Below are 112515 nucleotides of genomic sequence, written 5' to 3' on the forward strand. Positions count from 1 at the left end.
TGGTCTCAGCACAGGTTAGAATTGGAAACAAACCAAACACAAGGAGGATTTCAGACAGGGTTGCCAGGTCCAGCTAAAATGTATAGCTCAATGATCTCTGAAAACCCGCCCACAAGGGCTGAAAACTTGCCCAAAAAAATGTTTCACAGCAAGAGAGGAGTTGCCACATTTATCCAATGAACCCTTTGTCCATAACTTTATTGAGAAAATTAAGAACGAATATCGACGTCATTCTTAACAACGTAGGCTAAGAAGCAAAATTCTGTTTTCCATCAAGATAATAATTATTGCGAGTTTTAGAATATGTCGCAAGAGAAAATATAAATCACTCCTATTAAACTCTCCAGACCATTTTCTGGACCCACTGTGACTATCAAAACCTATTAAAACCTATTAAAACCTACCCTAACCAGAAACCGTGGATAGATGGCAGCATTCGTGCAAAACTGAAAGCGTGAACCACCGCATTTAACCATGACAAGGTGACTGGGAATATGGCAGAATACAAACAGTGTAGTTGTTCCCTCAACAAGGCAATCAAACAAGTAAAACGTCAGCATAGAGACAAAGTGGAGTCGCAATTCAACGGCTCAGCCACGAGACGTATGTGGCAGGGTCTACAGACAATCACGGACTACAAAAGGAAAACCAGTCACGTCACGGACACCGATATCTTGCTTCTGGACAAGCTGAACACCTTCTTTGCCCGCTTTGAGGATAACACAGTGCCACCAACACGGCCCACTACCAAGAGCTCCTTCTCTGTGGCCGACGTGAGTAAGACATTTAAGCGTGTTAACCCTCGCAAGGCTGCCAGCCCAGACAACATAACTAGCCACACCCTCAGAGCATGCGCAGACCAGCTAGCTGGTGTGTTTACAGACATATTCAATCTCTCCCTATCCCAGTCTGCTGTCCCCACATGCTTCAAGTTGGCCACCATTGTTCCTGTACCCAAGAAAGCAAAGGTAACTGAACGAAATGACTATCGCCCTGTAGCACTCACTTCTGTCATCATGAAGTGCTTTGAGAGACTAGTCAAGGATCATATCACCTCTACCTTACCTGTCACCCACTTCAATTTGCTTCCCGCCCCAATCGATCCACAGACAATGCAATTGCCATCACTCTGCACATTGCCCTATCCCATCTGGACAAGAGGAATACCTATATAAGAATGCTGTTCATTGACTATAGCTCAGCATTCAACACCATAGTACCTTCCAAGCTCATCATTAAGCTCGAGGCCCTGGGTCTGAACCCCGCCCTGTGCAACTGGGTCCTGGACTTCCTGACGGGCCACCCCCAGGTGGTGAAGATAGAAAACAACACCTTCACCTCAATAATTCCCAACACTGGGGCCCCACAAGGGTGCGTTCTCAGCCCCCTCCTGTACTCCCTGTTCAACCATGACTGTGTGGCCATGCATGCCTTCAACTCAATCATCAAGTTTGCAGACAACACAACAGTAGTAGGCATGATTACCAACAATGACGAGACCGCCTACAGGGAGGAAGTGAGGGCTCTGGAAAAATAACCTCTCACTCAATGTCAACAAAACCAAGGAGATGATCGTGGACTTCAGGAAACAGCAGAGGGAACACCTCCCTATCCACATTGATGGGACCGCTGTGGAGAAGGTGGAAAGCTTCAAATTCCTTGGCGTACACATCACTGACAAACTGAAATGGTCCACCCACACAGACAGTGTAGTGACGAAGGCGCAACAGCGCCTCTTCACGCTCAGGAGGTGGAAGAAATTTGGCTTGGCACCTAAAACCCTCACAAACTTTTACAGATGCACAATTGAGTGCATCCTGTCAGGCTGTATCACCGCATAGTACGGCAACTGCACCGCCCACAACCGCAGGGCTCTCCAGAGGGTGGTGCGGTCTGCCCAACACATCACCGGGGTCAAACTACCTGCCCTCCAGGACACCTACACCACCCGATGTCACAGGCCAAAAAGATCATCAAGGACAACCACCACCCAAGCCACTGCCTATTCACCACGTTATCATCCAGAAGGCGAGGTCAGTACAGGTGCATCAAAGCATGGAACAAGAGACTGAAAAACAGCCTCTATCTCAAGGCCATCAGACTTTTAATCAGCCAACACTAGCACATTAGAAGCTGCTGCCTATATACATAGACTGGAAATCACTGGCCACTTAAATAAATGGAACACTAGTCACTTTAATAATGTTTACATATTTTGCATTACTCAACTCATATGTACAGTTAAAGTCAGAAGTTTACATACACTTAGGTTGCAGTCATTAAAACTCATTTTTCAACCACTCCACAAATTTCTTGTTAACAACTATAGTTTTGGCAAGTCCGTTAGGACATCTACTTTGTGCATGACACAAGTAATTTTTACAACAATTGTTTACAGACAGATTATTTCACTTATAATTCACTGTATCCACAATTCCAGTGGGTCAGAAGTGTACATACACTAAGATGACTGTGCCTTTAAACAGCTTTGTTTGACATAATGGGAAAATCAAAATAAATCAGCCAAGATCTCAGAAACATGTGTAGACCTTCACAAGTCTGGTCCATCCTTGGGAGCAATTTCCAAACGCCTGAAGGTATCATTTTCATCTGTACAAACAATAGTACGTAAGTATAAACACCATGGGACCACGCAGCCGTCATACTGCTCAGGAAGGAGACGCGTTCTGTCTCCTAGAGATGAACGTACTATGGTGCGAAAAGTGCAAATCAATCCCAGAACAACAGCAAAGGACCTTGTGAAGATGCTGGAGGAAACAGATACAAGAGTATCTATAGCCACAGTAAAACGAGTCCTATATCGGCATTACCTGAAAGGCCGCTCAGCAAGGAAGAAGCCACTGCTACAAAACCACCATAAAAAAGCCAGACTACGTTTGCAACTGCACATGTGGACAAAGATCGTACTTTTTGGAGAAATATCCTCTGGTCTGATTAAACAAAAATAGAACTGTTTGGCCATAATGACCATCGTTATGTTTAGAGGAAAAAGGGGGAGGCTTGCAAGCCGAAGAACACCATCCCAACCGTGAAGCACGGGGGTGGCAGCATCATGTTGTGGGGGTGCTTTGCTGCAGGAGGGACTGGTGCACTTCACAAAATAGATGGCATCATGAGGAAAGAAAATTAAGTGGATATATTGAAGCAATATCTCAAGACATCAGTCAGGAAGTTAAAGCTTGGTCGCAAATGGGTCTTCCAAATGGACAATGACCCCAAGCATACTTCCAAAGTTGTGACAAAATGGCTTAAAGACAACAAAGTCAAGGTATTGGAGTGGCCATCACAAAGCCCTGACCTCAATCCTATAGAAAATTTGTGGGCAGAACTGAAAAAGTGTGTGCGAGCAAGGAGGCCTACAAACCTGACTCAGTTGCACCAGCTCTGTTAGGAGGAATGGGCCAAAATTCACCTAACTTATTGTGGGAAGCTTGTGGAAGGCTACCCGAAACATTTGACCCAAGTTAAACAATTTAAAGCCAATGCTACCAAATACTAATTGAGTGTATGTAAGCTTCTGACCCACTGGGAATGTGATGAAAGAACTAAAAGCTGAAATAAATAATTCTCTCTACTATTATTCTGACATTTCACATTCTTAAAATAAAGTGGTGATCCTAACTGACCTAAGACAGGGAATTTTTACTAGGATTAAATGTCAGGAATTGTGAAAAACTGAGTTTAAATGTATTTTGTTAAGGTGTATGTAAACTTCTGACTTCAACTGTATATATTCTATTCTATTCTACTGTATCTCTGACATTGCTCGTCCATTTATTTATATATTCTTAATTCCATTCCTTTACTTAGATTCGTGTGTATTTGGGATATGTTGTGAAATTGTTAGAAGATACTTGTTAGATCAGGCCTGGGCAATTCCAGTCCTCGAAGGACCTAATTGGTGTCACACTTTTCCCCATCCCAAGCAAACACATCTGATTTAAACTAATTGCATTTTTGACTGAAGATCATGATTAGTTTATTATTGGAGTCAGGTGTGTTAGCTGGGCAAAAGTCTTACACCAAACAGGCCCCAGAGGACTGGAGTAGCCCAGGCCTGTGTTAGATATTACTGCACTGTCAGAGCTAGAAACACAAGCATTTCGCTACACATCTGCTAAACACGTGTATGTGACCAATACGATTTGATTTGATTTGATATACCACAAATAACAGCCCTTAGCCGTGGCAAATTGGCCATATACCACACACCCCTGAGGTGCCTTATTGCTATTATAAACTGGTTACCAACATAATTAGAACAGTAAAAAGTATTTTTTTGTCATTCCCGTGGGACATGTCTGATATACCATGGCTTTCAACAAATCAGCATTCAGGGCTCAAACCACCCCGTTTGTATCTAAGAATTAAGGCCCAAAGGGTGGGGTATATGGCCAATATACCACGGCTAAGGACTGTTCTTAGGCACAACAATGCGGAGTGTATACCCGTGGTATATGGTCTCATATACCACGGCTTTCAGCCAATCAGCATTATGGGCTTGAACCACCCAGTTTATAATTGTAAATACGTAGTATTTGCGCAAGTGCATAACTATAGATAAATCCAACAGGAGAGTTTGAGTGATGAAAGTTGGACAGACGATCTCGAAATCTCTGTGCAAGAACTTCCAAAAACAAATGAGCTGTTATTATGTGCCAGATGTTAAGATTACAAACCCTTATAAACGGCCTATTTGCGAGATATACTTGTTATTTCAATAGGCATGGGATACTGACTAAAATCTGGGTTTATAATTGCAGTTCAACTTTGTCATGGTCTGCTGAGCTAGATGCAGGTAGGCTATAGGCCCTGATATGCCAACACACCAACGTCTAATTTCAGGGAAAAGTCCACAATGAAACTGACATTAAATGTGGAGAATGATTCATTTGCGATAGAGCTGTGACCATGATCACAATTGATAACTTCCAATTTAATGAACTAAACATAGCCTTTAATACTTTAATAATAACACAAGGCTACAACAACCATTATAGGCTTTTTGTTAAATCCGTTTGCCAGCTCCAGTGGCACAAATCGATTTGCAATGTCTCCAGTGATATTATAATTTCAATATATTTATTCTATCAAATGGTACGCTACACTTGATAGCCTACTGGATGGCCAACAGATGCCAATGTAGCCTATCATTCTCCACATTTAATGTCATTTTCATTGTGGACTTCTTCCCATGACACAAGCACTTGAAGGAGTTCCATAACTTCAATTTCAAATTTCCACTGGCAGCGCTCCAGACCCTAGAACTGAGCGTGAGTAAAACCCCTTAGCTTGATGCTGTTGTCCATAAAAAAAAGTCGACATTAGAATGCAGTTTACTTTAATAAATCACCTCTGAGCGAATTTTACTAAGGAGCTTTAGTGCGCCTAAAGTCGTTTTCCAATGCTTTGTTGCCGTTATTCCAGTTCTAGCGCGTTAATATGTTTTATGGGAAAATGGTGTCTCCATAGTGAACAATCTAAACAGCCTACCTACAACTGGTAAAAAAGTTGTCACGATGTGCGTATGTGCTGCTCTGTCTCCGTGACTCAACTGCCCTTGGTGCAGCACTCTATCAACCAGTGCTCTCAACGCACACACACCCCTCCGGCCCTCCCCCACTCCGGCCCTCCCCCTCTCCCCGACTCACTCATTCAATCACTCAGTAACAACAACAGCCTGCTCACTGCCTGATAGTCAGCAGCACCAGGTCACAGTGAAATATATATTTTTAAGATAAATGCCATTGCGGCCGCGGTGCAATTTAGAAGTAGCTCAAAAAACCCGTCACCCGCGACCAATGCATTTTCACCCGTTACATCGTTTGCGAAGTAGCCCAATTAGTAAAAAAAAACACGAACATGGCAACACTGATTTCAGAGTTAGACCTCTGGATTTAATCACACACTTGCACACACACACACACGCAAGCGCACACAATCACGCACTCACTCATACACACACAGACACACACACACTTTCTCTCTGCTCTTTTCTAAGGATTTCACCCTCCAGATGTTTGCTTTATCCTTTCTCCCCACTGTCACTTCTTTGTTGTTTTTGTCTATCCCTCCATCCTTGCTCTCGCTCTCTCTCCCTACAAACCTATCTGTCAGCCATCCTCTACTTGCATGGCTGCTGGAAGATGGTGGACATGCTGAGGAAATGATTAGTCGACAGGTGGGTGGTCTTTTTCTCCAGTCGTACAGGAGTAATAATGGCCTAGTGCACTGATTTGGTAAATATTGGTGTATATATATATATATATATATACTTTTTACATATTTTGGTGTGTTGCAGCCTTAATTTAAAATTGATTAAATTGAGATTTTGTTTCACTGGCCTACACACAATACCCAATAATGTCAAAGTGGAATTATGTTTTTCTAAATGTTTACAAATTAATAAAAAATTAAAAGCTGAAATGTCTTGAGTCAATAAGTATTCTACCCCTTTGTATTGGCAAGCCTAAATGAGTTCAGGAGTAAAAATGTGCTAAACAAGTCACATAATACACTGCATGAACTCACTCTGTGCTGTAATAGTGTTTAACATTATTCTATCTCATCTCTGCGCACCACACATAAAATGATCTGTAAAGTCCCTCAGTCGAGCAGTGCATTTCAAACACAGATTCAACCACAGAGACCAGGGAGGTTTTCCAATGCCTAGCAAAGAAGGGCACCTATTGGTAGATGGGTAAAACAAATAAAAAGCAGACAGTTAATATCCCTTTGAGCATGATGAAATTATTAATTACACTTTGGACAGTGTATCAATACACCCAGTCACTACAAAGATACAGGCATCCTTCCTAACTCAGTTTCCGAAGAGGAAAGAAAACGCCCAGGGATTTAGTTACAGAGTTTAATGGCTTTGATAGGAGAAAGCTGAGGATGGATCAACAACATTGTAGTTACTCCACATTACTAACCCAATTGACAGAGTGAAAAGACAGAAGTCTGTACAAAATAAAAATATTCCAAAACATGCATCCTGTTTGCAAAAAGGCACTAAAGTAAAACACCCCAAAAATGTGGCAAAGAAATTAACTTTATGTCCTGAATACAAAGTATTATAGTTGGGGCAAATCCAACACAAAATATAAATGAGTACCACTCTTTATATTTTCAAGCATGGTGGTGGCTGCATCATGTTATGGGTATTTTTGCGTTCTGCAAGGACTAGAGAGTTTTTTTTATAAAAAGAAATGAAATACAGCTAACCACAGTCAAAATCCTAGAGGAAAACCTGGTTCAGTCTGCTTTTCAACAGACACTGGGAGACAAATTCACCTTTCGGCAGGACAAAAACCTAAAACACAAGGCCAAATGTACACTGGAGTTGCTTACCAAGATGACTTTGAATGTTCCTCGGTGGCCTAGTTACAGACTTAAATCGTCTTGAAAATCTATGGCAGGACTTAAAAATGCCTGTTTAGCAATGATCAACAACCAACATGACAAAGCTTGAAGAATTTTAAAAAGAACAATGTGCAAAGAAAGCTCTTAGAGACTTACCCAGAAAGACTTACAGCTGTAATCGCTGTCGAAGGGGATTCTAACATGTATTGACTTAAGGGTGTGAATACTTATGTAAATGAGATGTTTCTGTATTTAATTTTCAATAAATTTGCTACAATTTAAAAAAATATGTTTTCACTTTGTTATCATGGGGTATTGTGTGTAGATGGGTGAGAGAGAAAAATATATTGAATCACTTTAGAATTCAGGCTGTAACACAACAAAATGTGGAATAAGTCAAGGGGAATGAATACTTTCTGAAGGCACTGTATCTGTCTTTCCTACAGCTTCATTTCTCTGTTCTCCTTTGCTCATAATCCCTTGCTCCCGTAGCCCTGTCATCCCGCTGCCTCTCTCTCTCGCTTTCCCCATTGGCCCAGTATCTCTCTTTTTCACTTTCAAGTCTCCAGTCCAATTTCTTCCTGCTTTTCCTCCCCCACTCTCATGTTGTACTTGCTATACACCCCCTGTTGTCCCCTATTCCCTCCTCTCTCTCTCTCTTTCTATTTATCTCTCTCTCTGACCAAGAAAGACCATACAAAGGAAGAGGTGAAGAGACACACACAGTCACTGAACTGCTTTGGTGGAAGTGAAAGTGTTGAGAAAGGAGAGGAAAGGGAGGATGGTGAAAGGGAAAGTAAAGGAGCGTAAAGAAGAGTAGAGCAACGGTTGAGGGAGAGCAAAAACCCTTGTCAATCTGTACCTGTTTATAATTTCAAACAATTTAGGTTTTGTATAATCCACACCGGGAGAAACTGTTCTAATCTGAGCTGGCGTCACTGTGTGTGCAGATATGCAGAGAGGAACACCAGTGCATCAGCTGCCGTCCAGGCTCTTGTCGATGGATTCCAGCTGCTGTGGTTTTGGCTGAAAGGCGGAGGGTATCGCTGTGGTCTCGCTCCAGGATGGAATTGGAAACAAACCAAACACATGGAGGATTCCAGAGTTGGAACTCTGGACCTAATCTGGCAGACTCTCTCTTTTTACATGCACGCACGCCCGCACGCCTGCACCGCCCGCCCCGCCCGCCCGCCCGCCCGCCCGCACGCACGCACGCACGCACGCACGCACGCACGCACGCACGCACGCACGCACACACACACACACACACACACACACACACACACACACACACACACACACACACACACACACACACACACACACACACACACACACACACACACACATACGAACACACTCACCCTCACATGCACACACTCATTCTCAGACACATGTATCTGCTCACCGTGTGAGGGGCTGTGTGACAGGGTGGAAAGAAATCGAATGAGTGTAGGACAAATGAGAAGCAGACTGAGAGATAACAAGAGCACCTGCAACTAAACAACAGGAGGGATTAAAACAGGTGTTAGCTGTCCACTGTCTGACTTTTAGCCCCATACCTTTAGACAGAGCAGAGCAAACACACACACACACTTATATACAGTACTTACTTAAAAACAGGGTCATTTGTGACAGAAAGTTAAGAACATCTCAGTTGTGCTCTCTTTTTATGTCTTCCACTACCCTCCTTCCTTCTCAGGGGATGATGTGAGCAGCAGGTTTATAGGATTGCCTCCCCTCCCTCACTCTCCCTCCCTTTCTCCCTTTCTCTCTCACTCTCTCTCTCTCTTTCTCTCTACTCTCACACTGTCTTGCTCTTCCTCTCCCTCTCTCTCTCTCGTTCATTGTGTTCAGCAGAGGGGATTGAATTTGGCTCCTGAACTGTTACGTTTTCACGGAGCTCAGAGCGAGTCGCATTCAACAGCACACACACACTCTCACGCACACACTCACACACACACACTCTCACACACACACTCGCACACACGCGCACACAGGCAGGATTGTCAGCAAGCGCAGCGCGGTGCTCTGTGGGATTGCAACCACAAGTGGACTGGTCTGGTCTGGACCTCCAAGCCACCCTCAAACACTGAGCTAGGAGGAGGAACAGGGAAACACTGCTTTAACGAGAGGAGAGGTCGCCTGTGGTGGACAAAGCTGCTACAAAACTACTTGGAGAATGGAAAAAACATAAGGAAAAATACAAACTCCTTTACCCTATAGAGAAAAATGCTGAGTAAAGTTTGTGGTTAATTGTTCATGGAATATACCCTGCTATATTGAAACTGCTGCTTTCTGTAAAGGCAATCTCAAAAGACAAAGGTAAGACAAACCTACTACGATGGTTCAGAGGATTTTAGTCCAGAGCATCAGATATTTTAGCTATTTTGCACTGTTCTGAGTAACCGGCATGCTTGTACCAAAACAAAAATGTAAAATCTACAAACACGCTCTGTCTGTTCCCATTATTCATAAATCGCGTATGTGAGTGATTGAACTATGGGTGAACAATTCAATTATGTTGAAAAACTATGGAACGTCAGTTAGTATTCATTTGTTTGAGACACAGGAACCACATACTTTAGAATTTTGGACTTTAGATTTTTCTTTGTTGTTTCTCCCCAAACTTGTTGGTCTGTCTCTGACTACAAGCCCTGCTCTGAGACTTTGACCTCTGGTCTGACCCACCATAGAGGACTGTTCTAAAGCCTCAGCTTGACACTGAGGATGGGGTTTACCATGGCAGCATGCCCCCTGTCCTGCCTCCTCCTCTTCCTATCCTTCATCCTGACGGGGCCCAGCCTGGCCCAGGACCTCACCAGCTCCACCACCACTGACTCGGACACTGTCCAAACCCAGACAGCCAATCAGACAGCTCCGATGACCCCCACCACGACGGAGCCCGTCACCACGTTAGTAACCACAGAGTTCAGCGGCGTGTCGACGCCCAGCGGCGACATCGCGGATGATGAGGATGCCATCCCTACCAAAGGCACCCGTTGCCAAGGTTACTACGATGTGATGGGCCAGTGGGACCCACCTTTCAACTGCAATATGGGTGTTTTCCTGTACTGCTGTGGCACCTGCTTCTACCGCTTCTGCTGCCAGTTCAGAGGGCAGCGGCTCGACCAGAGCATCTGCTCAAACTATGACACACCCATCTGGGCCAACACGGGCAAGCCCATCTCCACGGTGACCGATGGCCATGGTAACCAGGAGAGAGACCGCACCCATATGATTGTCTACATCATCTGTGGAGTGGTGGCCATCATGGTGCTGGTGGGCATCTTCACCAAACTGGGCCTGGAGAAGAGCAGGGGATCGGCAGGGGCGCAGAACGACCTCAGCAACTCCAGGTGAGGGAGTGTGTGTGTGTGTGTGTGTGTGTGTGTGTGTGTGTGTGTGTGTGTGTGTGTGTGTGTGTGTGTGTGTGTGTGTGTGTGTGTGTGTGTGTGTGTGTGTGTGTGTGTGTGTGTGTGTGTGTGTGTGTGTGTGTGTGTGTGTGTGTGTGTGTGTACATGTGGCTGCAACCATCAAATGAATCAGGCAAATTCCACTACATCATTGTCTTTTGGCAACTTTTAAAGAAATGTGTGTATTGTGTTGTCAGGGGAAACAAATAAATGTTTTCATGCCCATTGATAAGACATGATATGATTTGTGTATTTCATCAACATTTCAGGAAGCTACCTGATCACTTTAGGCTGTATTGTAATTACATTCATACACTGTCATGTTGAATATTGAAAGTAACTGCAGGGTGATGTTGTGTTTACCAACAATCTTTAGGGAATATGACCTGCTCCAGAAAGTGAGAGGGAGAGAGAGAGAGCGAGGAGAAGAAAGGCACAAAGGAAAAGAGACAAAGAGAGGAAGGAGATCACAATATGGCCAGAGGTACAGTATAGTAATCTATAGATATCAAGCAAAATCTGTTTACAGTACAAACCAAAAATTCCACATATACTTATCAAAACAAAACATTGAGGGGAAGTTTCAAGTATTCCAAGTAATGTATCATATTCCCCAATAGCTACAGTATGTACATCACATGACTTCTCATTCAGGCTTCATCTCACTGTACAGCGTTTTAGCCAGCGTCAGTCAGGTTAAATATCTGGTTCAGTGTTGTAGCAGAACCCCTGTTGTCTTTCCTCCTCTTCATCTCTCTTTCTTTTGTATTACACCTTTCTCTACTCTCTTCCGGCAGCCCTTGGGTTTTTGAGGTAATCAACGGAGGCAGGGCTGCAGGGGAGAAGAGATTTCGCCCCATCAGAATCTTTCTCTCACTCTCTCTCTCTCGCTCTCTCTCTCTTCCTTTCAAACTCCCTTTCTTTGTGTTGTTCTTTCCCCCCTTTCTCTCCCTTTCACGCTTTCTCTCCCTTTCACGCTTTCTCTCCCTTTGTCCTTTTCCCCTCTCTCACTCTCTCCTCCACTTCCCCTCGATCTCTCCCTTCTCTCGACTGCTGACTTGTGTTGCCTCTTTTACAGTATTGTCTATATTAGCCAATAGTTAATAACTCCTTCGTGGTTTCATATAACTCCACCTAGCCAATATTGAGATATGGAAATCTTCTAATGACCTCAACGATCCCCCTGTCATAAAAAAAGTGATTTAAATACATTTAATAAATAAATAAAAAGCCCAAAGGAATGTTTTTATTTCTCTCTGAAATCCATGTATATGCAGTAGTTATCCCGCAGGGAGTGAACAGTTGCTCTCGTACGAGGTCGTCTACATCTTCAGTTTGGATAAATATTCCCAGGATTTAATATTTTTCAGAGGTTAACACCTCTCAAAAATAGAACGCTCCCCGACTATATACACTCCTCGGCTGATTAACACTTCTTAACAGATTAACTGCCCTGGCCAGATTAGACTCGCACAGATTAAATAAACTTCTCTCAGATTACTGGAATACTGTCGCAACTCCTCTGCTGCCCAGTTATTACTCCTGGCTGGTCTAGCTGTGTTCATGCTCTAGAGGCCAACTAATTTCTACACAGACCATTTTGTCCATCTCTCTCTCTCTCTCTCTCTCTTTCCTTTCTTTCTCCCTCTTTCGACAACAGGCACCCTGCAGTGCTGCTCTATATGGCCCTTATTAGACCAGCATGGGGTGTCTGTGCTCTCACATCTGGTAGTCAGCTTCTACCAGGGCAGGTGTTAGTTCATTACTCCTCTCAATCCCCCTCTAAAACCTCACAGCAGTTAGCAGTGTACGGTCCATCACACACTGCTCCAATTCTTGATTCCCAAAGGACAGAATGTGCCACTCTACCCGCCCCCAGGTGATGCATGTCGAATCTAATGGAAGACATCAACTGGAAGGGACTTAAAACAAACAACAATGACATTCATCCTAAAAGGCATCATGCCTCACATACTGTCTAGTGATTTATAGTTCAAGAAGAATGATGATACTGACGTTTAGGTTGTGGTAGTGCATGGTTCAGATGGACACGGGCACCAGGCATGATAGCATGGCTAACAGTATCCACTTTACACCACCAAGGGGTGAGAATTAACATGGGGAAGAGAGAGGCCTGGTGGGGTGGTCCATTGATCTGATCTAAGTGTGTGTGTGTGTGTGCGTGCATGTGCCTGTACGCGCGCGTGTGTGTGTGAGAGGGACACACGGCAAGCCATTGGCCCTTTAGATATCATGTTATATAAACTAGGACTAAGATGGCTTCTAAAAGGGCTTGACCCTAGTTATACTGCTATGTCCTTCAATGAGGCAAATAAACAATAGAAATGTCAGAAAATAAACCTCAACAAATGTAATTGCTTTCCCAATTCCCACTCTACATTCTTCTTTGATGAGCTACACCTTTTATGTCGCCTTTCCTTTGCTGCTGAGTTTCAATGTGACTTTCAGTATTTTGTTGTAAAAAAAAACACACAAAAAAATAAATCGTAAAACACCCCTTCCTGCAGTAAAATGACCAAATTGCCATCTAGTGACCTCATGGGTGGAATGTTGCAAATCTTTTTCATAATTTCATAATTAATAAACATTGTTTGAAAGAAACATTGGATTTTCTGCAGGTTTTATGTCAAACGTTTTTGTAATAATTTCAGTCTTCTGTAATGTACAGTTTAATATCTGACATAGTACATGTGTCTTCTTTGTTTTAAGCCCAGAACCATATGTGTGAGGTGTGTACTTTTGTTTCAAAGTAGATTTGTTTGACTACCAAGAAACACTCTGTGTGACCCTGATTTAGCCCACTGCAGTAAAAGGTTAAAAGATGAGATCACCTGCCACCATGTGAAAAACGTGTTTGCACTGCGAGCAACTGTGATAGAAAAATTATGTATTTACCTGATTTGTTTGATATTAATAGTTAACGATTATATACTTGACTAATAGTAAGACATTTCTGTTCTATTAATGCTGTGTTTCTGTAAAGGTATGGTTTTCACTCTAGCTTCCTGCAGTTAGTCTGGGCGTATGGTCAAGTAAATGGGTTTTCCTAGAGATACCTTAAGCTGACAATGACTTTGTTATAAAAACCTAAAGCTGGCATTCCATAGACAAGATGTGGTGTGTGACCCGAGATAGAGATAGCCTGGAAGAGTTTTGAACAATCCCTCATTGTCTCATCTTCCTGTCATCTGGGAAACTAAGCCGGGATGGGGGTAAAACAACATCCGTGCGGATAACCAGGAGATGAACCAAGGTGGGTTATGATGCCCCCCGATCCGCAATGGGAGGGGTGGAACTAGCCCTGACTAAGCATTTTTAGGTCTCCTATATTTAAAAATATATATATTTATCCTTTATTTAACTAGGCAAGTCAGTTAAGAACACATTCTTATTTACAATGACGGCGTAGGAACAGTGGGTTAACTGCCTTGTTCAGGGGCAGAACGACAGATGTTTACCTTTCGGTTACTGGCCCAACGCTCTAACCACTAGGCTACCTGTTTCTTCATTATCAGTTAGGCTGCTCAGCCCAGCAGTCAAGAGTGTTGTGTTGACTAGTCTCATTATTGCAATAATTAATCAATATTAAATAAAGACGATTGTTTGCAGAAATGATAAAGTCTCTCTCAGTATGAATTTCCACGACACATCCCAAAGGAAGACGCAGACAGACAGACAGTTGGGTACTTATAGAACGCAGCACACCCCTCCTCTCCTTCTTCCTCTATCCTATCCCTCTATCATTCAGCTTTCCTTCAGGGTTGGTTTATGTTTGCTATGAGTGCGCTCTGATTTTATACACCCCTCTCCATCCATTCATCCTAGTCCAGCTGTGATGGATACTTAGTGACATTTACCTTCCCCTGACCTCCTCCTCGGGCTCTCCCTCTCACCCCTGGACAGACACACATGAGGGTCACTGCTCATTGACTCAGCTCCAAGGGGTTGAATTCTCATGTTACCCTTTTTTCTGAATATCACAACATGGAGCAGAATTGGATGTAAGGCAAGCTAGATACCACACTCTCAGTGAAACCAACACCAGGGGACTCTGTTGTGAGGCAAGAAAGAGAGAGAAAGTGTTGAGGTAGTATTAATGAATCATCTGTGCCCAGACCTGCCACTAGTTATAGCATATAGTGACCATGTATCCTGTGTTTGGCTGTCCATAGAGGACAGGTTAGTGTGCTTGTGAGTTTTAAAGACGGTTTCCTGTGTGGTTCTGCCTGGATGCCACTGCATGTTTTATGCCCAATTCCAAATCGATTTTTAACCTCTACCACCTCAGCACCTGTTTGGATCTGAAAAGATTAAATAGATAATATACAGGTTTAAACAGTATTTCCTGGAATCCTGTGTGCCACTGAATGTTTTTAATGATCAATTCCATATGGAACCCTAGCTTCTACCTTCTGAGCACTTGTTTAGATCTGCGTTCCATTAGGCAGTAGCATTGGGCAGCATGCCCAATATCATATTACAAACGCTAAAACCAATCTATTATTTTTAAATGAAGACTATAGAAATGATGGATAGGGGTCGATTTGGAATTGGTTATTGGTGTTCCCAATGTTTCTCTGAATGGGTGTACATGTTCCCATATGGCCGTAGAGTGCCACTGGGTGTATGTGAGTGCTGTAACCATAATCCAAACTGACAGGGGATTCTGAGTGAGATTTAACTGCATTGTTGATAGAGGGATGGAGAGGGGGAAATGAAGAGAGCGCTAGTGGGAAAGAAAAAGGAAAAGGGAGATAAAGGGAGAAAGAGATGAAGGGAGGGTAAGAGATAGAAAGATGGGGAAAGGGAGAGAGGGAGAAATATGGAGAGGGAAAGAGAAAGGGAGAAAGGCTGCGATGTACAGAGCGAGAGGGAGAGAGAGGCAGAGTGAGAGTGACATCACAAAGCATTGGGGCTGACACAGAAAGAGAGGTTAAGCATTGTTTTGGGAAAAGGTCAGCTGAGGTGACACACGTCCATAAACATACAAACACGAAAATACACATACACACTCCATCATAACTCATCAAGGCCTAATTTGTTTGCTGTAGTCTCCTTCCTGTCCATTGTTCTCTCGTTACTCTGTGCTCATCACCATCACGCCAATTTCAACAGTTCAAATGACACTATTCACACCGATTCCAAATCCAGGCCAGGGTATGATCCCGAAGTGCTCCATTGAAGTCTATGATAATAGTGCTGAAACTTAGAATTTCCAGATATCTTCATTGAGAATATGGTTTATGAATTCAAGGAGAAAACATTATGGCAGATAGTACAAGGACATCTCTGCTTTTGAAACTGCATACAGAGTTAATAAAAGGAGAAATTACATTAGTACTTTTTGGGGGGTAATTATTAAAAAAAACATTATTGTGATTTATCAGGGGTACTGCAGCACTCTCAGCACCCCTACTTCCCGTGGCTATGCTTTGTTTATTATTGTATTTTTATTTTTTTTATCTCTGAAGACCATCCAGTTTTGATTTCTATTTGCCATATATTTTCCAACTGTCCAGTTTCACAAAAATTCTGAACCTATGTACATTTTACGGACACAGTATATTTAGTTAATTAGTTATCTTGTTTTTAGTCCCACCCTTCAGCTCCACTCAACCCCTCCCATCTATCTCTGAACACCATCCAGTTACTCTATTTGCCATATATTTTTCTGTGCTGTGATGTTTCACAAAAGATTTTAACCTTTCTATTCTCATAGTTTCTACAGATTGTAAATTAAAGATACATTTTTTTGCTAAGAATATTATTATATTATTGATCAATATTATTGCTTTTCAAATCACCCAGCAGTGCTATTTGCAGAGTTAGCTCCAGGTAAATGTTTCAATTCTTCAGCCATTCTGTCACGTCCTGGCCAGTAAAAGGGGTTATTTGTCATTGTAGTTGGTCAAGGCGTGGCAGGGGGTGTTTGTTTTTGTGGTTGGGTATTGTGGGTTTAGGTTCTAGTTTTCTTATTTCTATGTTTATCTAGCTTTTCTAGTTCTATGTGAGTTTTGTCAATGACCTCCAATTAGAGGCAGCTGGTTGTTGTCTCTAATTGCAGGCCATATTTAGTTGTGTTTGTTTTCACTGGGTTTTGTGGGTGGTTGCTTCTAGTATAGTCTATGCACCTTACTGGACTGTTTTCATCGTTTGTTTTGTATTGATTAAGTGTTTTCTTTAATAAATAAGAGGATGAGCACTTTACCCACTGCGTTTTGGTCCCCCTTCAACGACGAGTGTTACAGAACCACCCACCAAAGAAGGACCAAGCAGCGGAGGAAGGAGCAGCAAGAGAGCTATTTGGAGTCCTGGACATGGGAGGAGATCCTGGATGGTAAAGGACCATGGCACCAGGCTGGGGAGTACCGGCACCCGAAGGAGGAGCTGGAGGAAGCTAAGAGGGAACGACGGAGGTATGAGGCATTATATCCTCCATTTCAGGAGGTGAGGAGACAGCCCCCCAAAAACATTTTGGGGGGGCATACGGGGAGTTGGGCTGAGTCAGGGGGGAGCCCTGACCTAACTTCCCGGGCGTACAGGGGAGAGCCGTGGAGCAAAGAGGAGCCAGTCAAGGAATCAAGCGAGGAGCTTGACGCGAGATTCCGGAGACAGGTACTGGCGGAAAGGGCACGAAGGAGCACCTGTGCTTACTATGGGGAGCAATGGAGCAAGCAAGCACCGTGTTATGCGGAGATACGCACGTATCGCCAGTGCGCAGCTACAGCCCGGTGCGCTTGGTGAAAGCTCCTCACAGGTGTCATGCTAGAGCCAGCATTGAGCCAGGACCCGTGATGCAAGTAGCAAGCATCAGACCACCTGTGAGGGTTCATGGCCCAGTGTATCCTGTTCCTGCTCCTCGTACTCTTCCTCCACTGCGTCAGCCCAGTCCAGTGCGTCCTGTTCCTGCTCTCCGCACTAGCCTTGAGGTGCGTGTTACTAGTCTGGCGCCTCCAAAGCCAGTCCCACGCATCAGGCCTCCAGTGCGCCTGCCCAGTCCAGTACATCCTGTTCCTGCTCCTCGCACTAGCCCTGGGGTGCGTGTTACTAGTCTGGCGCCTCCAAAGCCAGTCCCACGCATCAGGCCTCCAGTGCGCCTGCCCAGCCCAGTATGTCCTGTTCCTGCTCCTCGCACTAGCCCTGTGGTACGGGTTACTAGTCTGGCGCCTCCTAAGCCAGCCCCACGCATCAGGCCTCCAGTGCGCAGTCCCAGTCCAGAGCTTCCGGCGACAGTTTCCCGTCTAGAGCTTCCGGCGACAGTTCCCCGTCCAGAGCTTCCGGCGACAGTTCCCCGTCCAGAGCTTCCGGCGACAGTTCCCCGCCCAGAGCTTCCGGCGACAGTTCCCCGTCCAGAGCTTCCGGCAATAGTTCCCCGTCCAGAGCTTCCGGCGACAGTTCCCCGTCCAGTGCTTCCGGCGACGTCCTACAGTCTGGAACCGACAGAGATGGCCTACAGTCCGGAACCGACAGAGACGGCCTACAGTCCGGAACCGACAGAGACGGCCTACAGTCCGGAACCGACAGAGACGGCCTACAGTCCGGAACCGACAGAGACGGCCTACAGTCCGGAACCGACAGAGACGGCCTACAGTCCGGAACCGGCAGAGACGGCCTACAGTCCGGAACCGGCAGAGACGGCCTACAGTCCGGAGCCTGCAGAGACGCTCCTCAGCCCAGGGCCTCCAGCGACGCCTCTCAGCCCGGGGCCTCCAGCGACGCTCCCCAGTCAGGAGCCTCCAGAGACGCTCCCCAGCATTGAGCCTCCAGCGACGCTCCTCAGCCAGGAGCCTCCAGCGACTCCCCTCAGCCAGGGGCCTCCAGCGACGCCCCTCAGCCCGGGGCCTCCAGCGACGCCTCTCAGCCCGGGGCCTCCAGCGACGCCCCTCAGCCAGGAGCCTCCAGCGACGCCCCACAGCCAGGAGCCTCCAGCGACACCTCTCAGCCAGGGGTCTCCAGCGACGCCTCTCAGCCCGACGCCTCCAGTGATGCCGCGCAGCCAAGAGTCTGCTGAATGGGAGCTATGGCCAGAGCCACCTCCGTGGTGGGAGGATTGGGAAGGGGGATGAAGCACAGGAACCGTCGTTGACGGTGGCCACCCTCCCTTCCCTCGCTTTAGGTTTGGGGTTGTTTTTGTGGGTTTTATTTTGAGGTGCATTCGGGGTCTGCACCTTTGGGGGGCGGGGGTACTGTCACGTCCTGGCCAGTAAAAGGGGTTATTTGTCATTGTAGTTGGTCAGGGTGTGGCAGGGGGTGTTTGTTTTGTGTGGTTGGGTATTGTGGGTTTAGGTTCTAGTTTTCATATTTCTATGTTTATCTAGCTTTTCTAGTTCTATGTGAGTTTTGTCAATGACCTCCATTTAGAGACAGCTGGTTGTTGTTGTCTCTAATTGCAGGCCATATTTAGTTGTGTTTGTTTTCGCTGGGTTTTGTGGGTGGTTGTTTCTAGTATAGTCTATGCACCTTACTGGACTGTTTTCGTCGTTTGTTTTGTATTGATTAAGTGTTTTCTTTAATAAATAAGAGGATGAGCACTTTGCCCGCTGCATTTTGGTCCCCCTTCAACGACGAGTGTTACACATTCCTGAACTTGTGACCAAAAACAAGAAACAAGCAATGTGGACAGTACCAAAACAAATTATCTAATGATTCTGGCTCTACGCAGCAAAATCTTCAGAACTGGGATGGTTGTGTCCCCCATATATATAACATTCTAAGAGTTGAAATTATTTTTTGTGTGTCAGTTCATAAACCACGTGCCATGGAATCGGTACATCGAAAATCTCTTCCCAACTATTTTGTAATATATATGGCGTAGCTGTCAATATTTTGGTCTTCAAATGAAACTGATATACTTTTTTACTTATCACAATTTTCTTTAACCAATTTTGATCTTTAATGCAGGGCCGACAGACAAGTTCCTTACTTTCTCCCCCTTCTACTTGCCTCTTCCATTTTTGCTTTAATGCTGCAATTAGTTGGTTGTAATTTTGGATAGAGCAGACATTTCCATATATTTTTGTAAGATGCATGTGTGGCATAACTCCACCAGTCCTATTTATGATATGCTAGTACATTAGTTTACAGGGCTAGATTCCCTTATCATTAGAGTGGGGACTGTGCTGGGCTGGAAGCCGTGGTGGTGAATGACGAAGAGTAGGACTGAGTGTTGCTAATTAGCCATCTTCCTTCCTGATATGGGAGGAGGGGTAATTGATTGTTACACAGCATTAGGAGGCTCTCCTTGTAATTCGATATGATGCGCTTTCACCACAAAGGATTAGCGATGATGATATCACGAAAGCTCTGACGCAGGAAGTCAGATATAAGAGGCTATAGATACAGAGGCTACGTCTCAAATGGCACCCTATTCCGTATATAGTTCACCACGGGGTATGATCAAAAGTAATGCACTATATAGGGAATAGGGTGCTATGTGGCACGCATACAGAGACTGACCTGTATGTAGGCTGGGCTACGTGTCCTCAGTGATGCTCAATGCTGTGACCTTCCCTGCCCTCCAGGAGAAAGACATAATCCTATTGTTTCTCATTGATAGCAAGACGGTCATGTCTTTAATAACTGAATGACTTGTGATGTTATCATGAAGTTACTGGGATTCAAGTGGAATGGAGGATTATACCTTATGTTTTGTTTCTCACCTCCATGATCTTAAAGATACTGTATTGTTTTGATTTGATAGACAAACGCACTGTAGGCTGAGTCCCAAATGAGTGGGCAGTAATGATTAACATCTCTTGTTCCAATTTATTAACAGGTTTTTTATATCCCGTACTGATGGCCAAATAGGATTTTTGACTAAGTAAAAATAAAGTAAGAGAAGGGTATGAAAATAGTGTTCTCGATTTTTAACAACTATATTATTAAGGGCTCTGACAATTTGTTCATTTGTTCTACCTTACCGTAGTCTTTTAATTATAATTTCATCCTAATTTACATCAAACACACATTAGGCTAGTAGGAAATGGAGGACCGAGCATGCCCCCCATTCTCATCGACGGGGCTGTAGTGGAGCAGGTTGAGAGCTTCAAGTTCCTTGGTGTCCACATCACCAACAAACTACAATGGTCCAAACACACCAAGACAGTCGTGAAGAGGGCACGACAAAGCCTATTCCCCCTCAGGAAACTAAAAAGATTTGGTATGGGTCCTCAGATCCTCAAAAGGTTCTACAGCTGCAACATCGAGACCATCCTGACTGGTTGCATCACTGCCTGGTACGGCAATTGCTCGGCCTCCGACCGCAAGGCACTACAGAGGGTAGTGCGTACGGCCCAGTACATCACTGGGGCTAAGCTGCCTGTCATCCAGCACCTCTACACCAGGCGGTGCCAGAGGAAGGCCCTAAAAATTGTCTAAGACCCCAGCCACCCCAGTCATAGACTGTTCTCTCTACTACCGCATGGCAAGCGGTACCAGAGTGCCAAGTCTAGGACAAAAAGGCTTCTCAACAGTTTTTACCCCTAGCCATAAGACTCCTGAACAGGTAATCAAATGGCTACCCAGACTATTTGCATTGTGTGCTCCTCCCAACCCCTCTTTTACGCTGCTGCTACTCTCTGTTTATCATATATGCATAGTAACTTTAACTATACATTCATGTACATACTACCTCAATTGGCCCGGCCAACCAGTTCCCCCGCACATTGGCTAACCGGGCTATCTGCATTGTGTCCCGCCACCTACCACCCGCCAACCCCTCTTTTATGCTACTGCTACTCTCTGTTTATCATATATGCTTAGTCACTTTAACTATATCTGCATGTACATACAACCTCAATCAGCCCGACTAACTGGTGCCTGTATATAGCCTCGCTACTGTTATAGCCTCGCTACTGTTATAGCCTCGCTACTGTATATAGCCTCGCTACTGTTATTTTTCACTGTCTTTTTTACTGTTGTTTTTCACTGTTGTTTTTATTTCTTTACATACCTATTGTTCACCTAATACCTTTTTTGCACTGTTGGTTAGAGCCTAGCAGTAAGCATTTCACTGTAAGGTCTACACCTGTTGTATTCGGCGCATGTGACAAATAAACGTTGATTTGATTTGATTAGTGTACATTTAGGGTATAACTTCCACATAGATAGAGCCTGAAATGGAAGTTCAATTTAGCCTCTAGAAATGCCCTAAATGCCCAGAGATAAAAGCAGTTTTGTTAAAAGCCTTAATCAGCAAGTTGTTTAGTAGCGAGCCAAAAGAAGAGAGAACCAAGCCCTAGGCAGTGTCAGCTAGTGAGTAAGAGACAACATGAGGTAGTGAGGGAACGACAGTAACGTAGGTTTAGAAAGAGAAATAAAGTAAAAGAGAGTGACATTAGAGAGGGTGGAGAGAAAGAGAGAATGGAATATTTAGAGATTTAGGTGGCTTGAAAGAGAGAATTTTTATTTATTTAAAGAAATACCTTTATTGGCCCAGTAGTTACACAATTTGAGCACAATCTTTTCTTAATTTTACCGGAACCAAAAAGTTAAAACCAAGCCCCTGTCTTCATCCACTGTACACGGAACCCCCTTGAAGCCCTACACCTCTGCGAAGTCCCCCAGGCGATTCACCAGTCTACTAGCCTAGAATACACTAAATTCTTCTGCTGCTCTGTCTTTCACTACATACTTTAGGCTGAGACTGCCATCGTTGAAGTCATTTGTCGTGACGAGGGGCACGACTAGTGTTGTACTGTACAAAACAAAGTCATCAGCGATTGGTACTACTTAAGTAGTTTTTTGGGGTATCTGTACTTTACTTTACTATTTATATTTTTGACATCTTTTACTTCAATACGTTCCAAAACAAAATAATGTACATTTTACTCCGTACATTTTCTCTTACACCCAAAAGTACTTGTTACATTTTTAATAGTAGGGCAGGAAAAATTGTCAAATTCACACACTTATCAAGATCCCTGGTCATCCCTATTCCACTGATCTGGCAGACTCACTAAACACAAATGCTTTGTTTATAAATTATGTCTGAGTGTTGGAACATGCCCCTGGCTATCCGTAATCTTTTTTTTTAAATGGTGCCGTCTGGTTTGCTTAATATAGGGAATTTTAAATGATTTATACTTTTATTTTTACTTTCAATACTTAAGTATATTTTAGCAATCACATTTACTTTTGATACTTAAGTATATTTAAAACCAAATACTTTTAGACTTTTACTCAAGTAGTTTTTTAGTGGGTGACTTTACTTTTACTCAAGTATGACAATTGGGTACTTTTTCCTCCGCTGGGAAGGAGTCCCTGTAGACAAGACATTTTTACCATCTGAAAACAGCCAGCAATCATGTCTGACATCAACATTTCTTCCCTCTCAGCACGCCACCACAGCACTCCCCTTAGGGGCAGAATTTGGCAGTCCCACACACATATCACACCTACACACTGTCCCACTCAGCAGTTCCAATGGGCCCGGGCAAATTCACGTGATACCCTTCCCACATTTATACACATTCCTGGCACATAATGTACTGTACAGATAACCACAGCCCAGGGGAAGGTCAATCTGTTCAGGAAAGTCCTCCCAGGAGAAGAGAGGAGAGGAGAGCTCTGACTCCCCACCCTTCCTGAGGTCTGGGTCCGTGGGACACAAACACACAGAGAAAGAGAGATGATGTCTTTCAGTACAGCAGTGTGTTCCCTTACACACAGCTCAATGACGTGACAGTGTGTTTTAGGGTATTTATGAGTGTGACACTGTGTGCCTGATAAGATTACACGCAATTAAAGTGGCCCATTTTCAGTGTCAGTCTCTCTCTCTCTCCCACCTCTCTCTCTCCCTCTCTCTCTCTCCAGATTATATTCACACACACTCAGCCCAATTCTCTGGCTCCTATCACTTTCTCCCATGTTCCCCTGCAGTGCTGCTGTTCTTATTTTTGGCTTTGACTAAGCCTACAGTCACACACAGTGGCCAGCTATGGGGAGATATTTGCCCAGGAGTTTAGGGTTAGGCCTTGGGTCGATTGCCTATAACCACGGGATCAGCTGGTTCAATCCCCACTCACTGTTCCTACTCAATCACCACACATGTAGAGAGTCATTCTAAAGTCTAACTGTAATATGTGTGTCTGTCCATTCACAGGACCCTGACAGAGCTTCTGAAGCAGCCCAGAGGAGAGGTTAGCTCAGTGGACAGCACAATCACCAATCCCCCTATCGAAACCAACTACATCTCAGCTAGGATGCTACGCAGCCGCAGCGGTAAGCACAGCTACTCAGCACACATGCACAGTGGTGTAAAGTACTTAAGTAAAAATACTTTAAAGTACTACTTAAGTCGTTTTTTGGGGTACCTGTACTTTACTTTATTATTTATATTTTTGACTACTTTAAGTTTTACTTCACTACGTTCCTTAAGAAAATATTGTACTTTTTACTCCTTACATTTTCCCTGACACCCAATACATTTTGCAGGCTTAGCAGGACAGGAAAATAGTCCAATTCACGCAGTTATCAAGAGAACATCCCTAGTCATCCCTACTGCCTCTGATCTGACACGCTCACTAAACCAACATGCTTTGTTTGTAAATTATGTCTGAGTGTTGGAGTGTGCCCCTGGCTTTCTGTAAATTAGAAAACCAGAAAATGGTGCCATCTGGTTTGCTTAATATAGGGAATTTGAAATGATTTATTTTTTGATACTTAAGTATATTTTAAACCAAATACTTTTAGAGTTTTACTCAAGTAGAATTTTACTGGGTGACTTATACATTTACTTGAGTCATTTTCTATTAAGGTATCTTTATTTTTACTCAAGTATGACAGTTTTCCACCACTGCATAGGCACAGGCACAGGCACAGGCACAGGCACAGGCACAGGCACACGCTAACAAATTCTCTCACTGTACTTTTGCTTGATGGGAAAACTTTACCAAACAGCCCCTTCTCTTCTCTTGCATCACTAAAGCAGCCAGACCAAACACTGCCGTTTCAGTGCTGAGTAAAACCTAGCTGACTCATTAGTGTAGTTACAGGATGAGGGTCTAGGGGTCACTTATAACCCTACACCCAAACACACTATGACTTATTCGAGGTATTCAGAGCGGAGCACAACTCAGTCCATCCTATTATAGGATCACGAAATGATTCACGAAATGATTCTCCACATATTTAACATCTGTACTGTTGATGTACCACATGATTTCTGGAGACTTCTTTCAATGACTAAAGAAATGACATGTATTTGTACATACTTCACTAGTTTCCGGCTGTGTATGCATCACAATATGCATGTATGTGTGTGTAGCTACCGTAGAATAATAATGACACATTCTAATTCAATGGTGTGTACACTGTGCTGATAGTGGCGTCAAGTTAACACAAAGCATGCCGTAGTGGTTGATAACATCAGTGAGGCATCAATTTGGAGAGCTCCTTGTCTGATAGTGGCAACAACAGATACTACTCACATCAAGGAGATAAGGAACTAGGGGGTGGAGAAGAAAACCAGGGACAGCACTGTCGTGTCTTTGGCATCATTAAACGGAAGACTTATTTTTATCAAAAATTCTCTGTAATTATTATTACGTGATTAAACTAACTTAATCATGTAACTGTAATTAACTAGGAAATCTGGGCACCAAGGAAAATATTCAGATTACAAAGTTATAATTTTCCTAATATAACTTTCAGATATTTTAATATCTGATCAATTAGTCTTCTAATTAATGAATTATTCTTTACCTCACGTTAGTCTCATTCCAAACGTCGTAAATTGTTGGTTATCTGCACGAACCCACTCTTCATTATGAGTCATCCATACATCAATTGTCTTAAAATAATTTATTTATTAACTTACTAAATAATCACAGAAATGCACAAACAAACAGTAGATATAGTTACAAGGAAATTATAGCGGATGTGCCCTAGTTGGCTAAACTGGCATGGCGACTTGGTGGACAAAAGTGAAGTGGGGGTCGACTGAGATAAAACACACTACAAAGTTGATAATTATAACAATTGAAATGCTAATCCTTTGCACATGAACGTTCAATGATACCGAATTCCTAGCTGCAGACTAGTAATTAGTATCAAAGATTTGTTATTATTCTGTCGGTTCGATAGTCTGAGTTAACCACGTGGTATGGTTAAGAATTCAGCAATGGGCTCAAACCTTAGCCCTCTCGTAATTGAGAGAAGCTTGGTCTCTACTCAAACCTTAGCCCTCTTGTAATTGAGAGAAGCATGGTCTAAAGATAAATTCCCAAGGTGGGGGTTATATTCGGAAGAGCAGAAAGGGGCTGTCCCACAATGCCAGATCAATGTCTGTGCTCATGGGGGCGGGCCTATGATTTAGTTAAACTCCAAAGGGAATTGGAGTTTCCTTCATTAAACAGTTTAAAATCACATTACAGAATTTCACAAATAGTTTCATCTTTACTCATTCATTTTATACAACAATTAGATGCACGCCTCATAACTGAGACTCTTGTATAAACAGGGTTATGGTAATGTGGCTGTATTGTCTCTCATGAGTTTCACAAAATTGTACCAAACGGACCAGTTCGTAGCTGGCTACTTCACTGACCGTTTATACATTCTCCAGAACATGAATATTGTTCAGTTCTCAAGTTCTGTGAGGTGGAAGAAGTTCCTTTGTTCTCTCTATGAAAACTCACTCTCTCTCTATACTGTCTGGCCATGAGGAAGAATCTCCTCCAGGAATTTATGACCTGCCTAACAGCAGCCTGGGTGTAGGAGAGAGAGAGAGAGGGAGATGGTGCAGAGAGAGGGGGATGGTGCTCACTGTACCCAAAGAGGGCAACGTCATGACAGCACCATCCTCAGTAAATAGGCCACCTGTACGATACACATGGTAAACTGGTAAACATCAATAACGAAACCGGCAACAATCACCATGCAAACTCAACTAGCCAGCCCACCAGAACATCCATCCACAAGGGGCATGTGCCAATTCTATACATCCAGATGTATGTATGTGTGTGTGGATGTGTGTGTGTGACAGAGCGAGAGACAGAGAGGGGTGTGAGAGAGAGAGGGGTGGTGGGGAGTGTTTGATCTAAGAGGCCCCCTAACTTTTCCCCCACCCCTCCAGCTGACAGTGCATCCATAGACCTAGGTTAAAGAGAATACACACATCACACACACACAAATATGTACACACATCACACACACTGGTCTGCTCACACTCAATCCCCAAAAAACCTTTGGATCTCAGACCAGCCACAGTCTTTTCTGTGATCCCCACTCAAAACACACACACAAACACATACACACATCAAGGATCTGTATTACTGTGTGTTGATGAAGGCCTTGGCTGTAGCACTAGAGATTGGTCTTGGATCATCTGCGCAAATGCAGTTTAGTGGATTACACGCACACACACGGCACAGCGCTCCTCCAGTCTTGAGGATTTGGGCCGTCGGTGATGTATTATTTACGGTGAGAACCGTAGACTCCGCTAGGCTCACCAATCCCTCTTTTTACTCCTCTTTTCCCTCCTTTCTTCTTTCTAAAGGATTTCAGTTTGACACACCAGTGCTTCTGGTTTATAGTTCTGTCACTGCTCTAATCTCACTCTGTCTCAGAGTGTGGGATTGGCACAGTTGTCAGGCGAATTTAAAAGGTCTGGCTCTGAAGGTGATGTTGTTAAAATGCTGTGGTTTGAATAACCTGTCACATCCTGACCATAGTAAGATGTTATTTTCTATGGTAGAGTAGGTCAGGGCATGACAGGGGGGTTTTGTGTTTTCTATGTTTTCTATATCTATGTTTAGTACTAGTTTTCTATTTCTATGTTGTTGTTTTTTTAGATGATCTCCAATTAGAGGCAGCTGGTCCTCATTGTCTCTAAAGTAGGGTTTTTTCCACCTGTGTTTGTGGGTAGTTGTATTCTGTTTAGTCTTCAGTACCTGACAGAACTATGAGCTGATCGTTTTTCGCTTTTGTTATTTTCTTTAGTGTTCTGTGTTAAAATAAAAAGTCATTATGAGCACTCAACACGCTGCGCTTTGGTCCCCATCGCTACGACAGTCGTTACATAACCTCTGTCCTCTCAATTGACTGTTAAGGGTCATCCCTTTCTGTTTCTCACTTAGCTGAGTGGGACATTATAGTACATTATGGCGCCAAACAGTATTGGCTTTTCCAGTGGGGAGGGAAATAGATGCTTTGATAAAAGAAAGAGATGCTTTGGGAAAAGAAAGAGATGCTTTGATAAAAGAAAGAGATGCTTTGATAAAAGAAAGAGATGCTTTGGGAAAAGAAAGAGATGCTTTGGGAAAAGAAAGATGCTTTGGGAAAAGAAAGAGATGCTTTGGGAAAAGAAAGAGATGCTTTGATAAAAGAAAGAGATGCTTTGATAAAAGAAAGATGCTTTGGGAAAAGAAAGAGATGCTTTGGGAAAAGAAAGAGATGCTTTGGGAAAAGAAAGAGATGCTTTGATAAAAGAAAGATGCTTTGGGAAAAGAAAGAGATGCTTTGGGAAAAGAAAGAGATGCTTTGGGAAAAGAAAGAGATGCTTTGATAAAAGAAAGATGCTTTGGGAAAAGAAAGAGATGCTTTGGTAAAAGAAAGAGATGCTTTGGGAAAAGAAAGAGATGCTTTGGGAAAAGAAAGAGATGCTTTGATAAAAGAAAGAGATGCTTTGGGAAAAGAAAGAGATGCTTTGATAAAAGAAAGAGATGCTTTGATAAAAGAAAGAGATGCTTTGGGAAAAGAAAGAGATGCTTTGGGAAAAGAAAGAGATGCTTTGGGAAAAGAAAGAGATGCTTTGGGAAAAGAAAGAGATGCTTTGGGAAAAGAAAGAGATGCTTTGGGAAAAGAAAGAGATGCTTTGATAAAAGAAAGAGATGCTTTGATAAAAGAAAGAGATGCTTTGGGAAAGAAAGAGATGCTTTGGGAAAAGAAAGAGATGCTTTGGGAAAAGAAAGAGATGCTTTGGGAAAAGAAAGAGATGCTTTGGGAAAAGAAAGAGATGCTTTGATAAAAGAAAGAGATGCTTTGGGAAAAGAAAGAGATGCTTTGGGAAAAGTAATGCCTGCTGCTCACTGACCAAGGAGTCAGATTTACGAAGCATTTTGCTCTGGGTTTAAAGTTTGCACCATCTTTTTCAATAGGGGATAAAACACCAAAAACAAAGCTTATTATACTTCCTCTTAACCTTTATTTATCCTTTTTGGTCTGCCCTCAATATTTAATTCACTTAAAAAACTTGTGTCTACAGGTGTAAACTTTGCACCTGGTGCAAATGCTTAAGTTTGGCCCAAAAGCTTCATTTTCATTTAAGTGTAGAGCAGCTTATGATGCTTTTGTGTATGTTTATGAACCTTGGGATAAGCATTTTCTCACGACATACCTCTCACTTCCTCTCTCACGCAATAGCTCTTTCCCTCTCTATTCTGTCCATCTTTCCCTTTGTCTCTTTCTCTCTCTCTGCAACACTTATGTTTCACCCACATTTACCTTCCCTCTCTTTCTTAGTATTGTCATATTGGCTGATAACCTCCCATCTCCATCTCCAGGCTCCAAAAAAGACAGACGGCTTGTTATTCTTATAAATGACAGATTTTAGCAGGGAGGGATTTGTAGCCCCCCTCCCTCCAGCCCTAAGGGAAGCACTCCAGTTAAAAATATAAAAACCAGTCTCTCATAGGGACTGATCAAGTGTGAGTCTTCAGGTACAGAGGGGTGATGGGGAGTTGCATGGCTCTATATACACGGCGGTAATAGGAGGTAGCAAGGTGTGTGTGTGTGTGTGTGTGTGTGTGTGTGTGTGTGTGTGTGTGTGTGTGTGTGTGTGTGTGTGTGTGTGTGTGTGTGTGTGTGTGTGTGTGTGTGTGTGTGTGTGTGTGTGTGTGTGTGTGTCGCTATGCCTGCCACACTAGTGAAGCTCAAATGGCCAATGTGAAACTACACTGCTCTCAAAGTAGTACAGACGCGTTAGGGCCAGCCATACACACACACACACACTCGTGTCTTACAGACGTCAGACATCCCGTTATGCACTCTCCTCTTTATCACCCTCCCTAAGGCACAAAATACTCTTTAATGTAACATTACAAACACACACACACACATGTGCTTGCTTGCTCGTCTCAGCAGTCTCTTAGTGTTTCACGGCTATGAACACACACAATAGCTGGGTATTGGGAGCAGGTTGTACTATGGGTAAGTGTGTTCAGAATGAGGCACAAACACACCTCTGGGCCTCTTGTGTAATAACCCTGTAATATCCAATGTATTATCAGTCCTATTACTGTTCTGAAGGATCATGCCATCTCACCAATTCCCTAATCACCCTTTGGACACGCCGGTTCTCCTGCAAACTCACCACATCTGAACTCACTCTGATAATCACCATTCCTCTCCTTTCCTCACGTATATAAGCAGCTAGTTTTATATCAGTGTTTGTTCAGTGTTTGTAGTGGCATGGGGCGGCCCAAGTCCTTATTCGATTTCCTTTGTTGTGCTTACCGGACTCTAAAGTAAGTGCCTTTTTTGTATGTAGAGAATTGTATAATGCTAATGCTAACGTTCTAGCCGGTATGTTTATTGCCAATCAGTTTATGATGCTATACTTTCCTTAGAAAGTTTTCCTTCTTTCCTTTGTCTTATATATCCTGAGTTGCATAGATATTACCCCAACCAGAAGCCATTGATTACAGGCAACATTCGCACCAAGCTAAAGCTGCCGCTTTCAAGGAGCGGGACTTTTTTCTTACCTTTATTTAACTAGGCAAGTCAGTTAAGAACAAATTCTTATTTTCAATGATGGCCTAGGAACAGTGGGTTAACTGCCTAGTTCAGGGGCAGAATGACAGATTTTTACCTTGTCAGCTTGTGGATTTGATCTTTCAACGTTTCGGTTACTAGTCCAACGCTCTAACCACTAGGCTACTCTAACCCGGAAGCTTATAAGAAATCCTGCTATGCCTGCCAACAAACCATCAAACAGGCAAAGCGTCAATACAGGACTAAGATCTAATAATCGTCCTACACCGGCTCCGACGCTCGTCGGATCTGGCAGGGCCTGCAAACTATTACAGAATACAAAGGGAAGCACAACCGAGATCTGCCCAGTGACACAAGCCTACCAGATGAGCTAAAAAACTTCTACGCTCGCTTCGAGGCAAGTAACACTGACCTGCTCAAGTACACTGCCTGCTCAAGTAACACTGACCTCTCAACCTGCTCCACTACAACACGGGCTGTAGTGGAGCAGGTTTAGAGCTTCAAGTTCCTTGGGGTCCACATCACCAACAAACTAACATGGTCCAAGGACATCAAGACAGTCGTGAAGAGGTCACGACACAACCTATTCCCCCTCAGGAGACTGAAAAGATTTGGCATGGGTTCTCAGATCTTCAAAAGGTTTTACAGCTGCACCATCGAGAGCTTCCTGATGGGTTGCATCATTGCCTGGTATGGCAACTGCTCGGCCTCCGAACGCAAGGCACTACAGAGGGTAGTGCGTACGGCCCAGTACATCACCGGGGCCAAGCTTCCTGCCATTCAGGACCTCTATACCAGGCATTGTCAGAGGAAGGCCCTAAAAATTGTCGAAGACTCCAGCCACCCAAGTCATAGGCTGTTCTCTCTGCTACCGCACGGCAAGCGGTACCGGAGCGCCAAGTCTAGGTCAAAGAGGCTTCTAAACAGCTTCTACCCCCAAGCCATAAGACTCCTGAACAGCTAATAAAATGGCTACCCAGACTACTTGCACCCCCCACCCCACTGCTACTCTCTGTTATTATCTATGCATAGCCACTTTAGTAACCCTACCTGCATGTACATAATTACCTCAATTCACCGGTGCCCCCGCACATTGACACATTGACTCTGAACCGGTACCCCCTGTATATAGCCCCGCTATTGTTATTTACTGCTGCTCTTTAATTATTTGTTTTTCTTATCTCTTACTTTGTTGGGGGTATTTTCTTAAAACTGCATTGTTGGTTAAGGGCTTGTAAGTAAGCATTTCACTGTAAGGTCTGCACCGGTTGTATTAGGCGCATGTGACAAACAACATTTGATTTGATTTAATTTTATTGGTAATGTCCTTTGTTTGGTTAGCATGGTTGATATACTTTTATATTTCGCCTTCCTTATGGCACTTTGTCATGTATACTAATGTATTTTATCTTCTCTTTGAATTCCCTTCAGACCACAACCTCCTATCATAACTTGTGACAAACTTACCTTCCCGCCTTACGAGCCATCAAATCTCCATCCTACCCCCCATGTGCTCCTGTGACCTGCTGTGCCCTTTTAGTTAGTGAATAAATAACGAGAACTGGAAACCTTGTCTTGAACCTTCCTTCCTGCATTCTTACAGATGCACCATAGTGGCAATATCACTCTTCAACCTAGCCTAAGATACAGTCCACCCTAGTATTTTTCTTAATTATATTAGTAACAGTACTGCTGCATAACTCCAGCCCGTTCCCTCTGTCCCTCAAATGACTGCATCATGTCTTAACAACCCTCCACTGTTCAGACAGAGAGAGTAGCCCAGGGCCAAGTGGAACAGACAGCTAAGGACACATATCTACACTATCTATCATATTCGGCCAGGTCTGCAGTGTATAGTACACCACCCAGCCGTACCAGCCTGGGAAGACATGACATTACATAACCATAATGGGCCGCCCCTGCCCTCTTGTTCTTTCTTCAGTGGGTCACCATGCCGAAGGTCTTACTTAATATGCACGGCATAACTCCAACTCCCCATCTCCCAGCTTCTTCTTTGCTAGATCACATACTACTCATTTGATGTAGGCCTACAAACATACAGTGCATTTGGAAAGTATCCAGGCCCCTTCCCTTTTTCCACATTTTGTTACAGTACAGCCTTATTCTAAAATTGATTAAGTAATTTTTTTCCCTCATCAATCTACAAACAATACCCCAAAAGGACAAAGAGAAAACTGTTTTTTAGAAAGGATTGCAAATTTATAAAAACTAAAACACAGAAATACCTTATTTACATAAATATTCAGACCCTTTGCTATGAGACTTGAAATTGAGCTCAGGTGCATCCTGTTTCCATTGATCATCTTTGAGATGTTTCTACAACTTGATTGGAGTCCACCTGTGGTAAATTCAACCAGTCCCTGCCGCTGAAAAACATCCACACAGCAGGATGTCATCACCACCATGCTTTGGAAAGGCATACCCCCGTCTATATAAGGTCACACAGTTGACAGTGCATGTCAGAGCAAAAACCAAGCCATGAGGTCGAAGGAAATGTCAGTAGGGCTTTGAGACAGGATTATGTCGAGGCACAGATCTGGGCAAGGGTACCAAAAACATTCTGCAGCATTGAAGGTCCCCAAGAACACATTGGCCTCCATCATTCTTAAATGGAAGAAGTTTGGAACCACCATGACTCTTCCTAGAGCTGGCCGCCCGTCCAAACTGAGCAATCAGGGGAGAAGGGCCTTGGTCAGGGAGGTTACCAAGAACCCGATGGTCACTCTGACGGAGCTCCAGAGTTCCTCTGTGGAGATGGGAGAACCTTCCAGAAGGACAACCATCTCTGCAGCACTCCACCAATCAGGCCTTTATGGTAGAGTGGCCAGACGGAAACCACTCCTCAGTTAAAGGCACATGACAGCCCGCTTGGATTATGCCAAAAGGCACCTAAAGGACTCTCAGACCATGAGAAACAAGATTCTCTGGTCTGATGAAACCAAGATTGAACTCTTTGGCCTGAATGCCAAGTGTCACGTCTGGAGGAAACCTGGAACCATCCCTACGGCGAAGCATTGAGGTGACGACATCCTGTGGATGTTTTTCAGCGGCAGTGACTGGGAGACTAGTTAGGATCAAGGGAAAGATGAACAGAGCAAAGTACAGAGATCCTTGATGAAAACTTGCTACAGAGAGCTCAGGACCTCAGACTGGGGCGAAGGTTCACCTTCCAACAGGACAACAACCCTAAACACACAGCCAAGACAACGCAGGAGTGGCTTTGGGACAAGTCTCTGAATGTCCTTGAGTGGCCCAGCCAGAGCTCTGTCTTGAACACTGGCTTACATCTCAAATAAAATAAAATAAAATGTTATTAGTCACATGCACTGAATACAACAGGTGTAGACCTTACAGTGAAATGCTTACTTACGAGCCCCTAACCACCAATGCAGTTAAAAAGAAATGGATAAGAATAAGAAATAAAAGTAACAAGTAATTAAAGAGCAGCAGTAAAATAACAATAGCGAGACTATATACGGGGAGAGACTGGAGACCTCTGGAGACACCTGAAAATAGCTGTGCAGCGACACTCCCCATCCAACCTGACAGAGCTTGAGAGGATCCGCAGAGAAGAATGGGAGAAACTCCAAAAATACAGGTGCGCCAAGCTTGTAGCATCATACCCAAGAAGACTTTAAAGTGCTGCCAAAGGTGCTTCAACAACGTACTGAGTAAAGGGTCTGAATACTTATGCAAATATATATATACACTGCTCAAAAAAATAAAGGGAACACTAAAATAACACATCCTAGATCTGAATGAATGAAATAATCTTATTAAATACCTTTTTCTTTACATAGTTGAATGTGCTGACAACAAAATCACACAAAAATAATCAATGGAAATCCAATTTATCAACCCATGGAGGTCTGGATTTGGAGTCACACTCAAAATTAAAGTGGAAAACCACACTACAGGCTGATCCAACTTTGATGTAATGTCCTTAAAACAAGTCAAAATGAGGCTCAGTAGTGTGTGTGGCCTCCACGTGCCTGTATGACCTCCCTACAACGCCTGGGCATGCTCCTGATGAGGTGGCGGATGGTCTCCTGAGGGATCCCCTCCCAGACCTGGACTAAAGCATCCGCCAACTCCTGGACAGTCTGTGGTGCAACGTGGTGTTGGTGGATGGAGCGAGACATGATGTCCCAGATGTGCTCAATTGGATTCAGGTCTGGGGAACGGGCGGGCCAGTCCATAGCATCAATGCCTTCCTCTTGCAGGAACTGCTGACACACTACAGCCACATGAGGTCTAGCATTGTCTTGCATTAGGAGGAACCCAGGGCCAACCGCACCAGCATATGGTCTCACAAGGGGTCTGAGGATCTCATCTCGGTACCTAATGGCAGTCAGGCTACCTCTGGCGAGCACATGCGGCCCCCCAAAGAAATGCCACCCCACACAATGACTGACCCACCGCCAAACCGGTCATGCTGGAGGATGTTGCAGGCAGCAGAAGGTTCTCCACGGCGTCTCCAGACTCTGTCACGTCTGTCACATGTGCTCAGTGTGAACCTGCTTTCATCTGTGAAGAGCACAGGGCGCCAGTGGCGAATTTGCCAATCTTGGTGTTCTCTGGCAAATGCCAAACGTCCTGCACGGTGTTGGGCTGTAAGCACAACCCCCACCTGTGGACGTCGGGCCCTCATACCACCCTCATGGAGTCTGTTTCTGACCGTTTGAGCAGACACATGCACATTTGTGGCCTGCTGGAGGTCATTTTGCAGGGCTCTGGCAGTGCTCCTCCTGCTCCTCCTTGCACAAAGGCGGAGGTAGCGGTCCTGCTGCTGGGTTGTTGCCCTCCTACGGCCTCGTCCACGTCTCCTGATGTACTGGCCTGTCTCCTGGTAGCGCCTCCATGCTCTGGACACTACGCTGACAGACACAGCAAACCTTCTTGCCACAGCTCGCATTGATGTGCCATCCTGGATGAGCTGCACTACCTGAGCCACTTGTGTGGGTTGTAGACTCCGTCTCATGCTACCACTAGAGTGAAAGCACCGCCAGCATTCAAAAGTGACCAAAACATCAGCCAGGAAGCATAGGAACTGAGAAGTGGTCTGTGGTCTCCACCTGCAGAACCACTCTATTATTGGGGGTGTCTTGCTTAATGCCTATAATTTCCACCTGTTGTCTATTCCATTTGCACAACAGCATGTAAAAGTTATTGTCAATCAGTGTTGCTTCCTAAGTGGACAGTTTGATTTCACAGAAGTGTGATTGACTTGGAGTTATATTGTGTTGTTTAAGTGTTCCCTTTATTTTTTTGAGCAGTGTACTTAAGTATCAAAAGTTAAAGTAAAATTATAAATAATTAAGAAAAGCAGGTGGGATCATTTTCTTGTTTTTAAATTCACTGATAGCCAGGCACATGCTCCAACACTCAGACATCATTTACAAACGAAGCATGTGTTTAGTGAGTCTGCCAGATCAGAGGCAGTAGGGATGACCAGGGATGTTCTCTTGATAAGTGTGTGAATTAGACAATTTTCCTGTCCTGTTAAGCATTCAACGAGTACTTTTGGGTGTCAGGGAAAATGTATGGAGTAAAAAGTACATCATTTTCTTAAGGAATGTAGAAGTTGTTAAAAGTAAAAGTTGTCAAAAATATAAATAGTAAGGTAAAGTACAGATACCCCAAAAAACTACTTAAGTAGTACTTTGAAGTATTTTTACTTAATCTGGGCTAGTGGGACGTCACCGTCCCACTCTATTCAGCAGCCAGTGGAACAGCGTGGCGCGAAATACAAAAACCTCAAAAATGCAATCATTTCCACTTTTCAAACATACGACTATTTTACACCATTTTAAAGATAAGACTCTCGTTAATCTAACCACATTGTCCGATTTCAAAAAGGCTTTACAGCGAAAGCAAAACATTAGATTATGTTAGGAGAGTACATAGCCCAAAATAATCACACAGCCATTTTCCAAGCAAGCATATATGTCACAGAAACCCAAAACACAGCTAAATGAAGCACTAACCTTTGATGATCTTCATCAGATGACACTCCTAGGACATTATGTTATACAATACATGCATGTTTTGTTCAATCAAGTTCAAATTTATATAAAAAAAACTGCTTTTTACATTGGCGTGTGATGTTCAGAAAATGTATCCCCACCGAAAACCTCCGGTGAATTTACTAATTTACTCATCATAAACGTTGACAAAATACATAACAATTATTTTAAGAATTATAGATACAGAACTCCTTTCTGCAATCGCTATGTCAGATTTTAAAATAGCTTTTCGACGAAAGCACATTTTGCAATATTCTGAGTACATAGCTCAGCCATCACGGCTAGCTATTTTGACACCCGCCAACTTTGGGCACACTAAACTCAGAATTAGCATTAGAAAAATGGTATTACCTTTGCTGATCTTCGTCGGAATGCACTCCCAGGACTGCTACTTCCACAAGAAATGTTGTTTTTGTTCCAAATAATCCATAGTTATGTCCAAATACCTCCGTTTTGTTCGTGTGTTCAGGTCACTATCCAAAGGGTAACGCGCGAGCGCATTTCGAGACAAAAAAATTCAAAATGTTCCATTACCGTACTTAGAAGGATGTCAAACGCTGTTTAAAATCAATTTGTATGGTATTTTTCTCGTAAAATAGCGATAATATTCCAACCGGACAATAGTGTATTCATTCAAAGAGGAAAAGAAAAAACAGCGTGTTCTCGTGAATGCGCATATCCAATCTCTTAGTCACCAGGCAGACCACTGAGAAACAGGAGACGCCTCAAACCTGCTTTCTGAAGGCTTTAGAGAGCCAATGGAAGCCTTAGAAAGTGCTTCGTAACCCCAGAAATACTGTAGTTTCCGAAAGGGACTAGAAAGAAGAACTACAAATTCTCAGACAGGCCACTTCCTGCTTGGAATTTTCTCAGCTTTTTGCCTGCCATATGAGTTCTGTTATACTCACAGACACCACTCAAACAGTTTTAGAAACTTCAGAGTGTTTTCTATCCAAATCTACTAATAATATGCATATTCTCGTTTCTGGGCAAGAGTAGTAACCAGTTTAAATCGGGTACGTTTTTTATCCATCCGTGAAAATGCTGCCCCCTAGCCCAGACAGGTTAAATACTTTACACCACTGGTTCCAAACTTCTTCCATTTAAGAATGATAGAGGCCACTGTGTTCTTGGGGACCTTCAATGCTGCAGACATTGTTTGGTACCCTTCCCCAGATCTGTGCCTCGACACAATCCTGTCTCGAAGCTCTACGGACAATTCCTTCAACCTCTTGGCTTGGTTTTTGCTCTGACGTGCACTGTCAACTGTGGGACCTTATATAGACAGATGTGTGCCTTTCCTAATCATGTCCAATCAATTGAATTTACCACCGTTGGACTCCAATCAAGTTGTAGAAACATCTCAAGGATGATCAATGGAAACAGGATGCACCTGAGCTCAATTTCGAGTCTCATTGCAAAGAGTCTGAATACTTATATAAATAAGGTATTTCAGTTTTTTATTTTTGTACATTTGCAAAATTTTATAAAAACCTGTTACGCTTTGTCGTTATGGGGTATTGTGTGTAGATTGGTATGGATTTTTTGGTATTTAATCTATTTTAGAATAACGCTGTAACGTCACAAAATGTGGACAAATTGAAGGGGTCTGAATACTTTCCGAAGGCACTGTATATATTGCAAACTGCGCTGCCATGCCATGGCAATGTTGGTGTAACAGTACATCATAGGGAAAAACACTTGGGGATTTTTATGGCGGTGTACCGGTATGTAGGAATAATCATGTGAGGCTACTGTATGTGTTCATATAGGCTACTAACGGACCCCAGTTCTATGGCCACTAGCCATGCAGGGTGTGAGATGGCTCTGCCCCTATGCAACCCCAGTGTCCCACTTTTCTTGTTCCCCCTGACAGCATGACAGAGGCTGGGCCAGCAGCGGTCATTGATGCAGTTTTTTTCTACCTAGTTTGTTTGTTCCATTGTTAATTAGTCACACCTCATTTAGCACTAGGGGCCACATTCTCCCTTGGCAAAACAGCACTTTGCAACAGACAGTGTTGGGCTGTGACAGATCTGGACAAGGGAAGAAGAATTCTCAATCCCAGTCACAACTGTTAGGAGCATTTAAATAGTATGCTGTCTGTACAATTGACAAATAAAGTGATATTAATCTTATTACTAACTTTTCTCTCTTTTTTTCTCTCCATCTCGCTCTCTATCCTTCTTTCTCCCAACAGAGCACTACCACCTGAACAATTCAGCCTTATACCCAGGAATGCCACACCCTCACAGCAACCTCAGTGGACTGGGCCTCAACAAGTACAACTCCCTCAGGGCTGTGGGTAAGGCCACCCACCCACCCCCACACACACACACGCACACGCACAAGCATAATGGACTCAAACATGCACGCACACACACACATGCATAAACACACATTAACACACATATAAACATACACATGTGGACACACGCACGCGCACACACACACACACACACACACACACACACACACACACACACACACACACACACACACACACACACACACACACACACACACACACACACACACACACACACACAGTGCACTCTAGGACATCATGCTGATCATAATCCAGACTGGCACTGTAACCTTTTCAAACCATCGTAAGGTTTTCAAGCTGGCATCTGATGTGGTTTAGGCTCCCTTCATGGAAAAGACATATCATGAATGAAAGGAGATATCCTACTGGCAATACAGTCTCAGCGCTTTTCTGGAAAGTGTAGGTCAGATCCATATACACTCATTGGCAGTTTATTAGGTTCACATGGCTGTGGCTTGCTATATGAAGCAGGCAGACAGGCATCGAGGCATTCAGTTACTGTTCGAGGTACTGCTGCTCATTCCATTCACCAGCTCCAGAGGTCTACGTCACGGGCCTTCTAGGCGTCACTGAACTGGATTCATTACCACCAACCCTGGACTGTCTTGTCTCATTACGCACACCTGGTTCCCATTCCCCCTGATTAGTATGTGTATATATGTGCCCTCTGTTCCCCTTTGTCCTTGTTGATTATTGCTCCGTGTCCGTTGGTCTTGTGTGTACCTGTGCTGTGTTGTATTCGCTTGCGTGTTACCGTGTTAGTCTGCACTTGTTATTACTGGTCTCGTTCCGTGTATTTATTAGAGGTTTACACCTTGCTCTTTGTTTGGGTTACAGCCCTGTGTTATATGTATACGTATTTGTTTTGGGCTTCGTCCCCATAATGTTCATGACATACGCTATTTTGGGTAGAGAAATAAAAGCCCCCATTTCATATTCCTGCACGTTAGAATGGGCAAAACGAGTGACCTTAGCGACTGAGCGCGGCATGATCGGCGGTGCCAGATGCGCTGGTTCCAGTATCTCAAACCTCCAGCCCCCTGGTCTTTTCACGCGTGACAGTGTCTAGGCAGTGGTAGAAAAAGTAAAAGTAAAGATGATACTCTTTAATATAAAATTACTCAATAAAAATCACCCAATAAGATATTGCTGGTTTTAAATATACTTAAGTATCAAAAGTACATGTAATTGCTAATATATACTTAATTATCAAAAGTAAAAGTATAAATAATTAAAACTTCCTTACTTAATCAGACAGCACAATTTTTTATTTATGGATAGCCAGTGGCACACTCCAATACTCAGACATAATTTACAAAGGAAGCATCTGTGTTTGTTAAGTCCACCAGATCAGAGGCAGTAGGGATGACCAGGGATGTTCTCTTGATAAGTGCGTGAATTTGACAATTTTCCTGTCCTGCTAAGCATTCAAATGTAACGAATACTTTTGGGTGTCAGGGAAAATGTATGGAGTAAAAAGTACATTATTTCCTTTACGAATGTAGTGAAGTAAAAGTTGTCAAAAATAGAAATAGTACAGATGCCCCAAAAAACTACTTAAGTGGTACTTTAAAGAATTTTTATTTAAGTACTAAGGTTACAGAGAATGGTGCGACAAACAAAAAACAACTAGTCAGTGAAGTCCTGTGGGGGAAAAAAAATCTTGTTTATGAGAACGGTCGAAGTAGAATGGCAAGAATGGTGTAAGCTAACAGGCAGGCCACAAACAGGAAAATAACGGCGCAGTACAACAGTGGTGTGCAGAAGGGCATCTTGGAACACACAACTCGTCGGTCCTTGTCATGGATGGACTATTGTAGCAGACGACCACAACGGGTTCCACTCCTATCAGCTAAAAACAAGAAGCGGATCCAGTGGGCACGTGATCACCAACACTGGACAATTAAGTAGTGGAAAAACATAATCTGGTCCGACGAATCCCGGTTCCTGTTGAGTCATGCTGATGCCAGAGTCAGGATTTGGCGTAAGCAGCATCAGTCCATGGTTTATCCTGCCTGGTATCAATGGTTACAGGATGGTGGTGATGGTGTAATGGTGTGGGAAATGTTTCCCTGGCACGTTTGGTCCCTTGATACCAATTGAGCAACATTTGAATGCCACACCTTGTAGAATCCATGCCTCGAATAATTCAGGCTGTTCTGTAGGCAAAAAAGGGGTCCAGCCCGGTAGTAGATGGGTGTACCCAATAAACTGGCCGCTGAGTGTATATACACAGTATATGGTTCTGGTGAAGCTCATGTAAACCAGGGTTTCCCAAACTCAGTCCTGGGTGCACGTTTAGTTTATTTCCTTAGTACTACACAGCTGATTCAAATAATCAAAGCTTGATGTTGAGTAAGTTATTTGAATCAGCTGTGTAGTGCTAGGGGAAAAAACTAAACATGCACCCAGGAGCTATAGTGATGTTGTGGTACAGACTGGCAGATTAAAGTCGAACAATCTATACTATTCACAGTAATGTATTATTTTGTGTCTGAAGCAACATTATGGCAGTGTGTTGGGACAGAACACACCATTCACACCGACAGACTGAAGAGAAATACAGCAATGGACAGGGAACGGAATCTCTGTCACTCCACAATCTACTTTTCAGGCATAGAGGGATGATTCACTGACTAGAGTGGAATGGAAAGCATTGCACTCTGAATTCCTCTCAGAAACATTCGCTCTTTCTCTCTTAGATTTGTCTCTCCGCGGCTCTAATGAGTATCCATGCATCACACACATACATATCGCCTGGCAGACAACACTGATCCGACCTGACAGAGACCTGGAGACGACTTACACATACACACATGTAGACACACACACACATATGTAGACACACACACACGTACATAAACGCATGTAGGAACACACATCCAAACACACATGCACGCATACTGTACATGCAGACAGACACACGCAGCAGCACCAAACATGTTTCTCATTTTGGGTTGGGATCAATTCCATTTAAATTCTCTAAATTCAGGAAGTGATATATTTTTTATGAAAATCCTTCCTGAATTGAAATGGAATTGACACCAACTCTGGTGCTTCGTTGAAAACCAAAAGCATCATCTGTGTGAAAGAGGCATTATGACTTCAACCCACAGCTCAGAGAGAACAGAACGTCATTGACGTGTTCATGGAGAGAGACAGTACAATAAATACACGAGAGCACACACACAAAGTGAGCAGAACAGGGTTAGGAGTGTGTGTGCCTGAGGGATCGGGGTTCTAGAAGCACTGATCTCACTGCTGAGACCGAGGCTGTCCCCGTCCCCCTGAGCTGAAGCTATCTGACACACTGACACACTGGCCTCACTGCTGAGACTGAGGCTGTCCCCGTCCCCCTGAGCTGAAGCTATCTCACACACTGGCCTCACTGCTGAGACCGCGGCTGTCCCCGTCCCCCTGAGCTGAAGCTATCTGACACACTGACACACTGGTCTCACTGCTGAGACTGAGGCTGTCCCCGTCCCCCTGAGCTGAAGCTATCTCACACACTGGCCTCACTGCTGAGTCCGAGGCTGTCCCCGTCCCCCTGAGCTGAAGCTATCTCACACACTGACACACTGGTCTCACTGCTGAGACTAAGGCTGTCCCCGTCCCCCTGAGCTGAAGCTATCTGACACACTGACACCTGGTCTCACTGCTGAGACCGAGGCTGTCCCCGTCCCCCTGAGCTGAAGCTATCTGACACACTGACACACTGGTCTCACTGCTGAGACTGAGGCTGTCCCCGTCCCCCTGAGCTGAAGCTATCTCACACACTGGCCTCACTGCTGAGTCCGAGGCTGTCCCCGTCCCCCTGAGCTGAAGCTATCTGACACACTGACACACTGGTCTCACTGCTGAGACTGAGGCTGTCCCCGTCCCCCTGAGCTGAAGCTATCTGACACACTGACACACTGGTCTCACTGCTGAGACTGAGGCTGTCCCCGTCCCCCTGAGCTGAAGCTATCTGACACACTGGCCTCACTGCTGAGTCCGAGGCTGTCCCCGTCCCCCTGAGCTGAAGCTATCTGACACACTGGCCTCACTGCTGAGACTGAGGCTGTCCCCGTCCCCCTGAGCTGAAGCTATCTCACACACTGGCCTCACTGCTGAGTCCGAGGCTGTCCCCGTCCCCCTGAGCTGAAGTTATCTGACACTCTGGCCTCCCAGTGCCCACCCTATTTATAACACAAACTTCCAGGATTTTTACAGTTGAGGATTTTAGTTTTTTTCTGAAATCAGGGCCTCTTCTTAGACAGTTGACAGTTAATTTCAGGTCACTAACTCTCTTCTCTCTTGTCTGCTGCAGCGGACACTGCCTCTCGGGGATACTATAAGAGCTACCCTTTGATGGACTTCTCCCAGTACCAGGCAGCCCCTCCAGCCTTCCAGCCCATCTCCCTGCACCCCAAAGACAAGTCCTACCTTCACCAAGACCACCACCAACTCCCCACCCACCACAACCTCCATGCCCCCCTCTCCATCTCCATCCCCCAGAGCCACCCGGAGAGGTCCCGCCTGTCCAAGACCACCAGCCACCCCCTGTTCTCTAGCTCGGCCTTGAAAGCCTGGGACACCAGTGGACGCCACGTCCAGAGGCAGACCTCCCAGCCTGGGCACATCTCAGCACACCAGCATGCCTATTCCACCAGGAGACAGCACAGCGTAGAGAATTTCCCGGAGATGTTCAACCACCCTGTGTCATACGGCCACCCATCCTCCTACCACCACACCAGGCATAAGAGCTACTCCACCAACAGCAAGACAGAGGTCACTGTCTGAGAATGGAGCTCTGAGTTCCTCTGTAGCTACAATGATACAGAAACAGATACAAACATGTACAGGATACAGAGGAGTGTCGGAGTGTTTCAAAGATACTGGATGAAGTGGGGTTAAAAGATAGGGCAACAATGCATCAGCATCGCCACCCACCACCATGACTCAAGTAGAATAACTGAACCACAAAGATCACCAAGACATTGATAATGCAAGAGAAACACTGTCGCTCTCTGAACACCTCTGAGCCTCAGAACCTGGACCCTCTCGGTCTCTATGTCTACCACAACTCCTTGTTGCTCGAAACCTTTCTTTAACTCTACTACATCTCTCCATGCATTCTTCTCTGGTCTTGTTCTTTCGCCTCTATCCTCTATTTCCCACTCCCACAGCTCCCCCCTCTCTCAGCCCTTAGAAGCGCTGTGTTCAGGCCATTAGAGGGATGATGGCACCCCCGGGGCCACATTAACTCGACAGGGACAATGCCATCCTCACGTCAGCTCTAATCAGCCTCTGCCCCAGCACAAGACAGAGAGAGAGAAAGGGAGAGAGACAGGTAGGGAGAGAGTGGGAAATCACTCTAGGGATCTGTAGAGGAAAGCCGGATGACAGGAGAGGACAAAGTATATATGTACAGATTTTTCTTCCCTGGGGCTGAAATGAAGGAGTCATTGTGGATCTGGAGACTGTCTAGCCTGGGTGCCAGTCTGTTTCTGCTCTCTTGCCAGCTCCTTATGGAATTGTTACGGCTTGACAACGACAATGGAGTAGGCAATGGCACAAACAGATCTGGGACCAGGCTAGAGACTGGGTATTGATGGAGTGTTTATTAGTGCGTGTGAGTATGTGAGGACACACTGGGCTGTCAGTGTAAGGGAATTTGTTGCAGCATCTCAGACCCCAGAGGAGGTCTTCCGTGTTTTCCCTCGATGCACGGACAGTAAAGGGCACAGACAAGAGCTCTAGAGGTGTTGCTAAGGCTACCAGGCTCTCTTTAAATGGCAAGGGATGTACCCTATTCTACAAATGGTGCATCTATTTGTTTACCAGGACAATGATTAACCACTGAAGGAGAATAAAGAAACAAAACTGTTGTTGAAAAGTAGGATACTTGTACATGACTAAATGTCACATAACAGGGAGGGGACTAGTGATAGTAGCACCTTTGGTCAGTTTCAGTAGTTCTAAAACCCAGACAATGGTGCAGAAATGTGTAAGGACCAATGAAGTCTAATCGACGCTACGGTCTCTCGGAAGGTATTGGGTTGAGCACAAACTCACTCTAACAAGGTACACACATGTAGCCTTGTAGGACCATCCTGATCTCGCGAGCTAGCAAGATTAAGATGGCCATACGAGGCTAACACACATGTAGCCTTGTAGGACCATCCTGATCTCGCGAGCTAGCAAGATTAAGATGGCCATACGAGGCTAACACACATGTAGCCTTGTAGGACCATCCTGATCTCGCGAGCTAGCAAGATTAGGATGGCCATACGAGGCTAACACACATGTAGCCTTGTAGGACCATCCTGATCTCGCGAGCTAGCAAGATTAGGATGGCCATACGAGGCTAACACACATGTAGCCTTGTAGGACCATCCTGATCTCGCGAGCTAGCAAGATTAGGATGGCCATACGAGGCTAACACACATGGCCAACGTACTGGCTGCACACTTCAGATGAATCCACTTCCAGAAGTGGATTGCTAATGAAGGCAATGAATACAACTAAACTCTTTACATGAGTCATGATCATGATGCATTACTACCCCTTACCTCGCACATCCCTACCCTTCCTCCTTTTCGACAAGTAGTCTAACGTTTAAGAGCTTATGCGCCAGTAACCGATAGGTCATTGGTTCGAATCCCCAAGCCGACTAAATGAAAAATATGTCAATGTACCCTTGAGCAAGGCACTTAACCCTAATTGCGCCTATAAGTCACTCTGAATAAATGACTAACATGTAATCTTCTCTCTATTCCTCCTTATCTTCTCTCTATTCCTCCTCATCTTCTCTCTATTCCTCCTCATCTTCTCTCTATTCCTCCTCTACCGTTTTCTAATCAGCTCCTCTCCAGTTGTAATCATAGCCTTCTTTCATCTCTTCCTTCTCTCGGCTCTCTCATCAAGTCTCTATTCACCCCTTCTTTTGGAGAGCTATTTTCTCTCTCATTCCCTCCCTATTACTCGCTCATGTTCCCTCTGTTCTCTGGCTCCAGGCGGTGTAACTGATAGTCCTTTGGTCCCCTGCTCTGTTTCCCAGTCCCATCACCCCATGTCCCATAGCCCCAGAATGCAGGTTTGCTTGCGTGTGTATGTATGTGTTTCAGGGCAGTGGGCTGAGACAAGGGCATGTGTACTCTCACATGAACATGATTAAAACGACCAGACACTGTTTAAATGACTCCCGCGCCAATAGTAGCTTTTAAAACAAATGTTTTGACGACAAGAACAGAAAACAGACCTATTTTCAGCTAAGTTTTCCACTGAATGCTTCCTGTCCTCAACTGAAAACCAAACACAGCCTATGCAATGAAAAACCTGTAACACTGTATCAACATCAACACGCTAGCATTACACCCTCACAACAAATTGTAAGATACCACCACCACAACGACTACCGCAACTGGTCATAACCATGTCATAACAGCTGACATAACTTGTCATAACCTGTCATAATGGTCATAACACTGTCATGACCTATATATTTTCACCTGTTGTGATATATATTGTGTTACTTTATGGCTGGTTATGACACCTACATAAGTGTCGAAACCCACATTTTTTTCAATTTCTTAAAATGCTTTTTTAAATCCTTTGTTGTTGTAATGTATTCATTACAGTCATGTTTTTTTAATATTTTAAATAACTTGTAGAAAATACACTTTATGACACTGTCATGAAGCATTCTGGCCACCCTGTGTCACTTTACTTGGACTAAGAAAATACACTATGCCAAGAGTGCAAAGATGTCATCAAGGCAAAGGGTGGCTACTTTGAAGAATCTCAAATATAAAATATATTTAGATTTTTTAACACTTTTTTGGTTACTACATGATTCCATATGTGTTATTTCTTAGTTTTGACGTCTTCACTATTATTCTAGAATGTAGAAAATAGTAAAAATAAAGAAAAACCCTGGAATGAGTAGGTGTGTCCAAACTTTTGACTGGTACTGTATATATACAGTTGAAGTCAGAAGTTTACATACACTTAGATTGGAGTCATTAAAACTTGTTTTTTAACCACACCACAAATTTCTTGTTAACAGACTATAGTTTTGGCAAGTCGGTTAGGACATCTACTTTGTGCATGACATAAGTAATTTTTCCAACAATTGTTTACAGACAGATTATTTCACTTATAATTCACTGTATCACAATTCCAGTGGGTCAGAAGTTTACATACCTTAAGTTGACTGTGCCTTTAAACAGCTTGGAAAATTCCAGAAAATTATGTCATGGCTTTAGAAGCTTCTGATAGGCTAACTGTCATCATTTGAGTCAATTGGAGGTGTACCTGTGGATGTATTTCAAGGCCTACCTTCAAACTCAGTGCCTCTTTGCTTGACATCATGGGAAAATCAAAAGAAATCAGCCAAGACCTCAGAAAATAAATTGTAGACCTCCACAAGTCTGGTTCATCCTTGGGAGAAATGTCCAAATGCCTGAAGGTACCACGTTCATCTGTACAAACAATAGTATGCAAGTATAAACACCATTGGACCACGCAGCTGTCATACCGCTCAGGAAGGAGACACGTTCTGTCTCCTAGAGATGAACGTGCTTTGGTGCAAAAAGTGCAAATCAATCCCAGAACAACAGCAAAGGACCTTGTGAAGATGCTGGAGGTACAGGTACAAAAGGTAGGTACAGGTACAACAGGTACAAAAGTATCTATATCCACAGTAAAATACGTCATATATCGACATAACCTGAAAGGCCGCCCAGCAAGGAAGAAGCCACTGCTCTAAAACCGCCATAAAAAAGCCAGACTACTGTTTGCAACTGCACATGGAGACAAAGATCATACTTTTTGGAGAAATGTCCTCTGGTCTGATGAAACAAAAATAGAACTGTTTGGCCATAATGACCATCGTTATGTTTGGAGGAAAAAAGGGGGAGCCTTGCAAGCCGAAGAACACCATCCCAACCGTGAAGCACGGGGGTGGCAGCATCATGTTGTGGGGGTGCTTTGCTGCAGTAGGGACTGGTGCACTTCACAAAATAGATGGCATCATGAGGAAAGAAAATGATGTGGATATATTGAAGCAACATCTCAAGACATCAGTCAGGAAGTTAAAGCTTGGTTGCAAATGGGTCTTCCAAATGGTCAATGACCCCAAGCATACTTCCAAAGTTGTGGCAAAATGGCTTAAGGACAACAAAGTCAAGGTATTGGAGTGGCCATCACAAAGCCCTGACCGCAAACCTATAGAAAATCTGTGGGCAGAACTGAAAAAGTGTGTGCGAGCAAGGAGGCCTGCAAACCTGACTCAGTTACACCAGCTCTGTCAGGAGGAATGGGCCAAAATTCACCCAACTTATTGTGGGAAGCTTGTGGAAGGCTACCTGAAACATTTAGTTAAACAATTTAAAGGCAATGCTACCAAATACTAATTGAGTGTATGTAACCTTCTGACCCACAGGGAATGTGATGAAAGAAATAAACGATGAAATAAATCATTCTCTCAACTATTATTCTGACATTTCACATTCTTAAAATAAAGTGGTGATCCTAACTGACCTAAGACAGGGAATTTTTACTAGGATTAAATGTCAGGAATTGTGAAAAACTGAGTTTAAATGTAGTTGGCTGTATATAAAGTTGTATGTAAACTTCCGACTTCAACTGTATATAACATAAACCAACTGTTGACATGTAGGCTATCGAGTAATGGAATGTTTTGCTTTGTGTGTAGGTTTTGTGGGTTTTGACACTTCTGTACGCGTCATAACCAGCCATAAAGTAACTACCGTGGTAGGTTTTGTGGGTTTTCACACTCTTATGTAGGTGTCATAACCAGCCATAAAATAACTACCGTGGTAGGTTTTGTGGGTTTTCACACTCTTATGTAGGTGTCATAACCAGCCATAAAATAACTACCGTGGTAGGTTTTGTGGGTTTTCACACTCTTATGTAGGTGTCATAACCAGCCATAAAATAACGCAATGTCACAACAGGTTTAAACATGTCATGACAGTGTTATGATCATATTATGACAGGTTATGTCAAACGTTATGACATATTATGACATGGTTATGACCGTGTAATGAGGCTAGGTGTCAAGTCAAGTGTTACCATGCAACATAGCACAACATGAGTGACACACAGAGGCAAAAACTGTGCAAGCAGCACACACTGGTGAGGGTAGTCAAGAGGGACTAGAAAGGTTGAATCAATATAAATAGTTATTCATATTTCAGTATTTAAGTCAATGTTTTTACCGTTGAATGAAGTGCTTCCAACCTTTTCCATTATGACACCATGCATTTTTCCAACCCTTGTACTGTTAACCCCGGTGTCCAGGCTAAATTACCAATCTGGCCCTCATACCATCATGGCCACCTAATGATCCCCAGCTTCCAATTTGCTCATCCATCCCCCTTCTCTCCCCTGTAACTATTCCCCAGGTCGTTGCTATGAATGAGAATGTGTTCTCAGTCAACTTACCTGGGAAAAAAAAAAAAAACGTACAGGGAATACTTTGCTTTATGTTCTGTTGGGATAAATGTTTGACACACAGTGAGCTCCAAAAGTATTGGGACCGTGACAAATATTTTGTTATTTTGGCATTGTACTCTAGCACTTTGTATGTGAAATGATACCATGACTATAAGGTTAAAGTGCAGACTGTCAGCTTTAATTTGAGGGTATATACATCCATATCGGGTGAACCGTTTAGAAATTACAGCACTTTCTGTACATAGTCCCTTCATTTTAGGGGACTAAAAGTAGTGAAAATGTAAGTATTTGGTCTAGATCGCACGCAATGACTACATCAAGCTTGTGACTCTACACATTTGTTGGACGAATTGGCTGTTTGTTTGGTTGTTTCAGATTATTTTGTGCCCAATAGAAATGAATATACCTAACTGATAGTGCGAACCATCGCATTTAACAATGGAAAAAGGTGACTGGGAATATTGGTGAATACAAACAGTGTTGTTATTCCCTCTGTAAGGCAATCAAACAGTATAGAGACAAAGTGGAGTCACAATTCAACGGCTCAGACACAAGACGTATGTGGCAGGGACTACAGACAATCACGGACTACAAAGGGAAAACCAGCCATGTCGGGGTCACTGACGTCTTGCTTCTGGACAAGCTAAACACCTTCTTCGCCCGCTTTGAGGATAACACAGTGCCACCGACACGGCCCGCCACCAAGGACTGTGGGCTTTCCTTTTCCGTGATCGACATGAGTAAGGCATTTAAGCGTGTTAACCCTAGCAAGGCTGCTGGCCCAGACGACATCCCTAGCCGTGTCCTCAGAGCATGTGCAGACCAGCTGGCTGGAGTGTTTACGACATATTCAATCTTTCCCTATCCCAGTCTGCTGTCCCCACATGCTTCAAGATGTCCACCATTATTCCAGTACCCAGCAAAGGTAACTGAACTAAATGACTTTTGCCCCGTAGCATTCATTTCTGTCATCATGAAGTGCTTTGAGGGACTAGTCAAGGATCATTTCACCTCTATCTTACCAGACACCCTAGACCCACTTCAATTTCCTTAGATCCAGAGACGATGCAGTTGCCATCGCGCTGCACACTGCCCTATCCCATCTGGACAAGAGGAATACCTATGTAAGAATGCTGTTCATTGACTATAGCTCAGCATTCAACACTATAGTACCCTCTAAGCTCATCATTAAGCTTGAGGCCCTGGGGCTGAACCCCGCCCTGTGCAACTGGGTCCTAGACTTCCTGACGGGCCACCCTCAGGTGGTGAAGGTAGGAAACAACACCTCCACTTCGCTGATCCTCAACACTGGGGCCCCACAAGGATGTGTGCTCAGCCCCCTCCGGTACTCCCTGTTTACCCATGACTGCGTGGCCATGCACGCCTCCAACTCATTCATCAACTTTGCAGACGATACAACAGTAGTAGGCCTGATTACCAACAATGATGAGACCGCCTACAGGGAGGAGGTGAGGGCCCTGGGAGTGTGGTGCCAGGAAAATAACCTCTCCCTCAACTTCAACAAAACAAAGGAACTGATCGTGGACGTCAGGAAACAGCAGAGGGAGCACCCCCTTATCCAAATTGACGGGGAGAAGGTGGAAAGCTTCAAGTTCCTCTGCATACACATCACTGACAAACTGAAATGGTTCACTCACACAGACAGTGTGGCAAAGAAGGCGCAACAGCACCTCTCCAACCTCAGGAGGCTGACGAAATTTGGCTTGGCACCTAAAACCCTCACAAACTTTTACAGATGGACAATTGAGAGCATCCTGTTGGGTTGTATCCCCACCTGGTATGGCAACTGCACCGCCCGCAACCGCAGGGCTCTCCAGAGGGTGGTGCGGTCTGCCCAGTGCATCACCGGGGGCAAACTACCTGCCCTCCAGGACACCTACAGCACCCGATGTCACAGGAAGGCCAAAAAGATCATCAAGGACAACAACCACCCGAGCCACTACATGTTCACCCCGCTATCATCCAGTAGGCGAGGTCAGTACAGGTGCATCAAAGCTGGGACCGAGAGACATCTATCTCAAGGCCATCAGACTGTTAAATAGCCATCACTAGCACATTAGAGGCTGCTGCCCTATATACAATCACTGGCCACTTTAATAATGGAACACTAGTCATTTAAATAATGTTTACATATTTTGCATTACTTATCTCATATGTATATACTGTATTCTATACTATCTACTGTATCTTAGTCTATGCCGCTCTGACACTGCACCCCCAAATATTTATATGTTCTTAATTCCATTCCTTTACTTAGATTTGTGTGTATTGTTGTGAAATTGTTAGATATTACTTGTTAGATATTACTGCACTGTTGGAGCTAGAAACACAAGCATTTCGCTACACCCGCAATAACATCTGCTAAACACGTGTATGTGACAAATAACATTTGATAAATAAATAATGCAGTCATTTTGGAGTCACTTTTATTGTAAATAAGAATAGAATGTTTCTAAACACTTCTACATTAATGTGCACGCTACCATGATCTGACTTTCTCACTAATTATTATTCCTGAATTTGTAGAGCCACAAGCTTGATGTAGTCATTGTGTGCTATGAATATGGGACCAAATACCTAACTTTTTCTACTTTAATACGCACACGTGAATTAGTCCCAATACTTTTGTTCCCCTAAAATGGGGGTCTATGTACAAAAAGTGCTGTGATTTCGGTTCACCTGATATGCATGAAAATACCCTCAAATTAAAGCTGACAGTCTGCATATTAACCTTTTAGTCATTGTATAATTTCAATTTCAAAGTGCTGGAGCACAGAGCCAAAACAGCAAAAAATGTGTCACTGTCCCAATACTTTTGGAGCTCACTGTATAAATGTATGTATTCTTGTACGCTTAAATTATATTTGACGGGCAATACATGACTTACAGATCATACCAAATTATAGGATTTATGGTGAGAAGAAATCTGAAAATCATGTGTTCAGCTGTATATTTCAATAATATTATTTTGTGTATATGTTATGAGATGTGAAGTTAATATTTTGTTTGCATAAGGGCTTTATGATCTGAGAAAATATATACATTTCAATTGATAGTTTATTGAATTGCAGTTGATCTCTCAGACTAGTCCACTATGATGTGACCAAATCAGCTGGATTTTTCACGTAGAATGTTACTCTGATAAAATGGAGGCCATTGAAAGCTATGTTCATAAAAAAGCGTGAAAGGTGTATATATTTCTGATGAGTAACCCGGGGTTACCAGGGGTAAATTGTGACAGAACGCAGTGGAATGAATTTCCTGTTTCTATTGGGAATTACCATAATGGAGTAACAACCAATTTAACCCATGTGAATTTCAATCCATCTATTCACTGCATATAAGCATATAAGCTGTACATAACATTGAACCCAGAGTAGGCTACTAAAAACATGTATTTCCATTCAAATATGAGTCTCACTGTACTGTTGTATGGGCATCATACTGTATTCAGATCTGGGAATGAGAGCTACATTAGTATCCATTCTATTTTAAAGTAAGATCTGTCTTGTTGACAATGTAATAGGAGACATAATATTTCCACATACAGATGATACAGTTCCCCTTTAGGACTGTGATGTCTGACTAGGGATATATTCTGCTTAGTTGTAAATCCAAGGCTGGCTCTTACTGCAGCGCTTGTAGTAGCAAATCTGTCACAAGCTGAAGACTGAATCTACAGCCTAGTTTGATACACAAAAGACAACTAGACCAATGCATAATGCGTTAAATGAATATACCTACTTCAGTCAAAAGTATACAGTGCAGTATTAAATGTATAAGATACTATGACCAAACATTATTATCTGATATAAGTGTGATACATGTACTCTATTATATGCTGAATAAGACCAAACTACTTATTTGTATCTGTATATGGAAATGTTCTTTGTTGAGGACTGTTTAAGTTTTCGTTAACATTGACTTTTCAGATGTAGATTAAATATTATGGAATTATTTCAAGAGGTTTAAATGTCTCTCTCAAAAGAGACCTTCTTTAGTGTTATTTGTATAACTTGATAATAAAAAAATAAAAAAAACACTGTTGTGTTTCATGTTTATAGCTCTATTCATTTGTGTCACAGCTGACAAAAGAAAGAGGGAGGGAAGAAAATAAAGCATTGCTCCTAAGAAGACTCACAAAAGCCATGAGGAGTCTACACACCCTCAAGCTGCTCACATTTTTCACACAGGTTGTTTTTTTCCCCTCAATTCTGTGTTCCCTGACATGTGTGTGTAGAGTAATGTCACAGAACAATGAGCCAGATGTTTGACCGATGTATAAATCTGAAGCACCAAATATGGTGATGAGAGGAAGTCCAGTGGCCGGCGGTTGGAGAAGATGGACGAGATTGATTTTTTTACGAGCAGAGTGGAATACAATTTTTAGACTTTACCCTTTGTCAGAGATTCTAAAAAATTGCGTTGTTTTGGAGTGCAAGGGCAAATTGAGTTATTGCACACGTGCACTTCACATAGTAGGCGTTCCCTAACAGAAATATGCAAATACATGCTGGAATGCACCAATAGGATCTCCCTAGCTTGTGCTTGGCTCTACCCACCTCCTTGCTAGTTCTGACCACTATGATTAATTTGCTCGCATTGGAAAGAGGCTGTGGTCTATCTTGGGTATAACAAATTGTTGGTAAAGTGTTGTCCAGAGTGGACTTGAGACAGGAAATGAGAAAATCTGAAACTAGAAAACCAACATCCCCACCATGTGGACATTCTGGGCATTATTCATCAAAAGCACTTACCAGTATCACTCAATAAGTATCTTACACACAAGTGGTTCCCAAACTTTTTCTAGTCCTGTACCCCTTCAAACATTCAACCTCCAGCTGCGTACCCCCTCTAGCACCAGGGTAAGCCTGCCACACACACACTATACGATACATTTATTAAACTTATGAGTGTGAGTTGTCGTCACAACCCAGCTCGTGGGAAGTGACAAAGAGCTCTTATAGGACAAGGGCACAAATAATGATATAATAATAATCAATAATTTTGCTCTTTATTTAACCATCTTACATATAAAACCTTATTTGTTCATAGAAAAGTGTGAATAACTCACCACAGGTTATTGAGAAGGGTGTGCTTGAAAGGATGCACATAACTCTGCAATGTTGGGTTGTATTGGAGAGTCTTAGTCTTAAATCATTTTCCACACACAGTCTGTGCCTGTATTTAGTTTTCATGCTAGTGAGGGCCGAGAATCCCCTCTCACATAGGTACATGGTTGCAAAGGGCATCAGTGTCTTAACAGCACGATTTGCCAAGGCAGCTTACTCTGAGCGCAGCCCAATCCAGAAAGCTGGCAGTGGCTTCTGATTAAATTTTCACAGAACCGCTTGTTGCAATTTTGACGAGGCGCTCTTGTTCAGATAACGGTAAGTGGACTGGAGGCAGGGAATGAAAGGTATAACGAATCCAGTTGTTTGTGTCATCCATTTCTGGAAAGTACCTGCGTAATTGCGCACCCAACTCACTCAGGTGCTTCGCTATATCACATTTTACATTGTCCGCAAGCTTGAGTTCATTTGCACACAAAAAAAATCATACAATGATGGAAAGACCTGTGTGTTGTCCTTGTTAATGCAGACAGAGAAGAGCTCCAACTTCTTAATCATAGCCTCAACCTTGTCCCGCACGTTGAATATAGTTGCGGAGAGTCTCTGTAATCCTAGATTCAGGCGGGAAAAAACATTACCCAGATAGGCCAATCGTGTGAGAAACTCGTCGTTATACCAACATGATCCGTTTTGTCACCAAAGCCCCATATACCACCCACCACTGCGACCTGTATTCTCTCGTCGGCTGGCCCTCGCTACATATTAGTCGCCAGACCCACTGGCTCCAGGTCATCTATAAGTCTTTGCTAGGTAAAGCTCTGCCTTATCTCAGCTCACTGGTCACCATAACAACACCCACCCATAGCACGCGCTCCAGCAGGTATATCTCACTGGTCATCCCCAAAGCCAACATCTCCTTTGGCCGCCTTTCCTTCCAGTTCTCTGCTGCCAATGACTGGAATGAATTGCAAAAATCGCTGAAGTTGGAGACATATCTCCCTCACTAGCTTTAAGCATCAGCTATCTGAGCAGCTTACCGATCGCTGCAGCTGTACACAGCCCATCTGTAAATAGCCTATCCAACTACCTACCTCATCCCTATATTGTTTTTATTTACTTTTTTTTTTGCACACCAGTATTTTTACTTGCACATCATCATCTGCACATCTATCACTCCAGTGTTAATTTGCAAAATTCTAATTACTCAGCTACTATGGCCTATTTATTGCCTTACTCCATTTACCCCACGTGTAACTGTTGTTTTTTGTCACACTGCTTTGCTTTATCTTGGCCAGGTCGCAGTTGTAAATGAGAACTTGTTCTCAACTGGCCTACCTGGTTAAATAGAAGGAGAAATAAAAAATGTGAATCACATTTTTATTTGGCGTACCCCCCAACGCATTGTACCCCAGTTTGGGAATACCTGTTACACACCATCATATAATGTAGTATGGTCTCCCACTAATCACAGGCTGAAGGGATATTTATGGGTGAATAAGTATTTGTTTAGTAAACTACCTGTACAAAAATAACCATAGTCAGAGGCTGGTAGCATACTGCACTTGGGTGTGTATTTCACCGTGGAACGTCCTCCTTCTGCCTTAAGAGTGTTAACACAAAAAGACACATACACAACCATACTTAGAGAAAAGTTGTCTTTATCAAGCAGAGGCAAGAGTTTCATTAAATAGAAACAGGATCTTTACATCACAATAGTGGACAGAGTAAGGATGGACATTTTTGGGGTATCACAATTTTGACTCAATACCAAATGTGAATTACCGAATATATTAAATCTTGATAATATAATAATTATAATAACGATATGTATGCTCATAATGACATTAGGTAATAAATTAAAGTATGTAACTTACAAAGACAGTCTTGTGTATATAATATATTAAAATAAATTAACAGATCAAAACAAACAAATAATGGCAACAAAATCACAGATACTTGATATCAGGAAAAAAGTGAATGGCGGTTGGCATAACTCTTGATATGGAGAGTTATTTCCTATGCTGGACCAACATTAGGCTGCACACTGATCGCAAAAAAACAGTACAGAGACCCTCAACAACATTCCAATCTTAGAAAATGCTTAGATATGGTGCATTCCTGCTAATTTGAAAAGGTAGAAGTATACCAATTCTGGAAAGATGCAGTTGTTCAGTGTATTACTGTACAGTCCTACATAGACGTGCTCAAATTGGTTGGTGCCCTTACAGCTCATTGAAATAATGCGTCATTCCTCAAGAAAAGTGACTAATTTAAAAGCTGTATACTTGCATGCCTTTGGTATGTCATAGAATAAAGCAAAGAAGCTGTGAAAAGAGATTAATTATTGCTTATTCTACAAAGAGATTCTAAAATAGCCTGGACACATTTGTTGGTACCCCTTAGAAAATATAATAAATAATTGCATTATAGTGATATTTCAAACTCATTTGTTTGTTTAATTAGTATCACGTCTCCAATCTTGTAATCAGTCATTCAGCCTATTTAAATGGAGAAAAGTAGTCACCACACTGAACATGGACCAGAGAAAGAAAAGGAGAGATTTGTCTGAGGAGATCAGAAAGAAAATAGACAAGCATGGTAAAGGTAAAGGCTACAAGACCATATCCAAGCAGCTTGATGTTCCTGTGACAACAGTCGCAAATATTAAGAAGTTTAAGGTCCATGGAACTGTAGCCAACCTCCCTGGGCAAGGCCGCAAGAGGAAAGTCGACCACAGATTGAACAGAAGGATAGTGCGAATGGTAGAAAAAGAACCAAGGATAACTGCCAAAGAGATACAAGCTGAACTTCAAGGTGAAGGTACGTCATCCGTCGCTTTTTCAGCAAAAATGGGCTCCATGAAAGTAGACCCAGGACTCCACTTTTGAAAGAAAAACATAAAAAAGCCAGACTGGAATTTTCTAAAATGCATAATGACAAGCCACAATCCTTCTGAGAATGTCCTCCAAAACTGGAGCTTTTTGCCAAGTCACATCAGCTCTATGTTCACAGACGAAAACATGAAGCTTTCAAAGAAAAGAACACCATACCTACAGTGAAACATGGAGGAGGCTCGGTAAGGTTTTGGGACTGCTTTGCTGCGCCTGGCACAGGGTGCCTTGAATCTGTGCAGGGCACAATGAAATCTCAAGACCATCAAGGCATTCTGGAGCGAAACGTACTGCCCAGTGTCAGAAAGCTCTGTCTCAGTCGCAGGTCATGGGTCCTCCAACAGGATAATGACCCAAAACACACAGCTAAAAGCACAATAATGGATAAGAACAAAACATTGGACTATTCTGAAGTGATCTTCTATGAGTCCTGATCTGAATCCTATCGAACATCAATGGAAAGAGCTGAAACTTGGCACCCATCAAACCTGAGACAGCTGGAGCAGATTACTCAGGAAGAGTGGGCCAAACTACCTGTTAACAGGTTCAGAAGACTCATTGAGAGCTACAGAAAACATTTGTTTGCAGTGATTGCCTCTAAAGGTTGTGCAACAAAATATTAGGTTAAGGGTCCCATCATTTTTGTCCATGCCATTTTCATTTGTTTTATTATTTAAAATATTATGTTTAATAAACAATCTAAAGCAGAGAAAATTGTGCATTCTACGTTTTTTTGTGGAGGGGTACCAACAAATTTGAGCACGTCTGTACAGGTCACACGAGGTCATAGCTTGATGATCTTGAGTGTGTGTGCTTGTGTTTAACAATGTTTTCAAGGGATAAACCTTGACACCAGACAGTTGGAAGTTGATACGAAGATAAGTGAATACGCAAGTTCACAATATAAAGACAAGTGCAAGTCAGAATTTGTGAAGTTTTTAAACACGTCTTCAGCTAAAATCTCAAACATTGTTTGTTTCTCTTTTCATATTCTCTATCCCTTCTCTCTACCTCTCTGGAATGTCAATGCAGTCATGTCATGGTAATTAAAAAAGAACAAAACAATGAAAACACTAAAATAACTTAATAGGAAGTTAAAAGGACACCCTACCCACCCCTGTGCAGGAAAGAGCTGCAGCTCTGGCTCTAGATAGAAACCTTGCAGCTCCCTAGTTTTACATTCAGCTGATCATGGGCTCCTATGGAGAGTAGAAGAAATATCTATCTTATCATACACTTACGGCCTAATACCAGCTTCATATCCATGGACATACTAAAATACACACACAGATCGCAGGCCAAGTTTATAGTGGAAAAGGGGTAAGTTAGGTAGGATCATCATAAAAGGTCAGATGCAGCTGTTTTTATCTCAATATCAAATCATTTCTGGGGAACAATTAAGTACCTTAGTGTGATTATTTTAAATGACTCAAAAAGAAACAAAAATAGCTTCTTAGCAAAGAACAATTTCTCAATAAATAATTTTGCTAGGACTGTCTGGGAGTGGTCTGAGTGGGGAGGGGAAAACTGAAAATGTGCTGATATTGGGAGAGAGTTTTGGAACTCTTTCTTATTGGTCTATTAACTAATTTACCACGTGGTGATGTCGCCATGAAAGGCCAAAACGCCATCCCACCAAAATATGCTGACATTTCCAGCGGCCTTTTCAAACAGCTCCTACACTAAAAGGGCATTATAATTTTCACAATTTCACTGTATTATTCACACCTCATAGTGTGGAAATATATATAAAAACAGGGGGGGGGGACCACTTTTTTGACTGCACTGGGCATTTAAGGTATTAAAGCGGTCAGGTTGGGTTAGGTTGCTACCTGACCCACTGACTGACTGACTGACGTACATCAGAATGGGACTTACAAAGGTCCAGAGCTGCAGATCTCCCACTCCCCACACACAGACTGACTGACTGACTGATCGTTTAATATATTACTCTGTGCACCTGTGTTATCGGTCTATCTCTGGCCATAGTGTCCATTGAAGGTGTTGCCCCCCTGAGGTGCAATATTGATGGAGTCCAGAAGCGGGCGTAGCGCCTGGCCGAAAGGCCTGCGGGTGACAGAGTGGAACACAGCACAAATTAGAATCCACACACAGTGAGCTTTGTTTTGAACAAGCTTTCCTTATTTATAATCATACATTCCAACAAACTCAATTTAACTTGAAACATACAGTGAGTCCAGTGCTTAATTTGTAAAAAGTGAGTGCGAGGTGACCTGGGAAGTTCTGCGGTACCGGAACACATGAGAGAAAAAATAAACCAACGCATGCATATCAATGCATTTGCGTAGTGGCATAGAACATTAGAGTAGAGTCACTTACAGAAGGCCCGGGCTAAAAATCTACTTTTTCACATAATGTGTTTTTTGTGCTGGCAGGATAATTAACGAAGAGGCAACTCGAATGAACTCTGATCGCTTTTATTATAATTTTTACATTGCAAAAAGTGAAAATTATTGGATCCGGCTCAAATTAAGCACTGAATAAGTGTACAATTTGGCACAGCGTAGCCTAGTGCGGCAGCGTAGCCTAGTGGTTAGAGCATTGGACTAGTAACCGAAAGGTTGCAAGTTCAAATCCCCGAGCTGACATCTGTTGTTCTGCCCCTGAACAAGGCAGTTAACCCACTGTTCCTAGGCCGTCATTGAAAATAAGAATTTGTTCTTTTAACTGACTTGCCTAGTTAAATAAAGGTTAAAAGAATACATCGGAAAGTATTCAGACCCCCTGACTTTTTCCACATTTTGTTATTCTAAAATGTATTTCAATATATATTTTTTAAATCTCAATCAATCTACCCCATAATGACAAAGTGAAAACAGGTTTTTAGAATTTTAGGTAAATTAATTAAAAAAAACTGAAATACCTTATTTACATACGTATTCAGACTCTTTGCTATGAGGCTCGAAATTGAGCTCTGGTGCATCCTGTTTCCATTGATCATCATTGAAACTTGGAGTCCACCTGTGGTAAATTCAATTGATTGGACATGATCTAGAAAGGCACACGCTTGTCTATATAAAGGTCCCACAGTTGACAATGCATGTCAGAGCAAAAACCAAGCAATGAGGTCGAAGGAATTGTCCGTAGAGCTCTGAGACAGGATTGTGTCGAGGCACAGATCTGGGGAAGGGTGGCAAAAGATTTCTGCAACATTGAAGGTCCCTGAGAACCCAGTAACCTCCATCATTCTTAAATGGAAGAAGTTTGGAACCACCAAGACTCTTCCAAGAGCCCGGCCAAACTGAGCAATCAGGAGAGAAGGGCCTTGGTCAGGGAGGTGACCAAGAACCCGATGGTCACTTCAACAGAGCTCCAGAGTTCCTCTGTGGAGATGGGAGAACCTTCCAGAAGGACAACCATCTCTGCAGCACTCCACTAATCAGGCCTTCATGGTAGTGGCCAGACGGAAGCCACTCCTCAGTAAAAAGACATGACAGCCCTCTTGGAGTTTGCCAAAAGGCACCTAAAGGACTCTCAGACAATGACAAATAAGATTCTCTGGTCTGATGAAACCAAGATTGAACTCTTTAGGCTGAATGCCAAGCGTCACGTCTGGAGGAAACCTGGCACCATCCCTACTGTGAAGCATGGTGGTGTTAGCATGAACAGAGCAAAGTACAGAGAGATCCTTGATGAAAACCTGTTCCAGAGCGCTCAGGACCTCTGACTGGGGCGAAGGTTCACCTTCCATCAGGACAACGACCCTAAGCACACAGCCAAGACAACGCAGGAGTGGCTTCAGGAAAAGTCCCTGAATGTCTTTGAGTGGCCCAGCCAGAACCTGGACTTGAACCCGATCTAACATATCTGGAGAGACCTAAAAATAGCTGTGCAAAGACGCTCCCCATCCAACCTGACAGAGCTTGAGACGATCTGCAGAGAAAAATGGGAGAAACTCCCCAAATACAGGAGTGCCAAGCTTGTAGCGTTATACCCAAGAAGACTGGAGGCTGTAGTCATTGCCAAAGGTGCTTCAACAAAGTACTGAGTAATGTGTAAATGTGTTTATTGTTTATACATTTGTAAAAAATAAAAACCAGTTTTTACTTTGTCGATATGGGGGATTGTGTGTAGATTGATGAGGGGAAAAAATGATTTAATCTTTTTTAGAATAAGGCTGTAACGTAACAAAATGTGGGAAAAGTATAAGGGTCAACACCAGGGCTGTCCAACCCTGTTCCTGGAGAGCAACCGTCCTGTAGCTACAGTTGAAGTCAGAAGTTCACATACACTTAGATTGGAGTCATTAAAACTCGTTTTTCAACCATTCCACAAATTTCTTGTTGACAAACTATAGTTTTGGCAAGTCGGTTAGGACATCTACTTTGTGCATGACACAAGTAATTTTTCCAACAATTGTTTACAGACTGATTATTTCACTTATAATTCACTGTATCACAATTCCAGTGGGTTAGAAGTTTACTATGTTGACTGTGCCTTTAAACAGCTTGGAAAACTTCTGATAAATGATGTCAATTAGCCTGAGTCAATTGGAGGTGCACCCGTGGATGTATTCCAAGGCCTACCTTCACACTCAGTGCTTCTTTGCTTGACATCATGGGAAAATCAAAAGAAATCAGCCAAGACCTCAGAAAATAAATTGTAGACCTCCACAAGTCTGGTTCATTCTTGGGAGCAATTTCCAAAAGCATGAAGGTACCACGTTCATCTGTACAAACAATAGTATGCAAGTATAAACACCATGGGACCACACAGCCATCATACCGCTCAGGAAGGAGACGCGTTCTGTCTCCTAGAGATGAATGTACTTTGGTGCGAAAAGTGCAAATCAATCCCAGAACAACAGCAAAGGACCTTGTGAAGATGCTGGAGGAAACAGGTACAAAAGTATCTATATCCACAGTAAAACGAGTCCTATATTGAAATAACCTGAAAGGCCGCTCAGCAAGGAAGAAGCCACTGCTCCAAAACCGCCATAAAAAAGCCAGACTACGGTTTGCAACTGCACATGGGGACAAAGATCATATTTTTGGAGAAATGTCCTCTGGTCTGATGAAACAAAAATAGAACTGTTTGGCCATAATGACCGTCGTTATGTTTGGAGGAAAAAGGGGGATGCTTGCAAGCCGAAGAACACCATCCCAACCGTGAAGCACGGGGGTGGCAGCATCATGTTGTGGGGGTGCTTTGCTGCAGGAGGGACTGGTGCACTTCACAAAATAGATGGCATCATGAGGAAAGAAAATTATGTGGATATATTGAAGCAACATTTCAAGACATCAGTCAGGAAGTTAAAGCTTGGTCACAAATGGGTCTTACAAATGGACAATGGCCCCAAGCATACTTCCAAAGTTGTGGCAAAATGGCTTAAGGACAACAAAGTCAAGGTATTGGAGTGCCATCACAAAGCCCTGACCTCAATCCTATAGAAAATGTGTGGGCAGAACTGAAAAAGTGTGTGCGAGCAAGGAGGCCTACAAACCTGACTCAGTTACACCAGCTCTGTCAGGAGGAATGGGCCAAAATTCACCCAACTTATTGTGGGAAGCTTGTGGAAGGCTACCCGAAACGTTTGACCCAAGTTAAACAATTTAAAGGCAATGCTACCAAATACTAATTGAGTGTATGTAAACTTCTGACCCACAGGGAATGTGATGAAAGAAATAAATCGTTCTCTCTGCTATTACTCTGACATTTCACATTCTTAAAATAAAGTGGTGATCCCAACTGACCTAAGACAGGGAATTTTTACTAGGATTAAATGTCAGGAATGGGGAAAAACTGAGTTTAAATGTATTTGGCTAAGGTGTATGTAAACTTCCGACATCTGTATTAGTGTTTTTCCAGGAACAGGGTTGGAGAGCCCTGGTGTTGACTCTATATGTGAATGGAGACTTGTCATCCTTATGTATTTTATTCTTTATTCAGACAGCATTGAACGTAGATATAGGGGGACAGGTAGAGGAGATATAGGGGGACAGGTAGAGGAGAGACCGCACAAAGGTGTCAGGGCTGGAATTCATACCAATGTCCTTCAGGTACAATATGTGCTTGTAAGACTGCAGCACTATCGTTGTGCCACGCTCCCGTACAACACTCATTATGTCTGACAACAGGTTCTTGTTGCTAGAGAGACAAGGGAGGGAAGAGAGGGGTAACTCACGTGGACAGCACTTCAGCCGGCAGGTCTGTGATGTGGGCGGGGATCTTGCTGCCGGTGAGGAACTGGGCCACTTCGTTACTGAATGTGTTACAGTTCCACTCAAACAGATGGTACTGGTTCCCCCTACAGTGTGTGAGTGAGAGAGAGAGAGAGGGGTGTGAGTGGGGAGAAACACATTGAATGAGAGAAAGAAGCAAAGATAGGGACAGAGTAAATATAGAGTGAATACAGTGAGGGAGAGAGCGAGAGAGAGATAAAAAGACCTCGTCAGTATCCAACTGCACATCTCCATCGATACATACCTCCATCGATACATACAGTGCATTCAGAAAGTATTCAGACCCCTTGACATTTTCCACATTGTTACATTACAGCCTTATTCAAAAATGTATTACATTTTTTTTTCTCTCAATCTACACACAATACCCCATAATGACAAAGCAAAAACAGGTTAATTTATTTTGCAAATGTATTAAAAATAAACAAATAAAATATCACATTTACCTAAGTATTCAGACCCTTTACTCAGTACTTTGTTGAAGCACCTTTGGCAGCTATTACAGCCTCGAGTCTTCTTGGGTATGACGCTACAAGCTTGGCACACCTGTATTTGGGAAGTTTCTCCCATTCTTCTCTGCAGATCCTCTCAACTGTTGCTGCACAGCTATTTTCAGGTCTCTCCAGATATGTTAGAACGGACTCAAGTCCGGGCTCTGGCTGGGCCACTCAAGGACATTAAGAGACTTTTCCCGAAGTCCCTCCTGCGTTGTCTTGGCTGTGTGCTTAGGGTTGTTGTCCTGTTGGAAGGTGAACCTTCACCCCAGTCTAATGTCCTGAGCGCTCTGGGGCAGGTTTTCATCAAGAACCTCTCTGTACTTTGCACCGTTCATCTTTGCCTAGATCCTGACTAATCTCCCAGTCCCTGCCGCTGAAAAACATTCACACAGCATTATGCTAACACCACCATGCTTCACCGTAGGGATGGTGTCAGGTTTCCTCCAGACGTGACGCTTGGCATTCAAGCCAAAGAGTTCAATCTTGGTTTAATTTGACCAGATAATCTTGTTTCTCATGGTCTGAGTCCTTTAGGTTCCTTTTGGAAAACACCAAGTGGGCTGCCATGTGCCTTTTACTGAGGAGTGGCTTCCGTCAGGCCACTCTACCATAAATGCCTGATTGGTGGAGTGCTGCAGAGATAGTTGTCCTTCTGGACGTTTTTCCCATCTTCACACAGGAACTCTTGGTCTTGGTCAGCGAGTTCTTGGTCACCTCCATGACCAAGGCCCTTCTCCCCGATTGCTCAGTTTGGACGGGCGGCCAGCTCTTGGAATATTCTTAGTGGTTCCAAACTTCTTATATTTAAGAATGATGGAGGTCACTGTGTTCTTGAGGACCTTCAACACTGCAGACATTTTTTGGTACCCTTCCTCAGATCTGTGCCTCGACACAATCCTGTCTCGGACCTCTACGGACAATTCCTTCAACCTCATGGGTTGGTTTTTGAGCTGACATGCACTGTCATCTGTGGGACCTTATATAAACAGGTGTTTGCCTTTCCAAATCATTTCCAATCAATCAAATTTACCACATGTGGACTCCAATCAAGTTGTAGAAACATCTCAAGGATGATCAATGGAAACAGGATGCATCTGAGCTCAATTGCGAGTCTCATAGTGAAGGGTCTGAATACTTATTCAGAGGGGTTGGGTTAAATGCGGAAGACATTTCAGTTGAATACATTAAGTTGGACAACTGACTATGTATCCCCCTTTCCCTTATGTAAATAAGGTATTTCAGTTTTTCATTTTTAATAAATTAGCAAACATTTCTAAAAACCTGTTTTCGCTTTGTCATCATGGGGTATTGTGTGTAGTTTGCTGAGTAAAAAAAGAAGGGTTTAATCCATTTTAGAATAAGGCTGTAACGTAACAAAATGTGGAAAAAGTCAAGGGGTCTGAATACTTTTCAAAGGCACTGTACACACACACACACACACACACACACACATCCCAGTGGAGTTAAGATACACCAGGTGCCTCAGCCTCACCTGTACGTGGACTCTCCCAGTGAAGACAGGTACTCCATAAAGATTTCCTCAGTCACTTCTGTGATGCCCAGGTCTATTATGGAGTTGGGTTCTCCCAGGGACGTCCCACCCTGAAACACTCAACAAACAAACAGCTTAGTCATGTTCGCTGCTTGCTCAGTTGTCCTCCAATGGCCCTGTATTTGCAGCTTTTACTTAGCCCCAGGATTCGTTGAGTATCACAACATCTATGTTTGGGGCAACTCTAACTTAGACTTCTGTAGACAACTCAGGTCTAGTTTATTGTAGGAAGGAATAGAATAAAACGTCTTACAGGTGGGCAGTTTGCGATGCCCTCTCCCCCATAGAAGAACTCCTCTCCATGGACAACAATAGCAGTGTGCCTGAGAGGAATATGTTACTGTTTCGTTTCACATAAAGAGGGATTCTCAATTAACAGACTTAAAAACACTGGGGAATAAATATCCCTATCATGACATTCATGTAGCGAATACGCAACATATTTTACAACATCCAGTTATGAAATGATAGGTGTACATAAACTTGACCTTACTAAAAATAAGAACTTAAAATCAAATAATACATAATTTACTCACCATATTCCATCAAGCTGTTTCCCTGTGAATAGAAGAAAATAGTTTATATGTACATTTTGTGAATGAGAGCTAGGAGTAAATAATAAGTTCAGCCCATGGGCCTAAATTGCATCCTCAGTCTCTCCTCATCCCTGCTACAAAAAGTCACTTGTATCAAAGTGCCGTGTTTTTAGAGAGTCCCAGCTCTCCCCGCTCTCGCATCACCAAAGATATTTGCTCCTTGTGCCATCAATTTCCGCAGATAATACAACGTCTATTCCAACCAAAGCTTGTATATACAAGGAATAAAAATATAAACGCAACATGTAAAGTGTTGGTCCCATGTTTCATGAGCTGAAATAAAAGGTCACACACATTTACCACTCACAAAAAGCTTATTTCTCTCATATTTGGTGCACAAATTTGTTTTACATCCATGTTAGTGAGCAGTTCTCCTTCGCCAAGATAATCCATCCACCTTACAGGTGTGGCATATCAAGAAGCTGATTTAACAGCATGATCATTACACAGGTGCACCTTGTGCTGGGGACAATAAAAGGCCACTCTAAAATGTGCAGTTGTCACACAACACAATGCCACCGATGTCTAAAGTTGAGGGAGCGTGCAATTGGCATGATGACTGCAGGTATGTCCACCAGAGCTGTTTCCAGAGAATTACATTTAAATTTCTCTACTAACCGGCCTCAGAACCGCAGACCATGTGTAACCATGCCAGCCCAGGACCTCCACATCTGGCTTCTTCACCTGCAGGATCGTCAAAGATCAGCCACCCGGACAGCTGATAAAACTGTGGGTTTGCACAACCAAAGAATTTCAGCACGAACTGTCAGAAACTGTCTCAGGGAAGCTCATTTGCATGCTCATTGTCTTCACCAGGGTCTTGACCTGTCTGAAGTTCCGCATCGTAACCGACTTCAGCGGGCAAGTGCTCAACTTCGATGGCCATTGGCACGCTGGAGAAGTGTGCTCTTCACAGATGAATTCGGGTTTCAACTGTACCGGGCAGATGGCAGATGTGTGGGAGAGCAGTTTGCTGATGTTAATGTGAACAGAGTGCCACATGGTGGTTGTGGGGTTATGGTACGGGCAGGTATAAGCTACAACAAACACAATTGTATTTTATCAATGGCAATTTGAATGCACAGAGATACCGTGACAAGATGCTCAGGCCCATTGTCGTGCCATTCATCCGCCGCCATCACCTCATGTTTCAGCATGATAATGTGCGGCCTCATGTCGCAAGGATCTGTACATAATTCCTGGATGCTGAAAATGTACCAGTTCTTCCATGGCCTGCATTCTCACCAGACATGTCACCCATTGAGCATGTTTAGGATGCTCTGGATAGACGTGTACGACAGCGTGTTCCAGTTCCCGCAAATATCCAGCAACTTCGCACAGCCATTGAATAGGAGGACATTCCACAGGCCACACTCAACAGCCTGATCAACTCTATGCAAAGGAGATCTGTCGCGCTGCATGAGACAAATGGTGGTCACACTAGATACTTAATGGTTTTCTGATCCACTTCCCTACTTTTTGGGGGATGACTTGGCCCGCAGAGTGAAGGAAAAGCAGCCAACAAGTGCTCAGCATATGTGGGAACTCCTTTAAGACTGTTGAAAAAGCATTCCAGGTGAAGCTGGTTTTGAGAATGCAAAGAGTGTGCAAAGCTGTCATCAAGGCAAAGGATGGCTACTTTGAAGAATCTTAAATATAAAATATATTTAGATTTTTTTAACACTTTTTGGTTACTACATGATTGCATGTGTTATTTCATAGTTTTGATGTCTTCACTATTATTCTACAATGTATAAAATAGTAAAAATAAAAACCCTGGAATGAGTAAGTGTCCAAACTTTTGACTGGTACTGTATCTTATGTAATGCCTTACTGATAATAACTGCTGGAAAAAGTATGGATGTTGCCTCACACATACCGGTGGCAAGACATCTGTGAAAAGACAGATTATAATTGATCATATTTATGAAGATTTTACTCTATTATGGAGAGATGTACTGCTTGGATTCTTTAACTACGATAAAAAATAGTTTTAAACAATTTTATCTAACTAATATCATTATTCTTCTGGACAAATTTCATATTCACAAATGTACATTTACAAATTAAACACCATTTTTTTCTTACCTTACAACAGAATATTTAACAATATTTTAAGACAATTAAATACTTTACCATCAAAAAAGCTGTTAGAATTATAAATGTGTGTATGTCCCTTAAAGTGCCGATTTTAGCATGTAAATCTTGGTGGGGCAAACTCAAATAAAAAAATATATATAATAATTATCGTTGCCAGCAAAGCCCTTACACAACACTAAACAATACATGAATTGTACTATAACGGTGACAAACAATGCCCACAAACGTATGGCCTACATAAAGCTGTCCCAACAGCAGCTACACCTGGCTATCAGTGGAGCCATGTCTGGCAGCGAATATCTATATTTTTCATAGCTGTCTCTTTACCACCACAAACCAATGTTGGCACTAAGACCGCACTCAATGAGCTGTATAAGGCCATAAGCAAACAAGAAAATGCTCATCCAATAGCGGCGCTCCAAGTGGCTGGGGACTTTAATGCAGGCAAACTTAAATCCCTTTCACCTCATCTACCAGCATGTGCAACTAGAGAGAGAGAGGAAAAAAAAGAAAAATACTCTGGACCACCCTTACTCCACACACAGAGACGCATACAAAGCTCTCCCTCACTCTCCATTTGGCAAATCTGACCATAATTATATCCTCCTGATTGCTGCTTACAAGCAAAAACTGAAGCAGGAAGACCCAATGACTCGCTCAATTTCAGAAGTGTTCAGATGACGCGGATGCTACACTACAGGACTTTTTTGCTAGAACAGACTGGAATATGTTCCGGTATTCATCCAATGGCATTGAGGAGTATACCACCTCAGTCACAGGCTTCATCAATAAGTGCATCGACAACGTCGTCCCAACAGTGACCGTACGTACATATCCCAACCAGAAGCCATGGATTACAGACAACATCTGCACCGAGCTGCCGCTTTCAAGGAGCGGACACTAATCCGGACGCTTGCAAGAAATACCGCTATGCCCTCAGACGAACCATCAAACAGGCAAAGTGTCAATACAGGACTGAGATTGAATCCTACTACACTGCTTCCGACGCTCATCGGATGTGGCAGGGCTTGAAAACTATTACAGACTACAAAGGGAAACCCAGCCGCGAGCTGCCCAATGACGCGAACATACCAGACAAACTAAATGCCTTTCATGCTCGTATTGAGGCAAGCAACACTGAAGCAATCATGAGAGCACCAGCTGTTCCGCTCTCTGTAGCCAAGGTGAGTATGACCTTTAACCTGTTATGGATAGGGGGCAGTATTTTCACGGCCGGATAAAAAACGTCCCCGATTTAATCTGATTATTACTCCTGCCCAGAAACTAGAATATGCATATAATTATTAGCTTTGGATAGAAAACACTCCAAAGTTTCTAAAACTGTTTGAATGGTGTCTGTGAGTATAACAGAACTCATTTGGCAGGCCAAAACCTGAGAAGATTCCTTACAGGAAGTGCCCTCTCTGACCATTCCTTGGGCTTCTACACTCTCTTTATTGAAAACTGAGGATCTCTGCTGTAACGTGACACTTCCTACGGCTCCCATAGGCTCTCAGAAGGCGGCAAAACGTTGAATGATGCCTTTGCAGGCCCAGGCTGAAAAACAGTAGCGCATTTGGATAGTGGTCGATCTGAGAACAATGAGACTGGGGGCGCGTGCACGAGGAGACTCCATGTTTTTATTTTCAGTCTTTGAACGAAAACAACGACTCCCGGTCTGAATATTATCGCTTTTTTACGAGAAAAATCGCATAAAAATGGATTTTAAACAGTGTTTGACATGCTTCGAAGTACGGTAATGGAATATTTTGAAATGTTTTGTCACGAAACGCGCTGGGCGCGTCACCCTTCGTCACCCTTCGGGTAGTGTCTTGAACGCACAACAAAACACCGCTATTTGGATATAACTATGGATTATTTGGAACCAAACCAACATTTGTTATTGAAGTAGAAGTCCTGGGAGTGCATTCTGACGAAGAACAGCAAAGATAATCCAATTTTTATTATAGTAAATCGGAGTTTGGTGAGTACCAAACTTGGTGGGTGTCAAAATAGCTAGCCATGATGGCCAGGCTATCTACTCAGAATATTGCAAAATGTGCTTTCACCGAAAAGCTATTTTAAAATCGGACATAGCGATTGCATAAAGGAGTTCTGTATCTATAATTCTTAAAATAATTGTTATGTTTTTTGTGAACGCTTATCGTGAGTAATTTAGTAAATTCACCGGAAGTGTTCGGTGGGAATGCTAGTTCTGAACGTCACATGCTAATGTAAAAAGCTGTTTTTTGATATAAATATGAACTTGATTGAACAAAACATGCATGTATTGTATAACATAATGTCCTAGGAGTGTCATCTGATGAAGATCAAAGGTTAGTGCTGCATTTACCTGTGGTTTTGTTTTTTGTGACATTATATGCTAGCTTGAAAAATGGGTGTCTGATTATTTCTGGCTGGGTACTCTGCTGACATAATCTAATGTTTTGCTTTCGATGTAAAGCCTTTTTGAAATCGGACAGTGTGGTTAGATAAAGGAGAGTCTTGTCTTTAAAATGGTGTAAAATAGTCATATGTTTGAAAAATTGAAGTTTTAGGATTTTTGAGGAATTTGTAATTCGCGCCACGCCTATCATTGGATATTGGAGCAGGTGTTCCGCTAGCGGAACGTCTAGATTAAACAGGTCAACATTCACAAGACCGGGGGGCCAGACGGATTATCAGGACGTGTACTCAGACCACGCATGGACCAACTGGAAAGTGTCTTCACTGACATTTTCAACCTTTCCCAGACCAAATCTGTAACACCTAAATGTTTCAAGCAGACCACCATAGTCCCGGTACCCAAGAAAGCAAAGGTAACCTGCCTAAATGACTAGAGAGTTAAGTTCCTTGGTGTCCACATCAACAAACTATCATGGTCCAAACATACCAAGACAGTTGTGAAGAGAGCACGACAAAACCTTTTCCCCCTCAGGAGAACGGGTCCTGAGGGGGAAATCCTCAAAAAGCTTTCCTGCTATCCAGGACCTATATACTAGGCGTGTCAGAGGAAGGCCCAAACAAATTGTCCAAGACTCCAGTCACCCAAGTCATAGACTGTTCTCTCTGCTACCGCATGGAAAGCGATACCAGAGCGCCAAGTCTAGGTCCAAAAGCCTCCTTAACAGCTTTTACCCCCAAGCCATAAGACTGCTGAACAATGATTCAAATGGCCACCTGGACTATTTACATTGACACCCCCCCTATGTTTTTACACTGCTGCTACTCGCTGTTTATTATCTATGCATAATTACTTTTCACCTACATACATGTACAAATGACCTCGACTAACCTGTACTCCCACACATTGACTCAAGTACCAGTACCCCCTGTATACAGCCTCGTTATTATTTTTTACTTTAGTTTATTTAGTCAATATTTTCTTTTATGCTATCCCTAGACGTGCCCCGAACTGCATTGTTGGTTAAGGGCTTGTAAGTAAGCATTTCACATTAAGGTCTACACCTGTTGTATTCGGCGCATGTGTGTGACAAAAATAATTAGATGTGATTTGACAGAATTCAGAACATGGGCCATTCTTACAGTATTCTAACTGCACACCAAGTCAGAACTGTATGATAAATAAAGTGGGCAAATAAGCAGACAATGAAAGCTCTTACAATATTCGATGACATTTCTCAAAAACAGTCTAAGCTAAATGTCCGTTCAAAACGTATTTTCCCCAGTCAGAGCCCGTTTTTTTCCGAGTTCCCAGATGTCTTGAACTCACTGAAGTCTGAGATTTCCCAGTTCCAGTTGTTTTGAATGTGTCACAAGTCATGCTGGATTGACAGCATGGCCAATGTTGAATGTTTATCCTTTTAAGCTTGGAAAAGAGACCCTTAAACCCAGACTTGGACCACACAACCACTCCACTGAATAGCAGGCTAGTGATTGCTTTTCAATACTTGCAGTTAAGCACTGATTCCTTCCAAACCACTCATTGTTGAATTTGTGATTTTCAACTTGTTGTGAAATGTTTATGTCCAATGGCCGATGAACATCGATATGTTTTATCTATAATTTCTCTTCATTTGACAAGGATTGAAAAGGATTTGCCAGTAGATTGCCGACTTGATTCACGATGATGACTGCTAGCTTGCTAGCTAAGATTTTTAAAGTATGATGTTGACATGATCAGTCCAATTAAATGTAGGGTACATATAACGTGATTTGATGTCATTTTATCTGTGGCCAATGACCATGAGCCTTCTTGGATGGGCACTTCTAATGTAACTCTATGGCAGCAACCAAGGGGCTTGAATTTTCAATCTCTCCCTGTAGATTTTGCGGTGATGTAGTGTCCCCATGAGTGACAGAACACTGAGCCAATCACGGTGCAACTAGAGAACATTACCAACCCCTACGCTCCGTATTATCCACTGACTCCCCACCACCACAGAAAGCACTGAGCTAGGCTGAAACACCTGCATTTTGGAGCTGCCTTACTCTAGAAAGCAAAAAAGAGACCATGTATGCGGCTTTATTAATTCAATTATATTTTATTTTTACATTGTTTGCAAACTGATGTGACACGTATTAATATATGTCCCTTTTTCAGGATCCTGTCTTTCAAAGACATTTAGTAAAAATCCAAATAACTTCACAGATCTTCATTGCAAAGGGTTTAAACACTGTTTCCCATGCTTGTTCAATGAACCATAAACAATTAATGAACATGCACCTGTGGAACGGTCATTAAGACACTAACAGCTTACAGACGCTAGGCAATTAAGGTCACAGTTATGAAAACTTAGGACACTAAAGAGGCCTTTCTACTGACTCTGAAAAACACCAAAAGAAAGATGCCCAGGGTCCCTGCTCATCTACATGAACATGCCTTAGGCATGCTGCAAGGAGGCATGAGGACTGCAGACGTGACCAGGGCAATAAATTGCAATGTCCGTACTGTGAGACGCCCAAGACAGCGCTACAGGGAGACAGAACGGCCAGCTGATCGTCATCGCAGTGGCAGACCATGTGTAACAACACCTGCACAGGATTGGTACATCTGAACATCACACCTGAGGGACAGGTACAGGATGACAACAACAACTGCCCGAGTTACACCAGGAATGCACAATCCCTCCATCAGTGCTCAGACTGTCCGCAATAGGCTGAGAGAGGCTGGACTGAGGGCTTGTAGGCCTGTTGTAAGGCAGGTCCTCACCAGACATCATCGGCAACAATGTCGCCTATGGGCACAAACCCATCGTCGCTGGACCAGACAAGACTGGCAAAAAGTGCTCTTCACTGATGAGTCGCGGTTTTGTCTCACCAGGGGTGAGGGTGGGATTTGTGTTTATCATCGAAGGAATGAGCGTTACACCGAGGCCTGTACTCTGGAGTGGGATCGATTTGGAGGTGGAGGGTCCGTTGTTGTCTGGGGCGGTGTGTCACAGCATCATCGGACTGAGCTTGTTGTCATTGCAGGCAATCTCAACACTGTGCATTACAGGGAAAACATCCTCCTCCCTCATGTGCTACCCTTCCTACAGGCTCATCCTGACATGACCCTCCAGCATGACAATGACACCAGCCATACTGCTTGTTCTGTGAGTGATTTCCTGCATGGCCAGTGTTCTGCCATGGCCAGCGAAGAGCCCGGATCTCAATCCCATTGAGCACGTCTGGGACCTGTTGGATCGGAGGGTGAGGGCTATGGCCAGTCCCCCCAGAAATGTTCGGGAACTTGCAGGTGCCTTGGTGGAAGAGTGGGGTAACATCTCACAGTAAGACCTGGCAAATCTGGTGCAGTCCACGAGGAGGAGATGCACTGCAGTACTAAATGCAGCTCGCAGCCACACCAGATACTGACTGTTACTTTTGATTTTGACCCCCCCCTTTGTTCAGGGACACATTATTCAATTTCTGTTAGTCACATGTCTGTGGGACTTGTTCAGTTTATGTCTCAGTTGTTGAATCTTGTTATGTTCATACAAATATTTACACATGTTAAGTTTGCTGAAAATAAACGCAGTTGACAGTGAGAGGACGTTTCTTTTTTTGCTGAGTTTATATCATTTTTTAGGGCTCTGTCCCACCTGCCATGAGTTACAGGTCGCCACTGGTCCCTTAAGGTCTTTGTGTAATGTGTTATTGTACCCCCTAGCCCAAAATCCTTGGTATATTCTTTATTTATAAACTGGGTGGTTTGAGCCCTGAATGCTGATTGGCTGACAGCCGTGGTATTTCAGAATGTATCCCACGGGTATGACAAAACATTTATTTGTACTGCTCTAATTACGTTGGTAACTAGTTTATAATAGCAAAAAGGTACCTCGGGGGTTCGTGGTATATGGCCAATATACCACGGCTAAGGGCTGTGTCCAGGCATTCCGCCTTACTTAAGAACAGACCTTAGCTGTGGTATATTGGCCATATACCACACTCCCTCATGCCTTATTGCTTAAGCGTACTTGTGTTCCCCGTGTACATTTGTATTGATTTATTATTGTTAATAAAAAAAGAAACATTTACAAAATAGTACAACCAAAGATAACTAGCTAGCAACTTACCTAGCATTAGGGGGCTCAGCTGGCGAGCCATTCCGTTAGACAGGTCGTAAACGTACAGTTTAACAGGATACAAGGTGTAATTTTGATCCATAATTCAGCTTGATGTTAAATCAGGTTTTCTCGTGTTGTTTTGTCTCCAATGTTTTGTCTCCAACGAGCTGGCTACAGTAACGTTAGCCCGTTCTGTTCCGCTTGGCCTAAAATGGCAAAACACAAATCGTCCAGAAATGGCGTATGTTGGGCAAAATAAAAAGTCAGCTGAATTACGACTATCTAATAATTTAGGCAAATTCACGACCATAGTAAGACATTACCTAACAGCTAGCATGCTAATCAGTTGTTTCTGTGTCACTGTCGTTTATCACCACTATGGCGCCGCCGATAGAGGGCGGCTTGAGAACGTTCATAACAATGGCATGACGCGACCGAGTGACGGAGATGCAATTTATGAATACCATAGAAATATACTGAATAAAATGGTGGTCAAGTCAATGATGGCATAACGGGTGAACAAGCGGCGATTACGAGCGTACCCATAAACAGCAAAGCAGGAAGTAAATGCAAGACGTGTACCCATCAATCTGTGCTGTGATTTGTTGAATCAATTTTATTTATGAATTTATTTTATTATTGTCATTTTTTATTCAAAATACAGATCAACAATTTACATTCTTACATCATACTAAACAGAACGCAGGTATTAACGAGAAAATACTGAAACAAACAAAAATAAATAAAAAATAAAAAATTCTAGTGCAATTGTGATCACTCTGAAAAAATGTTATTGTAATGATTTAGGAAAATGTTATTCTTGTTATTGTTGACAAGGGTTAATGTTTTAATAAAATAGTTAAATTCAATCAAAAAAATTGTAATTTTGGTATAGAATTTTGGAATTTTTGTTTGTGTATAAAGTATTTGGCAACAAGAATAAAAAAATGCACAATCATTTCAATGGTCTTGTTATCATTGCAATAGTAACATATTATATCTTTCATGTCAAAAACATGGGTAGTGTTCTTAATGGTAAATAAGTATTTTGCAAGGTTTTCCCAAAATTCTGACAACTGACATTAAACAAAGTACATTCCATTGCACGAGTCACATCACTTAGCATCATTTGAATGAACATTCTACATTACCATGGAAATTATTGTATCACAATACCAGGGAGCCATTGCGAGTGTACACGTGAGTTTACCAGTCAAATTGCCAGGGTTAGAGGTTCCAAGCCTTTTCAGTTCATTATATTTCTATGGCCTATACATATTTCTACATACAGTTTAGAAACCAGACAATTCATGGATATAGTGGGACTGGGACCATGTTTAGATGTTTCAAACGTTTAACATTTCTCTCTATTAAGAGTGTGAACGTTTAACTGAAATTGGGATCGTTAAAATGTTTTAAAAAATCTCTAACCGAAAAACACTGTAGGAAAAAAATTGCACAAAATTACATTTGCAGTGCAGTTATCACAAAACTACCACTAACAGCTCCCGATCATCATAAAGGGAAAAATACAAATTAAACAAATACCTAATGCAACAATGCTTTAACATTTCTAGAGGGGAGAAGCATCTTTGAAATATATTTGCAATGGATATAAAGCGCTCTGCACGTCATTGTCGTTAACAGTTAGAAAAATGTCAGAGTGAGTCAGGGAAGCGATAGCAGCGATGTCCTGTATGGCAATACTTTGAGAAGTTAAATGAGAAGGTGGTGAAATGCAAACTGTGAGGTGGAATTGCGCTGCAGTACAGGTTCAATGCTTAGCCATCTGAATGGGTCTCACGGTTCCTCCCTAACCATTGTTGGCAGCAGCGCAGATACCCAACAACAGACATTAGATAGGCTCTTCACGTGAAAGAAGTGCGATAAGGGACGGCGTGAGAAACTCACAGCGCTGATTACAGAAATTATTGCAGTTAATATGCAGCCATTGTCAATGGTAGAGGATGTCGGCTTTAGTGCCCTGATGGTATTTCTAGGACCAGTCTACAAGATGTCATGTGGAAAAACCATTGACGGCCCGGAAGGAGAAATTGTACAATGATTCCTCTGCGAGTACAGAGCTCGAGCTCTCAAACACCATACGTGGCGTTAACAGATTGTTGGACGTCTATGAACACGCTGTCATACATAATTTCAACGAGCCATCACATTGATGAGAAGTGGCACATGAAGTCCCATGTACTGACCTCGGAGAACATGGAGGAGAGGCACACGGCAGAGAACCTAAAAACATAATTAACTACCATAGTTGCTGCGTGATTGGGGGACAGCAGTAAAGCGAGCGCTGTCTGGTAGCCAGGGCTGCTGTAGATTGAACTGCATCGCCCCCTAGCGGTCACACGCAGGACCATATCTGCATTGTGAATTCACATGTCATTTTTACATTTGTCACATGCCTACTGAACAGGGCCCTGGTTGCTGATGAGTCCTCTCTCCTCCTCTGAGTCTCAGGTTGAATCTGTGTCTGGGGGAAGGGATGAACGTGGCGGTGGGTGTGTACATCACGGTCCGACAGACCAAGAAGCCTAATGCCGACAAGCTCTACAGAGACAACAACGAGCCCGTCGCACCAAGACACGCCTCTACCACACACAGACAGGCAGCCTGCTGCTCCCCAGCGACACCAAGAGGGCTCAGGTAACTTGTTGGAATCTCAAAGTATAGCAATTATCGAAAGTGTATCAAAGAAAGTATAAATTCATACTTCTCATTCTGTCAGGGTCATTTCAGTCTAGAAGTGGTTTGTGGTTGTGTGTTTGTCTGTGTAGGTGTATGCAGGCAGGCAGATAGTGATGGAGAAAGATGAGGTGGATGTGATAAAGAAGTTTTCTGACCCGGGTCTGGAGCTGATTGGGTTCAAGCCCATGGAGCGTCTCAAACTGCACCACCACCTCAGATCTGCTGTCTTCATCTACCCAGAGGAGGAGACGGTCACAGGTGTGTTTGTGTGCGTCCGTCCCTAAACACTGAACCTGTCGCTATGATGGGAAGAGGGACGGTGACAATTTAATACATAACTGCCCGTCAAAATGTTATCTGGGGAGAGTCAACCCATGTTTGCCCTCTGAGTTCCATTATCTTTTGAGTTCCAACCTTAACCCCTTTCTCACTCTGTCCTGTTTTTCCATCCCAGGGAGTGCCTGTGTGTTTACAGCGTTGCTGCGCAGGTGTAGTGAGAGGAACGTGTTCGCTCTGTGCAAATACACACAGATGCATAACTCTCCCCCACGCTTCTTAGCCCTGGTGCCCCAGAGGGAGGAGCTGGATGAGGGCCAGGCCCAGATTGAGGCTCCAGGTACAGTCATTGGGTCCCACTGCAGCCGGGGTCTTTTGCCCCACCCCAAAGGATATCGCACAATTAATATAATTTTAAACTTTCAGTCTAATTATAGTGATGTGTATTCTCAGGCTTCCATGGCATCTTCCTGCCCTACGCGGATGACATCCGTACCCTGGACGCTCCTCAGCTCCCCACCGCCTCCGACGCCCAGGTGGAAAAGATGAAGGAGATAGTACACAAGTTACGCTTCAAATATAGGTACGGCCCTTTCATTACAGTGAATAATAAAAACATCACAGCTGTCTGCACAGATTGTTTCCATACCAGGATTTTCATTTTGAAAAAAGTAAAAGCCTAAAACATAAGTGTCATTCATGTCCCATGACATGAATGAGTTGAAATTCCCACTTACCCCTGTGTTGTCTGTGTACAGTGCATTCAGAAAGTATTCAGACCCCTTGACTTTTCCAACATTTTGTTACCTTACAGCCTTATTCTAAAATTGATTAAATTGTTTTTTTCTCATCAATCTACACACAATACTGGGAAAACAGGTTTTTTGAAATGTTTGCAAATGTATGGTTATTAACATAAGTATTCTGACCCTCTACTCAGTACTTTGTTGAAGCAGCTTTGCCAGCGATTACAGCCTCGAGTCTTCTTGGGTATGACGCTACAATCTTGGCACAAGTGTATTTGGGGAGTTTCTCCCATTCTTCTCTGCAGATCCTCTCAAGCTCTGTCAGGTTGGATGGTGAGTGCCACTGTACATCTATTTTCAGGTCTCTCCAGAGATGTTCGATCAGGTTCAAGTCCGGGCTCTGGCTGGACCACTCAAGGACATTCAGAGACTTGTCCCGAAGCCACCACTCCGTTGTCTTGGCTGTGTGCTTAGGGTCGTTGTTCTGTTGGAAGGTGAACCTTCGCCACAGTCTGAGAACCTGCTCCAGAGCGCACAGGACTTCATTAAGGATCTCTTTCTACTTAGCGCCGTTCATCTTTCCCGCGATCCTGTCTAGTCTCCCTGTCCCTGCCGCTGAAGAACATCCCCACAGCATGATGCTGCCACCACCATGCTTCACCGTAGGTATGGTGCCAGGTTTCCTCCAGATGTGATGCTTAGCATTCAGGCCAAAGAGTTCAATCTTGGTTTCATCAGACCAGAGAATCGTGTTTCTCATGGTCTGAGAGTCCTTTAGGTGCCATTTGGCAAACTCCAAGCGGGCTGTCATGTGCCTTTTACTGAGGAGTGGCTTCCGTCTGGCCACTCTACCATAAAGGCCTGATTGGTGGAGTGCTGCAGAGGTGGTTGACCTTCTGGAAGTTTCTCCCATCTCCACAGAGGAACTCTGGACCTCTGTCAGAGTGACCATCAGGTTTTTGGTCACCTCCCTGACCAAGGCCCTTCTCCCCTGATTGCTCAGTTTGGCAGGGCGGCCATCTCTAGGAAGAGTCTTGGTGGTTCCAAATAGAGGTCGACCGATTATGATTTTTCAACGCCGATGCCGATTATTGGAGGACCCCCAAAAAAACCTGGTACCGATTAATCGGCCGATTTTTAAATGATAATAATAAAATATATATAAATAAATAATACAAATAAATGTTTTTGCATTTTTTTTATTTTTTATTTGTAATAATGACAATTACAACAATACTGAATGAACACTTATTTTAACTTAATATAATACATAAATACTATCAATTTAGCCTCAAATAAATAATGAAACATGTTCAATTTGGTTTAAATAATGCAAAAACAAAGTGTTGGAGAAGAAAGTAAAAGTGCAATATGTGCCATGTAAAAAAGCTAACGTTTAAGTTCCTAGCTGGTGGTTCCTTTTAACATGAGTCTTCAATATTCCCAGGTAAGAAGTTTTAGGTTGTAGTTATTATAGGACTATTTCTCTCTATATGATTTGTATTTCATATACCTTTCACTATTGGATGTTCTTATAGGCACTTTAGTATTGCCAGTGTAACAGTATAGCTTCCGTCCCTCTCCTCTCTCCTACCTGGGCTCGAACCAGGAACACATCGACAACAGCCACCCTCAAAGCAGCGTTACCCATATAGAGCAAGGGGAACAACCACTCCCAAGTCTCAGCGAGTGACGTTTGAAACGCTATTAGTGCGCACCCCGCTAACTAGCTAGCCATTTCACATCGGTTACACCAGCCTAATCGCGGGGGTTGATAGGCTTGAAGTCATAAACAGCGCAATGCTTGAAGAATTGCGAAGAGCTGCTGGCAAACGCACGAAGGTGCTGTTTGAATTAATGCTTACGAGCCTGCTGCTGCCTACCACTGCTCAGTCAGACTGCTCTATCAAATATCAAATCATAGACTTAATTATAATATAATAACACATAGAAATACGAGCCTTTGGTCATTAATATGGTCGAATCCGGAAACTATCATTTCGAAAACGAAACGTTTATTATTTCAGTGAAATACGGAACCGTTCCGTATTTTATTTAACGGCTGGCATCCCTAAGTCTAAATATTCCTGTTACATTGCACAACCTTCAATGTTATGTCATAATTATGTACAATTCTGGCAAATGAATTACTGCCTTTGTTAGGAATAAATGGACTTCACAGTTCGCAATGAGCCAGGCGGCCCAAACTGCTGTATATACCCTGACTGCTTGTACGGAACACAAGAGAAGGGACATAGTTATAAGAAATTAATGTTAGCAGGCAATATTAACTAAATATGCAGGTTTAAAAATATATACTTGTGTATTGATTTTAAAGAAAGGCATTGATGTTTATGGTTAGGTACATTGGTGCAACTACAGTGCTTTTTTTGCAAATGCGCATGTTAAATACAATTTATATTTTTAACCAGTTAAATCATCACCCGTTTGTCAAAGTAGGCTGTGATTCGATGAGAAATGAACAGGCACCGCATCGATTATATGCAACGCAGGACACGTTAGATAAACTAGTAATATCATCAACCATGTGTAGTTAACTAGTGATTATGTTAAGATTGATAGTTTTTTCTAAGATAAGTTTAATGCTAGCTAGCAACTTACCTTGGCTTCTTGCTGCCCTCACGTAACAGGTAGTCAGCCTGCCACGCAGGCTCCTCGTGGAGTGCAATGTAAGGCAGGTGGTTAGAGCGTTGCAACCGGAAGGTTGCAAAAACCAATCCCCGAGGTGATGAGGTAAAAATCTGTTGTTCTGCCCCTGAACAAGGCAGTTAACCCCCGTTCCTAGGCCGTCATTGAAAATAAGAATGTGTTCTTAATCTGACTTGCCTAGTTAAATAAAGGTGTAAATAAAAATCGGCAAATTGGTGGCCAAAAATACTGATTACTGATTGTTATGAAAACTTGACATCGGCCCGAATTAATCGGCCATTCCGATTAATCGGTCGACCTCTAGTTCCAAACTACTTCCATCTAAGAATGATGGAGGTCACTGTGTTTTTGGGGACCTTCAATGCTGCAGACGTTTTTTGGTACCCTTCCCCAGATCTGTGCCTCGACACAATCCTGTCTTGGAGCTCTACGGAGCTCTAATTCCTTCGACCTCATGGTTTGGTTTTTGCTCTGACATGCACTGTCAACTATGGAACCTTGTATAGACAGGTGTGTGCCTGCCCAATCAAATGAATTTAGCAGCACAGGTTGACTCCAATCAAGTTGTAGAAACATCTCAAGGGTGATAAAAAACATTCAAGATGGCGAACTGAACACAGCGGTGCAGATCACCTCAAGATAAAAACGTAATATTCAATATCAGAAAGTTAGACAAAATATTAGCACTTCACATACTGGTGGATAATAACCTTCAATCTGGATAACACAAAACAAATCATAAGGCTAGAAAAATTTATCAAAAAATATTATGAAAACAAGCGACATCCAAACATGACGGAGAGTAAACAAGGAGAACCAATCTCTAAAAGAAAATGCGGCGACTCGATGTACACAGACGACTTAAGCTTTTCACCACCGGGAATGGTAAGGGTGGAAACCGATCTGTTTTAATCGATAAAAGACAAACTGGGCATACTTGAATTAGTCAGTAAAGATATAAAGGAGTTGAAGGCGAGCCTCGAGATGAGTGATGAAAAAACTGCGACAATGGAGAAAGATACAAACAAGCTAAAAGGGACATCTTTCTGAGAGAAGCCTTACTTGACATACAGACTAGATCCACGAGAGAAAATCTGGTACTTACTGGTATCCAATAGAAAGAAGAAGTTCCTGAGGGTGTAGTGAGGGAGTTCCTCCTTACAGAGCTTCAGATCCCACACGAAGCTGTCAACAAAATCCAACTCGAATGTGTACACCGTTTCGGACAGAGATATGAGCGCCCAATCTTTGCCAAATTTAAAAAAAATTATTTAAACATTTATTTTTTACCCCTTTTTTTCTCCCCAGTTTTTGTGGTATCAAATTAGTAGTAGTTACAGTCTTGTCTTATCGCTGCAACTCCCGTACGGACTCGGGAGAGGCGAAGGTTGAGAGCCATGCATCCTCCGAAACACAACCCAACCAAGCCGCACTGCTTCTTGACACAATGCCCATCCAACCCGGAAGCCAGCCGCACCAATGTGTCGGAGGAAACACCGTACACCTGGCGACCTGGTCAGCGTGCACTGCGCCCGGCCCGCCACAGGAGTCGCTAGTGCGCAATGAGACAAGGATATCCCTCCCGGCCAAACCCTCCCTAATCCGGAAGACGCTGGGCCAATTGTGCACCGCCCCACGGGCCTCCCGGTCACGGCCGGCTGCGACAGAGCCTGGACTCGAACCCAGAATCTCTGGTGGCACAGCTAGCACTGCGATGCAGTGCCTTAGACCAATGCGCCACCCGGAAGGCCTCAATTTGGTTTCTTTAAAGATAAAATAAAGGTTAAAAGCCTGGATAAAAGACTTGCTGGCACAAAAATAGGCATGAATGATCAGTTCCCGAAGGAAAAAGCAGAACGGCCCAAAGTTCTGTACCCAATCTTCGAGGAGAATAGATTAAATAGGAAACGTGTAGCTCTCGTAGCCGATGAACTGTATATTGATAACCAAATGTTCTGCGACACAAAGGCTATTCTAAATATTACAACGTTCCCATAGAGGAGTCAAATAATGCAACACCCAATACTAGCCATGATTGTAATAAAAAATATATAGAAAAGCAATAAAATGCAACAATTGTTAAAGAAATAAACTACTACTACACTATACCATTCTAGATGTTGGAAAATAATTAGTATTAGACTTTCCATTTGTAGTATTTAATGAATTGATAAGTCGGCATTAGAAGAAAGGATAATTAGCGAAATAATACATCTTCAAATATAAGGAACTGGAACACAAAATACTCAATCAATATCTTCGAGATTAAACACAGCAAACAGTGGACATAGAAGACGCAGTATGTGCGGATGTATTGTGATGGAAGGTGGGGTGTGTGTGTGTTTTGGTGTGTGGAGTTAAGTGGGTGAGAAAGGATAATGGTTGCAAATCCCAGAGCCCATGTGTGTTTGTGAGCAGGGGTTGTGAGAGAGAGCTTTCAATTTTGTGCAGATATGGGATACACAGTACCAGTCAAAAGTTTGGACACACCTACTCATTCCAGGATTTTACTTTATTTTTACTATTTATTTTTTACTATTTTATACATTGTAAAATAGTTGTGAAGACATCAAAACTATGAAATAACACATGGAATCATGTAGTAACCCAAAAAATTTAAAAATATATATATTTAATATTTGAGATTCTTCAAAATAGCCACCCTTTGCCTTGATGACAGCTTTGCACACTCTTGGCATTCTCTCAATCAGCTTCATGAGGTGGAATGCATTTCAATTAACAGGTGTGCCTTGTTAAAAGTTAATTTGTGGAATTTCTTTCCTTAATGCGTTTGAGACAATCAGTTGTGTTGTGACAAGGTAGGGGTGGTATACAGAAGATTGCCCTATTTGGTAAAACACCAAGTCTATATTATGGCAAGAACAGCTCAAATAAGCCAAGAGAAACGACAGTCCATCATTACTTGAAGACATGAACAATTTCAAGAACTTTGAAAGTTTCTTCAAGTGCAGTCGTAAAAACTATGAAACTGGCTCTCATGAGGACTGCCAATAAGAAGAAGAGACTTGCTTGGGCCAAGAAAAACGAGCAATGGACTTTAGACTGGTGGAAATCTGAGTCCAAATTTGAGATTTTTGGTTCCAACCACCATGTCTTTGTGAGAAGCAGAGTAGGTGAACGGATGATCACCGCATGTGTGGTTCCCACCGTGAAGCATGAAGGAGCAGGTTTGATTGTGTGGGGGTACTTTGCTTAACCAGCATGGCTACCACAGCATTCTGCAGCGATACGCCTCCCATCTGGTTTACGCTTAGTGGGACTATCATTTGTTTTTTAACAGGACAATGACCCAAAACTCCTCCAGGCTGTGTAAGGGCTATTTGACCAAGAAGGAGAGTGATGGAGTGCTGCATCAGATGACCTGGCCTCCACAATCATCCGACCTCAACCCAATTGAGATGGTTTGGGATGAGTTGGACCGCAGAGTGAAGAAAAAGCAGCCAACAAGTGCTCAGCATATGTGGGAACTCCTTCAAGACTGTTGGAAAAGCATGACAGGTGAAGCTGGTTGAGAGAATGCCAAGTGTGTAAAGGGTGGCTACTTTGAAGAACCTCAAATATAAAATATATTTTGATTTGTTTAACACTTTTTTTATTTTTATTTTTTTGGGTTACGACATGATTCCATATGTGTTATTTCATAGTTTTGTCTTCACTATTATTCTACAATGCAGAAAATAGTAAAATAAAGAAAAACCCTTGAATGAGTAGGTGTGTACAATCTTTTTACTGGTGCTGTATATATTATCTGCAATATTAAAGCTGATCTACCCCTAAAAAAATATATATATATATTAAACATCTCAAGGATGATGAATGAAAACAGGATACACCTGAGCTCAATATCAAATCTCATAGCAAAGGGTCTGGATACTTATGTCAATAAGTTTTTTTTTTATTACTTGCATACATTTCTAAAAACCTGTTTTTACTTTGTCATTATGGGGAATTGTATGTATATTGATGGGGGGGGGAATTCTTTAATCCATTTTAGATAAGGCTGTAATGTAACAAAATGTGAAAAAAGGGAAGGGGTCTGAATACTTTCTGAATGCGCTGTATTGCTCTTCCTGTGCTGCAGAAGTGATGCCTTTGAGAACCCAGTCCTCCAGCAGCACTACAGGAACCTGGAAGCCTTGGCACTAGATCTCATGGACCCGGAGCACATAGAGGACCACACCAGTAAGACACACACACACCACATGCTTGCTACTTCTACCCAGAGCCATATATAGAGTGTTCGGCCAGGTTTTAGAACAGCTGCCGTGTTAGTACCTTTATTCTCGAAATGTTGGTGACGTAACTACAAGAGCGCCTACTACAATTCCCTATGAAATGACCAGCTGTAAACAAGCAAAACAGCAGCCAACTTAAAACGGTTTTTTTTTATTCATATGGGATGATGTGTATCCAAGTCTGTACAGTTTTGCGGTTAACGTTGTAAAGGGAGTGTAAGTACAGTTGAAGTCAGAAGTTTACATACACTTAGGTTGGATTCATTAAAACTTGTTTTTCAACCACTCCACAAATTTCTTGTTAACAAACTATAGGTTTGGCAAGTCGGTTAGGACATCTGCTTTGTGCAAGACACAAGTACTTTTTCCAACAATGGTTTACAGACAGATTATTTCACTTATAATTCACTGTATAACAATTCAAGTGGATCAGAAGTTTACATACACTAAATTGACTGTGCCTTTAAACAGCTTGGAAAATTCCAGAAAATGATGTCATGGCTTTAGAAGCTTCTGATAGGCTAATTGACATAATTTGAGTCAATTGGAGGTGTACCTGTGGATGTATTTCAAGGCCTACCTTCACACTCAGAAGAAATCAGCCAAGACCTCAGAAAAGATTGTAGACCTCCACAAGTCTGGTTCATCCTTGGGAGCAATTTCAAAAAGCCTGAAGGTACCACGTTCATCTATACAAACAATATTACGCAAGTATAAACTCAATGGGACCACGCAATCGTCATACCGCTCAGGAAGGAGACACATTCTGTCTCCTAGAGATGAACGTACTTTGGTGCGAAAAGTGCGAATCAATCCCAGAACAACAGCAAAGGACCTAGTGAAGATGCTGGAGGAAACAGGTACAAAAGTATCTATATCCACAGTAAAAGCAGTCCTATATCGACATAACCTGAAAGTCTGCTCAGCAAGGAAGAAGCCACTGCTCCAAACCCGCCATAAAAAACCCAGACTACGGTTTGCAACTGCACATGGGGACAAAGATCGTACTTTTTGGAGAAATTACCTCTGGTCTGATGAAACAAAAATAGAACTGTTTGGCCATAATGACCATTGTTATGTTTGGAGGAAAAAAGGGGATGCTTGCAAGCCAAAGAACACCATCCCAACCGTGAAGTATGGGGGTGGCAGCATCATGTTGTGGGGGTGCTTTGCTGCAGTAGGGACTGGTTCACTTCACAAAATAGATGGCATCATGAGGAAAGAAAATTATGTGGATATATTGAAGCAATATTTCAAGACATCAGTCAGGAAGTTAAAGCTTGGTCGCAAATGGGTCTTCCAAATGGACAATGACCCCAAGCATACTTCCAAAATGGCTTAAGGACAACAAAGGCTTAAGGACAACAAAGGCAAGGTATTTGAGTGGCCATCACAAAGCCCTGACCTCATGCCTATAGAAAATTTGTGGGCAGAACTGAAAAAGCGTCTGCGTGCAAGGAGGCCTGCAAACCTGACTCAGTTACACCAGCTCTGTCAGGAGGAATGGGCCAAAATTCACCCAACTTATTGTGGGAAGCTTGTGGAAGGCTACTCGAAACATTTGACCCAAGTTAAACAATTTAAGGCAATGCTACCAAATACTAATTGAGTGTATGTAAACTTGTGACCCACTGGGAATGTGATGAAAGAAATAAAAGCTGAAATAAATTCTCTCTACTGTTATTCTGACATTTCACATTCTTAAAATAAAGTGGTGATCCTAACTGACCTAAAACAGGGAATTTTTACTAGGATTAAATGTCAGGAATTGTGAAACTCCATTTCAATGTATTTTGCTAAAGTGTATGTAAACTTCTGACTTCAACTGTATATTACTAGTAAAGTTTACTAGTAAATGACCAGAATTATGGTAGATTGCATAAAATCGTTTAAATATATCACAAAACATCTATTGGCCTTGTTCGGTAATTCGGTACTTCAGATTATCACAGGTTTTGTAATAATCTCTGGCCCTCTTATCACATGTACAGGTACATGTGGTATAATATATTAAGTAATTGAATAAGATGATTTTTAAATAAATATAACAATTGTGAAAAAAGTAAATACACTGAACAAAAATATAAACGCAACAATTTCAACGATTTTACTGCGTTACAGTTCATATAAGGAAATCAGTCAATTTAAATACATTCATTAGGCCCAAATCTATGGAATTCACATGACTGGAAATGCAGATATCCATCTGTTGGTCACAGATACCTTTAAAAAAAGGTAGGGGCATGGATCAGAAAACCAGTCATTATCTGGTGTGACCACCATTTGCCTCATGCAGCATGATACATCTCCTTCACATAGAGTTGATCAGGCTGTTGATTGTGGCCTGTGGAATGTTGTCCCACTCCTCTTCAATGGCTGTGCGGAGTTGCTAGATATTGGTGGGAACTTGAACACGCTGTCGTAGACGTTGATCCAGAGCATCCCACACATGTTCAGTGGTTGACATGTCTGGTGAGTATGCAGGCCATGGAAGAACTGGGACATTTTCAGCTTCCAGGAATGGTATACAGATCCTTGCGACATGGGGTTGTGCATTATCATGCTGAAACATGAGGTGATGGTGGCGGAGGAATGGCACGACAATGGGCCTCAGGATCTCGTCACGGTGTCTCTGGGCGTTCAAATTGCCTTTGATAAAATGCAATTGCGTTCGTTGTCCGTAGCTTATGCCTTCCCATACCATAACCCCACCGCCACCATGGGGCACTCTGGTCACAACGTTGACATCAGCAAACCGCTCGCCCACACTACACCATACTCGCTGTCTGCCATCTGCCCGGTGAAGTTGAAACCGGAATTAATCTGTGAAGAGCACCCTTCTCCAGTGTGCCAGTGGCCATCGAAGGTGAGCATTTTCCCACTGAAGTCAGTTACAACGCCGAACTGTAGTCAGGTCAAGACCCTGGTGAGGACAACAAGCATGCAGATGAGCTTCCCTGAGATGGTTTCTGACAGTTTGTGCAGAAATTCTTCGCTTGTGCAAACCCACAGTTTCATCAGCTGTCCAGGTGGCTGGTCTGAGATGATCCTGCAGGTGAAGAAGCCGGACGTGGAGGTCCTGGGCTGCTGTGGTTACACGTGGTCTGCGGTTGTGAGGCCAGTTCGACGTACTGCCAAATTCTCAAAAACGATGTTGGCTTATGGTAATTTAATGTTAATTTCTCTATCTGGCAACAGCTATGGTGGAAATTATTGATGAGTGATGACAAAATCAGTGATGACAAGTGCATGCTCCCTCAACATCTGTGGAAGTGTCTTGTGTGACACAACTGCACATTTTAGAGTGGCCTTTTATTGTTCCCAGCACAAGGTGCACCTTTATAATGATCATGCTGTTTGATCAGCTTCTTGATATGCCACACCTGTCAGGTGGATGGATTATCTTGGCAAAGGAGACATGCTCACTAACAGGGATGTAAACCAATTTGTGCACCAAATTTGAGAAAAATAAGCTTGAGGAAAGCTATTTTCCCTTATTAATGTCACTTGTTAAATCCACTTCAATCAGTGTAGATGAAGGGGAGGAAACAGATTAAAGAAGGATTTTTAAGCCTTGAGACATGGATTGGGTATGTGTGCCATTCAGTGTGAATGGGCAAGACAAGATGTTTAAGTGCCTTTGAATGGGGTATGGTAGTAGGTACCAGACGCACCGGTTTGTGTCAAGAACTGCAACGCTGCTGAGTTTTTCAGGCTCAATACTTTCCCGTGTGTATCAAGAATGGTCCACCATCCAAAGGACGTCCAGCCAATTTGACACAACTGTGGGAAGCATTGGAATCAACATGCACCAGCATCCCTGTGAAACGCTTTCAACACCTTGTAGAGTCCATGTCCCGACGAATTGAAGCTGTTCTGAGGGGAAAAGGGGGGTGCAACTCAATATTAGGAAGGTGTTCTTGTTTTGTACACTCAGTGTATATGAATACATTTTGTAACAGTTATTTAAGTATAAATTACCAAAGTTACGATAGATTGCCATAGATTTTCTGATAATTACTGAAGATTCCGGTAAGTTTGGTAAATTACGAGGAGCTTTGGCACCTTAGTTGTGGTGTCAACAAATTGCATATCTGCACTGGACATCTTCATAGGTTTTGAAAACTCAGAAATAAACAGAACAACGTAACACAGTAATTGGTTTGGAGGAGATAGTGGCACTCTCGGATTGTTAAAAAAGAAACAGCATTGGCCCATCTCTCGCTCTCTCTCGCCATATATACAGTACCAGTCAAAAGTTTGGACACCTACTCATTCCAGGGTTTTTCTTTATTTTTACTATTTTTTACATTGTAGAATAATTGTGAAGACATCAAAACTATTAAGTAACATATATGGAATCATGGAGTAAACAAAGTGTTAAACAAATCCAAATATATTTGAGACTCTTCAAAGCAGCCACCCTTTGCCTTGATGACAACTTTGCACACTCTTGGAATTCTCTTAACCAGCTTCATGACGTAGTCACCTGGAATGCATTTCAATTAACAGGTGTGCCTTGTTAATTTGTGGAATTTCTTTCCTTCTTTATGCGTTTGAGCCAGTCAGTTGTGTTGTATACAGAAGATAGCCCTATTTGGCAAAATACCAAGTCCATATTATGGCAAGAACAGCTCAAATGAGCAAAGAGAAATGACAGTCCATCATTACTTTAAGACATGGAGGTCAGTCCAGAAAATGTGCAGTCGCAAAAACCATCAAGCGCTGTGATGAAACAGAAATACCTTATTTACATAAGTATTCACACCCTTTGCTATGAGACTTGAAATTGAGCTCAGGTGCATGCTGTTTCCAATGATCATCCTTGAGATGTTTCTACAACTTGATTGGAGTCCACCTGTGGTAAATTCAATTGATTGGACATGATTTGGAAAGGCACATACCTGTCTATAAGGTCCCACAGTTGACAGTGCATGTCAGAGCAAAAACCAAGCCATGAGATCGAAGGAATTGTCCGTAGAGTTCAGAGACAGGATTGTGTCGAGGCACAGATCTGGGGAAGAGTACCAAAACATTTCTACAGCATTGAAGGTCCCCAAGAACACTAGCCTCCATCATTCTTAAATGGAAGAAGTTTGGAACGACCAAGACTCTCCCTAGAGCTGGCCGCCCGGCCAAACTGAGCAGTTGAAGGGCCTTGGTTAGGGAGGTGACCAAGAACCCGATGGTCACTCTGATAGAGCTCCAGACTTCCTCTGTGGAGATGGGAGAACCTTCCAAAAGTACAACCATGCAGCACTCCACCAATCAGGCCTTTATGGTAGAGTGGCCAGACGGAAGTCACTCTTCAGTAAAAGGCACTTGACAGCCGCTTGGAGTTTGCCAAAAGGCACCTAAAGGACTCGCAGACTATGAGAAACAAGAACTCTTCGGATTGAATGACAAGCGCCAAGACTGGAGGAAACCTGGCACCATCCATACAGTGAAGCATTCAGCATCACAGCATCATTGCTGTGGGGATGTTTTTCAGCGGAAGGGACTGGGAAAATAGTCAGGATCGAGGGAAAGATGAACAGAGCAAAGTACAGAGAGATCCTTGATGAAACCTGCTCCAGAGCGCTCAGGACCTCAGACTGGGGCAAAGGTTCATCTTCCAACAGGACAATGACCCTAAGCACACGGCCAAGACAAAGCAGGATTGTCTACGTGACAAGTGTCAATGTCCTTGAGTGGCCCAGCCAGAGCCCGGACTTGAACCGGATCGGACATCTCTGGAGACACCTGAACATAGCTATGCAGCAACGCTCCACATCAAACCTAATAGAGCCTCAGAGGACCTGCAGAGAAGAAAAGGAGAAACTCCCCAAATACAGGTGTGCCAAGCTTGTAGCGTCATACCCAATAAGACTCGAGGCTATAATCGTTGCAAAACGTGCTCCAACAAAGTACTGAGTAAAAGGGTCTGAATACTTGTGTAAATTTGATATCAAAATTAAAAAAATAGCTAACATTTCTAAACCTGTTTTTGCTTTGTCATTATGGGGTATTGTTTGTACATTGATGGGGGGGGGGGGACAATTCAATAAATGTTAGAATAAGGCTGTAACCGAACAAAACGTGGAAAAATTAACGGGATCTGAATACTTTCCGAAGGCACTGTATGTGCCTTTGGTACTACCTATACACAAAAATACTGAAGACAAAATCTTTTGGCAGTGTTCATACTCACTTTTTCTTGTCCATTCTTTGTTTATCCTCTCTCACTACCTCCCTCTCCTTCAGTGCCCAAGGTGAAAATGATGGACCAGTGTCTTGGTTCCCTGGCTCAGGAGTTCAAAGATCTGGTGTACCCTGCTGACTACAACCCAGAGGGAAAGACTGCACCCAAACGCAAACCAGGTGAGAAATCTATAATCTACATTTCTGAGATATTGTTCACTTGCTATGTGTTCCATTGGAGAGATTTACACTTGCGTCTGGCAAATTGGGTAAAGAACAGTATAGTCGCTGGCAGCAGGAGCTGTCTCACTGTTGATATACTGCAACAAATATTGTAACATCCTGGCCCTGTGTGTGTTCAGCTGAGGATGCAGGCGGAGCAGAGAAGAAGCCTAAGGTGGAGATGTCTGAGGACGAGCTGAGGGCTCACGTACAGAAAGGTACCCTAGGTAAGCTGACGGTTTGGGGTGAAGGTCACAGGGACCAAGAAACAGGAGCTAATAGACACCTTGAAGGCACAGCTCGCAAAATGAGGCGTAGATGTCAATATGTTTCTGTCGATTTTCTGGTCAGAAGTACTTGGAAGCAGGATTATTGATCAGTCTTTGCTTTGGGGTTCCATTTTAAGGTTTCTAGCCAGAGATACCTAGTTTTTCATTTACATTGCTTATTTTTACATGTTTTAAACTTTGTAATAAAAAATAAAAAAAGGGTAATTGCTTCAAGTTTAGTTTGTGTCTGCAGTTTTTTCACACATTTCCGAGCCTTGGTAGCCAGTACTTTGTTTTAGGTTTACTCTCTCCTACATATTTATTTTGACAGTGAAGCTGAAACTTTTAATTTGGCTCTATACTCCAGCATTCTGGATTTAAGATCAAATGTTTTATATGAGATGACAGTACAGAATGTCACCTTTTATTTAAGGGTATTTTAATACATATCTTTTACCGTTTAGAAATGAATGCTGCACTTTATGTATCTAGTCCCCCATTTGAAAGTGTCATACAGTGCATTCTGAAAAAGTATTCAGACCCTTTGACTTTTTCCACATATTGTTACGTTACAGCCTTATTCTAAAATGGATTAAATAGTTTTTTTCCCCCTCATCAATCTACACACAATACGCCATAATGACAAAGCAAAGTGATGGCGGCTGATGAATGGCACGATAATGGGCCTCAGGATCTCGTCACGATATCTCTGTGCATTCAAATTGCCATTTATAATTATAAAATGCAATTGTGTTCATTGTCTATAGTTTATGCCTGTCCATACCATAACCCCACCAACACCATGTGTCACTCTGTTCACAACGTTAACATCAGCAAACCCACTCGCTCGTATGATGCCATACACATGGTCTGCAGTTGTGAGGCCGGTTGGACGTACTGCCAAATTCTCTATAACAACGGAGGTGCCTTACAGTAGAGAAATTAACATTCAATTATCTGGCAACAGCTCTGGTGGACATTCCTGCAGTCAGCATGCCAATTGCTCCCTCAAAAGTTGAGACATCTGTGTTATTGTGTTGTGTGACAAAGATGCACATTTTAGAGTGGCCTTTAATTGTCCCCAGCACCAGGTGCACCTGTGTAATGTTAATGCTGTTTAATCAGCTTCTTGATATGCCACACCTGTCAGGTGGAAGGATTATCTCGGCAAAGGAGAAACGCTCACTAATGGGATGTAAACCAAACATTTTAGGGAAATACTCTTTTTGTCAGTATTGAACATTTCCGTTATCTTTTATTTCAGCTCATGAAACATGGGACCAACACTTTACATGTTGCGTTTACATTTTTGTTCAGTGTAAAAGGTTTAGCTTCACTGTCCAAATAAATACGTATGGGAGTGTGTAATTTTTTTATATATTTTTTTGTCACTTGGATTCTAGGTTTGTTATCTGGGTAAGTTATCTTCTTTGGGGAATTGATCCTCATGAGTTCCTTGTCTCTGCATGAATTATTGTTAAGTATGTAAGACTTGGCCTTGGCTTGTTGGGTAATAGCTTGTTTTGTAAAAAAACAATGTCAATATCTTGTTTCCTTTTTCCATGGTTTCATAATTTATTTGAAGCTTTAAAAAAAATGCCTCAGAAAATAAATGCAGTGACTGTATTTTCTGGTGGTGTAACTCTAAATCAAAAGAGCACTTCCATTAATTGTGTCCGGTTTTATTTTTTGGAGAGATCGGATGTTTTTTTTCAAAAGATGCATTGTGGAACATTTTTGGTCACGCCCTTTTTATATGAAAATAAACTGAAATCTCGGGTTTCGAAGTCTCACGGGAGGGACTACATTACGCAGATAGGTCTGACGCAGCCTATGACAAGCGAATGACGTTTTGCGCATGCTCATGGGATCTACGGAGCCAGAAAGGGGGAAAAGTGCAAAAGACAAAGGACTAAACAACCCAGGAAAAGAGGCTAAACGATTAATTTCACCAGGATTATGACACGCCTACTACAGTAGTATCGCATAAAGAGAAAGGTATGTGGCAACAGAAACATCTACGAAATATGAAAGGTTTCACATGCATGTTTACGCTATCAAGAGTGGCGTGTACAGCTAGCTGCCCATAGTATAATCTAGTCGTTGTACTGGATTTTAGCTAGAGCGATTAATTTGAATATCATGTAGATTTTAAACATATTTCGTTAATCCGTAAATATCACTTGTCACAGAATAGTGAAGAATGCCTAGACCCTTGCGCCTGTTGTCTAGCTATATCAGTTTAGTGTGATGTTGCCTATTCCACAAGCCTGCTTCTCTTATCCAGTCAGCTTCTAGTATAAATGTTTACCCTCTGTGTCTTGTGTTCCTTCCTTCTGACCACTGCTGAAAGAACGCTTTAGAAAAACACCTGGTAATCCCTATCTTTTTCTTTCAGCATGACAAACACTTGATTTGGGTGGTGACAACTTTATTTAACATGCATTTCTGCCTCTCGTTTTCCTACCTCAGCTGTATTCCTAAGGAGTCCTGTCTGTCTACACATCACAGAGCCTCATGTATCAAGTCCCTCACATCTTTTCCACTGGAACTGACTCCTCATGGTGGAACCGTGGTACTCGTCGGGTTCTCTAGAAATGGAAAGAACTAGTAAACTTTAGTCTAGTGACAGTTGAGGTGAAAAAAAAAAAAAAGTCACGAGGACAGACGTCAGAATGGGGGAAGTTGAAAAAAGAGATGCATGCTCTTGCTTCTCTTCCTAGTATTTGTTTAGCCATAGATGTGACCTTGGGGGTTCATTATCTTTTTACTCTGACGTAGCTGCATAAATGTTCACACCCTCCTTTTTGCTCTCATAATTCAGTCTGGGCCTTACTCCACACTTGGAACGTTTTGTTTTCCAGAAGTTTTTGAAAATTTTCTACCAATCAGCAATTTTGAAACAGCAGGTTAGCTGAAGTGGCCTGGGCCACCTCAGTGTCACCCAGTAACCCACCTCCCCCTTCCCTTGCCACAAGCACGCCCCTCCAGCAGCTGAGAGGTTGCCATGGCGACAGTAGTTGTGTCAGCGTAGCGACAGGGTGACAGTGATGGGGAGTACTCCATTTTCTGGTAAGGGGAGGGGGGGAGGAGGGCTGCAGGACCTGGGCTGTATGCCATGGAAGCTGAGCAAGCAGAAAGGGATGGTGGGGGGTGAGGTGGGGGGAGGGACGGGAGGGGGGAGGAGAGGTCGGACCTGAGAGAGCATGATCTCTCGACCCCTCCGGCCCCGCCTCCAACCCCCATCTACCACGAGAAGCAACGGCGGGAGCTGTGTGCTCTGCATGCGCTCAATAATGTCTTCCAGGACGGGGCGGCATTCAGCAGGGATACACTCCAGGACATCTACCAGAGGTGAGGGGTTAAGGTTGTGTCTTCTAGGGCAGTGTTTCCCAACTCGTCCTTGAGTACCCCCCCAACTGAACACATTTTTGTTGTAACCCCAGACAAACTCACCTGACTCAACTCATTGAGGGCGTTGTGATTTGTTGACGAGTTGAATCAGGTGTGCTTGTCTGGGGCTACAACATAAATGTGTGCTTCTGGGGGTACTCGGGGACTGGAGTTTGGAAACACTGCTCTAGGGGAGGGATTTATCTTCTCCATTTTCTCTCACTCATATTCCTCCCCTCTTTCCATCTCCCCCTCTCTTTCTTTCTCCCCCCTCAGCATCTCTCTCCCTTTTTTACACTTTTTCTTTCTCGTTTATTCTGTCCTCCTCACTATCTCATCCCTCTCTCCACAGACTCTCTCCCGGCACTCTGGTAACCCCCCACAAGAAGAGTGTGCTGGGAAATGGGAACTATGATGTGAATGTCATTATGGCCGCCCTGCAGACCCGAGGGTTTGAGGCTGTCTGGTGGGATAAAAGAAGGTACACCTCTGTTCTCATTAAGCTATATGGTCTTCTACCCTGTCTAGTTATTTAACTAACGTTTTTTGTTTATTTTTTATTTATTGGCCCATCCACCAGTCTCCCTCTTTGGAGGACAAAAGTAACTTGAAAAAAAAAATTGAAAATGTATACAGCTTTTTTGTAACATACATTTTAGAATCTTTCTAATTGCTTAATATTCACATATTGTAAGTTAAAGATGAATATTCCAGTTTCACCGTCCAACAAAATGCTTACTTGCAGGTTCCTTCTGGACAATGCAACAACAATAAGAAATAATAAAAGATAAGAAGATGAACATAAAGTAAATGGCTCAGTAGAGTATAATAAACTTTTTAGCGTAAGAATAATACAGGAAGGCACAATTTTATAGTGCGGTATTTACATGTATCAGAGAAAGGGGGGGATAAGGGGGCAAATGTTTGTGCAGTAATAGTAAATAAGAGTCTGGTAGCAGCAATTGTGGGGAGTGAGTGCATGTGTGCCAAGGTGCGGAGAGTCGGTGCAGGTGTCCAGTTCAAGTGTTCAGCAGTCTGATGGCTTGTAGATGGCCTGTTGGTATCAGACTTCATGCTCTGATACCGTCTGCCCGTCGGTAAGGGAGCTGAACTGTAGTCAATGAGCAGCATTCTCACATAGGTTTTCCTCTTGTCCAGATGTGTTGGAGTCGAGTGAATAGCGATGGAAATGGCATCTTGAGTGGATCTGTTGGAGCGGTAAGCAAATTGGAGTGGGTCCAGTGTGTCTGACATGCTAGCCTTGATGTGGGCCATGACCAGCCTCTCGAAGCACTTCATGATGATGGGTGAGGGTGACGCGGCGGTAGTCATTTGGGCATGTCACCTTGGTTTCTTGGGCACTGGGACGATGGTGGTCTCCTTGAAGCAAGTGGGGACTACAGCCTGGGAAAGGGGCAGGTTGAAGATGTCTGAGAAGACACCCTCCAGCTGGTCAGCACACACTCTAAGGACACGGCCAGGGATGCCATCTGGGCCGGTGGCTTTGTGAGTATTCACTCTTTTGAGAGTTTTCCTCACGTCAGCCTTGGAGCGTGAAAGCACCTGGTGGTCGTCTGGAGCAACGAGAGCCTTCCTGGATTTCTCTGTATTGTCTGCCTTGCAGCGAGCACACAATATCTTCAGCTGTGGTCACCACACAGCTGGATTTTCCTTTGTAGTCCGTGATAGCCTGTAGTCCTTATCATAAGGCGTTGCGAGTCTGAGTTGTCAAACATCGATTGAAGTTTGAGTTTATAATATCTCTTCGCGTCCCTAATGGATTTGTGGCGCTTGTACCCACTTGCCTTGTATGTGTTGCGCGTCATTGATTCTTCTGGGTTTGTTCTGCTGAGATTGAATGCAATACGGGCTCTCAGAATGGTATGGATTTCTCCTTCATCCAGGGTTTTTGGTTGGAATATGTCCGGATTGTTATTGTGCATACAACATCAACACATTTCCTAATGAAGCCTGTGAATGACAATGTATATTCCTCAATGTTGATGGATGAATCCTGAGGGGATGAATCTTGAACAAATTCCAATCAGTATCCTCAAAACATCATTGAGTCTTCCTCTCTCCAGCGCCTCACTATTGTGTTGGTGGCTCCCTCTTGAGTTGCTGCTTGTAGGGGGGAGTAGGAACAGAGACATGAAGTGGGGGCAGGGGAGTGCTTTGTTCCCTCATGGTCCAGTACTTTGTTTCCTCTTTGTAGGATACATGTTGGTGATACTTTTGAAGAATTTGTTTTAAACTCGCTTGGTTAAAATCTCCCGCGACATTAAATACTGCTTCCGGGTGAGCGGATTCTTGCTAGCTAATGTTCTTGTGCAGTTCACGGAGTGCCGCCTTGATGCTTTCTTGTAGCAGTATGTACACAGCTGTGATAATAAAACACGTGAATTCCTTCTACATATAGTGGGGTATTTTACCATCAGAAACTCCAGGTGGGGTGAGCAGGAGCTCAAGATGTTTTCAACTTTGTTACACCAGGAATTGTTGAGGAAGCATACACCTCCCCCTACTCTTACCAGAAGCCGCTGTTCGATCCATACGGAAAATGGAAAAGCTGCCTGGTTGAATAGCAGAGTCGGGTGAACTGTCCGTAAGCCATGTCTGCAATTGAAGCCTTGCTCGGGCGTTCATTCTTTGAACTCAGAGCAAGGCTTCAATATGCAGATTTGCTGAGAATATGATAGTCTTATTATATTGTTGACTATAGATTTCCAAATCTCCCAGCAATGCTATTTGTAGGGTTAATACCAGAATACATTAATAATTCTATCTTCGCAGCAAATCTGTGGAGATGGTTGTATGCCCCTTATATATAACATTCTGTTGGTGGTAATTTTAAATTGCAAAAACGCAAAGTGTTTTCATGCATTTTTATCCAAAGTAATGCATTTGGCCCATGCAGGAAAAACTAAATCCACATCACTGGTGTTGCAAACACCATCCAACCCACTGAGCCATTGGAACCACAGTGCTGTGCTTGTTCATACTCTCCATCTTGTTTACTGCTCTCCGGTTTGGTGCATGTGCTGTTGTCAGCAACTATTTCAGTCAGCTCAGCCCTGCTCAATTTAGGTAACTTCAATCACTGGCCGTACACCAGAAATAGAGGAAAGATGAAGGCTTATTTACATATCCTCTTCATTCTGAATCCCTGTTGACCACAAGGTAGTAAAAAAAGGAATAGCCTACTCATGATTACCCAAACAGATATTCTGAAAATCAAAACAAGTTGGAGATATTTTTTACGTTCAGCATCACTCCGTCAAGGGAAATATTTGTTTTCTTTCTAACAATGATATCTACATAAATGTCAGGATGTTGTGTATCCCTGGAAGTAAACAGAATTCTTAACAGTTTTGAAAACACAGCTTGTCTGAAAATAAGTGGTCTCTTGGCACAGCTTACACCAGGAATGGGGTAGGTTGAGCGTAGGGACAGGGTAAGGCAGCTCAACTTCGTTGTCAAGTTCCCTGCATTTTGAGGCTACTAGCCAATGGAACTGAGACTTGATACGTTTAGCAAGCTCAGACTCCATGTCATAAAATAAGTTACCGAAATCTTCAGTAATTTTGCCATACATTTTCTGTTAATTACCAATCTATCGTAACTTTTGTAATTTTCTTCAGTGTCATTCTATTTTTTTCATTCCTTGCTGCTGCTCGAATCTTCCCTTCTCTCACTTCCTTGGCAGCTCTCTCAAGAACCTCAAGGGGGGGCTAGACCCCTGCTTGTTTTATGTTTGTATACACAGGGCATGATGTATACACTCAGGGTATGAGTTCATGCACATGGCACATATACAATGCATAAAACTGACAATGTAATGATCATTTGTATGGGGTATGGTGGCCATTGGCTCAACTTACACCTAGGCAAACATTTTGATTATATTAGTCCACACAGCTACAAGGATGCACTTTCATGCCAGGTTTAGGACCTCATATTGTAGCTTATAGAGACCCCGATGTGTAAAATGATCTACTTTGGTTTATATACAAACATCATGAAACCTATAACACAAATTCATTTGACTTTGTTAAAATCACATTTTTGGCGGGCCCTAACTTTCTGGACTTTTTCTCTCTTTATCTCTTCCTAAATATTCGGTCACATGATTCATTTTGTGTATGGTTTCCTAGAAACAAGGGGTGGATCAACTAAACCCTTGGCTCAAATTACCCCACTCTGACCTACAGACATCATCATGGATTTTACAACATTACAGTAGCTCCTGAAAATCCACTTCTGCAAGACCAATGGACTGTGTGATTGACATGTGTATTGTATTCCTGCAGGGATGTGGGCAGTATAGCTCTGTCCAACGTAACAGGCTTCATCCTGAACGTCCCGTCCAATCTGCGATGGGGTCCACTGCGCCTGCCACTCAAACGGCAGCACTGGATAGGGGTGCGGGAGGTGGACGGAGTCTATTACAACCTCGACTCCAAACTACGCAGCCCACACACCATCGGAAACCCTGATGAGCTCAGGTACTGCGTGTGTGGGTGTGTCATCCCAATTATGGTGTCCTGACCAGTGGATTAAGCCCATCACAATTTGCATTGTTCATTTTACATAGTGTATTCAGACCCCTTCCCTTTTTCCACATTTTGTTACATTACAGCCTCATTCTAAAATGTGTATGTGTGTGTGTATATATAATTATTATTTTTTTTAAATCAATCTACCCACAATACCCCATCATGACAAAGCGAAAACAGGTTTTTAGAAATGTTTGCAAATGTATGAAAATGTTTAAACTGATACCTAATTTGTATAAGTATTCAGACCCTTTGCTATGAGACTCAAAATTGAGCTCAGGTGCATCCTGTTAACATTGATCATCCTTGAGATGTTTCTACAACTTGATTGGAGTCCACCTGTGGTAAATTCAATTGATTGGAGATGACTTGGGAAGACACACACCTGTCTATATAAGGTCCCACAGTTGACAGTGCATGTCAGAGCAAAAACCAAGCCATAAGGTTGACGGAATTGTCCGTAGAGGTTCGAGACAAGATTGTGTCGAGGCACAGATCTGGAGAAGGGTTCCAAAAAATGTCTGCAGCATTGAAGGTCCTCTAGAACACAGTGGCCTCAATCATTCTTTAAAAAAAAATATATATATACAGTTGAAGTCAGAAGTTTACATACACTTAGGTTGGAGTCATTACAATTTGTTTTTCAACCACTCCACAAATTTCTTGTTAAACTATAGTTTTGGCAAGTCGGTTAGGACATCTACTTTGTGCATGACACAAGTAATTTTTCCAACAATTGTTTACAGATAGATTAATTCACTGTATCACAATTCCAGTGGGTCAGAAGTTTACATACACTAAGTTGACTGTCTTTAAATAGCTTGGAAAATTCCAGAACATGTCATGGCTTTAGAAGCTTCTGATAGGCTAATTGACATCATTTGAGTCAATTGGAGGTGTAGCTGTGGATGTATTTCAAGGCCTACCTTCAAACTCAGTGCCTCTTTGCTTGACATCATGGGAAAATCAACAGAAATCAGCCAAGACCTCAGAAAAAAATTGTAGACCTCCACGTCTGGTTCATCCTTGGGAGCAATTTCCAAACGCCTGACGGTACCACGCTCATCTGTACAAACAATAGTACGCAAGTATAAACACCATGGGACCACGCAGCCATCATTCCGCTCAGGAAGGAGATGCTTCCTGTCTCTTAGAAATGAACGTACTTTGGTGCAAAAAGTGTGAATCAATCCCAGAACAACAGCAACGGACCTTGTGAAGATGCTGGATGACACGGGTACAAAAGTATCTATATCCACAGTAAAACGAGTCCTAGATCGACATAACCTGAAAGGCCACTCAGCAAGGAAGAAGCCACTGCTCCAAAACCACCATAAAAAAGACCGGCTACGGTTTGCAACTGCACATAGGGACAAAGATCGTACTTTTTGGAGAAATGTCCTCTGGTCTGATGAAACAAAAATAGAACTGTTTGGCCCATGATGACAATCGTTATGTTTGGAGGGAAACGGGAGAGGCTTGCAAGCCGAAGAACACCATCCCAACCGTGAAACACGGGGGTGGCAGCATCATGTTGTGAGGGTGCTTTGCTGTAGGAGGGACTGGTGCACTTAACAAAATGGATGGCATCATGAGGCAGGAAAATGATATAGATATATTGAGGCATCATCTCAAGACATGAGTCAGGACGTTAAAGCTTGTTCGAAAATGGGTCTTCCAAATGACCCCAAGCATACAATGACCCCAAGCATACTTCTAAAGTTGTGGCCAAATGGCTTAAGGACAACAAAGTCAGGGTATTGGAGTGGCCATCACAAAGCCCTGACCTCAATCCTATAGAAAATTTGTTGGCAGAACTGAAAAAGTGTGTGCGTGCAAGGAGGCCTACAAACCTGTCTGAGTTACACCAGCTCTGTCAGGAGGAATGGGGCCAAAGTTCACCCAACTTATTGTGGGTAGCTTGTGGAAGGCTACCCAAAACGTTTGACCCGAGTTACACTTTAAAGGCAATGTTACCAAATACTAATTGAGTGTATGTAAACTTATGACCCACTGGGAATGTGATGAAAGAAATAAAAGCTGAAATAAATCATTCTCTCAACTATTATTCTGACATTTCACATTCTTAAAATAAAGTGATCCTAACGGACCTAAGACGCGGCTGCGACAGAGCCTGGACTCAAACCAGGATCTCTAGTGGCACAGCTAGCACTCCGATGCAGTGCCTTAGACCACTGCGCACTTGGGAGGCCCGGCCTCAATCATTCTTAACTGGAAGAAGTGTGGAACCGCCAAGACTTCCTAAAGCTGGCCGCTCGTCCAAACCTAGAAATTGGGGGAGAAGGGCCTTGGTCAGGGAGGTGACCAAGAACCTGATGGTCACTCTGACAGCGCTCCAGAGTTCCTCTGTGCATATGGGAGAAACTTCCGGTCAGACAACCATCTCTGCAGCACTCCACCAATCAGGCCTTTATGGTAGAGTGGCCAGACAGAAGCCACTCCTAAGTAAAAGGCACATGACAGCCCGCTTGGAGTCTGACAAAAGGCAGCTAAAGGACTCTGACTATGAGAAACAAGATTCTCTGGTCTGATGAAACCAAGCTTGAACTCTTTGGTCTGAATGCCAAGCATCGTGTCTGGAGGAAACCTGGCACCATCCCTATGGTGAAGCATGGTGGTGGCAGCATCATGCTGTGGTGATTTATTTCAGACCAGAGACTGGGAGACTAGTCAGGATTGAGGGAAAGATGAACGAAGCAATGTACAGAGATCCTTGATGAAAACCTGTTCCAGAGCGCTCAGGACCTCAGTCTGGGGCGAAGCTTCACCTTCCAACAGGACAACGACCCTAAGCACACAGCCAAGACAACGCAGATTGTCTTCGGGACAAGTGTCTGAATGTCCTTGAGTGGCCCAGCCAGAGCCCGGAATTGAACCCGCTCAAACATCTCTGGAGAGACCTGGATGGGCAGCGACGCTCCCGATCCAACCTGACAGAGCTTGAGAAGAATGGGAGAAACTTTAAAATACAGGTGTGCCAGGCTTGTAGCGTCATACCCAAGAAGACTCAAGGCTGTAATCGCTGCCAAAGGTGCTTCAACAAAGTACTGAATAAAGGGTCTGTATACTTATGGAAATGTAATATTTGTTATTTTTAATGCAGTTGCAAAATAATCTATACTTGTTTTTGCTTTGATATTGTGTTTATATTGAGGGGAGAAAAACGTTTAATCGATTTTAGAATAAGGCTGTAACAAAATAGTCAAGGGGTCTGAATATTTTCCGATTGCATTGTGGAGAATCCAAAAAAACCATTTATATTCATGTATCCACTAGGTGATGCCTCATAGTAATACATAAGAGGTTCATTAAGAGTCTCATTCCCTTTGCTAAATAATAGATCATTCCACGGCCGCCATCCACAACGGTGATCGATATTTGTCTAACGCCTAATGAATAACAAGCTGATATCTTTATTCTTCTTCTGTTCTTTCAATTCCATCCACACAACAGGAAGTTCCTGCGCCACCAGCTGAGAGGGAAAAACTGTGAGCTCTTATTGGTGGTGTCTGAGGAGGTGGAGGTCCACCAAACATGGAGGTCAGATGGCTGTTGATTGAATGTGCCCGCCAACCTTTTCTCTACCGGATTAGACTTTTCCCAGTTGCTGCTCAGGATAACTGGCGTGGTCCAAGCAGGGTATAGATTGAAAAGCAGGTGGGGTTGTGCTCAGCCAATCACACAGATGCGCACTGGCCGGATGTACTTTTTTTGCTTACTCACCCATTGCTGGACTCTGGCTGAAACCTGAAGTGATGAAGGAAATGGATTCATACAGGGAGGTCAAGAACATTTCACACTACACAACACTTAGATTTATGAACATACTGTTTGGGATTCTGTGTTTATATATTGATTATTTTTCTATGTTTTTTTTTTTTGTACATTACTGTTTCCAAGTATGGGAGGCGTGTGACTGTGTAATACACCAGTATCTATCTATCTCTCGCTCCCCCCCCCTCCTGTTTACCCCTGTACTGTATATTCACTGATGCATCTTCATGTTTCTCTTCTCTTTTTCTTTGTGTATCTCTATTTGTCATTCTCTGCTCTACTATGACTGTACATCTCTTCTTTACCTCAGTGTCTCTTCCTCTGTCACCACTCACAATTAGTTTTTCACTCGGCCAACATTATATCCCCCCCAGTGTATGCAGCTGTTTTATCCTCTCAGTTACTGCTGAGGCCATCTGTCTGTTAGTAGAAAGCCTTGCTAGTTCCTGTCTTCAAGCTAGAATTCCTCTAAGCTAAGGTTGTGTTAGGCCCAGGTATTGACACATGGCTATATACTGTAACAAGGTAGAGCCAGGAGGGTTTCAATGTGATCTGACCAGGAAAATCCACCAACCTGTGTTATGGGCTAGTCACAGCCCATGGGGAGTTATTTTCTGTTTTGTAGTAAAGAAAAACTCCTGAGCAATTGACCATGGCTAAATAGTTATTTCCAAAAATCCACCTGCCAAATATACAGAATTGTGGAATCAGTAGAAATGGTTATTATACCCAAGGTTTAGAATTGTTCACTGAAAATGCACTGTTAGATTTTGATCTATCTGTAGATGCCATGGCTGAAATGTCCAGAATGCTGAGTGAGAAGTGGAGTAAGAGGGGAAAAGGTTGACAGTTGAATGAATAAGAGAAAGTGATCCATGTGTAGAAGGAAAAAGTGAAAGAACGGCATGAGCCCAGCCAGACCATGTTAGTTTTGAAATCAGCCATTTGTGTTGGTTGATGGGTCTTTATCATCACAACAACATATTGTGTATTATTGAAGACTTGATAAGGCCTTTAATGTGTTTACAGAGGAAGCAGGCATTATTCTCTACCTAAAGAGGGATTGTTGAATTTTGCTCCTCATTAGCTCCATCCCAACTGTTTTCCTATTCATCTGAGCATCCAATCGCTGGTTCATTAAACTGATAATTTTATCATTTTCAACTATCACTACTCATGAGACAAATCAATGAGGTTGTTGGACTGAGGCTTCCCCTAGGGGATTTCAGGTTGGGCAACCAAACTCACAGGTAGAAAATCCCCTCACTACTTTAAATCAGGGTGTTTGGGAAAAGAAACTCTGTGGTGACACAGAGGATTTTGTTTTTGCCATGACAATCCCACCCACCTTCTCCCCTCTATTGAAGGGTCCTGGTTGTGTTATTTTCTCTTGTTTTTCACAAAAATAAAATGCTTGTAATGGCACTTTATGTACACTCCTTAGTGAGGATGTGGCTTAATTTCTTGAGTGAAATTGCTGTTGGAATTTGGATGGAGAGTAGAGCACATTTATAAGAAATGGGCCAAGGGTTGGTTACTTTGTTTTCCTGCTACTGCTTGTGTCATCTGCGTGCGCGGGCCCATGTTCCAGCGTTGGTCCAGGCTCGAGCTGCCAGCGTTGCTTTGGCGCTGTGGAACGAAGAGCGCGCCTAGGACGAGCTTTTGGAAGCACGGGGACGCGCTAAGCAGTGCAGATGTGTCGCAGATTTGAGAAGTCACTGTACATACGGAAATATCTGGTACAAGGAAGTGGAAGGGAGAAATTCAGCTCCAACTTAAACGAAAACAATGCTCAGTTTGTAGAGGGAGGGTCGGGGGGAGGAGAAAACAGCCGTTTTTGAAAAGCGACGCGTAGATACTTGTCATAGCCTGTCTACAGTTACTTTATAGCGGAAAGCTAAACTAACAGCACTTATTCTCGTTTGTACTGGATCAATCTATTTCAAAGAGCAGACAGAACGTTCTGTGCTGGACCAATGGAGCTGTCAGCGATTGGTGAACAAGTGTTTGCTGTGGAATCAATAATCAAGAAAAGAGTTAAAAAGGTAAGGTATTCATATTGGAAATAAAACGCATGTTACATAATGACAAGTACGCAATTGGGAGAATATCCATTCTAGCGTAGCCTAGCTCCAATAAGGAACACAGCTGGCTATATTGAAAAGCACTTACCAGTAGCCTATTTATATCCAGTATCCACTGAATATAATCATATAAGGGGGCGTGAGTGGGGGGAGTGTATCCCTTTAACATAAAGTGGAGCGTGTTGCCATTGCGTTAACGTTACAGTATAGTCAGCGTGCCAGCTGTCTATCCTAAGATAATGTGTAACAGAATAATCATATTGGAACCGAAACCTTGCCTTCAGTCCTGTGCATTGCCAGAATAATAGCCCTCGGGTTATACAGTTACGCTAATAGGCTATTCTGGATTTGTGAAGAGCTACGCAGTTTCGCGGAGGAAATTAGAAATACAGGTTTGTGGGTTATTAGGGCGCAAAACGCGCCCCCCTTTTGACGCGCATCCATAGACGTGAATTAATGTATGCTACTAAGTCCTTGTAAGTGTTGGGTATTTTAATATCGTATTTCGCACTGCATTAAAAGTGAACTCGATACCGTAAGTGCATGAGTCATTGTCGGTGCAGGCGCACGTCAACCGTTATTATTGCCATGCAGTCCCGTTACATAGGGGAAAACGTTGCTTGCTGTCAAATATTGTTGTGTTTGAATAATCAGTGTCCTACCCACACATCATTTTATGTAATATTCTTTGTGTGTGTGTGTGGGGGGGGTCTTGTGAGGATCCCAATTCTCTCCATCCACCAGTGCGCTCATGTGCGATAACGTCATGCTATCTAGGAGCTGTCAAAGTCGAGAAGCTATAGGATAACGTCATCTGGAATGAATTCTCGGTATTGACATGACATAGTTTAGATGAGAAGACATACATTTCCTGGATTTTGAAAGGTTATTATAGGCTACCTATCTCTGTGCTTGGAGTGGAGACTGTAAGCATAGCAACATCACAATCAACATCCTCCCCCACACACTCTCCACTCTCTCCCATACTGGTGCTTGTCTCCAACTTTGTCACAGGGAAACGTGGAATATCTGTTGAAGTGGAAGGGATGGCCCCCCAAGTGAGTAGTATCACTATGACATCATTATATCCAGTAATTCAAGACAATGAGTCATGCAGAGTATTATTGGATGGATGAGGATGAGTAACCATGGCGATGTCTTTATCTGTACAGATACAGTACATGGGAACCAGAGGAGCACATCTTGGACCAGCGTCTGGTGCAGGCCTATGATGAGAAGTAAGTCCAAGAGACACTGCATGCTATAGAGCGCATTACGTACCTAGCTAACGAATATCATAGTACTGATAACTGCACTGTTGTAGTAGTAGTAGTAGTAGTAGTAGTAGTAGTACACTGTACTAGTACACTGTACTATCATAGTAAACTATACCTGTTTGTACTGACTGATCTTACCATTTCACCAGAGAGCAGAAGGACAGACCCCTGGGGTACCGGAAGAGAGGACCCAAAGCTAAAAGGCTTCTACTACAGGTGGGATGGGTTCATGTTATATATATATATATATAACCTCTCTGTATGATTAGACTAGGGTTGCAAAGGAAGGGTATATTACTGGAAACTTTAGAAGTTTTTGATATCTTTCAAGGATTTGATGTAATCTAACACAAGACATCTAGTGGCCTGTTTGGGTACTTCAGATAGGGCCAGAGATTATTGCAAACACCTGTGACTATCACATGTAAAATATATGAATCATTGAATAAGATTATTTTTATCTAAAAAATAGTTGTGAAAAAAGTAAATAGTTGGAAGAGTTGCAAAGTTAATTTAAAATAATGCCATTGTTGATAGTTTTTTTTCATTAATTGGGCTGTTTTCTCTTGAACCATATTGTCTATCAACTAGAAATGAATGGACAATATGGACACAATATAAAAAATTCATACTGTATATGAATACGTTTTTGTACAGTTATTCTAGTATAAATTACCAGTTATGTAGATTGCCATAGATTTTCTGTTAATTACCAACATTTCTGAAGATTTTGTTAACTTTGCAATCCTAGATGAGATGGAGTAATAGGTTGGCATACTAAGTAAAGGGGAAATTATCTTGGAGAAACACAACTGCTGTATAAGACATCTTTATTATTCCCCCCTCTGTAGAATACTATTTACAACATGGATCTCCGGAGCGCCCATAAGGCCCTAGAGAAACCTCCAGCTCGCCTACGACTTTCCCTGACTCGCTCACTGGAGTCTGAGGCAGAGGACCCAACCTATGGGGCCTGTAGACGGAGCCTACACCCCCGCCTGGCCCATCGCAAAAACAAACCCAGAAGATCACAGTTCATGTGCCTGGCCTCTCCCCCTGGCCCCCCTAACCCCACAAAGGACCCCACACATGATGATTGGGGAAGGAGGGAAGAGGAAGATGACATGGAGGAAGAGGAGGAAACTCGACAGGAGCAGTCGGAGCGAGAGACAGAGATATGCAGTGGCATTCTGAATGGTAAGCGTGTTAGTCGGCCTATTCACCAAATGGGCCTAATTTTAAACCAGGACATTACTGTGTGTGTGTGTGTGTGTCAACTAGTTAGTTGGTACAGTACAGGACCCCCTGGGCAGACAACCAGGAACATAAGCTCCGCCATCCCATCCAGGGCTGGCAACTGGCACAGCAAACAGACAAGTAGTGGCAAGGGAGAGGGTTGACTTAATGGGGTTTAATGTATGGCGCAGAACAATACATGCCAAACTTCCTGGTACAACACAGTCTATGCATAGCCTACAGGCAATGTACTCAAATCAAATGTTATTGGTCACATACACATGGTTAGCAGATGTTATTGCGAGTGTAGCGAAATGCTTGTGCTTCCAGTTCCGACAGTGCAGCAATATCTAACAAGTAATATCTAACAATTCCACAACAAATACCTAATACACACAAATCTAAGGAAGGAATGGAATAAGAATATATAAGTATATGGATGAGCAATGTCAGTGAGGCATAGGCAAAGATGCAATAGATAGTCTAGAATACAGTATATACTCACCATACAGGCAATCAATCTCGGTCAGTTACTTCAGACTTGATGCAATCATAGCAATCTTACCCTCTTCCTTTCTCTTTCCCTCTCACCCCCTTTCCTCCCCCACCCTCTTTCTCTCTCCTCCCCCACCCTCTTTCTCTCTCCTCCCCCACGCCTCTCCTCCTTCAGGGCAGGATAGGGCAGAGGACTGGAGTTCTGTGATTGGCTCAGACGAAGTGACCGCGTCAGAGCGGTCTGCTGTTTGGAGCCCAGTGATTGGCCCAGGGGAGGTGACCGTGACTGACGTCACCATAAACTCTCTCACAGTGACTTTCAAAGAAGCCCTGGCAGCCAAAGGCTTCTTCAGAGGCTGGGGCTTAGAGTTCTGAAACACACAGCAGCACACACAGACGAAACCTGGTCTGGGAACAGAATGAGAGAGATGGAAAGTGTGGCTCTTGAGTTATCTTTACACTCTGTTTGGACTGTGTGACCGCTTATTCTCCTCATCCCTTTACCCTTCTTCCCTTTCTGGCTGTGTGATTGACCTCTGTCCACACTAACTTCCTATTTCATTCAATAGGCATACTGTAGTGTACAGTATATACTGACTACATTGAGATGGGCATACACTCCTACGTTGAGCTATACACAGTATACTGTATACCATATCCTTCTATACAAAACAGTTATTTTTCTGGACTGTTATTAGATAAACATGTGGCTTAGTAGAGTCTTGTGGTGATTTAGAAATCCTCTGCAAGATTACTTTATCAGCCTGCATGCCTTTCTCCTGTCCTCTCTCTGGGTACATACTGATACTCAAGACATTTTGGTGACCCACTAACGCCCTGCGCAACACATCCAGTGTAAACTAACCTTAAAAGTGGAACCAAAAACCTATATAAAAAACAGACTTAGGAACAGTCTGTTCTTTTCTGAATTGCACTGTATTTACGTCATGATGTTGATGTGTCATCTTTGTGGAATCTTCCTTGTCGCCTCCCATTGGTCAGTGCCTGTTTATCCCACTCCCAAGCCGAGACTGATGGGTCTTGTTACCGATGTTCCCAGAAAAAATGTTCGGCACTGAGCAAATGTCAGGTCTGCTGAGCGCAGACTTGAACATTGTGAAAATTCTGTGCAACCTCTGGCGCACACTGAGGCTGTACCCGCTTTAAGTTACAGTTATAATAGTGGCCGAGTAGGCAACTGTGGCTATTTGATCGTGATGTAGGCCTACCAGAGTGGCCTACCATGAAGGGAAATGCATCCCATAACATTTTAACATGGAAATAGCTGTTCTATCATTCACTTACAACCTACAGTAGCAGCCAATGTGTGGTGTTCAATGTTGGCCTACATTCCACTTTTGAAAAAAAACATGTAGGGAATGAAATGATCTTGTTTATCCACTTGTCCTTCAGACACGGAGGTGACTGAAAATGTTGTGTTGTTTGATGCAAGAAACCACTTTACAAAATAACTTATTATTCCCATACCATTATTACAGAGAATAAGGACAATGATGCTACCCTCTGCCTATCGGCTACTTAGCTTATTCAAGCCTGTCTCAAAAAATAACACTTCCCCCCGAGTGGCATAGCGGTCTAAGGCACTGCATCTCAGGGCTTGAGGCGTCACTACAGACACCCTGGTTTCAATCCAGGCTGTATCACAACCGGCCGTGATTGAGAGTCCCATAGAGCGGCGCACAATTGGCCCAGTGTCGTCCGGGTTTGGCCGGTGTAGGCCGTCATAAGAATTAGTTCTTAACTGACTTGCCTAGTTAAATAAAGGTAAAAATATATATAATAATAATAATTAAGAAAGAAATTGTCTAGAAATGCACATGTTGTAGGAAGCAACCACTCCACCATTGCTGATGAGAAATTAGCGCTAACTAGGCTAATAACTCAGTAACTAGCAAAGAACATGAACAAATGTACACACGTGGCTACATGCAGCTCTTGCTTTGATCTCAAAACAAGCGCATCTACTCCCGACCACTCGTTCTGTAAACACAGTCCATGGCACAGATCCATATGGCAATGGTCTATTTGCATATAGGGATACTGCAGCTCTGATTTGTTATGGCGCACCGGTCTGTGTAGATTAGAGTATGGGCCTGAGTCGTGCCTGTCAATGCAATATAAACCTACTCCAATGAGCGCTGCCTACAATAAACTATTTTGCATAGTTTTGTTTCGGTATGTTTCGTTGAAAGGGGCTAATATTGCGTTGATTTGATCACAATTCACACAGAAGGAACCGTTGATAGTGTTAACCAAAGGGGAAAACTAGAAAGTTGACTGAAATTCAATCTCGTGCTTCTTTGTGCAGGCTGATATTTCTTCTGTGCAGTAGTCCCAGTTGAGCACGCAGTTTAGAGTGTTAATTGCTTGTGACTCAGTAAAATGATCTCCGTCTGCGACCACAATGCAGCGAGGAATTATGGAAGTGCCTGATGTTATTGTTTCTGTAGAGCTTTTACGGCTTGTACAAGCATGCACCCACCTTCACAACGCAACACTAGCAGCCTCCTGTTTTTGGATGTTTATTCATCTTATCCTTTGGGCTTGAAGTAAGAATGCTTCTTACACCTTAATTCCAGGGAGAGGAGAAACAGACTGAGAAGGGAAGAAGGGTATTGTGAATTACTAGTCGTTATTTTTATATATCAATCTGACAATGTAATTCAATGTATTTATTCTTTAAAGGAGAAACCTTGTGCATTAGTAAATACAGAGGAACTGAAATGTTTTTATACTCTGTAGTTCTGATGACTAAACTATGTGCTGACGCTGTAGCCATGACAAGGCTCTTATTTTATATTATTGCCAAATGTGGTTTGTTGCTTCTGCTGCTGCTTAAATATTCACTGCTGAGCAAGGAACTGTTGCACTTTATTATGGCTCATCTAATCGGAAAAGTGATGTAATAAATCTACAAAAACCATCGTCTATATTCTCCGTCAATGTCTGAGATTATTTCTATTGTACTCAATAAATGTGGCTCTTTTAATTGTTAATGTGTGATTGATTTCATATTATACTTAAAAGTATAAACAATTTCAAAGATTTAGCTGAGTTATGAACTGTAAGGAAATCAAATTTAAGTAAACTCATTAGGCCCCAATCTATGAATTTCACACGCCCTAATAGGCCCACCCAATGGGTAGCCAGGCCCGGCAAATCAAAATGGCTTTATTACAGACAGAAATACTCAACACCACCCTCCCCTGCAGGTGAAGAAGCTGGATGTGGATGTCCTGGGCTGGCGTGGTTACACATGGTCTGCGGTTGAGGCAGGTTGGACTACTGCTAAATTCTCTAAAACAACGAAGGCGGTTTATGGTAGAGAAATGAACATTCAATTATCTGGCAACACCTCTGGTGGGCATTCCAGTGGTCAGTGTGCCAATTGCACGCTCCCTCAAAACATCTATGGCATTGCATTGGGACAACTGCACATTTTAGTGGCCTATTATTGTCCTCAGCACAAGGTGTTATGATCATGCTGTTTAATCAGCTTCTTGATATGCCACACCT

At 42.9% G+C, this 112515-nt stretch overlaps 4 protein-coding genes and 1 pseudogene across 4 annotated transcripts; 4 read left to right on the forward strand and 1 right to left on the reverse strand.

Moving 5' to 3' along the window:
- The first annotated feature begins 9209 nt into the window (after positions 1-9209).
- shisa8b (shisa family member 8b) lies at positions 9210-46503 on the forward strand. The gene is made up of 6 exons (XM_014179619.2): positions 9210-9711; positions 10042-10745; positions 11179-11286; positions 23926-24044; positions 38784-38888; positions 43222-46503. The coding sequence occupies exons 2-6, from the start codon at positions 10117-10119 to the stop codon at positions 43692-43694; spliced, it is 1434 nt and encodes a 477-aa protein (XP_014035094.2). The 5' UTR covers positions 9210-9711; positions 10042-10116; the 3' UTR covers positions 43695-46503.
- A 9607-nt stretch (positions 46504-56110) lies between these two features.
- Positions 56111-75291, reverse strand: LOC106589526 (desumoylating isopeptidase 1). Its single transcript, XM_014179621.2, has 7 exons — positions 75144-75291; positions 74830-75026; positions 66149-66170; positions 65866-65935; positions 65553-65662; positions 63506-63628; positions 56111-59427 (listed from the first exon to the last, which is right to left on the reverse strand). Exons 2-7 carry the CDS (start codon positions 74918-74920, stop codon positions 59334-59336), a joined length of 510 nt encoding a protein of 169 aa, XP_014035096.1. The 5' UTR covers positions 74921-75026; positions 75144-75291; the 3' UTR covers positions 56111-59333.
- On the forward strand, positions 75032-92184 carry LOC106589198 (X-ray repair cross-complementing protein 5-like; annotated as a pseudogene).
- Positions 92185-93905: 1721 nt separating this feature from the next.
- On the forward strand, positions 93906-105322 carry LOC106589528 (josephin-1). Its single transcript, XM_014179623.2, is given in 6 exon segments — positions 93906-94140; positions 94615-95319; positions 95322-95496; positions 95888-96016; positions 99846-100040; positions 103566-105322. Coding segments are annotated over 5 exon segments (729 nt in total). The 5' UTR covers positions 93906-94140; positions 94615-95192; the 3' UTR covers positions 103669-105322.
- Positions 105323-105550: 228 nt separating this feature from the next.
- On the forward strand, positions 105551-111995 carry LOC106589529 (chromobox protein homolog 7). The gene is made up of 6 exons (XM_014179624.2): positions 105551-105931; positions 106985-107028; positions 107143-107208; positions 107397-107463; positions 108099-108444; positions 109154-111995. The coding sequence occupies exons 1-6, from the start codon at positions 105863-105865 to the stop codon at positions 109351-109353; spliced, it is 792 nt and encodes a 263-aa protein (XP_014035099.1). The 5' UTR covers positions 105551-105862; the 3' UTR covers positions 109354-111995.
- Positions 111996-112515: the final 520 nt, after the last annotated feature.

Source organism: Salmo salar, chromosome ssa28, assembly GCF_905237065.1.
Source record: "Salmo salar chromosome ssa28, Ssal_v3.1, whole genome shotgun sequence".
Classification (NCBI taxonomy): Eukaryota; Metazoa; Chordata; class Actinopteri; order Salmoniformes; family Salmonidae; genus Salmo; species Salmo salar.

Coding starts and splice junctions, on each gene's coding strand:
- shisa8b (XM_014179619.2), top strand. CDS start 10,117: ATGGGGTTTACCATGGCAGCATGCCCCCTGTCCTGCCTCCTCCTCTTC. Junction 10,746..11,178: donor AACGACCTCAGCAACTCCAG/GTGAGGGAGTGT, acceptor AACAATCTTTAG/GGAATATGACCTGCTCCAGA. Junction 38,889..43,221: donor CAACTCCCTCAGGGCTGTGG/GTAAGGCCACCC, acceptor TGTCTGCTGCAG/CGGACACTGCCTCTCGGGGA.
- LOC106589529 (XM_014179624.2), top strand. CDS start 105,863: ATGGAGCTGTCAGCGATTGGTGAACAAGTGTTTGCTGTGGAATCAATA. Junction 105,932..106,984: donor TCAAGAAAAGAGTTAAAAAG/GTAAGGTATTCA, acceptor ACTTTGTCACAG/GGAAACGTGGAATATCTGTT. Junction 107,209..107,396: donor GTGCAGGCCTATGATGAGAA/GTAAGTCCAAGA, acceptor CCATTTCACCAG/AGAGCAGAAGGACAGACCCC.
- LOC106589526 (XM_014179621.2), bottom strand. CDS start 74,920: ATGGATCAAAATTACACCTTGTATCCTGTTAAACTGTACGTTTACGAC. Junction 66,171..74,829: donor GCTGAGCCCCCTAATGCTAG/GTAAGTTGCTAG, acceptor TTCTATTCACAG/GGAAACAGCTTGATGGAATA. Junction 63,629..65,552: donor CTGGGAGAGTCCACGTACAG/GTGAGGCTGAGG, acceptor CACACACTGTAG/GGGGAACCAGTACCATCTGT.